Genomic DNA, 132,207 nt, shown 5'->3' on the forward strand with positions numbered 1-132,207 from the left:
TACCGCATCCAACACCGCCATCTGCTGGTGAGCGGGAAACATGACGCCTCGGGGCCAAATGGGAAGAGCACGTTCAGGATATTGGATTAGAGAAATATCAAACTACTTTAAATTCCATCACAGCTGTCAAAACCAAACTGGGGATGTAAAGAATTTTTCAGCTCATTGTATTCTATTTACATTGCGCACACACAATAAATGCTTGCTAGAGCACTGAAGTGCATTTTTATTTTCAAACATAATGCATGTCATATGATGAAGGAAATCATTTCGCGATCGTGTTAATCATAGGACACCCTGCAGGCCCCCCTTCATGTGAGCCTACCGTGGTGTCCTATGTACATTCAAGTCTGATGAGTTAGTAGTCACTATAGACGGGATGTGGTGGCCCACACCTGCAATCCCAGCACGTTGGGAGGCTGAGACAGGTGGATTCCTAGAGGCCAGGAGTTCGAGACCAGTCTGGCCAACATGGCGAAACCCGGTCTTTACTAAAAGTACAAAATTAGCTGGGTATGGTGGGGCATGCCTGTAATCCCAGCTACTTGGGAAGCAGAGGCAGGAGAATCGCTTGAACCCGGGAGATGGAGGTTGCAGTGAGCTGTGATTGCACCACTGCACTCCAGCCTGGGCGACAGAGTGAAACGGTCTCAAAAAAAAAAAAAAAAAAAAAGTCAACATAACGTCTGAGCCTAGTGGATTCCACCGACCAACAGGAGCTTTGAGCCTTTTGGAAAACCTCAAATTATATTTTTATACGTATTAGCATAGTGAAAACTGCAGTCTTTCCTCACATTTTCAAATGTTTTGGAAGCATCTGCTCTACACATTTCTGTTTAGACTTTCCAATGTAAGTTCATCTATGACATTATGACTTCATCGGTTTAAAACCCTATTTTGCGAACAGCCTTGCTTTTGTGAGGTGGATGGGGGGGTTCCTATGGCTTCATACTGCGCGCTCTGTGAGGGTGGAGGCATGGCACTGAGCCGAGCCAACACACACTCGTGTGATTTGAAACTTTGCTTCATTGCATAGCAAACTTTCCGTGTCAAGCTGCAGGGTTACTGCAGGGCTTTAGAGCCATGTTTGAAACCTGTCCACAGATCTCAAAGCAGACTGGCAGAAGGAAAGCCGTTTATCAGACAGGCCAGAGGCATCCCACAGCGGAGTCACTCTGTAGCCAGTTTAGGAATGTCACTTTCCAAGTGACTAGTCAGTGGGCTGGGGGGCTCGTCAGGGACTGTAACTTGCACGGGCACTCCTACCACACACTCCCGTCCCTCCGTAAGTATCTGCTTTGCCTGAGGCAAACACGCTGCTATTTTTTTGTTTGTTTGTTTTAGAGTCTCGCTCTGTTGCCAGGCTAGAATGCAGTGGTACAATCTCAGCTCACTGCAACCTCCGCCTCCCGGGTTCAAGTGATTCTCCTGCCTCAGCCTCCTGAATAGCTGGAACTACAGGCATGTGCTACCACGCCTGGCTAATTTTTGTATTTTTAGTGGAGACGGGGTTTTGCCATGTTGGCCAGGCTGGCCTCAAACTCCTGACCTCAAGTGATCCACCCGGCTTGGCCTCCCAAAGTGTTGGGATTACAGACGTGAGCCACCATGGCTGGCCCAAGCTGCTATTTTAATTAAACTTTTTTGCACATAAAATGGAAAAAAAAAGTCACTCTGTAACTCGGGTGATCTAGACCAGGGGTTTGCAAACTTTTTGAGAAGAACCACATAGTAAATATTTTAGGTTCTGTGGGCCTATCAGTGTTTGTCAAATAGTCTTGTTTTTATGTGGTTTTGTTTTTACAACCCTTTAAAAAACATCAAAGCCATTCTGACACGAGGGCTGCATGCAGCCGGGCAGCTTCTGCCGGAGGCTGTGGCTTCCTGGCTCCTTCCCTAGAGCTGTCCCTCACTTCGCCTGCATGCCCAGAAACACATTTTCTTATGTTTCCAAAATAAACATGTCCTGTGAGTGAGGTAGATTGCCATCGATGTGGGCCATTGTGAGTGTCTGATTAGGGTCTCATGAAAGTCTTAAACTTTCGCCCAACTTTCTTCTGAACTTTCCATGAATTTTGTGAATGTACCTTTATGTAGAGTTGGGATCATCAGTGGCCAACAGCCCTCTTCAGCATTTGCTGTTCTCGTATTTCACAGGGATGCATCACGTGCTCTATAGCATTATTATGATTTATCTCTGGCAGATAAACATTTGGGACCAAGAAGCAAAACTTCTAGCAATGGCCTATGGGGTAGACTAAAAGCCACCAAAAGCCCTCTGCATGCGTCCAGCCACAGTGCAGCCTTCTTAGGGGCCGTAGTCACAGCTGGGCATGGTGGAGACACAGGGGACGGAGCAGGCGGCACTGAAGACTCTTCCCTAAGTTGGAACACACAGGACTTGAGTACGTGCTCAACACTCGGTGTTGTACATTCTGGAAACACGACCTCACGCAGCAATCGACCTCCCACCACGTCTGCTGACAGCACTGTGCTGGAGTAGACTGTCGGGGGTCAAAAGAAACACAGGGCTTACTCCCTGCTCCGGGGGCTGGGGGTCAGAAACACAGATGTGGGTGCAAGAGCACTCACCTGTAATAGTTAAATAGCAATTTAAGGCTGTAGGTCACAAGACTCAAACAAGCTTTGCTGTGAGTGTTACACGAGTCAGCGCGGCTGTGGTAGCGAAGCACCCAGACCGGGCGGCTTCAACAGCAGGCATTTATCGCTCACAGTTCTGGAGGCTGCAAGTCCCAGATCCAGATTCTGGCTGACTCGGTGCCTGAGGAGGGCTCTCTTCCCAGCTTGCAGACGGCCACCTTCTGTTGTGTCCTCTCCCTCCTGCAAGGACACCATCCTACCACACAAGGGCTCTATCCTCAGGGCCTCCTTTAGCCTAAATTACCCCTTTGTAGGGCCCATCTCCTGACACAGCCACACTGGAGTTAGGGCTTCACCATGACCTGGGGGCGGGGGTAGAATTCACTTCCCAGCAGACATTCCTGCAAGAAGGTGGCAAGGGGCTCACACTTCTGAGGCTGAGATCCTTTGCTGGGACTCCAGGCTTGCTCATATACCACACATGACCCTGAAAATCTACTTATTTATTTATGAGATATGGTCTCACTCTGTTGCCCAGGCTAGAATGCAGTGGGGCGATCTTGGCTCACCGCAGCCTTGACTTCCTCCTGGGTTCAAGTGATTCTCCCACCTCAGCCTCCCAGGTAGCTGGGACCACAGGTGTGCACCACCACCCCTGGCTAATTTTTGTATTTTTTGTACAGACAGCGTCTCAGCATGTTGCCCAGGCTAGTCTCGAACCCCTGAGCTCAAGCGATTGGCCCGCCTCAGTCTCCCAAAGTGCTGGAAGTACAGGTGTGAACCACCGTGCCCAGCCTCTCAAAGCCTCCATCGCTTCATGTGTAAAATCACAATAATAATAGAATCTCCATTACAGAGTCATGGAAACGAAAATAAAATAACACAGGCACTAGGGTTAGAAATGCCTGTCAATTAGCAAGGGACCAATACCTGTGGATCATAGTTCAAAAGGGCCTAAGTGGTATTCAAATTCCCAGTAGCTGTTGTTAAAAAACACACATCTATATAGTGAATGTCAAAAATAAACCTTATATAGTTCAGAAATGTTTAAGAAAGAAAAAAACTGAATTTGAGAAATTAATAAGGAAAACAGAAAAGGAGTCTGAGAAGGTGCTACTATCTCCTCACCCTGTTTTCAAATGTTGGCTGGAATAGTTTTATAAGGAGATCCACTCCTCACCTACACTTGGTTACCGAGTGGTACCATTTACATTCAGGAGGCTGGAAAAAAGAACTTGATTTTTCCTTTTTGTTTACCCAGTTTTTAGTATAAGAAGTTGGTTTCCCATCCCTCTCAGAAGGTAACCCATTCAATGAACTCGTGCTTTTATCCACATCTGATTGATTCCTCGCAATTCTTATCCACATCTGGTTGATTCTTTGCAATTTTATCCACATCTGGTTGATTCCTTGCAATTGTATCCTTTATTAGAATTGAATTTGTCCCGTTTTCAATTCCACCTGTAGAGTTAGTTTATTTCTCATTCTCTCCATATGGGACTGTTTATGGAATGTAACCTCAATGTTTCTGTTGCTCATTTGTATAAAAGTGCTTGTAAGATTAAGAATTTAACTTTCCTGAACCTCTAGGAGGAGGGTGGGGACATGACGCTCTTATAATTTCACCGACTGTTCTCTACTCTTGTTTTTGGTCCATGTTTTAAAAGATGATGTCTCACTCGCTGAGGTTTCCTGGCCTGCTCCCTTCCCCCATGTGGATCTGGTCACTGTCGATTTCCTGGCTCTGCTAATCCTGTCTTGCTCAGGCTTAATCCCACTCCCAGGAGTTGAACTTTGGCTTACGGTTCTGCCTTAGAAAGGACCCCCCCAGGTTCAGTTCCCGGGCTGAGCCACTGGCTGGGCACAGGGAGACTTGCGGCATTTGAAATGAGGCTCCTCAGAATCAACATGCGCTGTGACTGTAAAATACACACCACGTTCATAGGTTTAGTGTGACGAAAGTAAGATTTTATTAGTAATTTTATGTGTGATGTAGTTGAAATGGTAATCTTTTGGATATATTGGGTCAAACAAAATAAATCATTAAAATTAAGTTGTAGGAATAAATTTTCCTATTCGATAAGGTAGCTTTTCCAGGTTATATTTACATTGACCTCTGCAGGCATCTGGTGTGGTGGGGAAGCATCAGCCTGGGACTCCCATAAGCGGCTCAGGGTTTGGGGTTCTCCTGGTGATGCTGGGGGCTGCATGGAGATTTGAGCTTTGCACCCAGCTGCATCCTCGCCCTCAGGGAACGCCTCTTTGGGGTCCCTGGGGAGCTCACTGACTGGATTCCTCCCCTTCTTTCAGCCAGGTTTCATTTCTGACTCCCAAGTCAGGCTGTCACTTGAAAATATTTTTTGCGACTCACAGAGACTGTCAAGAAGAAGATTGTTGTCATATTCATTTTGTGGGATTTTATTATTTCCTTCTTTTTCAAGCTGATAGTCTTCAGTTCTTGTGTGTGTATGTGTGTGGTGTATTTGTGTGTGTTGTGTATTCATGTATGTGTGCATGCATGTTTCTGTTGTTTATTCATGTGTGCTTGCATGCATGTTTGTGTGTGTTGTATATTCATGTGTGCATGCATGCATGTTTGTGTGTGTGTTGTGTATTTGTCTGTGCACGCATGCAAGTTTGTGTGTATAGTGTATTTGTGTGTCCATGCATGCATGTGTATGCATGTTGTGTATTTGTGAGTGCATGCATTCAAGTTTGTGTGTTGTGTATTTGTGTGTGCATGCATGCATGTTCATGTGGCATATTCATGTGTACATGCATGCATGTTTGTGTGTGCTGTGTATTTGTGCATGCATGCGTGTGTGTTGTGTATTCGTGTGTGTGCATGCATGTTTGTGTGTTTTGTGTTTGTGTGTGCATGCATGGATATTTGTGTGCTGTGTATTCATGTATGCATGCATGCATGTTTGTGTGTGTTGTGTATTCACGTGTGCGTGCATGCATGTTTGTGTGTTGTGTATTCGTGTGTGCATGCTGCATGTTTGTGTGTGTTGTGTATTCACGTGTGCGTGCATGCATGTGTGTGTGTGTTGTGTATTCGTGTGTGTGTGCATGCATGTTTGTGTGAATGTCAGGATTCTCCAGAAAAACAGGACCAACAGGATGTAAAACACAAAACCCAACATAAAAGGAGATTTATCTTAAGGAATAGCTCATGTAATTATGGAGGTGCTGGGTGGGCTGGAGACCCAGGGAAGAGTTGCCATTGAGTCTTCAAGCCGGCCCCTGGCAGAATCCTGGGAGATCAGGCTTTTTGTCTGAAGGCCTTCAGCTGAGTGTGTGAGGCCATCCACACTGTGGAGGGCAATTTGCTTGACCCAAAGCCCATGGATGAAAATGCTAATCACACCTAAAAATGCCTTCATGACAATGTCAAGAATAATGATAATCAAAGATTTCGGTACAGTGGCCTAGCCAAGCTGACACATAAAAATTAACCATCACGATGTGCAGATATCTATAATATATTCTGTGGAGGTAGATAGTCTGTAGATAGATATCTCTGTCTTTATCTGTGTCTTTTAATATTTTTATTGAGATAAAATATATTTACATAATTTATCATCTTTACCATTTTAAGTGTACAGTTCAGTGGTAATAAATACATTTATAGTGCTCTCTGTTTTCATCCACCCCTTTTCAGGTTTTCAAAGCTTATTTTCATCGTAAGCATTGCTGTAAATAACTAGCTTGCCATTACCTATACATATGTTGTTGGTTGGATACCATTACTATGACTAGCTACAGCCAAATTAGGATTAATATAACTTTTTGTTCAACATTGCAAAAGGTTATTGGTATAATGTTATTTACATTTTAAATGTTCTTCTCTCTTCTGTAAAATGCCTCTGAATTTCTTCTTAAAGGAACAGCCATCGCTGGGTTTTTCCCATAGAAGGATGAAGACCGCTCTGACGGTGTGGCGCTCCCTCTAGTGGCTGAGAGTCGCTAACTCACCGGCGAGGCTTCCCAAGGCCGGAGGGCGGCTTCTCAAAAGTTTGTTCCAGAGATGCCTCGTCACCCCTAACACCCTAGTATACAATCCAGGAGGCGAAAACTATTTTGATCATACGGATGAGACCGTGGCTGTATTAAGAATGTGTGTGTAATCCACAGCGGTATAACGAAATTTGGAATATCTGCGTGACTCCAAACTACTATTTTCCAAATGACCGATGCATGATGTTACAAAATCACAAATGGTAAAAGATCCCTTCAAAGTGCAAGAGGGATGAAGATATTTTAATGTAACAGTGTGCAAAGTTCACTAGTGCAATCTCAGATTCCAGATTGCGACGAATCTTTAAGAAATTAGATTTTTAGTGTAGTGAAAAAGGCTATTCACAATTATCTAGAAAGACTACTAAAATTATTCTCTCTTCTTCAACTACACAGCTGCTTGACACAGGTTTTCTTCATGTATTTCGATCCAAAATGGAATCACAGCAGATTAAATGCAAAAGTACCTATCCAGCCATCTTATCTGAAGCCAGACATTAAAGAGATTTGCAAAAAATATAAAAGACTTTCACTCTGCTTATTTTTTCTTTAAAAAAGTTTCTTAAAAAAGTTATTTGTGTTAACCTATAATGGAATCATTATTATTATTTCAAAATGAATTAATAACTAAATATTATAAAACATAAAATCTCTAATGTGGTCAATATAAGTAGATATAACCTACCTAAATACAAGTTTTTTAAAAAAAATCAATAATTTTTAAGGGTGCATAGGGATCCTGAGACCAAAAGTTTGAGCTTTAATCTAAAGAGATAGTATTTGATCATAAGCGAATGATAATAATGTGTAACAGTGAATTTAAAAAACAGGATGATTTGAGTCATATGATTATACATGCTTATATATTGTTGATTTTCAAGAAATTAACATCGTTTCATTTGTACATCCAAAAAGGTAATAGTTGATGCTTACCTCTACTTTTTACAGTATTAACACAGATTTCATTCCTGACTTCACCCCCATCGCTTAACTCAGTTTTTTATTTTCTTGGAAACATCCACATATAGAAATATTGAATGGGCACGCCTGTAATCCCAGCAATTTGAGAGGCTGAGGCAGGCAGATCACTTGAGGTCAGGAGTTCCAGACCAGCCTGGCCAACATAGCGAAACCCCCTCTGTACTAAAAATAGGAAAATTGGCCGGGCACTATAATCCCAGCATTTTGGGAGGCCGAGGTGGGTGGATCACGAGGTCAGGAGTTCGAGACCAGCCTGACCAACATGGTGAAACCCCATCTCTACTAAAAATACAAAGATTAGCCGAGCGTGGTGGCATGCACCTATAATCCCAGCTACTCAGGAGGCTGAGGCAGGAGAATCGCTTGAACCCAGGAGGTGGAGGTTGCAGTGAGTCGAGATTGCACCACTGCACTCCAGCCTAGGTGACAGAGCAAGACTCTGTTTAAAAAAAAAAAAAAAAATTAACTGGGCGTGGTGGTGCATGACTATTATCCCAGCTACTTGGGAGGCTGAGGCTGAGGCTGAAGAATTACTTGAACATAGGAGGCAGAGGGTGCAGTGAGCCGAGATTCCACCATTGCATTCCAGCCTGGGTGACATGAGCGAGACCCTGTCTCAAATATATATATATATATATATATATATATATATATATATATATATATATATATATATGTATATACACACACACACACACACACACACACACACACAGATACATATTTATTGAGTGTGTATTATCTGTCAGTTCCCAGGAACAGTTTTTAACAATAAAAAAAGAATGAGACAGTTTCTGCCTCTCCAGGTGTAGAAATCAACTCTCATTTATTTATGCTTTTGAAAATGATTTGCTCAAGTTTCTGAAATCATTTCTTAATTTAACTCAAGAAGTTCATCTTTTAATTTATGAAGAACTGAGTACTCTGAGGCCATAAGCACAAGCCTGTGCATTTTATATATAATTGAGCAAAATTAAAATTTTATGTAACAAACTTCTCTATTAATTTAGGATGGTTTAACCTTTGATGTATTATCCGTGCATTTTTTCTCAGGGTCCTTTGCCAGTGGCGAAGTCTCTGATATGAAATGTTTAAAGGAAAGTGGCAATGAGAAGCCCACGGTTAGTGAGGCGATTCTGTGAAAACACTGCGTGCCTACAGAAGAAAATAATCAAGTACAGCGCTCTTGGGGAAAACAGGCAAAACCTGAATCTTTACTCAGCTGTTAATCAATCTAGAAGGAAACATGATGGTCTTTTGGGGAAAAAAATGTTATCAGAGGGAGCAACTGCCTTTCAATGTTTCATTTTGTATGGAATATCTCCTAAATGCACATAGTTCTGCAAAATGTACAATATCAACGACTTCCGCACCTGGGCATTAGTTGCGTTGATGCTGCTGATTGTATTAATAATTCGGGTGGCTGTAGGTGCATGCCTGTTGTCCTGCAGTGTTTATTAATCATTTCATTCTCACGTGGTCCCAGCTTGGGTGACAAGTTGTATGGTTCCTAATTGTAGCAGGATCGTGGGATTTGGGGAAGAGCCAGATCTCAGGGACGCCTTTGTCTAGCTCCTCCATTTTCACCCCCTTTCATTTATTTAGTGCCTCGTGCGATGTCACAGAGCTAGTGAGTGCGGCTGGCGAGGACGCATGCTTGGCCGTGGCAACCGCGTGGCACCAACCAGCGCCGAAGGGGCTGGGGGCTGAGTGCAGACCCCGAAGAAGGACTGGCTCCTCGGTGCTGATGGCTGTCCTTCTAAACCAGGGGGGAGTCCAAAAGCTTCAGTGCAGGAGGAAGGCAGTGAGTGTTAGCCCTGACCTGCGCTGAGCCCTGAGAAGAAAGCTTCCTTCGCCCGCGTCCTCCCGCTGGCTGAGTCAGCCAGGACCCTGCTGTGCGAGGTCCATATGGGGCAGGTGCAGCTGCCAACACGGCCAAACTGAAGGTTCGCTCGCACCAGGACCAGTCGTGGGTGAACTCTTTGCACGCTCTTGACGTCAGGTAGCACAGAATCTGGCCTCCTGGGGAAACTGGGGAAACTGGGAAACTGGGGAAACTGGTGGTGTTTGCAGCCTTGCCCTATCTGAGCTCCCAGCTATGGGCAGATACTGTCTCTTTCCAGTCCCAGGATCCTCCTATTCCAGTCCATGTTTACCCAGGAACGAGGCCTCCAGGACACAACGGTGAAGAGAAATAGTAATGACGGGACAGTGGATTCTTGTGACCATTTCTGACTTCTATGTGTTTAAAACGCTTTTGACCTGAGAAACTGGTTTTTGATGTGTCCCCACCAGCCTCACACTGAGCCTGACTGGCAGTGCAGAAGTTGGGAGTATCAGCTACCTGAGGAGGGGTCTGGCTCGGTCACATGCAGAACTGGACTCTGGCCCTACCTGGGCCTCCACCTGGGCCTCCATCTGGGCTCTGGCCCCACCTGGGCCTGCACCTGGGTTTCTGCATCCCCTTCCTCTCCTGGAGGCAACATCACAAAGCCTAGACATCAAGATATTTGAATTTTAGTCCAAACCCTTTAAACGCTCTGCAACGTGACCCCTGCTTTTTGTTTTTGGTTTTTAAACCTGTCTGGGCCTGATTTCCACATTTGCAGGGTGAAGTGAGCGGTTGGGGGTGATGATTTCCTCTGCTCTGCCCAGGTCTGGGATGTCTCTGGGGCTGGCATCCACCTCATCTTGGTCTCTGCCCTCCCAGCTCGCTCTGGAGCCCTGGAGCACGCGATTCACCTCCTGCTCCTCACAAGACTGGGTGGCCCCTGACAGTGAATGGCTCTTACGCCTGACATCTATGTTTGTTTTATTACAAGCGCTCTTCTTCTGAACACACGGCTTGATTGCATTGTTTGAGATTGCTAAGCCTTCAAGCACTTTCAGAACGGAATCCTCCCTGGGGACAGCTCGGTGCCCTCTGGGTCCCGTTTCCTGGATCCTGTTCTGAGCCGGGCAGCTGGTAGCCCTGTTCGTGTGCGTTAAGGCTCGGTTCCCCAGCACAATCATTCAGGATTGAAACGATAGCATAATGGAACTTAGAGAGGATCATCTAATCCCACGCTCACCTTACAGATGAGGAAGCCAGGGGTCGCGGGTAGGTGAAGAGATTTTCCATGGGGCACGAAACTTCAACAACAGATTAGCAAACAGAAAACTAGGCCCAGCGCCAGTGCCCTTGACAACGGGCTCAGGGCAATTTGGCGAGACGGAGCTGGCCCAGCCTTGGTGTGATTACAGAATGCCATTTGGAGATAAACTCCCCAATAGCTGGAGGCCACATGCCACCGCCTCTGAAGATAGAAACCCATCCACAGTCGCTACAGGACGAAAGCCATGCCTTCCCACTGAAAGAAAATGTATTTATTGAGCTTCTACCACGTGCATGGCACTGTTTCAGTCAGAGGGGAGGTGCAAATCTAGACCAGTCGTCATCGAGGCACAAACTTTTGGTCACCTGGGCCGGGTACTTCAGGAGAAAGGCCTCCTGTCTTACAGTGCTAACTCAGCAGACCGGCAGTTTTCACAGCTTTAGAACACAGCCAGGAGGATTGCATTAAGAATGACATTATAACCCTGAATTTTATCAAGATTTAGGAAATTGTGGTTACCTAGACACATGATAAATGACCGAAGTCTCGTACTTTCCTCTCCTTGTGTGCATTAGGTCTTTGTGGACTCAGTGGGAACTGAGAACAATTCCATCCGTACGACGTCCAGATGAACCTTGCTGGTCGGAGAGGAAACTTCTGACCACCCCGAGCTGAGCTTTGTGTTCCTCAGGCCCCGGTGTGTAGTCATGGCACGTCCTATGCCCCCGTGGATGGATACCAGGGGTGTCATGCAAGCAGGTGCTCGTATGTTATCTGCCAGGCACGTAGCCATGGCCTGCTGCCAGGTCTCCTAGGATATGTTTTGATTAACAAAATATGGAAAACTTTGCGCCGTATTATAGAGATGCTGAGTAATGCCCAACCTCCAAGCAATCTAATTGCCTTACTGTTTGGGAAGAATATCGGTTTTATCACCACTAAATGTCTTGTTGCGATTACAGGAGGCAAGTTAGCTAGTTTATTTGGTTGGTTTGTTTAGTAAGCAAGTATTTTTAGTGTATTTTGTGTGCTGGGCTTTGAGTGAAGTCCTGGGACCTCCCTGGTCAGAGGAACCCCCAGTGCTCATGGTCCAGTGGGTGACACAGGCTGGCCAGACATCCCTGCCGTGAACCACACTGCAGACATAAAGGAGGGCTTTGCAGGAAAGAAACCCAGCTCTTAGTGAATCTGCCACAGGGGAGCCTTACCTTGACTGGGGTCAGAAAAGGCATCAGAAATATCGGGGCTTCTGCTGAAGTTTGTACAGGGAGCAGGACCGTGGAATCCGAAGGATGGGAAAGAGCCTGTGCATGGCTGGGGGCTGGTGGAGCAAGGAGCTTAGCTCCACTGACATGCAGAGCGTCGTGAAGACTGGAGTGGGGGCCAGGCCACACAGGGCTTCACATGGTACGTCTGTTGCTTGTTAAAACACGAGTGGCTTTCAGGGGTGTTTGGGTGATGTGCTCTGATCTGCACTCTGAGACATTCTTTTGGGCCTTAGCCTGGGGGATAAGCATGGGTGTGGGGAGCACAGGACCTCAGCCTTAGCCTAAGGATGAGTGTGGTATGGGGGTGCAGGGCCTCAGCCTTATCCTGGGGGATAAGTGGGAGTGGGGGGACTGCAGGCTGTCACAGGACCTGAACGAGACACTGTCAAGTGTGGACGAGTTGGGTGGCAGTGGAGGCTGAGCAAGGTGCATAGTTGTGAGGGGTATTTAGGAGGGAAAATTTTAAAGCTGTGTGGGCCTCAGGGAGGTATCAAAGGTTTCTGGCATGAGCTATTCATGGGTATAAAATACTGGACAAAGAGATCAGGTGGGCTCCTGAGTTTAGTCTTTGACCTGTTGAGTTTAAGTTTCCATTTTATCATTCAAAAGGAGTTGTGAAGGACAGCTCAACGTGAGTGCAGCCTCCCTCTGGAAGCCATCAGGGAGGTGAGAGTAATTAAAGCCATTCCTACACAGCATGTGTTTGGGTCGCCTAGGAAGGAGCAGGGGATTAGACAGGAAGAGTGATTTGAGAAGTGCGTGGGAACAACTTCCATACTTCATGGTGGGCTGAAGGAGACAGAGCCAGCCGAGGGTGGAAGAAGAAAACAGGCAGAGGAAGAAAACAGGAGGAGTGTGGCACGGCGGAGGCTGAGGGAACCGTGCTTCAGGAAGGGGTGCGGGTCAAGTGGACCAACTAGCGGGGAGAGGTCAGGTAACCTGAGAGCTGATAATGTCCTGTGGATTTGGTGACACAGAGGTCACTGGTGGCTTAGAGCTATTTTGGTTAGTGATGTGATATGAGTGGAAGGGAGGTTGGAATAGGGTTAGTGGAAAGTGAAGAAATGGAAAAAATGTGACTATACACAACTCTTTCAAGAACACTGTCTGTGAAAGAGAGAGCAGCAGCTGGAGGAGGAAGTGGGTCTGAGAAAGGATTTTTATTGTTTGTTGTTTTTAAGTTTAGAAGAGACCTGAAAAATGTTCCAATAATGATGGGAAAGGACCCAGTTGAGCAACAGAGCTGCAGTCGTGGGGGACATAGGTGTTAGGGACTGACCGTATCCCCATCCTAAGCACCATGAAGGAGAGGGATCCACAGCTCAGGGATGTCGGCCTCAGGGAGAGAAGGTAGTTGGGGTAATGGGAAGTTGATGGAGCTCGTATGTTTGGCTTTAGTTGACTTTGTGGATTAGGAGAGGAAGTTATTTGCATAAAGTAACAGTGAGTGATTTTTGATTGAAACCTAGACATTTTGGGTATTATGTTAAGAGACTCTGGGTCTTATATATATTATATTTTAATGGGCACCATACTGGCATAGGAAAGAGGTGCTGTCTTATTACTGCAGAAGCATGATCAGGTGGGCTAGAAGTCCAGATTCCCTGATCAGAGGTGTGTGTGTGGCAGGGACACCTTCTTTCTGCTTCTAAGTGTCCACTGATACCACCCGGGCTGCGTTGCTTTCGTTTTTGAAAGAACCTTTTTTTTTTTCTTTGCTGGGTATAGGATTCTAGGTTGACGGTCTTTTCTTTGAGCGCTTAAAAATACTGTGTCACTGTCTTCCTGTTTGCATCATTTCTGATGAGAAGTCTGATGTCATTCTTATCTTTGCTTCTCTATACATACACTCTGTTTCTTTTTCTTGCCCTGTCTTAAGGTTTCCTTTAATCGCTGGCTTTAAGCAATTTGATTATGATGTGACTTGGTGTAGTTTTGTTTATGTTTCTTGAGCTTGATGTTTGTTGAGCCTCTTGTGCCTGCACAGTCATAGTTTTCAGAAAATTTAGAAAAAATGTGGACATTATTTTTTCAACTATTTTCTTTTGTCTGACTTCTTTCTTTGGGGACACTACATGTATATTTGTCTGCTTCATGTTTTCCTCAATGCTCTTCATTCATTCGGTGTTTTTTTTTCTCTTACTATTTTATTTTTTATTTATTTTCATTAGTTGATAAAATAAAATATTAAGAGAAAAAACACTGAATGAATAAAAAATAAAAACATTTTTATTTTCTATTTTTAAGTTCAAGGGTTATCTTGGATATCTTCAGTCTTTTCTTCTGCAATAACATGCTATCGATCCCACCAGTGCATTAAAAAATTCTCAGGCATTATATTTCTCATCTCAAAAAGTTTGATTTGGATCTTTTTAATATCTTCTGTGTCTTTATTTAGTATGTTCAATCTATTCTATGTCTTTTTGAGGGCATGGGACATAGTTATAACTGTTTTAATGTCTTTGTTTACCAAATTTATGGGCATGTTACTATTAATTTTCTCATTATATGTTGCATTTTTCTGGTATGTTTAATTGAATGTCAGATATTGTGAAGTTTAACTTCTTGGTTGCTGGATATTTTTGTATTCCAGAAATATTTTTGAGCTTTACTCTGTAATACAGTGAAGGGTTTTTTTTTTTTTCCAACAGTTTGATTATTTCAAAGCTTGCTTTTAAATGTTTTAGTTGACATGAGATCAGCCTTGAACACAGGGCTGGTTTTGATCCACTACTGAGTCCATGCCCTTTTGAGTATTTTTCAGATATTCCATGAATTTTGAGGTTTTCCTTTCCAGACACTGTGTGCGCTGGGATTATTCCACGCGAGGGAATGTGATCCACAGCATGGGGGTCATATTGGCCTTAGGGAGAAAGGAGAGACAGGAAGTTTTATGAAAACTGTCAAGTTCTTAACTTCATTCGTTGTATTTTTTTTCAGTTCTAGAATTTCTATTTGTGTTTTAATGTTTTCAGAAACACATTCTAGGAGAACATCTGGATGACTTTCTGTATGGCAATGACTTTTTAGATATAACACGAAAGGCACAATTGATGAAATAAGTAATTGATAAGCCAGACATCAATAAAATTAAATATATCTGCTCTACAAAAGACAAGATCAGGAGAATGGGAAGGCAAGCCACAGACTGGAAGAAAATACTTGCAAATATACATCTAATAAAGTACGGCTGCCCGCAGAACTCTTAAATCTCAACAATGAGAAAAGAAACAACCCAATGAAAAAAATGGGCAAAAGGCCTGGACAGACAACTCACCAAAGAATACACACCATTGGCAAATGGAGAGTCTCCCTCGTTTAACATGGCCCCACCTTTCTTGGGGGTCCTAAACCCCAACTCAAGAGCACCAGAAACCCACCAGCAGCTCTTCTTTGCTTTCTCACTACTTTTTGCCTTCTGCTCATGGAGTGCTTTGAGGTGAAACCTGGTGCTGAGATGTGGGCTCTGATCTTTGAGCCTCCCCTCTCTTCAGGATCTTGGCCTTTCAAATCCTGGATGCACTGTCAGGCCCAGACTCCAATTCTTATCTCTCCAGCTTCACAGTATTGCAGGAAGCTCTGCTGTTTCCCCCTGCTTCTCAACAGCGGCACTCTTTCCTCTTCCTTACCTTCAACCCAGCCACAAATCGGCAAGAGCCCAGAGATAGAAAGTGATGTGCAGAGAGAGTGCCCACTTCAGGAAGCACAATTCTCACTAGGACTGGGCCTCGAACCACTGGCTGCTCTCACAGCTCTCTTGTGTATCATCTGTCTGTCTGTGTATCCTGTCTATCTATCTATCACCTATTGATCTATTTCCATCACTGATCTATGTCTATCTTTCATCTCTATCATCACTCTATCACTTTATCATATATTATCTATTTACCTATCATCTATCTTTCTATCACTCTATCATCTATCTATTATCTATCATGTAACTCATATACCATCAATCTCTTTATCAATCAATCTATCTAACCTATCATCATCATCATCTGTCTGTCTATTCATCTGCCCATCAGCTTATATGTCCATTCACCTATCTGTTTTTCTCTCTTTCTTTCATTACTCTTTTGCCATCTCTCACACTCTGTATTTTATCTGGATTGTTACTTGTTCTGGGTAAGAATGTTGTCCTACTAGAAGCAACTTTATCACACATAAAAGTGAAAGTCTACTTCAGACATCTCATGTCTTATATATTACCCACTACATAGAGTTATAGTATTAAGACTTGCTGGTACTCTGAGACATAGTAAATGCTTGATAAATATTAATTTAAATGTATTTAAAAGTATATATATTTTAAAGTGTCTATATCTATATCTATCTATATCAATATCTATCTATCTTTCTATCTATCTATCTATCTATCTACCATATATATTTTTGAGCTGAGGTAAAGAATTACTAAATATAGCCTAGCTTTGTCAATTCTGTATATTTCTGTTTAGTTCTGAGCCACTATTAACTATTATACTTAACAATAGTAAGTTCTTCATGTCTCTTGAATCCATTCATTGGGCAGTTAGTTCAGAACTCCTTTATTAAGCACAGAGAATGTGCTAAGTTTGGAGAGAAGAAGCCCACACTTTGGTGGCTGCTGTGGCAAGAGTGTCTGGGGAAGAGTAAGATGGTGTAGTTGGGGAAATCTTTACTCAGAAATTGATGTGTAGTTATAATAATATTGGCCTCAAAAGAGATAGCAGGTAAACTTACTAAGGACTATAAAATAAAGTCAAAATTTTGCAGAAAAGAAAAAAAAAGCAAAGGAAACCTAAGCATTTATTTTCCTACTTTCCTGGAAAATGATTCAGAAATGCTGGAAACATTGGGAATTTGTGCGATTCATGTCGCTAAAGGGTTCCTCATTACTGAGCTGCTGCTTTCTGTGGACACGTGTTTAACTGACTTAATGAAATGTTAGAAGGAAGGCGCTTCCTCTGAATGTCAGCGACCTATTTCATCAATTAGTGGATTAAGCATGGCCTCAAAGAGACATCTATTGAACTTCTTGGAAATTAAGAAGGTGACAATTGTATTTCTCTAAACAAGGTTACTCTCACAATCAACATTTTCAGAAGGTTCACATTTAAACATTACAGTTAATTCATCTAAGTGGATGTGATTTTCTTGAGGTTTAAATTCTAAATACAGAACTGCACAACCATAAATAGGAACAAAGACATTCTAAAGGCAGAAAAAAGGAACAAGGTTGGGTATGGTGGCTCACGCTTGTAATCCCAGCACTTTGGGAGACCGAGATGGGTGGGTCACTTGAGGACAGGAGTTCGAGACCAGCCTGTTCACCAATATGGTGAAACCTTGTCTCTACTAAAAATACCAAAAATATATATATATATATATATATATATATATATATATATATATATATATATATATATCCGGGCCTGGTGGCACACACTTGTAATACCAGCTACTTGGGAGGCTGAGGTGGGAGGCTCACTTGAACCCAAGAGTCGGAGGTTACCACTGCACTCCAGCCTGGGCGACAGAGCCAGACGCCATCTCAATCAATCAGTCATCAGTCAATAAAAATAAAGAAAAAAACTCTTTTCTTTAAAGTGGGGCTGTTTTCTGAGATTCAGGTTTTCAGGATTTGGGAATGAGAGGCAGTGCTGATGGGGGCTGATGCCCTCAAGGGAGTTTTCTGCCTCCAGATTTTCCAGTCTCCCTTCTGCGGCCTGTGCACACGTGCTCTGTGGGGACCAGACGCCTTTGTTGTTGGCCTCATCACCCCCTGGTTTGGGAGAGCACGGAGGGTGACCCCCTGCCCCTCCCTGTGCTGTGGCTGCAACTGCGAAGCCTCTTTCTGGTGAGCTGTCATCCTTTGAATCATAAAACTGAATATTTGGCCTGTTGGATGGATAATTTCTAAAATACATGGGATGGATAATTTCTAAAATACATGGATAATTTCTAAAATAATTTCTAAAAAACAGAAAATTTGTTTTCTGAGACGGAATGCATGGAAGTGAACAAAATATCTTAAGAATAATTTTATTTCTTTCAAATATCCAAACTGATTTTCCTGAATCGAATGTCAGTTTTGGCTCTGTGCAATATAACAGGGGTCCTGAACCCCAGCCTCGGGGTCCGTGGCCGGTGAGGAGCTGGGCCGCATGGCGCGGTGAATGGCGGCCACTGAGTATTCTCGCCGGAGCTCCAGCTCCTCTCAGAGCCGCGGCCTTAGATTCTCACAGGAATACAAACCCTACTGTGACCTGCACACGCGAGGGATCTAGGCTGGACGCTCCTTATGAGAATCTTATGCCTGATGATCCGAGGTGGAGCAGTTTCATCCCAAAACTATCCCCCTCTCCACCGTTCTTGGAAAAATTGTCTTCCACGAAACCGGTCCTTGTTGCCAAAACAGTTGGGGATTGTTGCTGTATAGAACATAACTTCACCCATGAATGGTCTGGCCTGGGGTTCCACAGGATTGAAGGCACGTGGTTTTAGAATGTCACTCTTTGCATTTCGATCTTCTTTTCTATGTTGTGGGAAATCCTCAGTGAGGCCAACTGTTTTCCATTCACAGGCTGCCAATTTGAGCTGTGGAAATGAGATTGCTGGACTCTTCCTTTGTCTTAGTCAGGATTCTCTTGATGGCCGATGATAGAAAGTCAGCCCAAGGAACTCCGGCAAGAAGGAGCCTGTCTGCCCCAGAGCTGGTGTGTCTGGTGGAGAATGCGGGGCCCATGCCTGGTCCCACCGCCTCCCTCCGTCTTTTGTCCCTTCTTGGCTCCAGGCTTCCTGCAGGTGCACCTCACCCAGGGAGTTTTGGAAGCTACATCCCGGGTGGGCAGGGGCAGGCATGGCTCAGGGAGATGGGGGTCTACGAGGAGGGTGGGGAGGGGTCTCCTGTCCCCAGCAGAAGGCGAAGCTCTGTCCCCATCAGGAGCCTATCTGTGTCCCGGGTCACACTCTGCTCTCTGGGTGGTGTGGCTGAAAGATCCAGGCTTTCTTAGACGCAGCACTGGATTTCTATATCACAGAAGGAGGGCACAGCCACCGTGAAATGTCAGAAAAGGAGGAGGAGTGTGCTGGCCCTTCCTTCTCTCAGGAGAGGCCCCTCCCCGGGATGAGATTGTCCCCTCCTGAGATGCTAGGACTGGGACCCAGGCGACTGAGATGCCAGGACTGGGACTCAGAGGACTGAGATGCCACCTGAGGGGACGAGGCACCATCACTGCCCCTCCAGTGTCGGCCACACTCAGAGGCAGGGGGGCAGAAGGGCTGAAGGGAAGTCCCCCAGGTCCCTGAGAAATGGATTCGCTAGAGAAGGAGATGCTGATAAACCGGAAGTAAACATTGCTTGCTCTGGTCTTGCTGTTTGCAACCCCCCCAAAATATGTGGGTTAAAACCCTAACCCCCAAAACGATGGTGTGAGGAGGTGGGGCCTTAGGGAAGTGACAAGGTCATGGAGGTGGAACCTCCCGAGTGGGATCAGTATCCTCATACAGAGGCCCCAAGAGCGGCCTGGCCCCTTGACTTGGTGAGGACTCAGGGACCGCGCCGTCCCAGAACCAGAAGGCTCTCCCCAGGCAGTGTCTGCTGGTACCTGGATCTTGGACTTCCAGTCCCCAGAACTGTGGGAAAGAAGCTCCTGTGTTTTATAAGCTACACGGTCTATGGTGTTTTGCTAAAGCAGCCTGAATAGACTAAGAAATCACTCAACAAACACTAATTAAATTAAATGCTAGGCCATCAGAATACGAAGGGGAAGAAGACAGAAACACTCGCCTCCTGATCCAGCATCCAGAACGCTCTGGGGCCCAGCAAGAGGCTGTGCTCGCGTCTTTCTCGTATCTGATCTTCGCCTCCATCCACCTGCTCGCTGGTCCTTGGCTGTGCCTCTGATACCCCAGTGTGAGAACGTGGAGTTTCTTAAGGCAATTCTCTTATCATATTTTCTCTACTTGTCACAACAAACTTACAGGAAAGTTGTTATTCCATGCGTTTTAGAGCTGGGGAGCATAGCCCCCGTGGGCTGAGCAGCTGGCCGAAGTCCTCAGCCCCTGTGGTGAGGTGCAGCTGGAGTGTGATTCTCCGGGTCCTCAGATGGGGGCATCCCCTTGAGGCCCCGCCTCTTGGCCAGGCTGCAGCCCAGGACCGTGCCAGGTGTGTGTTATCTATATTTGGACACACGCTGTGCGAAACGACGGGCACCCTGCAATTATCCGTGTGGTGTAGACGCAGTGTACGTCTGTGGTAATGGCTATAAATAAGCCCCGACTTGCCGACTAGGCACCGCTCCTCTTTTGGGTAGGCAGTTCTTGCTAAAATAGCCCTAAGATACAATCGAGTGAAGACCTGAGTCGTTCTTGAAATAAAAAAAAAAAAACGAACAAACACACGAACATGCACACACACGCTCACAAACCCAGGGGCTTGTGCACCTCCCTCCCTCCACAGCCGACCTCAACTCGGGTGTCCAGGCCTGCGAATGGCACAAATGCTCACTGAAATCCATGTCATTATTAAAGACTCATTCAGGAGTTGCAATTTGTGAGCCAGGGAACCTGTAGCTCGAAAGGATTGAAGATATGTCTGAGAATTCACACGTAAGGATTAGAACTCATGGAGGAGAGTTGCGGGGAGGGAGCGTGGGAAGTCAGTGCCCTGCCCTCTCTTTCTGGGTCGGGGGCTGAAGTGTCACACCCGGTTTCCTGGGAAAAGTGCAGTTTGGGACTCAGAAAGGACACGTTCCAGTTTTGAATCGTGATTTCCCCCGCCCTCAGTTTGAACAAGAAGCTTTTCCTCCTGAGGTCAGGCTGGTGATTTACGATGTGGGTATTGATGTGGGGAGAGGCAGGCCCAGGCGTCTATATATAGTAGCTCCTCAGACCTTAAACGGGAGGGAGGCACAGGCGCTTGCTTTGCAGGAGTCAGCTCTGCCTTCCTCGGCTGGAGTGTGGGTGGCTTGGTGAGCCGGTGGTCAGGAATTCTCTCTCCTCCTTGCAATTTTCCTTTCTGTCTGGGTAAGTGTCTTTCTCTTCTTGCCTTTTCTAATTTGTGGCTTTAAGGGGAGGACCGGTAACTTCTGCACTCACATTTTCTAAGTACCTCTACTTCAGGGTCAAGAAGAGAGAGCCAGTGCACCCCGTCGCAGGCACCCTTTACTGTGGAAAACAGAGCAATTAGTTCTGGGATCTGTATTTCTTTGACGAGGTTTTATGCTCAACTAACATTTTATTTCCCACAGCCGTGGTCTTTGCTAAGTGCCGTTTAGCACCCTGCGGCGTGTGCTTTGGGTTTTAGCCCTGGTCTCATCGTGGCCCCAGGGGGCCCCCCAGTCAGTGGACTGATGTCTGCAAGTTTCATGAGATTCTCAGAAACGAAAGCCTCCCCCGAGGAGAGGGCTGACTTATAAAGGTGTGAAATAATAAAACTGGATATTTTCTTAAGGGAAAAAAGAGTCGAGGGTCATTCAGCTTAGACCTAGCCTATATTATCCACGGTATGGGAAAGAGAACAATCCTTGTCAGGACTTGCAAGTTTTTGCCCAAAAATGACAGCGTTCTTACGGCTGTTTTCTTCTTTGTGCTGTTGGGTGTGTTGTGACCCTTCAGACTTCTTCAGCTCCACTCCGCTGATAGAGGCTGTGCCTTCTCAGGGCGTGCTCTTGAAATGCAACCTGCTGGAGAAAGACAGTGGGGCTGGGTGGTTGCACGTGGAAGGCACCGGAGGCAAACGGAAGGAAGGGGTTTGCCATCACTGGGAACACCTGGCCTTTTCTAATTCTCCATTTCACATTCCTTTCTTACTAAGTAGAAGTAAAACAGGACTCAAAGAAAGCGTGGAACAAAGATAATTTAAGGCGTTATTTAATAAACCAAGTCCCAAGCTAAAACTTGTCTTGGGAGCCAAGGGCTTAGCCACTTGTGGCACAGGCCAACGCTGCGTGTCTGGGAGTCCCTTTCCCCTCTAGAAAGCTTTAATTTGGTGTATTTATTGACTTTGACATTTTTAACTGTACAAACAATTTCCTTCATTAAGTGGAAGTCAATGTTTTGTACTTCAAACATTTTTGCAAATTAAAACCCATCCTGGTGACATGAGGAATGGGCTCCACACGTTGTTTGCAGGAAGGAATTAGGATGGGGATATCAGACACGTGGTCCCCTGCACTGGAGGAGAGGCTCGCGTTTCATCCTGGTGTCATGATTCCTAAACGTGTCAGGAGCATTCCGGGAGTGGCCGGGGAGCTGGGCTGTGGTGGAAAGTGGGCTGGACGCTGTCAGGAGAGTCAGCTGGCGCCTGGGTTCGGCCGTGGCCCTACCGGTGACCCGGGCAAGTCATATTTCCCTGGGGACGGTCTGTGCTAACAGTACAGCGTGGCGCCAGGATTATCTACACACAGGCTGTCCAAGCTGGGGGACTGTTAGCTGCCACCTCACTCAGCCCCCTGTTTTACAGCAGAGCAGGTGGAGGCCCCTGAGCTGAAGGTCAGCAGGTCCCCACTGGAGTCTCAGCCTCCCAATGCGCCTGAGCCCCAGGGACTCACATCAAAAACTACCCTGCGAGGAAAAGCTGCTTTCTTTCTCTCTCTCTTTCTTTTTTCTTTTTTTTTTTTTTGGTTGGTGTGTGTAGGGGGTATTTAACACATGTCTGAGATAGTTCCTTAAAAAGGAAAACAGCTTTCTATGTAGACAGTAGAGGGACATTGGGGAGCTGATCGGCCCAGGTCCTGTCATTTTCTTTATAGTGTCATAAATAGTACAGGTTGATCATTCCAAATCTGAAGATCAGAAATCCAGAATGCTCTAAATTCTGAAACTTTGTGAGCGCTGGTATGACTCTCAAAGGAAATGCTTACATGAGCATCTCAAGTATCCAATTTCTGGATTTGAGTTGCTCAACCAGTAAGTATAAATGCAAGTATTCCACAGTCTGAAAAACAAATCGGGAATTGGAAACTCTTCTGGTCCAAGCATTTTGGATAAGGGATGCTCCACCTGTAGGGTGCATTTGGCAAGTCCTCTCCAGGGTTCCCTCCACTCAGAAGGGCCCTGTGCTGCCAGGGCTGCAGGCACCCAGCACGTGCTGAGTCAGTGGGGATTTGCTTGCAAAGACGTCATCACACCCGGCCAGGAGGTGGTGGCCCAGGCTGGGTGAGGGACACTGGGGAAGTTCTAACATAGGAAGTCCCCCAAGGAGTGAAGAGATTGCGGAGGGGACACACATTCAGGGTGGGTGAGGCTGGACGTGCAGTCCTGCTGGTTTTCTGGGTTGGGCATGTGATTGATAAAAGTGGAGTTGAGGGCACATTGGCACTGGGAGTCAAATGCGCAGAAGACTTGAGCTTGCTACTCTCCCGAGCCAGGAGCTCTAAGGTGTTTTCATTGTTGAAATCCAAGGGTTCTGATTTAGGCTTGGCTGGCACGTTGCAAGTGACCCCATACTTGTGGAATCAACTGAGGCTGATGGATTCTGCAAAGCCTCTGACACCTCCTGATTTTGGTGGTCCTGAGCATGAAGTGAGCAGGGAATACATGTGGGGATAAACGTGGCAAAGTGCCCTGTTACCCCCATCCAAAGACTTCCCGGGGAGACTTCCACAGTAAGGTACCATTGGAGTGAGGATTGCAGGAAGTGTGCACACGTGATCCCAGCTCTGCCTTGCTAAGCACTACAAAGTGTAGCCCCTCACACATGAAGTGTTTGAAGACTTCCAGGCCCACAGGACCGGATGTCACGTCAGTGATACATAGGTTGCATTGGACAGGACGTTACAGACTGGTTGAAGGATAGCTAGTCTGTGAGCTCTCAAGACCTGAGCCGTTTCACATTCTTCCAGGTCTTAGGTCTAAGGAGGAGGATTTCCATCCAGGGCGATTCTCCTCTTATTTCAATGTAGCTCATTCTCTCCTTTGACCTAATAGGTCACATTTTGACTCTTCCCTTTACCAAGAAATACAAACACATCTGAGGTTTAACTCAACATAAGTGTAAGTAGATACTGTGATGACACATGAGCCCCTGCTGCAATAGCAGGTACTGGGGATTGCTCATGCGTCTGCTGGAGTGGAATTGCCTGGTATTCGTCAGGCTGATCCCAGAAGAACCTTGGATAGGAAACCGGATGGAAGCTGAAACGTCTTCCCCAACCTTGGTCCAACTTCATTTCAGTGAGCTCTTCCCAGCACCCTGCTGGTGAACTCCAGAGAGAGTAAATGGGTTTCTGAGCAGGAAGCGTTTCTTGAAGATCCACCTTGATTAACTCATTGGAAAATCCCAGTGAGCTGCATCTGGGGAGATTTCAAATAGTGAAGCAATACATAGATTTTCTCAGATACCTTTTCCTGTCTGCAGAATTCTTGAACCATGATAACAGCAGCAGCATAACAGAGACAGCAACCGATTTCGGTACCAGGGCCAGGGCCAGGCATGATGCAGATTCAATATGGAACGCCAGAGCTAGAGGAGCTAGAAGCTACCCCAGGCCTCATCAGAATGCTGGAGTCAGAATTCGATCCCAGGTCTACCAGACATCAAAACCTGGGCGCTTGACCTCTGCACTATGATACTGCCTTCAATATCAGGGCGGGTGGAGGAGATATGCTTTTATTTATTTATTTATTTATTTTATTTTTTATTTTTATTTTATTTTTTTTTTTGAGATGGAGTCTCGCTCTGTCACCCAGGCTGGAATGCAGTGGCGCGATCTCGGCTCACTGCAAGCTCCGCCTCCCAGGTTCACGCCATTCTCCTGCCTCAGCCTCCCGAGTAGCTGGGACTACAGGGGACCCCCACCATTCTGGCTAATTTTTTGTATTTTTTTTAGTAGAGACGGGGTTTCACCATCTTAGCCAGGGTAGTCTCAATCTCCTGACCTCGTGATCCACCCGCCTTGGCCTCCCAAAGTGCTGGGTTTACAGGTGTGAGCTACTGCGCCCGGCTGCTTTTATTGTGTTCTATGAGGTGCAACGTTCCGTTATATCCCTGGAGTAGAATGCATGCTGGTGCACTCTAAAACACGGCTGGGCCCTCCCAGGGTGGGGTGGTTGGTCGACTAGTTGGGTTTTAAGAGGCAATATTGAGAGAGTTAGTGTGGCAGTGTGAAAGGCCCAGAATAAGGATGGCCTTGGGGCAGGGGTAGCCTCTTCTACATGCTTTTGGGGAAGAATTTCTCCTTTCTGGCCCTCGTGTCCTGTTTTCTTCCCTGTAGAATAGGAGTTTGGGTAATCGCTAGTGATCTTTCCAAGTTCTACAATACTGTGATTCTCGGAGATTACAGAGTTCAAAGGAAACAGCTCATAAGGAGCAATTTATGTACTGTGGTAGGTTTTCTAGCACGTACCCTGGAGATCTGAACTATGACAAATTCATCTCCGAGCAGCCCTTGGCATTTTCCACCCAAGTCTCATACCCATGGCCCGGGATGTGGGTGGCACCCCTGGGGCTGTGCCATGGGGCCTGGCCTAGGAGTTCTGTCTTTAAATAAGGACAGATCCTCGTCATTTAAACAGAAAAGTAAAAAATGGAGCTCAGGTTGTGAGTCCTTTTGCACCTTGTTTGGGAAATTAATGACTGCAGAGATTTAGGAATACGGTCCCTACGTAACTTTGCCGTGATGATCAAGTCACTCAGCACGTTGGCATTTTACGTGTTTTGGGTGAACATGTACAGCAGATTGCCATGTCTAATACCTGTAATGCTGCAAGTTCCCAGAGAAAAAGATGGAACTCGCTCATCTCCTGTTTGGGGAGAATTTCATCCACACTCTCGAATTTCCCCACATCCCTGAGGCTTTCATGCCAGGCTCTGTCCTCACTTTTCCTGCTCACCTCCTGCTACGCCTGTCTACCGTAACCAGTGAGACTTCAGACGGCAGATTCCAGGGGGCATCTCCAGCCAGTCCCTTTTTCCACATCCCCCTTTGCATGGTGGAGAGACTGCCCGTTCCCCAGGCAGACACCCGCCACCTCCGCTTGTGGCTGCGTCTTTCCAGAGTGATTTCTGGTCACACCCACCCCTGCAAGTCTCCCATGATCCTGGATTCTCCTGCCCGACCTTTGCTTATGGGCTGCCCTCCTTTCCCACCTCCGCCTGGCAGTCCCACCTGTCCACCGAGCCTCCTCTCAAATGTCACCTGCCTCGTGGGCCACTCGGCCGTCCTGGCCTCCTGCCATTCCCAGGACACCTTCTACCTGCCCCGGGCTCTTGGCTCTTATCGTATGTTCTCTTGTATTCTAAGTGTTTGTTTACTTCTCTAATCTGCTTTAATTATTTTTGTACTTCCCACTTATATTGCTTTGAACTTTGCCCTGAACACACCAGGGGTTCTAGGAATACTTGTTGAGTTCACAATGAAATGAAACAGCAGCCCAATCTTCCAACTGTTGTGGAAGAAAACAAAAAATAAAGTTGGGTCCCTGGGAAGTTAATAGGCTTCCTGACTGCTGGTCTAAGGTGATTTCTGGCCATGTAATCTTTCATTTTTTCCCTTCCCAAGGGGGTTTTATTAACTGGAGTTCATTTTCCCCTTTGGAATGATGCAGAAATGGCAGAGGCCTCATGATGCTTGCGAGGGAGCTCAGTGTTGTGTGTGACTCTCTTTGTAGGAGCACGCCAAGATGTCCCTTGTGACTGTCCCCTTCTACCAGAAGAGACATAGGCACTTCGACCAGTCCTACCGTAATATTCAAACACGGTACCTGCTGGACGAATATGCGTCAAAAAAGTAAGCTGACATTCGCTGATGAGACGCGCAGAGCTTTGATTATGGGGGTCTGACATTTAAAGGCTTTTCCAGTTCCGTCAGCCCTGGAGAGGCACTGGTTTGCAGGGAGTCAGAGAGCAGAGATGGCAGCCTCTCCCGTGCCCAGGTCCTGCCACGGAGCAGCACTCTGTGGAGCTGGCGTAGTGTTCTGGCAGGTCCTGCTGGCCGAGTTCAGCTCCTGATCGAGGTGGGGAGGCAGGAAGTCCTTTGTATGAGCTCGTTGATTTTACTGCTCATCACATGCCTTCCAGAACTAGGATCTAAAAAGCCACCCAAAATAAAAAGCAATGAGATTGAAACTGGTGGGAAAGGCTGTCGGTAGGAGAGAAGTTAATGGGTGGCAGAGTAAAGACAGAATGGGAGGCAATATTAGTGATTTGGCTACATCGATCATGGATGTGCCGAGATCAAGAATCCCTGCCTCTGGGGCTGGTGTGCACCTGCATCTTCCGGAAGCTTCTCGGGGATGGCCTCATACAGGATGGCAGCTCACGCCCCCATGGACACTGTTTGTGTAGCAGCAAATCTGCAATCTTAATGGGCTGATTGGAAGGCTGTGGTGAAGGGAGGGAGGGACCGCGGGCAGGCGTTCTGCAGCCCAGGTGCCTGCCTCATGTCACCCACACCCTATGTTTAGAAACGCTTAGGGTACTTTTATTTAGTTGCCATCCCTTGTGCCAAACAAAGCCAAACATTTGCAGCCCCTCCCAGCAGCCTTGGGGTGTCTCAAATCCCTCAAGATATATATAATCCTGGCGTGGAGCCAGAAAGACTGTGGCCGGCACTGGCTGGCTCTGAAGGGAGGTGGCACCAGCCACAGTGAGCTCAGGGAGAAAGCACCCCAGGGCGGGCATGTGCGGGGTATGGGTGTGGGCACACAGGGACACAGGCTTGGGTTTGCCTGTGTGCAAGTGTGTGTACACTTGTGTAGGTTTGTTTATGTGTGCACGCGCTGTGTGTATGCATGTGCATGTGCTTGTGGGAAGGCGTGTCCTTGCATTTATGCATTTATTTGCATACACATGTGTACGCATGTATTGTATGTGCATATGCATGCATGTGTGTGCATGTGTGCATATATGTGTGTAGGTGCATGCCTCTCATATGCCTGTGCATGTGTGTGTTTGTGTGTGCTCTGCATATACCAGTGGTTTGGGGTGTGTAGAGAGAAAGTGATGTGTGTCAGGATAAATTTCCATACTGTGCCTGAGCATGCATCTCCTAATCGTGTCCATGTTCCTGAAGGCGAGCTTCCACCCAGGCATCTTCCCAGAAGTCCTTGAGTCAGCGGTCGTCTTCACAGAGAGCCTCCAGCCAGACGTCCCTGGGAGGAACCATCTGCAGGGTCTGTGCGAAGCGAGTGAGCACGCAGGAAGATGAGGAGCAGGAGAACAGAAGCAGGTGAGCACATGGCTTCCCTGACTCCACTTGTGCCCTGCGTGGGGTCACAGTGGAGGGACAGTGGGGTGAGGAGGGAAGAGCGACCTTAGCTGAGAGGGAAGATCAAGGAACACAGGCCATGCCTGGGGTGAGAGGGAGAATGCTGCTGTTTCCCAATCACCTGCTTCTCTTTACCATCATTATCTCAATTAATCTGAACAAGAAAACTACTGGGCACCAGCTTCCCACCATTTTGCAGAAGAGAGCGTTGCTGTTCAGAGCGCTCACGCCACTGCCCAGGATTCCATGTCTCACGCATGTCCCAGCTGGGCTTAGAGCTCCAGGGTCCGTGGCTTCCAAGCCAAGCTCAGTCCCTTTCCAGACAGAGCAGGATAAGCACACATGAAAACATCAAGACCTAGCAGTGTGAGAGTAATTCTGAATTTCCACTTGCAACCTCTGTAGCTATGCAGGAACAGCCGTGGAGGGGTGCACATTCAAGCAAGGTCATCTTCCTAAGCGGGAGCCAGGGTTTTAAACAGTTGTCGTGTGGAAACTAAAGAGTTGGGAAGGGATTCTATAAATTGTCATGCTTTACATTTCAACAGAGGCAGCTCGTGGGGTGAAATGTCATGGGAATGGGATGGATTAATAAAAATGCCAGTCTTAAAATTATTTCCAGATGACGGAGAAACAGGTGGTGATATGGCTTTGATCTTTTAAGGACAAAGTGAACAGTTAAACGTTCGCGGGTGCCTTGTTTTATACCTGCTGTATTTTTTCCCTCATCTCCCCCTGCTACTTCTGGGAATTTTCTCTATATCTTCAAAGCATTTAAAACCTGAAGGAAAAATAAGATTTGAGTAAACATCTTTCATTTTGAAAGTTTCAGAAAGATGAAGTCATCTGTTGAATATAAACAATGTATAGCCAAGAAGGTTAACGAAGGTTAACATTTATTTTTAAAAAATTGAATTTTTTTAAATGTCATAGGATAATTTTGCCATGTAAATGAATTCTAGTGTAAAGTGAAGATTTCTTTTGTGAAAGAATCTCTTTGAAATGTAGATGTTAACACAATCCAGATTTTTATGTATTGGATTAAAGGGTTCTTCTACCTATATTTAGGTTTTGGGGGCTACAATAGAATACTTGAGCTTATCATTTTATTTTTATCATTTAAACATTGATGTGAACTTGAACATATTGCATAAACTTCCTATCGCTCAATTTCCCTGCTGGTAAAATGGTAACAGTGAGTGGCTTACTGTGATTCATATGGTTTTGGCAGCAATGACTTTCAAGACAGCCTTGGCTGCTGGAAATTGTCCTAAAACACATTGGTCTATGCTCTTGCAATACCAAATCTGACTCAAAGAAGGGATTTGAGTGACTGGTGAAGGGGTTATGTTCTCACGGCACCTCTGATCCTCACGTTAAATGCCAGTCTGTCTTAGACGTAGTAGAGACGGGGGACGAAGGCTAGGCACTTTCTCAGCTTTGTGTGGAGCCCACGGCTCATGCTCTCCATGAGATTTTCTTCAGCAGCCCCCGAGTGTTGTATTCTCCTAACCCATGTGCATGTCTTCCATGGGGAAGATCGTTTTGAAATCAGTTCTTTCCTCCTTTAAAGGTAAACATAAGTCGTGGGGATCTCAGTGAGTTGGGCAAGTTCTAATTGAGATTTATTGTGAAGCCTGCTCTATCACCGTCATGCAGAAGGGCCCAGGAGGGATGAGTGAGCCCCGTGCTGAGTGATGTGAGCAGCTCCATGGATTCCAGCCCTTATTAGAATTCACCACTCTCACGGGCTGCAAGCATCATCACAAGCATGTATTTATCCCTGACCTCCCAACGTGGATATTAGTTTAGCGTGCTGGACAAGTTGGTCCTTTGCAAAAGATGAAATTGTGGGCTCACTGATGTGAGTTACTGCTGATGTCCCTGTGTCAAATAAATACTGAAGAGACATTGGCGCTCTGAAGGCACTCAACACGTCCTTCTGGAAGATACGACCCCGATGCTCTGAAGGCACTCAACACATCCTTCTGGAAGATATGGCCCATTGGAAATGTCCCTCTGACATCTTCCTTCAGTCCCAGTGAAAAATGGGCCTCCCTGAATCTTGCAAGCCACCTGTCCCGGGGCTTGTCATTTACAATCAGTGCATGACAAATGACGTTACTGTGCACACGTGGGCTGAAGTGACGGTCAACTGATCATCAGCCGGCAGAAATATTTCCTCAATGTCCTGACTTGGGGTTGGCTGTGGGAGGAATTCCAGACCAATTAGTTATTCTGAATCATGGAGGGTTAGAGGATAGTGGTGCTATTGACCTAAGAATAAGCTGAGGCTCTTGTTACTCAAACATAAAGAGCCCATAGAAAAGTAAACGGTGTCAAGAGAGGACATCTGAACCTTTAAACTCATCACAGTGCTGCGTGGCGCAGACCAAGCTTTGTCTTCTCGATCCCTGCAATTTGGTGGGATTCACTCCCCTGTAAGAAGGCTTGTTCCCTGCAGGACATCTGACGCCATCGTTCATTTCTTGAACACATATTCCTAGAACTCCTCCTGGCACCTGGCACCTGGATACTGGGGAACCAAGTACCTGGATACTGGGGAACCAAGTACCTGGATAATGGGGGAACGAAGTACCTGGATACTGGGGGAACCAAGTACCTGGATACTGGGGGGACGAAGTACCTGGATACTGGGGAACCAAGTACCTGGATACTGGGGAACCAAGTACCTGGATACTGGGGGAACGAAGTACCTGGATACTGGGGGAACGAAGTACCTGGATACTGGGGTAACCAAGTACCTGGATACTGGGGTAACCAAGTACCTGGATACTGGGGGAACCAAGTACCTGGATACTGGGGCAATGAAGAGGGCATTTTCCCGCTTTGTTGGGATTCAGAGTTACAGGACAGGGCTGGTGTCATTCAACATGCACATGCATGTGCTTATAGAGGTGGCACGTGCTCTGCAGGAGGAGGATGAGGACGTATGAAAGAGACCCACAGGGCTGTGATTTGAGGGTGGCCCTAGGGGAGAGGCTCTGAGGGAGAGACCCCTGTGCTGAAAGCAGGAGGAGCAGAAGCCAGCCCATTAGAGGTTGGGAGGAATCTACCCCAGGCAAGAGGGCATGCAGAATGGCTGAGGCCCAAACAGACTGTTCCCTAAACATTGTAGGGAAAGGCTGTGTGTGTGGTCGGAGCGGGGACAGGGAGGTGCGAGGTGAGGTCCCCGATTCCTAAGGAGATAAATCCACATTCCTTTCATGGTTAGATTTTAGGGTTCCTCCCACCTCATTTCTGTACGAAGAGGCTGCAGACTTCTGCAATTCTGATTGCGAACTTCCCAAATGCCTAACACCAGGCCTTAGTCTTAATCGCTGCTGGGGAAGCGCTGGTCCATCGGAGCCGTGTGGGGTTGTGGAAGCACCTCGGACAGAGGCCCTGCACCCTGGGTCTCGGACAGGCCTTACCGCCAACCTGCAGCGGGTCTCAGTTCTCCCCAGGTCTCTGGACAGCCGTGATGCTACGGTCCCCTCCAGCTCCGATACCGGGACTTTCTGTGCGATGTGGCCCTGGCCAAGAAGCCTCTTGGTGGCTCGTGCACAGTGCCACAGGCGGCGCTCCGGCTCGGCCACCTTTCCCTCCACCGCCTCCTTCCCAGGCCGTCTGTGCAGCTTCCTGTCCCTGCCACTCGGGAACGAACCTCCCCCAGCCTAACTTAGACTACTGAGTATTTATGAGACATCTTCTATGTGCTGAAGCTGGGGAATACAGAGGTGAGAAGTAGCCAATCCTTTCTCCTGGGAAGGATAAAATGTATGCAAATTACGATCATAAAGGCCCTAAGAGAAATAACAGGAGGTCTGGCGTTCAAGACACAGGGGAGAGGATTAGGGATGGCTCCGTGGGAGACATGGCATCTGAGATGGGTGTTGGAGGAAGGATGGAGTTTTGATTGAAAGGGATGGCAGTGAGATGTTTCTCACGAGTGGGACAGAATCCCAAGAGGGGAGCAGAACAGCGAGCGTCCTAATTTCAGTGGGACCTTGGGAACGCGATGGTGAGGGAGGTTGATGAGGCTGAAAGAGCTCCTGCAGGGTTTCCAGAGCATCTCAGAGCATGGAGGCAGGCCAGGCCTGGCCGTGTTGGGGTGCGATTTGTGGGGTTCACAAAATGGCATGTGAGCCGCGACGATGTGAACATTTCTGAGTCCCTAAGGACTGAAGATGCTGAATCCTTTAATCCTTTATTTATTATTATTATTTTTAGTATTCAGACATTCCTATCTGTATATTTTTAAACTCAAAATACTTTAATTCAGTTTTAAAATCACTCAGAAACTGCATCCTTCTCAGGAAAATAAATGGCTTTTATTTGCTGCCCTGCAGAGGAAAACTCACACATGGGGAGCTCACCATTTTCCTACATTTTCAAATCATGGAACTGACTTCAATAGCACCGTTAGCCCAGTAGCACCTAACAGTTTTGAGTCTCAGACCTGGGAAAGCATCAAGCCGTTTATCGGATAAATCCACAGAAGTTCCCTGATTTCCCGAGTTGCCCTGTCTTTACTGAGCACCTGCTGCATGTGAGTTTCTGTGCACACGAAGATGAGTAACAATGTCTCTGTTTTTAAGAGCCTCAGATTAAGTTCCCGACTCTCTGAGTGGGTGCCTGTTGTCTTTTGCTGCTCACGGTAATTCTCCAAAGCATCTCTTAGGGCCTCCAAGCGGTTTGCAGTTGTGCACTGTCAGTGGTGAAAGAAAGTTGGGGCAGGCACTTCCTGTATTTTTTTATTAATAAATCACATACATGTTCTTCTTTACAACTTCATCATGCATGGCATTCACACACCAAAATATACTCTTGAAGATAGATTCAAATGAGCAGAAGTAGCATTTCTCCTGTTCTCTTCTTGAACGCACTTAAGGAAACCCTAGGGAGAGAATGGGCATGCCCTTTCCGGCCTTCGGGGGCCACGTGGTTTTCTTCGTGACTCCTGCAACTGAGGCTGCTTCTCGGCTCCTGCAGGTACCAGTCCCTGGTGGCCGCCTATGGTGAGGCCAAGCGACAGCGCTTCCTCAGCGAGCTGGCCCACTTGGAGGAGGATGTCCACCTGGCACGCTCCCAGGCCCGCGACAAGCTGGACAAATACGCCATTCAGCAGATGGTAGGAGGGTCTCAGGGTGGCTGGGTGTCTGGGAAGCGTGGACTAGATCTTAGCTTGTCTGCATGGTGCTTGAGGGGCCGAGGGTGGAGCTTGGCTCGCTGCCTGGGAACCTGACCATCCTTGCTTCTCGGGGCAGATGGAGGACAAGCTGGCCTGGGAGAGACACACATTTGAAGAGCGGATAAGCAGGGCTCCTGAGATCCTGGTGCGGCTGCGATCCCACACCGTCTGGGAGAGGATGTCTGTGAAACTCTGCTTCACCGTGCAAGGATTTCCCACGCCCGTGGTGCAGTGGTGAGGGGCTCTGTTCCCAGGGGGTGAAGAAGTCCATTCTGCGTTTTCTTTCAGAAAGACCCCAGTTAAGGAGACAAACGCCATTGAACCTGTGCTGGAGGCCACTTACCTTGAAACTCTAAGCAGAAATATGTTTATAGAAGCTCTGAACGTTCACTTTAACTCATATGCAAACATTTTTATTTTCATGACATTGAGTCAACAAATTTTTCAGAGGGTTTTTTTTTTTTTTTTTTTTTTTTTTTTTTTTTTTTTTGAGATGGAGTCTCGCTCTGTTGCCCAGGCTGGAGTGTGATGGTGTGATCTCAGCTCAGTGCAATCTCCACTTCCCTGGTTTAAGTGATTCTCCTGCCTCAGCCTCCTGAGTAGCTGGGACCACAGGTGTACGCCACCACGCCTGGCTAATTTTTGTATTTTTAGTAGAGATGGGGTTTCACCATGTTGGCCAGGCTGATCTCAAACTCCTGACCTGAAGTGATCCACCTGCCTCGGCCTCCCAAAGTCCTGGGGTGACAGGCATGAGCCACACGCCTGACCAGAGTGTATTGTTTAAAAGTCACTACCCTGAAATGATCATGGCTGTTGTCCTGTTTGCAAGAGCACGTGCATGATTGCTGACTGTACACAAAACTGGAAAGTCTGCTTTTCAATATGGAAAACTCATAAGTGGAAAGCATAAACTCTAAAGTTTTGGGACTGCAGATCTGCAGTTAATGAAGCTGTGGTAATTGAAGAATTACATCTTTAAGCCCTCAAGACCCTTTTTGTATCAACATATATTGCTAAAGTTATACGTATATATCTATGTGCATTTATATGTGGGGTTGGGACTCTGAGCCACAGACCAGGCATATCGTGGCTGATGGCTGGATCCTGAGGTTCTTTGGAAGACAGGCTTGGGAGGCTGAGGCTCGCCTGCTCTTGATGCGGAGGTGCTGGGGTGGATGTGGTCCTGCCTCCTGGATGGAGCCATGAAGCCAGCTTCCTTTCACCAGGGTCAGTGCGTTAGGTCCCGCAGAACTCCCTGAGACACTAGCTACACTGCAGCTTAAGTAGGCGGGTCCGGGATCCAGCACCCAGTGTTTCTTATGGAATGACAAGTCCTGAATTCCTAACAAAGGTCAGGCAGGTGTTTGATCTGCCGAATGGGGAATCCCCTGAGAGTCTGAACGAGGAAAGCGCTGCTCTCGCCTTAGAAAGCAAAACCAGTGCGAACTCTGGGCCTCACCGTCAGGGCTCTGTCCTCCTCCCGCCTGAGGCTCTAAGGGAAACCTGCAGAAATGGGCAGCAGGCGCGGGGGAGCTGGGGCAGAATTGCACACACACAAAATACAACTCTGCCTTTAAACTAAAAACATGCCTCCCTCATTTAGGTACAAAGATGGCAGTCTGATTTGCCAGGCGGCTGAACCGGGAAAGTACAGGATTGAGAGCAACTATGGCGTACACACACTGGAGATCAACAGGTATGGCTGTGGTGGGGGCTCTGGACGCTGGCGTCCAGTAATCAGCATTGCAGACCCCAAAGAAGAAGTCAGATGGGTAACTGGAGGCCAAATCACACCTGTCTGTTTGCACCCCGGGTGACTTTAAATAGCATTTATGAGTTAATGGTACTGGTGTTGGAAGCTTCCCTTTGTTTTTCTTTAGTGTCTGGCCAGAGGAATGCAAACTCTGGGAATAAAGACAGTAGATAGTTCAGGGAAAGGTAATGGCATCTGGGTGGAAAGGCTGCCATGCAGTGCAAGAAGCTTTCATTGACACCTCCTGCCAGGTTCGAGAAACACACCCTAAGTTCAGACTCTTCAAAGAATGATAACCTTTATTTTCTTTTATAACAAATCAAAAAAGTATATGAAATGTAGACAAATAAAAGAAAAACAATCATCTATACATCCAGCACCCAGGGTCAGTATGTTGCTGTATAGCTGGCATTTCTTTTTTCCTCACGCGACACACACACTTTTTTTTTTTTTTTTTGAGGCAGAGTTTCGCTCTTGTTGCCCAGGCTGGAGTGCAATGGCATGGTCTCGGCTCACCACAACCTCCACTTCCCAGGATCAAGCGATTCTCCTGCCTCAGCCTCCCCAGTAGTGGGGATTACAGACATGGGCCATCACGCCCAGCTAATTTTGTATTTTTAGTAGAGACGGGGTTTCACCATGTTGGTCAGGCTGGTCTCGAACTCCCGACCTCATGTGATCCACCTGCCTCGGTCTCCCAAAGTGCTGGGATTATAGGCATGAGCCACTGCCCCCGGCCCACACATTTCATTTTTTAAATAAAAGTGAGACACTGCTGTTCTTTTTCTGTTTCTGTGCATACACGGTTTTTACTTTTCACAAAAGACCCTGACATTACACAAGTCAGCTTTTTTCAGCAGTAGTATCTTGTGGCACCTTCCTATGGCTCTCATGTTAATTTTTCCAGTGAACCTGACTGCCTGTTTTTGAACTTAAGGAGCACACGCTTGTCCAGGAGCCAGAAGGCCACATTTACCATGTGACTTTGAATAAGCCATTAACGCCTCCTGAAAACAATTATCAAGAGACAGATAGTAACAATTTTATCTTCTCTATAGGACTAAAAGAGTTACTGTGAGACTCCAATAAGAAGATGCATGTTGTGTTTATATATGTTTATATATATAACGGGAGGTGTGGGGTGTGTGTGCTTGTGTGTGTAGTCAGTTATATCAAATCCCTTCTAGGAAAACATGAGGGATGTTTGTATAAATAAGGTAAAAAATAAGTGAGACATTGGAACATACGATTTTATTGATTTTATTCTGACTAAACTGTAAAGCAGTGAGTGCATCATTGTTAGGCCTCTGTTCTTCAGAGGAAAAGGTGCCTGCTAATTCCCAGAGGGAGCTCAGAGGAGCTCAGGAGGGTGAACACAAATGTTGATTGATCATCCTGCCTCCCCTCCCCAGAAGCCTGCTTGGAAGGAAAGTCTTGCTCTGTTCGTTTGTTTGTTTTTTTAAAGCTTTTATACATTGGATCCTGTTAAAAAGTTATCCTGACACTCGTTAAGGACATTAAGGAAGACTTCCTTCAAGGACCACAGGGAGGGATTCTTGCTCTGGGGGAGAGAAACCGGGCTCAGCTCTGAGTACAGCAGGAAAGTGGGAGTGAGACCAAGGAGTAGGGTAGGGCGGATGGGAAATTACTAGGGGGAGATGGGGGTGAGGGGGTTCCGGCCGAGCCTCCCCAGCAGGGTTCTGGCTGAAGGCAGGCTGGGGCCATCAGACATCCCTGGGGATGGAGGGCTGAGGAGCCCATCTGCTATCGAGGGAGGGGCTTGAGTTGGGCTGAGCTGGTGGGATTCTTACTGTTGAGGGCCCACCAAGCCTGGGGCCTGGTTGGGAAGAGGGTTGAAAGGAGCTGTCTCCGGTTTAGTGAGGGAGGGGGTCTCTGTCCCCATCCAGCCTGGTGTTTAGTGAGGGAGGGCGTCTCTGTCCCCGTCCAGCCCAGTGTTTAGTGAGGGAGGGTGTCTCTGTCCCTGTCCAGCCCAGTGTTTAGTGAGGGAGGGCGTCTTTGTCCCCTCCAGCCTGGTGGTTAGTAAGGGACTAGTCTTTGTCCCCGTCCAGCCTGGCAGAAAGTTGGGCTCTGCCTGGCTTCTCTCCCTCTGTCTGGCTCCTGCCCTGTGCCCTCCCCCAGCATCCTTACCAACTCTTCCTCTTCCTGCCTTCCCTTCCTCCTGTTCCCGACTCTACCTGGGGCGGTGGCTTCAGCCAGCTCTTCCTGATGCTCATCCTGGTGGCCTGAGCATGGCTTCTGCCCGGTGGTGCCCCTCCCCGAGTCAGGGGGTCCACCAGCTCCTCTGTGTGTGGGACTCCCTCCTGCTTCCTCCTCCCAGGAGCCTGCATGGGGCCTGGGGCCTTTGTCCTGCTGGAATGGTCCACCCTCTGCAGATTCACTAGAGTTGGGTGTTGAAAGGCAATAATTGAGATTGAAATTTGCAGGGCATCCTACCTCATTTCTCCAGATAAATCCGGGTTTCTCTAGGAAAGCTCTCCTTCTGGCGGGCTCCTTGGCCCTGCTCACAGAGAGCTTGCTGTGTGCCTGGTGCTATCCTGGATGTTCGAGAGGCTTCAGGGGCCAAGACAAGGATGCCGCCTTCCAGGTCCCACTCTCTGGCATCAGGAGGCAATTGATGAGTGAAGGACACAGCCAGCCACAGCAGCTGTGGGTGAGGGGAGGGGGCTGTGGCCCGTTGTGGTGTGAAATAGATGCCAGGTGGACCTTCATGGAGATATCACATGAGCAAGGCTTGAAGGCCAGTAGAGGACCCAGAGCTGTGGAGTGGGTGGGCCCCCTGGCACAAAGGCTCTGAGAGGTGCATTGGGGGTCCTGGGCTGGGGGGTTGGCAGGGGACAAGCTGTCACAGGCATAGCCAGTGGCCCTGCAGATCACGGGGACCCCGTGGGCCATTGTAAGGACATTGGCTTTGCTGGAGGGAGGCGGGGAGACCCCAGAGGGCTGAGGGGAGAAGGAAGGATGTAACATTGACCTCTAGAGGATCACTCTGACTGCAGACAGGCTGCAGGGCCTGGCAGGCCTGGTGGGAGCCCTTGCTAGAATCCGGGAAGGAACACAGGCCTGGGAGCGGGAGGGAGCAGGGGAGTGGGAAGAAGTGGGTGCTCTGGGCAGCTTTTGAGGGTAGAGCCAGCAGGATTTGCTGCTGGGCTCGACTGGGCATTAGTGAAAGAGAGGGGTCCAAGTATTCTCAGAGCTGTGGCCATCACAGCGGGGTAGGCCTGGGTTGGGCAGTGGAGTTAGGCACAGGCTGCAAAGGATGCCTCTCCTGGGGCCCTCTCCAAGTTTTTCAGAGAGAAACTTTCTCTCCTTGGATTTCCGAAAGTTGTGGGAGTTTTAATAGACCGTAGGCCGTCATGTCTAGAAAGAGACCACCTGCCTTCATTTTGGACAGCTCATGGGTATGTGGGGCTGTCTGCTTTCTACCCTGTGTGTGCTGTGAATGTTTAGGGGTAAGTAGGTTGGTCTGAGTTCCAGATCAGCTTGTTCCCAAGCTGTGTTCTGATAATTGTTTTAAAAAGAAAAGAATGATATACCTTTCTCAAGAATGAAAAACGTTGCGTTGACATCGGTGTTGGCAACATTTAAACTTTACATTGGGCACCACATGGGCTTCGAACGGAATGGACTAATTTGTGAGATAAAGTCGTTGAATCCGCCCCGGAATACCACAAGTCAATGATCCCCTAATATAGGTCTCCTCTGATGGACTTGGATTTTGCTTGCATATGCAAATATTTGGGAAACTTGGGAAAAGGAAACTTCCAAGACCACCTTTTGTCTCAGTATTCTTGTTGGTCCTAGGAAGCTCCAAACAGATGAAATGTTAATATTCTTCGGGAAAAGAGCAATGAGATAAACCCACAAATTACAGCTTGTCTCAGCTGTTCATACCAAACTGCTGAGCCGCCGGTCATCCGATCTGTGGCCATTTTCAGTGGCAGAATGTGTTGGCACCCACCTCTTGATTGGCTCAGGAATGAGCTTTTCCTTCTGTGACATGAGTGACATTTATTCCTATGAATATTCCTTGGCCACGGTAGCTGGATTCTTAAAGTGCTGAAAAAGAAGCTCCCCCTTGGTACTATTTTATTTTAAATTTGTAATTGACACTGTTTTATATGCTCATAAGATTTTCCCATGGGACTCATGATGTGAGCCCTCATTCTTCAAAGAATATGATGTTCTCATATTTTTATGAAAGTATTTATAATAGAACAATCTATCTGGTTTTCTATCAGTAACGTGCTCACTCCCCATTCATTCTTTGCTGAGTGATTTTAGGGTGAAACGTTTTTTGTACTTTATTTTTAGAGCTTGATGTTTAAATTTTGATTTAATTAAATTATAAATCCAGCGTCATCACCACTTATAATTTGAGGACATGAGGCCCCAGCTGCCCATGAGAATTGATATGGCACTTAACCTTATGGCTGCCCATCTTTAAGACAGGACAGAACCAGCTTCTCCCAGGGGGTTGTTTTAGGGGCCTTCAAACAGATACTCTGGGATGCCAAAGGGCGCCATGGACGTTTGTATAAATTGAGACCAGAGAAGACTCTCTCCATCTATTCTGGGAACCTGTCAGAACAGGAAATAAAACCCTTGCCTCTCCCTCACTTGCTTGCAAGTTCTCACAGCATGAAGCAAAGGCTGGAATTAGACTGGGGGTGAGCTGAGTGCCTGTGTGGGGCCTCGGGAAGGGGAGGAAGACGGGGGTCCTTTGGAAACTGCCCATGGGCCAAAGCTGTGATTTGCCTCCAAATCCCAAGTGGACACAGGCTAAGCTGAGGAAGTCTCCGCGAGAGTGGCCGCCCTTCCTCCTGCATCTGCTCCGTCGTCTGCCCAGGCCCCCTGCTTCCCGGCCTCGGGGCAGGCAGGGGGCAAACCCTGGGAGGCAGGGCAAGGGTGCCCTTACCTCCCTCCCAGGGCAGGTCTTTGCGTTTGTTTATAACCTACACAGGGACCTGTGTTCCAACACACTTCATACAGTATGAAACAAGGTCGAAAGAGAAAAGGTGAGACAGCGGGAACCATAAACAGAAGGCCTAACTTACCCGTGCCCACCGTGGGGGTGACCGCGAGCTCCTTAGCGGGGCGCCTCCTGCATGGAGTGGGGCCACCGCCGTCGTCAGTGGGTCGGGATCTTTGCTCCGGTGACGGGTTTCTTTACAGAAGGAAGGAGAGCGCTCTCTTCGGAGAGCCCACGTGTTTTGCAGTCGCTGCGGGAGGCCAAGCGGATGGAGGGCTTCTTCCCCCAGTGGCTCCTGCCTCTGAGCACCAAGTGCTAATTGGTGACTTGATGAGCTAATCAGTGCTAATGCGCGAGGTTGCACTCCCCTGGGATCTTAATGCCTGAAGTCAATTGAAAAACAAGCTCCTTGCCCTTTGGGAGAGGCTGCTGGCTGGCGAGGGGGGCCGTGGCCTGGGGAACACATCTCCCTCCTCCTTCTCCTCCATCCCCCTCCTCCTTCTCCTCTCCTGGCACCAGTGATCTTATTTCCTACATTCTTAGACAAGGTTTATCCCCTTCCTGTACCCCTCCCAGCTATCCCCTGCCCAGGAGCTGTGAAACAGCAATTCATTGCAGTTCTCAAAAGACTTAGAAATTGTGTTGCTTTATAGGACTGTAAGGGCAAGGAGGGATTTCCGTAGAGGAGAGGCCAGAAGGAATCATCTTTGAACTTTTGGTTCAGGAATTCAGCTATTATTTCTTAGTTACTAATATATAAGATTAACATTATATGATAAAACCACAAAATGTTTTCAAGTACATTGTTTTATTTAATCATCAAAGTCACCCTAGTCAAGTGTGGGTGCTCAATACATGTATTCTAGAAGTCTAAAATACCCACAATGTGTTTATTATATAGTCAGTAGATAAGAATGATCGGGCTGGTCTCATGAAGGCACCAGTTTGGAAGGAGAATTTGAGGCTGGCAGCTGCAGGTGTGTAAAAGCCTTGGCAGGCCAGGCACGGTGGCTCATGCCTGTAATCCCAGCATGTTGGGAGGCCGAGGCAGGTGAATCACGAGGTCAGGAGTTTGAGACCAGCCTGAGCAACATGGTGAAACCCTGTCTCTACTAAAAATACAAAAAATTAGCTGGGTGTGGTGGTGCGCACCTGTAATCCCAGCTACTCAGGAGGCTGAGGCAGGAGAATTGCTTGAACCTGGGAAGCGGAGGTTTCAGTGAGCCAAGATCACGCCACTGCACTTCAGCCCGGGTGACAGTGTGAGACTCCATCTCAACAAAAAAGAGCCTCGGCAACTATTTTTGCCCTGGATTTTCTTCTTATTTCTTCTTATTGCCCAGTGTTTCTTCTTATTCTCTATTCTTCTCATTGCCCAATATTGAAAAAAATCCTGAATCCAAGACAAGTAGTTTCAAATGAAAACATTTTTACCTTGACATCTCAGAATATTATCCAATTACATAGAGGTAGTAGGAGAAGCTCTGCCTGAGGCCCCGGTACCCATGAGTTAAGTGGCTGCGTAAGGTTCATGTTGGGCTTCGTGCCTGACAGGTGTGTGATGAGCTGAGTCTACACTGACACCACAGTTTAAAAACGGCTAAAACACACGGAGGAAGAAATGTGCAGCACACGGGGGAGATTCCAGTTGAGAGCCGTGGGGCGCAGTGTGAACGCTGTTGATGTTACTTAACAGGCAGCAGCAGGGTTTTCAAGGGGTTGGCTGGAGCCCTGTCCATGTAGCCCACACTCCCGCTCCTCGAGTACAAGGGTGGGTCAAGGCGTTCACCCTTCCTCACTGAGGAACTGGTCATGACGGTGACCTGCTGGGCTTGGGGACAGCCCGTGCCCTGGTCCAGCCGGGTCACATCCCGTGAGTCCTGCCCTGGTCCAGCAGGGTCACGTGCAGCGGTTCCTGCACGGGAACTGCCCGTGCACCTGCTCTGTGCTTCTCTGGTTTATGGCTCCCTCCTTGAGAATCTGAGTCCACCTGGCTTGTGCGTTCACAGGACAGGCTCCAGGTCAGCAGATTCCGATCAAGCAGATTTTACAGACCGCCTTGCTCACTTCCATATACTCTGGCATTCGAATCCTTCCAGCGGTGCCTGTGGGAGGCTGTCGCCCTTGTTTCTCTCATCTGCTGTGTTATTGCTAGTGGGGGTGGGATCGTTGTAGAGGAAGGGTTAGGATGAATCCCAAAAGAAGAATATATTTGGGTTTGGAGAATGCATTTTTGAAAACATAATGGTTTTATTATTTAGAAGAAGTAACATGAGCACAAAGTAAACAAACAAACAAAATGCAGCAATGCCCACGGGTCCTGCAGAGAAGCACCTCCTCCTTCCACCGCGGACCCCAGTCCCAGGCATGTTCTGAGAGGCAGCAGCACAATGCGCTCCCTGTGGGGATGCGTATGTGAGTATTATGTGTGAATTATATGGGTAGATCAGCACAGGTTGTTAATGCTTAGCATTGGAGAAAGCCTCTACTTATGGGGTTTTTATGTGTTTTACACACACTGTTGCTTTGCACCTGGGGACATGGCTGTGCCTGTGGTGATCTGGAAATAGGACAGCAGCGTAGCTTCTAATGAGTTCAGGCTAGAATTGTAGCTTTGCTGATGGCTTTGTAGTTCGGCTTGTATTCCTCCACGGTGAACTAGAAGATAATGTTCTTGGTTTGAAAATCTACCCAGACTGGGCTCTGGTGTGTGATCTGTCCCTTGAGCAACGGCAGTTAGGGAGGTCAGATGGTTTTATCTGACATATTGAAACTGGATTTGAACTTCAGCAGGAGGGGAAAGAATTCTCAGTAGATAGCACAGTTCTCGGACACGTTCTTTCCCTTTTGTTGGAGAAACGGAAATTTTTGATCTAAGAAAATATTTTCAGCACGTATAGTGGAACAGAGAAGAAAATAAAATTACTAATGACTTCGCAGGAATGGATTTTGTCTCTGGAGGCACTGGCTTCTTAATGCATTTGAAAAGTGAGACTTGAGTAACTCTTGCTTTTCTCAAAAGTGGGGACTTTTTGTGTTGTTTCTTTTCCCACGTTAAGATTCTGCTCAGGTGTCCATGGCTTGGAAAGGAGCTACCAGAAAGAATGCAATTTTGGAGTCACGTGGACCTTGTTTACCTAGCTTCTTACCTTACTGTGTTGATTGCTCACCATCCTAGTGGGATAGTGATGTCTGTTTTCCAGGCTACTTGAGGATGAACGTGGAAATGCTGATGTGAAGTGACTTGAGGAGGGCTTGGTGTTGAGTAAAAGCTCAGCTGATCTTAGCGCCTCTTCCTTACCCCCTCTTGTCTCCATTTCCTGGGGAAGCTGGTGGGAAGACAGTTCACAGCCAAGAAGAGAAGTTTTAGCTTTAGTACCATGGATATGGGGAAGCAGAAGACCCACCCCCACAGGTACTTGGGTTTTGTGAGCCTGGCTATTCCTAAGTCATGTTTTTTTTTGTTTTGTTTTGTTTTCCCAGGGATAAACACACATCAGTGTCTCAGGTGGAGTCCAACTCAGACATTTCAATACACCCTTGAGTGGGTGATTCATGTCTTGGGATCATATTACTTTGGGATTCTGGATGTAGCCTCTTATTAGCATGGGAATCCTACTGGGGAGCTGGGTAGGGTTGTAGAATCTGCTTTTGGAACAGGGAGTTTGTCACTTAGAAGTTAATCGGTCTCTGCACCTTGGAACCCTCTGTGTACGCCAGGTACAAGCTGTGTTGAGGGCTTCGATGGGTTTTCGGTGGTTTCATCCCAGGATTCTCATCCCAGGGGCATTAAAGGATGGAGAGCATCGTGGGCGCAGCTCTTCAATGCTCGTGTGCGCCAGGCAGAGAGCATACCGGGGGGCGGCAGCTCTTCAATGCCTGTGCACACCAGGCCGAGAGCATCCTGGGGACAGCTCTTCAATGCCTGTGTGCACCAGGTGGAGAGCATCCCGGGGGCAGCTCTTCAATGCCTGTGTGCACCAGGCAGAGAGCATCCTGGGCACAGCTCTTCAATGCCTGTGTGTACCAGGCGGAGAGCATCCCGGGGGCAGCTCTTCAATGCCCGTGTGCACCAGGCGGAGAGCATCCTGGGGACAGCTCTTCAATGCCTGTGTGCACCAGGTGGAGAGCATCCTGGGGACAGCTCTTCAATGCCCGTGTGCACCAGGCGGAGAGCATCCCGTGGGCAGCTCTTCAATGCCCGTGTGCACCAGGCAGAGAGCATCCTGGGTACAGCTCTTCAATGCCTGTGTGCACCAGGCGGAGAGCATCCCGGGGGACAGCTCTTCAATGCCCATGTGCACTAGGCAGAGAGCATCCTGGGCGCAGCTCTTCAATGCACGTGTGCACCAGGATCACCTGGAGAGTGGAGCAAAGCTCAAGCTCCCGGACCACCTTAGAACTCGCATGGGATGGACTGCCCCATGGGAACGACTCCCTGTATGGGAACGGCTCCTGCATGGAATGGACCCCCCCGCCATGGTTCAGGGCCTCCCTGAAGCAGCACTCTGCCTTCTCCTCTGGCAGCATCCTGGCTCCTACACGGAGCAGGTCCACGGCTCTCCCAGGCAGGCTCTGTATCATCCCATCACGACTGGTTCTGCTGGAGCTTGAGGTCACGGGAGGCTGTCCATTGACAAGATGAAACCGCGCATTCCATAGAGGTAGAAAAAATAGGACCAGAATGGAATAGAGACTTCTCCTTGAGAATGAACAAAGGATTTTCAGGAGTGCCAGTACCTTTTTATTCTTAAGGCCGAAACTGCACCATCTTCTGGGATCAGGCCTTCATCTGTGTCTATAATTAATACCGAGTGCTGCCTCACCTTTCCAAGGACAGAGCTGGCATTGTTCTTGCACAAATCACTCATGAACAAATAAACCACGCCATGTGATTTGCTTTCGAGGAATGCTTTTGTGCAATTCGGGTCACTGACTTTTACACAACAGTCCCGCAGACTTTCTCTTGTTTTTTTCTCTCCAAGGGCAGACTTTGACGACACTGCGACATACTCAGCAGTGGCCACCAATGCCCACGGACAAGTGTCCACCAACGCGGCGGTGGTGGTGAGAAGTGAGTGCCGGGTGGGCTTTCACGGGGCACCTCCCGCCTCCTTTTCTCTTTTCTGCTGCACTCACTTTGCTGTCTTGCAGGGTTCCGGGGAGACGAGGAACCATTCCGTTCGGTGGGACTCCCGATTGGATGTAAGTGGGTTTTTGTTTCTTTTCTGTGTGGTGAAATGTTTAGTGACATAGCAGACAATTTGAAAACATGGTTTCCTAAGGGCCAAATCTTTTTTTTTTTTTGAGACGGAGTCTCACTCTGTCACCCAGGCTGGAGTGCAGTGGTGCCATCTCGGCTCACCATAAGCTCCGCCTCCCGGGTTCACACCTAAGGGTCAAATCTTTTTTACAAAAATCATTTCAGAGAGCTCCTCCAAGTTTCTCCTGGCCAGTGTTAGCATGCTGACAATTTGTTCCCATGTAATTCTATGGCTAGGTGGTATTTTTAGACTGGTGAAAACATCACTTGGAGAGACTTTACGTTTTTGAACTGGAAAAAAAGAGACACATCCAAATTCTTGACCTGAATGCATCATGTTGCTGTTTCGTGTTTAAGGAGATGTTTTTTTTTTCTCCAAAAGTCTCTTGGTCCTTGTAACAAATGACTTCAGGTCAAAACAAGGGCAGTGCAGCAGGCTTTGGTCCAGAGACCCGCCCCAGGCCTAGGACCTGCCCTGGCCCTGTAATGAGGCGAAGCCCTCTCTGGCCCTGAGCTGGCTTCACCCTAGCAGTCCCATGGTGCTGGGTGACCCATGCTGGGTGAGGTGAGGCGGTCCCCATGAGGGCATCTGGAGGACGGGGACATGATGGATGCCCTTTCGAGGCAGCTTGTTTATGGCTTGGGAGTGAGTTTTAGAATTGGCCTGAACTTCCCAGGAAGGAACCGTACATTCCGATGGAAGCACTGATTTTACTGTAATGCGAGGCTTAGTTGCTCTGGGCCACGTGCTGGGAGTGGAGAGTTGACCGAAGCAACGATGGAGGGTGGAGCCTCCTGGCAGCTGCTGGCCGCTGTGGGCGTGGCCTCTGCTCGCGATTTCTGTGTGACTTTTTTTGCTGGGCTACATCCAACACTCGGTGAGCCCCCAAGACCACCAAAGGGCAGGCAGGGATCAGTCCAAAGTGAGCCTGGGGAGCCCGGGAGATCTGGGTGTCTGTGTGTAGCTCTGGCCCTCAGGACAGCACAGAGTCTGTGTGGAGAGTTGCCCCAGGCACTGATGAGCTGGGCAGGTCCTGGCAGTCACCTGGTCCCATCCCGGGGTTTCTCCTATCTATTAACATTTTATCTTCCTCATTAAGAACTGTGGCGCAGTTACAGCATAGATCACCATGGAAGAATGCTCATGTGTTCACCACCCGTGTTTGACAGAGGGAAATATCTTGCTATTTTTGCTTCAGTTGTTTTTCGTCGAAGTCAAATTTATATAACACGACATTAACCATTGTACATAACACAATGTTAACCATTGTACAGCGTACAGCTCAGGGTAGCTTCAATTATTTTCCAAGAACTGAAACAATGACAGAGATGATGGAAGCAGCCAGTGCTGCTCCTGCCCGTCTCCCACACCGTCCTGGCATTGGCAGTGGCTTTTTAAATTTTTTATTTTTATTTATTTATTTATTTTTGAGACAGGGTCTCACTCGGTCGCCCAGGCTGGAGTGCAGTGGTGCGATCTTGGCTCACTGCAGCCTTGATCTCCCTGGCTCAAGGAATCCTTTTGCTTCAACCTCCCAAATAGCTGGGACTACAGGCGTGTGTCACCAAACCCGGCTCGTTTTTTCTTTATTTTTTTATTTTTATTTTTTTTTGCATTTTGTAGAGATGCGGTTTCACCATGTTGCCCAGGTTGTTCTCGAACTCCTGGGCTCAAGTGATTCTCCCACCTTGGCCTCCCAAAGTGCTGGGATTACAGGCATGAGCCACTGTACCCGGCCTGCAGCTGTTGTTTAAACTTCCCTACATGCATGTGTCTGTAAACCATACAGTTTTTTTTTGGTTTTAAAAATTCAGTATAGATTTTTTTCCTGACATGTATGTACTTCTCCCCCTACCACACATATTTTTGAAATTTAACCAGGCTGACGCTTCTGGATCTAGTTACTTCATTTGGGTGAACTCTAAACTCTACGGATGCAAATACCACCGTTTGTTTTGAGGAGGAGGCAGCCGTGGCTTCCAAGTCCATGTGACTTGCCAGAAGCCACAGTCTGGGGCTGAGGTTGGACTTAAACCTTTGGTCTTCACACACGATCAGGTTCTCAGCCCTGCCTCTGACGACACCGCAAAGTCGACTTTGTGACATTTAATTCTTCCGCAGTGGCTTGTCTCCGCTCCGGCTGCTGGAACAACACGCCATGGCCGGGGCAGTTTACGAACAGCAAACACTTATCCTCTCTGTTCTGGAGGCAGAAGCCTGACACTCAGCAGGCATGGCTTCTGGTGAGGAGCCTCCTCCCGGGTTGCTGACGGCACCTGCTCACGGTGTCCTCACGTGGAAGGAAGGAAGGTCTGGCCTCTTCCTCCTCTTCCAAGGGCGCTCATTCTCCCCTGGGGTCCCACTCTCACGATCTCATCCCACCCTCATCACCTCCCAAAGGCCCCACCTCCTTACACCGTCCCATTGAGGGTCAGGGATTCAACACTGGAATTCTGGGGGGACACAGACATTCCGTGTGGAGCACGGACCTGGCTACGGGTGTTCCATGCTGTGGGGCGGTGACAAAGACGTGCTTTTGCGGTGACGGTCTGAGTGTGTCTGCTGTCAAAGATGCTCTCTGCCCTAATGGCGTGAACCCGGGAGGCGAAGCCTGCAGTGAGCCGAGGTCGCACCACTGCACTCCAACCTGGACAACAGAGCGAGACTCCGTCCCCCCGCCCCCCGCCCCCAAAAAAGAAAGATGCTCTCTGCCCTTCGGCCATGAAAGCCTCCATCGTTTCATGCTCTCTGCCCTTCGGCCCTGAAAGCCTCCATCGTTTCTGTGCAGTGCCCCTGTCATCGATGATTCCGTACACGCACTTCGACGTCCAGTTTTTGGAGAAGTTTGGGGTCACCTTCAGGAGGGAAGGCGAGACGGTCACTCTCAAGTGCACCATGCTGGTGACGCCGGACCTGAAGCGGGTGCAGCCGCGCGCCGAGTGGTACCGCGATGGTGAGTAGGACACGGCCCAGACCCGGGCACACACCAGGAGGCTTTTGGACGGAAATGTCCTTTAAATGTGGGTGTCAATGTGGCTTTTGTCTCTACCACTGGGTCAGCTCCAGACAGCGAAACAAACTGAGGGACTGTAGAGGACTTGGTGGCCCACCGTTCGCCTTGAACTTCATCCAGGAGAATCCTGGAGAGGGAGACCCCGAACCTAGAGCAGCCACTTAGAGACTGAGCGCTCGTACAGTGACAGAAAGAATGATCTCGTGCCATTTAGATTCAGTTTAATGCACATTACTGCATGGAAGGGGCTGGTTAGCAGCTTGTGTACTATTTCTAGACAGAAATGCTACCTTAGTCGTATTGAGATTCTTTTCTTCCTTCCATCCAGTCATTTTGTTTTTAGAGTTTGATGATATGGAGGGTCTATGCTGGGTTCTTTGGAGATGTGACAGTAGCCCCTTCAGCTGCACACCCCTGTAATCCCCCACGGGCGGGGGGAAGCCGGTTGGGGCAGTGGCCGTCCAGCAGAGAAGCAGCGGGCCCCCAGGTGAACCCAGTTTACCTGAGGACAAAGCTGGCGGCCGCTCGCAGCACGTCCCACTTTGACCCACTCAAGTGGCAGCCTGTGTTCTGGGCTGTGGGTGCTCAGTTCACGCGTGTGCTTCCACGAAGTGCAGCTGTTGGGATTTTACCAGGCTGAGGCTCTGCCTTCCGTGGTGTCCAGCTCGACTGTCCTGTCCCGCTCTGAGACGACGCTGGTGTCCCCGAGGCTTTCTTTGCCTGCTGGGGTGATTTTGGATGCAAACCTTCCGTGTTAACGCTCTTTCAGACGTGCTGTTGAAAGAGTCCAAGTGGACGAAGATGTTCTTTGGAGAAGGCCAGGCCTCCCTGTCCTTCAGCCACCTGCACAAGGACGACGAGGGCCTGTACACCCTGCGCATCGTGTCTCGGGGCGGCGTCAGCGACCACAGCGCCTTCCTGTTTGTCAGAGGTGCGGGCAGCAGGGTTCTCAGGGTGCAGACCTTGTGTGTGCCCGGGGAGGGGAGGCAGCCCTGGGAGGAGGGAGGCGCTGGGAAAAGGAGTCCAGAGGGTGTGAGACCACTTTGCTCCTTGGAGACCCCATGCGGCCCCGATTTTCCCTCAGTGCATGGGCACGCCAGGTGCTTCCTGCCGATGAGCAGACGGAAGAATCGGGACACAATCCGGAATAGACCAGAATCATCATTTTTTTGTCTCTTGAATCGTTCATATAGTCATTAGCATTTGAAAAACGATTCCCAAGAGTGAGTGCCCCAGATTTACTCATTCTCAGGGAACGTAGCCCGAGGATGAAGAGGGGCACAGTGTTGGAGTCCCAGGGAAGAGCTTCCTTACTCTCCTGCCAGCGACTCATTCCCTCTGGACTTTGGCTTAAGAGAGGCAGATGTGATGATGATGACAGCCAGTGCTGTGACCTCCACCACCCACTTCAGTGAAACTCGTGCTTAAGACACTTGTGGCCATGACAGCTGTCATCACCAGACGCTTTATGTCAGGCAGTGTGCTGGGGTCCTACACGGATTTCGTCTTCACAGCAGACTCACTAGGGAAGCTTCACTCATTCCATTTATGAAAAGAAAGACAATATTTGTGATATACAGATATATATATTTATAAAATGCCTATTGTATACAGCCTATAGGTGTGCATGTATGTGCCTATACTTACATAAACATCCATGTATATATAAGCTGGAATTCTTACAGTGATAGCAAAAGGAAATACTGTTCTCAGTTTTCCAGATGAATCCATGGAGGCTCAGAGGCAGGAGAAATGTCTCTAGGGTAGAGAAGCTCAGATTTAAATTTTGCTGGAGCCTGGAACCTGAGTTCCTGTTATAACTTTGTAGTGTTTTTGGCATCATGTGACTGAGCAGAAGGGGCCCACCTACTCCCACTCCTCCTTTTTTTTTAGTTTTGTTTTTGAGATGGATTAACACTCTGTCGCCCAGGCTGGAGTGCAGTGGCGCGACCTCGGCTCACTGCAACCTCCGCCTCCTGGGTTCAAGCGATTCTCCTGCCTCAGCCTCCCCGGTAGCTGGGACTACAGGCATGTACCACCACGCCCGGCTAATTTTTATATTTTTAGTAGAGATGGGATTTCACCATGTTGGCCAGGCTGGTCTCGAACTCTTGATCATAAGTGATTGGCCCCCCAACTCGGCCTCCCAAGTGTTGGGATTACAGGTGTGAGCCACCGCGCCCGGCCCCACCTACGCTTTTATCAGTGTCTGTTTCACTCCCCTCCTGCTTCTGCCCTGGGCTGCACCTCAGCAGCCTCTGGGTTTAGGGGCAGCCTCCTTGCTGAGGCACAGCTGACCTACAAAGAAGGCGTCAGAGCGCTCCTGCGCCATGTAGCTGCTGCTGCTCTCCGGGTCCCCGGGCTCCCGGCTCCATCCCGATCAGCCGGGCATCCTTACCTGCTGCCCAAGTTCTCACCTTCCCACCTGCCTCCAGCTCCAGTGGGGTGCAGGACGCATCCATACATCTTCATGATTACTTTTTCCATTGCATCCATTAGATCAGAGCTTAAAGGAAGGACTGTATCATTAAAGAATATTTCATCTGAAAAGAAAGAGAAGAAATGTCAACCAAACGTATCTCACCCTCCTCACTTCCCACACGATAGCCTGAGCTTGCGAGTCTGTGAGGTTAGACACTCCCGCCAAGTTTCACTGCTGTTGTTAGGCGGGCGTTAAATGTCCCTTCCGTCTTCTGCATGTGCCTGCTGGTATGATGCTCCGCCCCATAAAAAGGCAATAAATGCAACACGGCTCAAATCGCCTTGCTCACTCAGCACCAGCAACAGGAGGAAAATAAGGCAAAGGTGGGGAGTTTAACCATTTTCATCGCTTTCTGAGGCTTTTGAATGTGAGAGGAAACCATTTGGCTCAATGTCAGGAAATCCTCAGCTTTTAATACCCTGAAGATATGTGAGCAGGAAACTGGATAGTGCTCACCCTGCTAAGCATGCGTCACAGGGCAGCCAGGGCTGCTGAATAAATACATAGTTTAGATAAGAAGGTTCACATTCAGTGTATTAACTTTCTATGTTGCTCTGTTGGTTTTCATGCAGCTGTAATTAAACCTAATTGCATTAGGGTCATCAATAGACTGAGAAACGAATGATGCAATATTGTCCCAAATATTTGCTCAAAGTTGGCGAAAAGAGTAAATCGCCCAATTTCCTAAGGATTTTGAAATAGAAGAGTATCTCAGGTGATATTTCTCAGGTGTTAGAAATGCCAGATTATTGTCACTGTTTCATCCGCACATTTTTGCCAACGTGCCGTTATGCACCATAGCAGGACCAAGAGAAGATGACCTGTAATTCAGGATCTAATGACGAAAAATTGTAGACTCAGTGTTTTATCAAGGATTCTATGTTTTGAAGCTTTTTAATTCATACATAATTTTATATTTCTTGTCACCAACCCGCCAGAGTAAGAAATATTCTAGTACTTTGAACATGAGAATTAAACAGTGGTCAAATCAAGGGGATAGAATTGGAGCTTGGAGGAGCTGTAAACAGGCTTTGCAGTGACCCCAGCCTTTAAATGACAGGCGTGTGCCTTTTCTCTCCCTGCCCCAAGATGCTGACCCGCTGGTCACAGGGGCCCCCGGTGCACCCATGGACTTGCAGTGCCACGACGCCAACCGGGACTACGTCATCGTGACCTGGAAGCCGCCCAACACCACCACTGAGAGCCCCGTCATGGGCTATTTTGTGGACCGGTGAGCGTCTTGCATTCTCCCGGGGATGGGAACGTTCCGCATGGAATCTTACCATGGACAATATATTGAGAAATTTTTCTCAATGCAGGTTGACGTTCCCATTTTTTGATTGGCTCTAGGTACATGGCTAATTGGTTGTATAAGTTCCTATTTAGGTAATTGGTAAATACGGCCAAGTAGGCTGAGCCCAGCATAACCACACTGGGTTTCTTTTTGTTGAAAGTGGAGGCTCGTTTGCCTGTTGCACACCCAGTAACCAATCCCACCAACGTCTTCAGGCTCACTCTGAGCCCCGCGCTGTGGTTCTGCTGAGGTCCGGGCTGTGCCCCGTACCGGACAGGGCCCTGGCTTTAGCAGAATTAAAGCTTGGAACTGTCCTTCCCTCCTGAGAGACAAAGTGCTGCGAAGAATGCCAGCTCATTTCTAACAAAGTTCTTTCCTTTTCTCTACTGAGGAATAAGGTGTTCTTCTTGTTTCCAAGTGAAAAATCTTGAGCTTCGAAATACTGGAGTTTGTGTTTGAGTTGATAACTTACATTTAGGTCATCGTTGGAGCCAGTGGAGTTTGAATTCTTTGACTTCCCGTACTGGGGACAGCGCTTGGAGCCTGGGAAGTGTACTGCACAGAGCCAGTGGGTTTACTGGATATGTAATTTATGCCCTAAATACAAATTCCAGTTCTTGGAGTAAATTATAGTTGAAGAAAATGAATTTAGAAATTAGACAGAGAGTAAAAGAGGATGGTTCTGGCTGGGCACGGTGGCTCACGCCTGTAATCCCAGCACTTTGGGAGGCCAACGCGGGCGGATTACAAGTTCAGGAGATCAAGAGCATGCTGGCCAGCATGGTGAAACCCTGTCTCTACTAAAAATACAAAAATTAGCTGGGTGTGCTGGCATGTGCTTATAATCCCAGCTTCTTGGGAGGCTGAGGCAGGAGCATCTCTTGAACCAGGGAGGCGGTGGTTGCAGTGAGCCAAGATTGCGCCACTGGACTCCAGCCTGGCAACACAGTGAGACTCCACCATCAAAAAAAACAAAACAAAACAAAAAACAAAAAAACAAAACAAAAAAACCACAAAGGATGGTTCCTGGTAGAAATGCAAAATTTTATATGTATATTAAACAGAAAAATAAGGTGATTATCTTAGGAAAAAATGAGGGAATTGGCTTTTGTTTGTTTGTTTGTTTATGCTGATTAAATTCTCTTTTCTCTTCCAACAAAACTACTTGTTTGGCTGAGACCTGTGCCATCAAACTAATATTTTGATATGCTAGAGACAGTTCTGCAGGGAGTGCTGTTCCGGGCTTACCTTGAATTAAGCAACTACAGCAAGAAAAACAAACCCTCAAAACGATCTTCTTTTCTCCTGGGACAGCTGATAAGTTTTCCCGCCATGTTGACAAAAACCATTTCCTGCACTGTCTCAGCTAACAATCCACGCTCCTCCCCTCATTACAAAAAGCGCAAACATGAAATTCAAAGCAACGGAACACTTTGGGAATGAGGGTGCATTTGGAAGTGGGGGGTGCAGCTCCTCCTCTGCCCTTCCTTTGGGCTTACGACTTGCCAGCTGTTGCCTGAAGTTGCAGGTTTTCCCATCAGACTTTTGGTTTTGACCTGTTGTTCTCTTCGGCTAAAACAGCCCATGACATGTGGATCAGACAGCTTTCATTAAAAGTGCTGGATACTTAGGAGGAGAGCTGGTTCTTTCCCAGATGAAGGCACCACTCTGGGGTTGAAGTGCTCCCTCCCAACACTGATTTTCTGAACTAGCTCTTTTCTCCTGGGAATTTCATGTGAAGGTTTTTTTCTTACATTTTTCAACCTGTGAAAAACAGAGGTTAATCTTTCCTATATTTCCAGGTTTCTGGTCAGGAATTAATATTTTCAAAAGACTTCTAAATTCCACATGAGAGGCATTCTAGAAAGAAATGTCCTAACATTATTCTAGGAGACTGTAAGCCAGCTTTCCCAGGGACCTGGGCCCTTGGTCTCACAGAGTGGGACGGGAGCTGGAGGCAGAGGGGGCTGAGCCTGTTTCCCCAGCCTGGGCCTCAGACGGGCCAAGCCGCAGCTTAGGGGTGCCGTGACTATGTCACGTAAGTCGGAACAAGAACTGTTCAGGATGCGTCTAAAATAATTTTTTGAGGAGATTTTTGCCTAAATGTGTTTGATGACAGAAATTGATCTTCAGCTATAAATTATTAAGATTCATGGGCATATATTACATATATAATAGATATTACATATAATATATATATTGCATTTTCTAAATAGCTCTGTCTTCTAATGTTTATCTATACAAGTCAATATCTTAGCAGCAAAGATTTTACTGGCGTGAGATATTGTCCTGTTATAATCAGTGTGTGCATATATGCATATACCTATGTATATTTAGTAGGTTGCCACATTTGCTATTCTCTGTTGTTTTTCTTTTTTTAACTTGAAGATGTGAAGTAGGAACGAATAATTGGGTGCAGTGCAATGATGCACCGGTGAAAATCTGCAAATACCCGGTCACAGGGCTTTTTGAAGGAAGGTCTTACATATTCCGAGTGAGGGCAGTGAACAGTGCGGGCATCAGCCGACCCTCCAGGGTCTCTGATGCGGTGGCTGCACTTGACCCCTTGGACCTCAGAAGGTTACAAGGTAAGCTGCTCACGCCTAAGTATCCACTGTGCCCAGGAAGCTTTGGCTGTTTTGTGTGTGATTTGTTGTCTCTTTCCCTCCCAACTCGATGTGAGCCCTGAGAATGCCCTGTGTGCAGAGCATAGCACAGGCTGTTACAACGTTCTCTGACATCTCCACCAACATCACTACAGGAATGAAAACGGGCTGACGTACACTCTAAAATGAATGTGCCTCTCCTCCAGAAAGCTCTTTGCTGGCATCCAGTTAAATTGGCTCAGAATTAGACCTTTTTTTTATTCCATTGGTGATATAATTTCAACACATAATGACACTTAGAAGGCCATCCTATTCTGAGTTTTAATTTTGCATGACACAGATTCCTTAATGGGACTGGGCCCTTCGTTATGGTTGTAAGCGAGCCACTATATTTTCCTTACGCACATGGTCCTTTGCATCCACCACCAAGAGCTGAGAAGTGCTAACTGTTACCAGGACACTTCCAGAATCAGCTCTGATGCCCCCAGAGGACTCACAGGTTGTAGTCCTAATGCAGAGGAGATGCAGAGCTGGCACAGAATGAGGGAAAACGGGCTTTTGGGGAAAACTTCGCATGTCAAATCGAGTGTCAACCTTTCTCTCCGCAGCCGTTCATTTGGAGGGAGAGAAGGAGATTGCCATTTATCAGGATGACCTTGAAGGTAAGTAGCACCTCATCACCCCAGCTGCTCAGCCCCTGGGGATTTGGAGTTGTAATTAGAGATGGGAGAGATGGACAGAGAACGCCCCCTACTGGGCACGGCCTCTGCATGGAAAAATGAAAACCGCAGGTCAGGCCTGCAAGCCCAGTGTCCATAGAAGTTAAAAAAAAGAAAAAATCAAGCAAGACAGAGTGAGAGGGTGGGAGAAAGGGTGAAGGATTGGTGACTCTTAGACTCACCTTTCATTTGGGGTTTACAAAGGCGTTCTTTCAGGGACTTGTAGAGAAGAAACCAAACTAAAGCTCAGACTTGGTTCCTGGGTGATGTAAGATCCTTTCTCACAGATTGCATTGTGAAATCGATTTCATTTTACATTTTCTAAGCAAAAATTTTATTCCTGACATTTTAACTGAAATGGATTGAGTCTTTCCTGCCAAATGATGTTCTTGGTCCTTATGTATATTTGATTTTGTGGATATTTCTTCTTCCTGATTTTCCTTTTAGAGACCTTTAGAAAGAATGACGTGTTAAGGAGAATCCAACATTATTAACTAGAAATCAAAAGGTTTTAACTGGACTTAGAGTTCATAGAGTGCCATGGGTGAAAACATAAAAAGAAAGATTTCAAATCAGTGTGGAGCCACTGGCTAGAGAGAGGTGATTTTGAGCTGCTCGCTAAAATCACAGCCGTGTTCTCTCTCCTAGAGCTGCAGACTCAAAAGCGTTTTCTGGATTGGTTTTCTACATCTGAAGCAGATGGATCCCCAACTAGTATCCACACATTGCATGTTCTGCCACATGAAGATTTTTCTCTAGGATCTCAAAACAAATGTATGTCCCTATGTTTCCCATGAGGGACATAAACTCCCAAAAGAAGACCGTTGAGAGTTCTGGTCAAGCCAAGGGAACCTTTAAGCCTTAGTCAAATCCTCTGGCTGCAGAAGGACCTAGAACTCAGGAAGGACACTCAATACATAAGGAATGAAAGTGAGGGATTTGAGGAGGACAACTTCTTGCAGTCTCCTGGGCATCTGGCTTTTTGAGTCAGCCTGGTATTCTGTCTCATGCATGATAAACCCTCCCCATTTTTCGGATGATTAAAACATGGATATTTGAATGACTGAAAAATGGCTCCAAATACTGTTAGAAAAGAAGGCCTGCTTGAGGCCGACGAGCCCGTGTAGAATGAGGTTGGTTCTGGCCTCCGGGAGGAACAGGCAGCCCAGCCCGTGTAGAATGAGGTTTGGTTCTGATCTGCGGGAGGAACAGGCAGCCCAGCCCGTGCAGAATGAGGTTGGTTCTGGCCTGCGGGAGGAACAGGCAGCCCAGCCCTTGCAGAATGAGGTTTGGTTCTGGCCTGCGGGAGGAACAGGCAGCCCAGCCCTTGCAGAATGTGGTTTGGTTCTGGCCTGCGGGAGGAACAGGCAGCCCAGCCCGTGCAGAATGAGGTTTGGTTCTGATCTGCGGGAGGAACAGGCAGCCCAGCCCGTGTAGAATGAGGTTGGTTCTGGCCTGCGGGAGGAACAGGCAGCCCAGCCCGTGTAGAATGAGGTTTGGTTCTGGCCTGCGGGAGGAACAGGCAGCCCAGCCCGTGTAGAATGAGGTGGGTTCTGGCCTGCGGGAGGAACAGGCAGCCCAGCCCGTGTAGAATGAGGTTTGGTTCTGGCCTGCGGGAGGAACAGGCAGCCCAGCCCGTGCAGAATGAGGTTTGATTCTGGCCTGCGGGAGGAACAGGCAGCCCAGCCCATGTAGAATGAGGTTTGGTTCTGGCCTGCGGGAGGAACAGGCAGCCCAGCCCGTGCAGAATGAGGTTTGGTTCTGCCACGTGGGAAGAACAGGCAGTCCCCCTTCTCACTCCTCACGAGCAGACAGATCAGGGAGGAGGTGGGCAGCCCGGATCACGCTGAGTGGATGTGTAGGAATCCAGCCTGGCAAAAATGACCCACGGTGAGAAGGTGTAACTTGCTTTATAAATGTCACTTATCTGTGATGAAATTTGCCTTCTGTAAAGGCCATTGAGAAGAGCACTGGGGAAGGGAAATCATGTAATGGAATGAACCTTCCCCAGGGCAGAAGCCCTGCCTTTTTGGAGAGAGTCTATCTTTCTAGTGAGACATGATTGTGGTGGGGTACACGAAGCCCGCTGTTCATGAGGTGTCAAATGAAGAAAGAGCGCGTGTCCTGAGGCTTGGTTTGCCAGTTGATAAAGTGGAAGTTTGGCATCCAGACACTGTAGCTCTCATTTCCCGTTGGAGTAAAGACACAGATGCTCTTTTCCATGGTCTCGTGTTTTCCTTGCTTTCAGCAAGGCAGGTTTCTGGCTGACTGGGCCTGTGTCCTCCTCCGTGGGAGGCGGTTGTGAATGTGGCAGGATTTATTCATCCTCAGGGGACTTTTCCAAGTCTGTGTTTATGCGGTGGGTTATGGGAGGCTGAGGGTGAGACTTAGATGGAAAATTGCTTGACGAGACGTGGACACTGCCTGAGGCTCAGCCTCCCCGGCTTCAGTTCTCTGACGTGACGCTTTGTGTGCATTGAACAGGCAATTTCCATGGTCAGAAACAAACTGGGTATGAAATTGAAATTCTGCTGTGTTGATATGGGGTTTTGGAAAGTTTATCTGTTCACCTCAGCCATTTTAAACAAGGAATATGTCCTCTAACTTAAAAAAATCTTTAGCCAAAGAAAGAGATCTATAATGTTTCGAAGCGAACCATTTCGGGATTCAAGAATTTGCTATTAGGAAGTTCCCTTTTCTACCTGTGTCTTTTTTCTTCAGCTGATTTTTTTTTCTTTTACCATTGCTTTAGCTAGAAAATACTTGGTAAATGCCCCTTGTTTTAATGAAACAGAAACTCATTACTGTTGCTGGCTAAAAATGGCTCCTCTGCTATTTTTGACTTTTTGCCGAGTTTTTCTCACCATTTTAATCTTGGGCAATGTCTTCCTTCACACATTTGAATGGCTATCCATGCGCTTGCCTTACCATCAACCCAACTTGCCCAGTATTTGTTGAATTGCTCCGTTGAAAAATGGACACTGTATTTTTGGAAAGGCCAGAATAGACCCTCACAGAATATAATAAGAGCGTTTTTACTCTACTGTTCTACTGTGTTATTCTCTCCTAATTATGTATGCAAGCATTGGCTGTGCTTTCCTGGGCCGGGGCATTTGCAGCCCACATGCTCAGTCATTTGCTCTGTGCTCTGCAGGACCCTTCAATTCTGTCAAACCTAAAATAAACTCGGTGTTTCATTTACTTAGAGAAAAATCTCCTGGGGAGGTTGTAGTTTCCTTAGGTGGATGAGGGAACAAAATACAGAAGTTGGAACCAGAAGACCTAAGCCTCGACCCCAGTTCAGCCACCCAGTAGCTGTGCGATCTTAGGAAAGTGATATGTTTTTATGAGATCAATTTCTGGATTTTTAAGTGGAGGAAACCAATAGTATCTTCCTCCACACATGAACAGAACCCAAAATAAGATATTGAATGTGAAAGCATTTTAAAACAATCATATATATTATATATTAATAATGCATATAACATATAATAATACAAAAAGCATGTGTGTTTATATATCTCTCACTGGTTCATTTAGTATTGACTTGGCCCAATACTCAATTGGGTGAGGGCAGCATCAGTGCCCTGGGGGTAGAACCGTTGGCCAGTGTCTAGCCTTTGCTTAGCAGTGTCTCATGTGTGTTTAGCAGTGTCTCACGTGTGCTTAGCGGTATCTTATGTGTGCTTAGTGGCATCTAGCATGTGCTTAGCGGCATCTCACATGTGCCTAGTGGCATCTCACGTGTGCTTAGCAGTATCTCATGTGTGCTTAGCGGCATCTCGCATGTGCTTAGCACCATCTCGCATATGTCTAATGGCATCTCATGTGTGACTAGCAGCATCTCACGTGTGCTTAGCGGCATCTTGCGTGTGCTTAGCGGTGTCTCTCGTGTGCTCAGCAGTATCTTACATGTGCCTAGTGGTGTCTCATGTGTGCTTAACGTTCATTTGTTTTCCCTCGGCTCCCCTCTCAGGGCAGGGTCATCACTCATGCCCACCCCTGTGCTTCCCTCTCCCTGGCTCGAGGGACCCTTTTGAACCCTTTTCTCCTCTCTCCATGGTTGGAGAATCTGCAAATCCGCAAGGCTTGTGTGATCACATTGCCCAGGCTGATGAAGATGTGAAGAATAAGTCAGATGTCTTGCCCCAGCCGGGGATCCCCTGCTGACAAAGCTGTGTTCTTCCTTCTCACCTTGTCATCAAAGGAACTGTCTCTCACTCCACTTTCTCGGGGCCTTTTGCTACATGCAGGGGCAAAGGCAGCAAGACAGTTCCGAAAGTGTGAACGAGATGCTGCTGTCAGCGGCTCACACCTGCTTGCTGCTTCTGTTCATTGCCTTGTTCCTTCTGTCCCCTTGGTTTGCTTCCCTCATCAGCACCTCTGAAATAAACCAGGATTCAGTTTTGGAATTTCGGCAAGTGTTACAGAAAGATGAGTTTTCTGCATCTTCTCTCTGGAATGCTTTTTTCTGTGGGTATCTAGGTGTGGACACGGTGCACGGGTGGAGAGCAGGCCTGTGGGGTGTCCCCCGCCCCAGTTACCCTCTGCATTTTCCGGAGACACACTGACTCCTTGTGTGAAATTCAGCACCTTACCAGAATGAGCCCAGCTCAGCCTGCGTTGCCTCTGACCTGTAATGCGCTGTGCAACAGGGCTCAGGAAACGAAACCCAGTCTTGCTTTGTACTATTTCCATGTTCAGTTCCTGGCCTGCTACAGAGTCCTGAGGGAGCAACTGGGTTTTGAGAATGGCTCAGAGATGTCCCGGGGAGGTTTCAGACCGTTTTAATCATGTGCTAATCTAATTGAAGGTTCATAATATTTTTTATCACAATTTCAAGAACTGTGGGTCTGGAAAAACCTCCACCTCCACTCCTTATGAAAATCTCCTATAAATTCAAACAGAAATCCCCACACCTCATAGTATATTTAAAAAAGATGTATGTCAGAAGAGAGGCATATGGAGCATCTCTGACTGCAAATATTCTAGCATAAGTTATTTGCAAAAGGCTTATCAACATCACTCCAGAATTCAAACATGCAGACATAGAATACAGTGCCTGTGAATATGGTACTGAGCTTTTGAGGGAGGAGCAGGCAAGGTGTTTTAGAAGTAGATGTGTCATTTAAGTGCTCTGAGGGCACACGGTATAAAGAAAGAACCCAGAGGGGATCCTTAGAGGTGGGGCCGCCTCCATCCGCGGTGCTTCTGTATTTCAGAAGACAGACTGTGAATATGTTCTCTGCACAGATTCCCAACACAGTCAGAGCCCCATTTCGGGTGCAATGCCTGGTTTCTTCTGGTAAATCCTTCCCCCTCTTCCAACAGAATCTCTGGAAGACTTTCGGGTGAGATTCCTTTCCTATGAACAGGCTTATATCTGTATTGGAAGCAAAACTAACTGGCTGATCTTTATTGGTGCCTTATCCTCTGGTTCCAAGGAAGCATCTTTGGGGTTTGTTTGACTTCCCCAAATAGAAACAAAACAAGTTCAACACCCACGTGGCAGAGTCCTCCAGTGCCCCGAGGTGGGCTGCAGCGAGGCTGATGGGGGTCCTTCAGCACTCACCGAATTTATTATTCCTCCAGGTGACGCCCAGGTTCCAGGGCCTCCCACCGGTGTGCACGCTTCCGAGATCAGCAGAAACTATGTCGTCCTCAGCTGGGAGCCACCCACTCCCCGTGGCAAGGACCCGCTCATGTACTTCATTGAGAAGGTAAACTCCGGGCCCGTGTCCTGGAAAAGTAGATCTCTGCATGGCCCCCCACTGTCATGATCTCTGCGTGGCCCACCGCTGTCGTGATCTCCGCGTGGCCCCTCACTGTTGTGATCTCCGCGTGGCCCCCCACTGTTGTGATCTCTGCGTGGCCCCACTGTCATGATCTCTGCGTGGCCCCACTGTTGTGATCTCTGCGTGGCCCCACTGTCGTGATCTCTGCGTGGCCCCCCACAGTCGTGATCTCTTTGTGGCCCCCCACTGTCGTGATCTCTGCGTGGCCCCACTGTCGTGATCTCTGCGTGGCCCCCCACTGTCGTGATCTCTTTGTGGCCCCCCACTGTTGTGATCTCTGCGTGGCCCCCCACAGTCGTGATCTCTTTGTGGCCCCCTACTGTCGTGATCTCTGCGTGGCCCCCCACAGTCGTGATCTCTGCGTGGCCCCACTGTCGTGATCTCTTTGTGGCCCCCCACTGTTGTGATCTCTGCGTGGCCCCCCACAGTCGTGATCTCTTTGTGGCCCCCCACTGTCGTGATCTCTGCGTGGCCCCACTGTCGTGATCTCTTTGTGGCCCCCCACTGTTGTGATCTCTGCGTGGCCCCCCACAGTCGTGATCTCTTTGTGGCCCCCCACTGTCGTGATCTCTGCGTGGCCCCCCACAGTCGTGATCTCTTTGTGGCCCCCTACTGTCGTGATCTCTGCGTGGCCCCCCACTGTTGTGATCTCTTTGTGGCCCCCCACTGTCGTGATCTCTGCGTGGCCCCCCACTGTTGTGATCTCTGCGTGGCCCCACTGTCATGATCTCTGCGTGGCCCCACTGTCATGATCTCTTTGTGGCCCCCCACTGTTGTGATCTTTGCGTGGCCCCACTGTCATGATCTCTGGCACCCCACTGTCGTGATCTCCGCGTGGCCCCCCACAGTCGTGATCTCTGCGTGGCCCCCCACTGTTGTGATCTCTGCGTGGCCTCCCACTGTTGTGATCTCTGCGTGGCCTCCCACTGTTGTGATCTCTGCGTGGCCTCCCACTGTTGTGATCTCTGCGTGGCCCCCTACTGTCGTGATCTCCACGTGGCCACACACTGTCATGATCTCTGTGTGGCCCCCCACTGTCGTGATCTCTGCGTGGCCCCACACTGTCGTGTTTGCTGTGTTTTAAAGATGACCTACTAGTTCATCAGTGGGTCCAGACCCTGCACCGTTGCTGGGGAAAATGAGGTTAGGGCTGTGGTCACACGGCAGCAGGGGCGGAAATTGGCACCAGGGGGCTGGGTTGCGTCCTAGCTGGGCGTTGCCCCTCGGTGTGAGCAGGGAGTCGCTTCCCTCTCTGGGCGCCCGCGTTCTTCACTGCCGTGTGGAGGACTGAGCTTGAGGGTTCTAGCGTCTCCTTCCTGCTGCAACATTCCAGGCGCCTACATGCTGGGGATTCCAGATTCCTCGATGGCCATGCTTGTGCACAAGCCGTATGGCCACTGGGTGGCAATCGTGTAGAGGAAATGCACACAAGACGCAGAAGGGTTAGACTCGCCAGATATCCAATAGAAAGCTTTTTTTTTTTCCTGAATGCATACAAAGAAATACAAAAGACGTTGTATATTGCAGTTCTGCCATCACGTATATGTATGTAACCTACAGAATTTCACAAATGATAATCTCACCCAGCACACATTCTCTTTTTACCCTGTCCGGTGACATTAAAGGCACAGGTTGTGACCCACTAATCTGACTTGGTGACGACCCCCTGTTGGGTTGTAGGCCATAGTTGGATAAGACTCCAATGTCCTACAAAGGCTGTAACTAGGGTTTTGCGATACAAAATTTATATGTAATATGTAATACAATATGTAGTATGCAAGTAACAGAGAATATAACATATAGAAGCTTATGCCACCTAATACAATAATCGCATCTAGCACCACTCAATGCAGCATGGCGGAAACAGGAATGGAAACGAACCATATTTCAGACTCCAGCATGGAGGAGGACCCTCTGGCCTTCTCTGGTTATTTGCAATGTATGCTATCTGGGGGGTAGAAACTAGAAATATTTCAGGGTAAAGCATTACATCATTAATTCTGGGTGACAAAATATAGTTATTTGTGTTACGAAAATACAAGTGGTCAGTCCCTCTGTGGGGTCTCCTAGGGTGGAAGGTATTTTCTCAGGCCCCTCATTCCCCTCATCTTCCACCAATACCAGAAACACCAAGTTTGCAAACACTTTTTTGTTTTTATTTTTGAGACCAGGTCTCATTTTGTCACTCAGGCTAGAGTGCAGTGGCACAGTCATGGCTCACTGCAGTCTCCACCTCCTGGGCTCCAGCAGTCCTTCTGCCCCAGGCCCCTAACACCCAGAGTAGCTGGGACCACAGGTGTGTGCCACCACGCCCAGCTGATTTTTAAATTTTTTTTATAGAGACGAGGTCTCGCCATGTTGCCCAGGCTGGTCTCAAATTCCTGGCACAAGCAATCTTCCTGCCTCAGCCTCCCAAAGTGCTGGGATTACAGACACTTTAGTGTGTTTACAGGCCAGGCAAGCCACAACACCTGTCCTGCAAACACATTTTTAGAGAGAGGACTCCACCGTGGAGCCAGTGTGTGGGCAGAACTACCTGCTGTCAGTATTGATGACATGGCAGGCACACTTTTTTTTTTGTAATTTTTATTATTTTATTTTTCCATTAGTTATTGGGTACAGGGGGTATTTGGTTACATGAGTAAGCTCTTCAGCGGTGATTTGAGAGATTTTGGTGCATCCATCACCCAAGCAGTATACGCTGCACCATATTTGTTGTCTTTTATCCCTCGCCTCCCTCCCACTCTTTCCCCCAAGTCCCCAGAGTCTATTGTGTCATTCTTATGCCTTTGCAGCAAACACACATTTTTAAGAAAATATAATTTCAACTTTTATTTTAGCTTCAGGGGGTACCTGTGCAAGTTCTGACAGGGGTATGTTGTGTGATACTGATTTCGAGGTGCAGTTGATCTCGTCACCCAGGTAGTGAGCACAGCACCCCATAGGTGGTTTTTCAGCCCTTGCTCTGTCTGGTAGGCCTCAGTGTCTATCGTTGCCATCTTCGTGTGCGTGTGTACCCAGTGTTTAGCTCCCACTTATAAGTGAGAACATGCAGTATTTGGTTTTCTGTTCCTGTGTCAATTCACTTAGGATAACAGCCTCCAGCTGCACCCATGTGGCTGCACAGGACATGATTTCTTTCCTCTTTATGGCTGTGTAGTATTCCATGGTGTGGGGGCACCACATTTTCTCTCTGCGGTCCACCATTGCAGGGTTGAGTCCATGTCTTTACTTTTGAGAACAGTGCTGTGATGGTAATACAAGTGCATGCATCTTCTGGTAGAATGGTTTATTTTCCTTTGGGCATATACCCAGTAATGGGATTGCTGGATGGAATGGTAGTTCTGCTTTAAGTTCTTTGAGAAGTCTCTAAACTGCTTTCCACAGTGACTGAGCTAATGACATTCCCCCAGCAGTGGATAAGCCTTCCCTTTGTGGACCCATATTCTGATGTAGGAGAGGAAGCTCTCCTATAGACACCTGGACTGCGCTCGCTTGGGGTCGCAAGGGCCTGAGGCCCATGACGCCCTGGGGGCTCCCACCACAAACGCCCGGGGCAGATACAAAATAGCGGCTTTTCACTTTCACCAAAATGAGAGAAAACTCCTTCAAATATGAGTCTGATTTCTAGAAGTCTGGGTTGCTATCTGAATTTTCAGCAGGCTTACCAGGGTCAGTGTATATCCAACTTTTACTACCACAAAACTACTTTCGAAAAAGGCGTTTTATCTCTATGTGAAAAAATAAGATAAAACATGTAATCAAGGTTTTTAAAGTAATTACAAAAGATAAAAATTAAACAAGCAGTATATAAAATTTGGGAAAGACAGAGAAGTTACATGGAATGCAATTAAAATGAGCAATAATTCCACCATATAAAATAGCCACATTAACGTGTGGTACATATATTTATAGTCTTTTTCTCCATAGATTTTAATGCTCTTGTTGTATCATACAATTTGCATTCTGTATTAGATTTCACAAAATAACATAATTCCTCTTATTAGACTAAAGATCTTTATACAATAATTTAAATGGCCATGAGGTTTTTAATCTATGAACATATCATCATGTGTCTGACCGTATTGACAGCCATTTAGATTGCTGTCATTTAATCACTACTGCAAGTAGCTGCAATATGGTAATAACTTTAAATTGAAATGCGAACCACTGAGTTATGACAGAATTTTATGAATATACTTCTAAATTATCTTTCATTATTTGCAGGTTAGTTCTATTTTGCTAAAACTACTACCTATGTATTGATTCCCTTATGTTTTCTATGGTTTAATTATTTACTTTAATGGAAAAAAATTTATTAGTAAACATGATCAACTTTGGGTATTTGTGACTTCCTTCTCCAAATTGGCATCATGTTTCATAAAACTCAAAAAAGATGCATGACCATCCTTTGTGTGCGAGACGCAGCGGGCGCGCCTGGTGGTCCTGGGATAGCGAGAACAGAGCATTTCTTCCTCCTCCACACGCCTCTGGGGACCTCGCGGTTTTCACTGCCAGTCTCGTTTCTGTTTCTCTTTGTAGTCCGTGGTGGGGAGCGGCAGCTGGCAGAGAGTCAACGCCCAGACGGCTGTGAGATCCCCGAGATATGCCGTGTTTGACCTCATGGAAGGGAAGTCTTATGTGTTCCGAGTGCTGTCAGCAAACCGGCATGGCCTGAGCGAACCTTCGGAGATAACGTCCCCCATTCAGGCCCAGGATGTGACCGGTGAGCTGTCACACTGGGTGGCCCCAAGTCAGGATGGACTAAGAGTGGGGTGACACCAAATAGCCTTAAATTGTGTGAATAAAGACATTAATGTTATAAACGAGTTGAAGTTCAAGTGGACTTAAAACTTCACTTTACGAGAGATTAAGAGCTCTCTGCCATGTTTTGTTTGGTTCTTGACATTTCTCCAAAGCTCCATCTTCTTTTCATGAAACCAGTAAGTGAGTTGAAAAATATGTTTAGGAAACGGTCACTTTTATTGTTTTATTTAAACTTTTAAAAAAACTTTTATTTTAGGTTCAGGGGTCCATGTGTAGGCTTCTTACATAGGTAAACTTGTGTCATGGGGGTTTGTTGTAAAGATTATTTCGTCACCCAGGTACCAAGCCTAGTAGCCATTAGTGACTTTGCCTGCTCCTCTCCCTCCTCCCACCCTAGACCCTCTGATAGTCCCCCGTGTGTATTTCCATCTATGTGTCCATGTGTTCTCATCATTTAGCTCCCACTTATGAGTGAGAACATTTGGTATTTGGTTTTCTGTTCCTGCATTAGTTTGCTAAGGATAATGGCCTCCAGCTTCACTCATATTCCTGCAAAGGACGTGGTCTTGTTCTTTTTTATGGCTGCATAGTATTCCATGGTATATATGTACTGCATTTTCTCTATCCAATGTCATTGACAGGCATTTGGGTTGATTCCATGTCTTGGCTATTGTGTGAATAGTGCTGCAATGAACATTCGCATCCATATGTCTTTATGGTAGAATGATTTATATTCCTCTGGGTATATATGCAGTACTGGGATTGCTAGGTTGAATGATAGTTCTTTTTTTTTTTTTTTTTTTTGGCTCTTTGAGGAATCATGACACTACTTTCCACAATAGTTGAACTAATTTACATTCCCACCAACAGTGTTTAAGTGTTCCCTTTTCTCTGCAATGGTCACTTTTAAAGTAATTCAAATTTTAAGTGCACTAGACTTTTTTGTTGTTGTCTTTTTTTAATTAATGCTTTTTTAAAAAAATTTTTGTTTTGTAGAGATAGAGTTTCACCATATTGCCCAGGCCAGTCTCGAACTCCTGAACTCAAGGGATCCTCCCACCTTGGCCTCTCAAAATGTTGGGATTCCAGGTGTGAGCCAGGGTGCCCAGCCAGGCACTAGAGTTTCTTGCCCATCTGGCTTGAAGGTCCCTCTTGGAAGGTTTCAAATACAAATTACAGAAATTTTGAATTGCAATCCCTGGAGTCATAACTCCTTCGTGGATGGCAGTTAACTAGCATGTAAGCGGAGGCACCCTGGAAATCCCCAGAAGCCTTCACGGGAGGCACATTGGTGTCAGGAACGCGGTTCTGAGTGCCTGGGTGCCCTCCACCCTCTCTCTGTCGTGTTTCCTGAGAAAGCCAGATACGGAAATGAACAAGGTCACGAGGCCGGCTGCCTCCAGGGCATCCTCAAGTTTCTATCTGGCTCTGGTTTTAACTGAAGCTCTTAGAACTCATACCCAGAACCACAGGCTTGACAAGACCAGCTGTCTTTGAGCAAGGCCCTGCCTTCTTGTGCTTTATGACACATATGAAAAATGACAGTGTCCATCACTGAGACACACTGTGGGGTGTGTGGCCCAGGTGGCCGGCACGGAGGACACAGGTGGCCCCAAGGCCTTACCTGACCTCAGTCCGCAGTCCACTAGTGGGGCCTGGCACCACATGACAGGATCTGATGGTTAGGTCATGATCGAATTTTGAGTGCCCCTCGGAGATTTCAACAGATCTGATAAAATTGAGTCTTACTTTCTTAAAATTGGTTAATTTCCAGTCCAAAAAATAGTTGTTACCCGGGTAGCCTCATCCCTGCTGCCAACAGAGAGTCTTTTAAACAGCTCTGATGGGAGACAGGAGGATTCAGGATGGATGTCATCCTGTGTCTCTAGGAGTTGTGTGGAGCTTGGGAAGAGATCAGAGAGACCAGCACCTCCCAATGGCCCTCGGGTGGTCGGCCCGGGGCTCCTCTCCTACTCCTGGACCCCTTGTCTGAATTTCTTCCAAAGCCCCCAGTCTGGCTGTCCAGTTCCCTGTGAAAAGGGCCGGAAGATCTCTGCTGTAGCTTCCAAAGCTCTGATGCCATTTCACCACTCCTTTTGTCTCCTACGAAAAGTTGTCCCTTCTGCTCCGGGTCGGGTTCTTGCTTCCCGAAACACCAAGACGTCGGTGGTGGTGCAGTGGGACCGACCTAAGCATGAGGAGGACCTGCTGGGCTACTACGTGGACTGCTGTGTGGCCGGAACCAACCTCTGGGAGCCCTGCAACCACAAGCCCATCGGATACAACAGGTGCGGCCTCCCTCCCCAGCCCTGGAGTCAGCCTTGCAGGAGTAGCAAGACCGTTGAGGTCCCTGTGGCCCTGGCACAGGGAGTACCATGGCCGCAAGGCTTCTGCGTAAATGAGTCTGTCTTAGCCACACACAAGGGCTGTATAATTTTAAAGTTTGACCACTTGGATGAGCTAGTTACTGCACTTGCTCATGTCGACCGAAACGATTTATTTATGGATGAAAGGAGAGTTCCAGAACCTGTTTTTTTTTCCCCTGACATAATTAGCACTTAGGCCTTTTCTTTGAATAGCAGAGTTAAAAATAGTGACTACGATGTGAAAGTCGTTTTATTTTTTTCGTATTGATTTTTTTGAACTTGAAAGTTGCTTTGTTCATGTGCCTGGTAGTTCTATTCCCCAGCACCTGATGGAGACCCCACCGGGCGCCGACTCTTCGCTTGTGGTGGGGGCAGCCTCGGGGGATGCTGGTTGCTTTGCAGGGGAAAGCCAGTGACCCTGCCTTTGGAGAGACTTGCTCCTGCTGCCTGCTGAGTGTGCAGGGATGTCTGAGGTTATTAGGCTTCTCTGCGATACGCGTCTTAGGAAAATGTCAGCAGCTGTCAGAACCACCCTTGTGGATAGATGATCAATTATGGCTCAGCCATTTCTCCTTTTAAAATCTGAAAAAAATACACTGTAAAAAGTGGTGGCTAACAAGAAGAGATGTCATTGAAAAGAATAACAATTAGATGTTCTTCACAGCCCACAGCAAATGCAGAAAGATCGATCAGAATAAGAAACTTAAAACATGATTCCAGTACAGGGAAATGGTTAGTGAATATTTATTGACTATATATGATAAATAATAATTGCTTACACGGACTGAATATCTATCATACACAAAGCATCTGTGCTAAGTTGTCCACCTAGAGTTTTCCATGTAGTGCCTGCAATAGTGCTGTGGGGTGGGAATTATCATCCCCATCTTACAAATAGAAAAACAAAGTCTTACAGGGGTTAAGGAGGTTGATTAAGACCATAAAATCTGTGAGGTTTCAAAGCCCCAGTATTCGAGCCTAGTCCATCTGACTTCCAAGTCTTGGCCTGTAACCACTGCAGTGTAATTACTGCTAATTAAGTTTTACATACACGGGTTCTTTTAGATAAGAAATGGCATACTGTTGGATAATAGACCTCTGATCCAGAGGAGGCCCAGAAAGTACAAAAGCAAAGGTGAACTCACAGAACAAGTGGCTTTGGCACCACGTGTAGTCAGCTCCTGCTATAATTAGGTGCTGTGACCTTACTGTCGGACTCTACATGTTGAGCTAATTAACTAGAATTGAAAATGAAGGATGTATGTTATCCATAAAAATTTTTTATGGCGCGTTCAGGGTGATTTTTGCTTCTGCTGCAGGAGAGAAAAAGTGGAGCCTGGCAGTTCTGACCCTGATCCCTGTGTTTCTCAGGTTCGTGGTGCACGGCTTAACCACGGGAGAGCAGTACATCTTCCGAGTCAAGGCGGTCAATGCTGTGGGGATGAGTGAAAATTCCCAGGAATCAGACGTCATAAAAGTGCAGGCCGCACTCAGTAAGTCACTCACAGGCTGTTGTGTGCCGATTGCTCCCATACACTGTCATTTCTGCATGAATAAACATTTGTGATGCCATTTGGAATGTCATTGAAGGGGAAAAGGGGACTAAATTCCTGAACAGAGAACTTGAGTTTCTTTGAAGCCTCTCGGTTGGCTGCTTGTCTTGGAAATGACAGTGTGAGAGGGAGAAATGATAATACACTAATAAAACGCAAATTAAAAATAGAAAACATTGTTGTTGCCAAATACCTGTACTCATGTTAAAATATATGCTGTAGGCTGGCGCAATGGCTCATGCCTGTAATCGCAGCACTTTTGGAGGCCAAGGTGGCTGGATCATGAGGTCAAGAGATTGAGACCATCCTGGCCAACAAGGTGAAACCCCGTCTCTACTGAAAATACAAAAATCAGCCTGGCATGGTGGCGGGCGCCTGTAGTCCCAGCTACTCGATAGGCTGAGGCAGGAGAGTCACCTAATCTGGGAGGCGGAGTTTGCAGTGAGCCAAGATCGTGCCACTGTACTCCAGCCTGGGGGGACAGAGCAAGACTCCGTCTCAAAAATATATATATGCTGTAGGGGATACATTTCTCTTTTCAAAATATGTGCTAAAATACAGCAACATCCATGACCTTTTTAGCTGTTCTCAGTTCTAGGAACTTTAGTCACTTCAGAGAATGTCATATTTATGTAACTTTGAGACTTTGTTGGTAAATAGTGGTGTTTAACAGTTTTTATTATTTTGATCAAACGAGACAATTGGGATCCTAAATCTCAGGGACCGTCCCTAGAACAGTTGCTGTATCAAGCTGTGCTGCAGCCTCGTGGCTTTCTGTTTTCTCATGAAATGCACCTCAGGAAGTCAGTGCGCATACTCAGAAACATTTTGAAACACAAATGCCACATGGGACACCCTTGGATTCACAGGGTTATCTTCCCACTTCAGAGGGAACTATGTGGCTCGTTGATGATTTTTCATCTTTGACTAAATTTGCAACATTTTCAGAAATTAAAATTTATCTTCTAATGATATTGCTGTTGGATTTCCAAGGAATGTCAAATCTGATAACATCTAGCTAGGTACAATAGCGCTGACTCTTTTGTTTTAAGATTAATCTCCTCTCAATTTTTTCCAGGAGGGACTTTCAAACATTCCCATTTTCTTTTTAATGTCATTCCTACTAAAGGAAAACCACTTTCTTTTTTTTTTTTTTTCGACGTAGAGTCTCGCTCTGTTGCTCAGGCTGGGGTGCAGTCGTGTGATCACAGCTCCCTGCAGCCTTGAGCTTTTGGGCTCAAGTGATCCTCATGCCTCAGCCTCCTGATTAGCTAGGACCACAGGCACCACCACCACGCCCAGCTAATTTTTTGATTTTTTTGTAGAGATGGGGTTTTACTATGTTGCCCAGGCTGATCTCAAACTCAGGAGCTTAAGCAATCCTCCTGCCTCGGTCTCCCAAAGTGCTGGGACTACAGGCATGAGCCACCGCACCTGGCCTGTTTTTATTCTATGATAAGAATCACTTAATTCCAGTCACCTGTGTCTCAGGTAACAGAGGATGGCCACATTGAGGTGACTCAGAGCTGGGGCAAGCAGACTCAGGCCCATCCGTTCTCGACCTGTTAGGAGAAGGCGGTCCGTTTCAAATGCCCTGCTCAAACAGGGAAACACGGATTCACACTCATTTGAAGGAACCTGAAGTTCCTCTAACTGTGCAGGAAATTAAAACAAACTGGAATCGTATCTGTCATCTCTGGCCACAGATGCAGAATAGTTATTCCTTATGGTTGTAAAAGTGAAAGCTCCTTCGCCAAGCTTCTTTCAAGGGGCCGAGAAGACAGAACATCTTCTGCTGTGTCAAATGTTCATACCAGATTTAAACCGTTCATCCTATGGAAGCCTTAGTAGATACACTTAGAAATAGCAATACATATATATGAGATAAATTTTTATTTATTTTTGTACTCATCCCCTTTAAAAAGGTGTAAAGACCAAGGTGGTTAAGTGTGGGTTGAGAGGGATCAGAGGGCACAGTGTTCAGGCCCGTCTCCACGTTGCTTCCTCCTCCCTCTGCCACACTGGAGCTGGCTGCCCCGGGGACAAAGCCCCCAGCTGAGGCCCTCGGTAACTCCCTGGTTGTGCTTCCTTGCAGCCGTCCCGTCCCATCCTTATGGGATTACGCTCCTCAACTGTGACGGCCACTCCATGACCCTCGGCTGGAAGGTCCCGAAATTCAGTGGTGGCTCGCCCATCCTGGGCTACTACCTGGACAAGCGTGAAGTTCACCATAAAAACTGGCACGAGGTCAATTCCTCACCCAGCAAACCGACAATCCTAACGGTCAGTTGGTTTTTATTCCTTCGTCTATTTTTGCCTGGGTGGTTCTTTACATTTTTGGCAATGTTTCTGCGTTTGATGACATTAGATAGTTTGATACAGACACAAAAATGGATTAAAAAATAGCATCATGAGATCATGAAGTTTTGGAGCTAAAAAGATCCTAGGAATCATATTCTTTTTCTTTCTGAGAAGCAGTGAAGAAGGGAGCTCAGTGATGGAGTGGGCCTGACAGTGAGTCCATGACCTCTGGTGTGACCAGCATCTGGTCCCAGTACCTGTGGTAATGTCCCTTGTTCTAGGCTCTGAGGCCTTGAGGGCAGGGACGGAGTCTCACATGTGTGCCTGAGGGGAGGGTCACGCTGAATGTCTGTTTAGGAAGAGAGTAATGTTGGCTCTCTGCTTGTCACCCACCATTTCCCTGAGACATTCTTGTATTTCAGGCCTCCCAGAGAGTCCCTTGCCTCAGTGCCCCTGGTGCTCAGGTGCAGAGTGTGGCAAGGACATCGACTTGGAGCTCAGAGATCTGGGGTCAGATCCAGACACCCCCTTGGCAGCCATTGCTCTGTTTCCCTGTCCGGCCCTTGACCCCTCATCTGAGCATAGATGAATGACCCTCATCTCACACTACAGCTCCCGTCCGGACTGTGGGGAGCCACAGACCTCAGGGGAGTCACTTACACTCCAACAGGAGGGCTTTCTTTTTTGGAGAGTGTAAGGCCTTAGAAGATCTAATCTTTGTCTACTAGAAAATTCTGCCTTATAAATCTATCTCTTTATAATATATGTTAATATTTTATACACATATGATGATATATAGGCAACTTTCTAGTTTGCTGTGACATTATTGATATTTTGCCCACGTTCAACCTCTGTTCTGATCCCTTACAATGTCTAAATGTTCTCAACTTAAAAATTATTTTATTTTTAATTGACAAATAATAATTGTACGTATGGGGTACAATGTGATATTTTAATATATGTTTGCATTATGGAATGATTAAATCAAGCCAATTAACATCTCCATTGCCTCCCAGTACTTACAATTTTTTGCAGTGAGAACATTTAAAATCTATTTATTTATATATTTATTTAGTTTTCGAGACAGAGTCTCACTCTGTGACCCAGGCTGGAGTGCAGTGGCACGATCTCGGCTCACTGCAAGCTCCGCCTCCTGGGTTCAAGCAATTCTCCTGCCTTAGCCTCCTGAGTAGCTGGGATTACAGGCGCCCACCACCACGCCCGGCTAATTTTTGTATTATTTCAGTAGAGACAGGGTTTCACCATGTTGCCCAGGTTGGTCTGGAACTCCTGACCTCAGGTGATCTGCCCGCCTCAGCCTCCCAAAGTGCGGGGATTACAGGCGTGAGTCACTGTGCCCAGCCTAAAATCTATTTAAAAAATGTTTTTCAAATATGTCTACAACACATTATTATGGGCTAAATCATCACCACGCTGTGCAGGAAGCACGAGAACTCGCCCCTCCTGTTGCTGCTGGAACTTTGTCCCTCTGTCCAGCGCCTCCCCGACCCGGCACCCGCCCCTCAGCTCCCTGTCTTTGTGAGTGCTACTGTTTCAGATTCCACATCTGAGCGAGATCACACAGTGTCTGTCCTTTTGTCCCTGGGTCATCTCACTCAGCACAACAGTTCTTTACTCGGTCCGAGATTCCTGAGAAAAGTACCTGCTTACTTTCTGAGTGCTTCACAGCTAGTCCAGTGAGGAGGATAAACTGAAGCCGTTTATCCTCAGATATCTTACTTCGGAAGCTATTTTTTGAGACAGTGTTTACCCAGATAGCGTTTTTGTGCCACAAGCCCGGGGGAGTCGAGGCTCGTAGTGTTGGTCAAAGGCCTCCCTGGTGCTTTGTCCCCCAGCCAGGCAGCGTCCCTGAGGGCCCGGTGGGTGGCCCCAGACTGCAGCACCCCAGGGACATGGGCAGCCCGGGGGCTCTTGTCATGCAGAGTCCAAGTATGGGGGACGTGGTGGGCTCCGTCTCCAGGGTGACCCCCCTTGGGTGCAGGGCAGGGCCCGCTCAGGGGACAGTGCGTGGCCTGAGTGCCTGTTTCCTCGAAGCCTCCGCCCTTGAGTTGGCCCTGGGCAACCGTCGCCTCTCTGGGCCTCAGTTTCCTTACCTGCCGCTGGGGTATCACCTGTCCCCTACCCCCGCAGGAGTGGGATTGAGTGAAGGACTCAATCACTTTGGGAAATCACTTTGGGGATTGAGTGAAGGACACGTAAGGTTTCATGCGGCTGCAGCTCGTCGGCCACATCGAGGTCCTTCCTGAAATATTTGGTCCAATTTCCCGACAAGGTTCCTTCCTCTCATATTTTATTTCACAAGCCAGTTATAACAACTCCTCCCCCTCAGTGGGCTGTAAGGCATCCTTTATCTCATGTATTAATTTAAACAAAATCTGAATAGGTGGACGGCTTGACGGAAGGCTCACTCTACGAGTTCAAAATCGCCGCCGTCAACCTGGCCGGCATCGGGGAGCCCTCAGATCCCAGTGAGCACTTCAAGTGTGAGGCCTGGACCATGCCGGAGCCCGGTGAGTCGCTGCCCCCAGGACACCCGCGTTCCAGCGCACAGGCTGGCTGGGAAGGGGCCTCTGTGGCTGCGACTCTGGACTCGCCAGCCTTCACAGCGTGTCTGTTCCTCCGACACCCGCAGCCGCAGAGCCACCGTGCGCCAGGCGCCGTGCAGGGCTGTGAATCAGGCAGACCCAGCATCTAGTTTGGGCTGTGCGTGGTCCAGAGGCCAGTGATGAGGGCAGAGTAGGAGGCCCTGAGGGTGAGGTGGGAGGGAGCACAGGAGGACCCAGACTGTGGGGAGAGGGACAGCTTCCCATGCATCCCCTGACCTATGACACGGATTTGGCCCAGGTCACCTACCCCAAAGGAGCAGGCAGAGAGGGTCACAGGTGGAGGAGAAGGTGCGAGCCCCGGCCCCAGCTGGGAGGCGCGACAGGGTTCTCATTCGTGGGTTAGCTCCTGCAGTCCTCTCAGGCCATCTGGGGATCTCGGGGGAGGCACGACAGGGTTCTCATTCGTGGGTGAGCTCCTGCTGTCCTCTCAGGCCATCTGGGGATCTCGGGGCTTCTGCTTCTAAAAGGCATCATTGTTGCAGACCTGCATTTATTTAGCTCGCACTCTACTGGTTTTTTGTTTTGAGATGAGGTCTCTCTATGTTGCCCAGGCTGGTCTTGAACTCCTGGGCTCAAGCCATCTTCCTGCCTCAGCCTTATGAGTAGCTGGGGCCACAGGTTCATGTCACCATGCCCTGCTAACATTTTCTCTCTGTTTTCAAAAGTTCTCAAGTACCAGACCTTGATTTCTTTGTCTCTAACCTATCAGGAATTAAGTGCAATGGATAATATGCTCATACTTTGAGAAAGTAAATCCTGAAAGTTGAAGCTGAAAAAGTTCAAAGTTCAGAGTGTTTTCCAATGTTATGGCCAGAGTATACTGCCTTTTTCCTTTTAGTCAGCGTCTTTTGAGTTAGCAAATCAGCTGCTAAGAAGCCAGATGAATAAGCCAATTAGAAAATTCCTTCCTTCCTTCTTTCCTTCCTTCCTTCCTTTCTTTCCTTCCTTCCTTCTTTCCTTCCTTCCTTCTTTCCTTCCTTCCTTCCTTCTTTCCTTCCTTTCTTCTTTCCTTCCTTCCTTCCTTCCTTCTTTCTTTCCTTCCTTCCTTCTTTCCTTCCTTCCTTCCTTCCTTCCTTCCTTCCTTCCTTCCTTCCTTCCTTCCTTCCTTCCCTCCCTGCCTCCCGCCTTCTTTCCTGCCTTCCTACCTTTCTTCTTTTAATGAAATTAAATTTTGGACCTTAGAAAACCAACAGAAGAAAAAAGTCATTCTAGTTTCCCGAGCCTCTTTTGAGGGTTGATAGGAGATGGCCTCTCAAGGCTCAAGGCCACAGTGAGACTAGCTGAAGATGGGGCGGGGCTGCCTCTCTGTTTCCCTGCACCGCTTGGTGCTTGCCTGGACCTGGGCCTCCGCACCACATGCCCTCAGAGTTGCCGCGGGTGTTCGTAGAGGACAGGGCTGCAGTGATGTGCTTCCGGCCAGGTAGGCAGGCTCCCTGAGTGACTGTGACTGCCAGGTGTCCAGCCCCGTGGAGGGTAACTTGAGAACCTGTCCTTTCCCGCACACCGTTCCTCTCTGTGATCGCATCTGCTGGTCCCGAGAATGCAGTGTGGACTTCTGAATGATTCTACGTAGATCCACGTAGGCTGGGCCCTCCTCCCTGACCCCCAACGTCATGCTGAGCACCCTCCTTACCCTGCTCTGCAAGAGAGGCTGATAAACATCAGATGGGGAACAGATACGGATGGTCCTGGTGGGGGGCTTCCCAGAGGAGCAGTGGGTCCCCGGGGCTGGGTTGGGCGGTGGGTGTGCTGGACTGGCTATGCGCGCAGAAACAAGGTGGCATCTGACTTCACAGGTCCTGCCTACGACTTGACGTTCTGTGAGGTCAGGGACACGTCCTTGGTCATGCTGTGGAAGGCCCCTGTGTACTCCGGCAGCAGCCCTGTTTCTGGATATTTCGTGGACTTCAGGGAGGAGGATGCTGGAGAGTGGATCACTGTCAATCAGACGACAACAGCCAGCCGTTATTTAAAGGTAAGTCTTGGCCGGCTGTGGTGGCTCATGCCTGTAATCCCAGCACTTTGGGAGGTAAAGGCGGGCCAATCACTTGAGGTCAGGAGTTCGAAACCAGCCTGGCCAACATGGAGAAGCCCCGTCTCTACTAAAAATACAAAAAAATTAGCCGGGCATGGCACCGTGGCAGGCACCTGTAATCCCAGCTACTCGGGAAGCTGAGTCAGGAGAATCGCTTGAACCCGGGAGGCGGAGGTTGCGGTGAGCTGAGACTGAGTCACCGCACTCCAGCCTGGTTGACAGAGCGAGACTCTGTCTCAAAAACAAAACACACACACAAAAATAAAACAAACTAACCACAAAAAATAAAGGTAAGTCTTTCGTCTTGGCGTTTCCCTCTGTGTGAAAGTGCTGTTGATCTCTGCGCAAGCCAGCACCGAGCCCCGAGGTGAACCTGTTCAGATGACCGGGGCGTGGCTGCTGAGGATGCAGCCGCCATGCGCGTTGTGGGGCCCAGCAGATGACAGAACAGTGCCTTGAGGACGCAGAGCCCTCCTTCCATTCACACCAACATGCTGTTTGCTCCTGGGGAACTGCGCAGACACGCCTGTTTTCTTCCACATTGCAGTCTAATAGCTGTTAATTGTCTGTTCATGGGCTATGTCTGTGTGCTTTCCAAAGGGATGGTGCCTATTGTATTATGTCCTTCCACTTCACGCCGGGCATTTAATTTACTTAATTCATGTGATCGCTAAAGTCCATTTGATAAGCACCACACACAGATATACACACAGTTTTCATACATGGAGCAAAACTATCATGTGTGACTTCCTCCAGCCTCTCTTTCTCCAAATGTTTCTGTTTTTAGCACTTGCGGTTCCTCAGTGACTGGGTCAGGTGTAAGGACTGAGCCCCAGGAGGCCTACATGCTCCAGCTGAGTTGCCAACTGCCTTAACCCAGAGGTTTTCTTCTCTGGGTGCTGGGCCCTGTGGTGGGGTGGGCCTGCTTCCTTCCCTAAAGCACAGCCACGTCTGGGTCCGGCACCTGAGCACAGGCTGAGAGGGCCTTCCACGGGTGACACCTTCCGGAAACCCTTTGATGACAGGAAACAGCCAGTGTCTTTAGAATGAATGAGTCAGCTTCTAAGAATCAGCTACATAAATCAACTAGAAGCTTAGTAAATATATATAGATGTTTATCCAAGCAGGTTTTAATAAGAATAACCCATGTATGTACAAGTAGAGATGGATTTAATTCTGATGCCCCAATGATGACTTTACACAGTTAAATATCACACTTAAAATAGTATTTGGTTCCACAGAATTATGTTAAATATAAACACCAGATTATAAACTAGTCAGTATGATTTTACTTCTGCTTTAAAATATGCAGAGATAAAAAAATGAAAGAGGTTCCATCAGATTGGGAGCGAATGCGTTTATTCCTCCAAAGTCACATTCTGCACCACTGTGAATCTCCTCTTCCCTCCTTTTCTAACTCATTAAGTATCATTTTCCTAACTGGAAAAATAAGCTATTTTTGAAAAGGCCCTATTCACAATAAAATGTGAAAAACTCCACAGTCATCTTTATTTTACCTCCACACATCTGGTGTTTCCTCTGTTGTTTCAAGGTCTCTGACCTGCAGCAAGGTAAGACCTATGTCTTCAGGGTCCGGGCAGTCAATGCAAATGGCGTGGGGAAGCCCTCAGACACGTCGGAGCCTGTGCTGGTAGAGGCGAGACCAGGTAAGGCTTACAACAAAAACTACAAAACAGCAATGATTTGTGGGGAGAGTGTGCATGTATTATGGATGTATGGATGAGGGTGTGTGGATAAATGAGTGGGAGAGTGAACACGTGTTATGTGTGTATGTGTGGATGGGTCTGTAGATAAATGAATGGGAGAGTGTGCATGTGTTACGTGTACATGTATGTATGGGTATGTGGATAAATGTATGGGAGAGTGTGCATGGATTATGTGTTTATGCATGGGTGTCTGAATAAATGAGTGGGAGAGTGTGCATGTATTATGTGTGGATGTGTGGATGGGTGTATGGATAAATGCATGTATTATGTGTTCATGTATGGGTGGGTGGGTGTGTGTGTAAATGAATGGGAGATTGCGCATGTATTGTGTGTATGGATGGACGGGTGTGTGGATAAATGAGTGGGAGAGTGTGCATGTTTTATGTGTATATGTGTATATGGATAAATGAGTGAGAGAGTGTGCATGTATTATGTGTATATGTGTATGTATGTATGGGTAAATGGATAAATGAGTGGGAGAGTGTACATATATTATGTGCATATGTGTATGTATGGATGGGTGTATGGATAAATGAGTGGGAGAGCGTGCATGTGTTATGTGTTTATGTGTATGTATGTATAGGTATATGGATAAATGAGTGGGAGAGTGTGCATGTGTTATGTGTATATGTGTATGTATGGATGGGTATATGAATAAATGAGTGGGAGAGTGTGCATGTATTCTGTGTATATGTGTATGTATGGATGGGTGTATGGATAAATGAGTGGGAGAGTGTGCATGTATTATGTGTATATGTGTATATATGTAGAGGTGTATGGATAAATGAGTGGGAGAGCGTGCATGTATTATGTGTATATGTGTATGTATGTAGAGGTATATGGATAAATGAGTGGGAGAGTGTGCATGTATTAGTGTATATGTGTATGTATGGATGGGTGTATGGATAAATGAGTGGGAGAGCATGCATGTGTTATGTGTTTATGTGTATGTATGTATAGGTATATGGATAAATGAGTGGGAGAGTGTGCATATATTATGTGTATATGTGTATGTATGTACAGGTATATGGATAAATGAGTGGGAGATAGTGCATGTGTTATGTGTGCATGTATGGATGGGTGTACGGATAAATGAACGGATGTCTTGCCGTTATTTTAAAAAGATTTGGATGGCAAATGAAGTATGCAATTAAATCTCTGCCTGTGCACTAATGGCCCTGGATGAGAAGGAGAGCACTTTGGGTCATCTTCATGCTTGGCAGGGGTTGTTCTTCGAATCGTCAAGCCACGTGCAGGAAGGAGGGCATTTTTTAAATATTACTGCTGGATTTTTATCAGAAAATTTTAAAAAGCTGTTGGTAATTTTCTTGATTTCAACGAATAAAAGTTCCCTGGAGTCAACCTAAAAAGGGCAAATACTTCTGAAGGCAGGACACACACTCATAGGATACACAGTCTATTTTGTGTTGCTGTAACAGAACACCGAGGCTGGGTAATTGTTTTTAAAAGTTTATTGGGGCGTGGGTGTGGTGGCTCACGCCTGTAATCCCAGCAATTTGGGAAGCCGAGGCGGGCGGATCACGAGGTCAGGAGATCGAGACCATCCTGGCTAACACAGTGAAACCCCGTCTCTACTAAAAAATACAAAAAGAATTAGCTGGGCATGGTGTTGGGCGCCTGTAGTCCCAGCTACTCAGGAGGCGGAGGCAGGAGAATGGGGTGAACCTGGGAGGCGGAGGTTGCAGTGAGCCGAGATCGCGCCACTGCACTCTAGCCTGGGCAACGGAGCAAGACTCCATTTAAAAAAAAAAAAAGAAAAAAAAAGTTTATTTGGCTCATGATTCTGGAGGCGGGAAGTCTAAGAAGCACAGTGCCGGGATCTGCTGTGGTGGCTCCGGCAGCTCTGGTGGCTCCGGTGAGGGCCTCCCGCTGCCCCACAACATGGTAGAGAACTGGGTGTGTGCGGAAACGGACCCAGCATGGGAGGCAGCCTTGCTTTATAACATTTACTCTCACTGGAACTACTCCATTCCAGTTTAACCAACCAGCAGCCGTGGTTATTAGCAAGAATCTACCCAGTCTTTCCAGAAAGACACGAGTCTATCTTAACGACCTAATCACCTCTTTTAAAAAGAATTTTTATTATTCTGTTTTTTATAGAGACAGGATCTCACTATGTTGCCCAGGCTGGTCTTGAACTCCTGAGCTCAAGCGATCCTCTGGCCTCGGCCTCCCAAAGTGCTGGGATTACAGGCATGAGTGCTGCCCCCAGTCATTAATCACTTCTTAAAGGCTCCACCTCCCAACACCGTTGCACTGGCTTTTACATTTCAATGTGAGTTTTGAGGGGATCATCCACATCCAAACCACAGCCCCAGAGTGTGACCTGAGTGTCAGGAAGCAGTGCAGCCTCAGACTGTAAAGATCCTGATGGCTGTCTGTGGTGGCCTCTTCATCTCACCCTGCCACCTGGCTTTCCTTGCATCTGTGTCTTCTTCATAACCCGAGAGCACTGACACTTCATGGCCTCAGTTCCACTCACCAGCAGAGGCTGAGATGTGTCTCGTCCAATTCCTAATTCCTACGACATAGATTCTGCCTTGCACACGGCCAGATGTTCACCTGGGTCAAAAAGTAGCAAATAAACCACAAACAACCCCTACTCCCAAACAAGACAAGGCAAGGCCCCATGGAGAAGGCAGAGCTGTGTGAAGGGGGAGCTTCATGGTGGGCACATGGCTGCTGGGCTTCCCCTGAGGGTCAGAGAAGGAGATTCCAGAGAGAACAGGATCTTCAGGGCCTGGAGAGGCAGCCCTAAGAGGTTTTCTGCAGTTGTATGAGATGCAGGGAAGGACGTGTGCAGAAATATGGTAAATTAAAAAAAATTAGCAACAACAAAACAACCAAGCCCCTCCAGGTCCTCCCTAAAGTGTTTTCTCTCTCACGATTCTCTCATCAGTCCTGGGTCATTAAATGCAACTGATGATTTGGTGTAAGATGAGGTCTCTGCATTGGGTACCCCCTCGGCATTAGTCCGTTCTCACGCTGGTATGAAGAAATATCTGAGACTGGGTGACTTATAAAGAAAAGAGGTTTAATTGACTGACAGTCCTTCGTGGCTGGGGAGGCCTCAGGAAACTTACAGTCATGGCAGAGGGCACTTCTTCACAGGGCGGCAGGACAGAGTGAGTGCCAGCAGGGGGAATGCCAGGTGCTTCTAAAACCATCAGATCTCATAAGACTCAGTCACTATCATGAGGACAGCATGGGGGAAACCACCCCCGTGATCCAATCACCTCACTCCCTCTACACTTGGGGATTACAATTTGAGATGAGATTTGGGTGTGGACGCGGAGCCAAACCATATCACCCTCTCCCAAAAGAGAGTTGAAAGAACACCGTGTCCCTAAGCCGCTCACTTCATACTCTTCTTATGCAGGCACCAAGGAAATCAGTGCTGGTGTCGATGAACAAGGCAACATCTATCTGGGCTTCGACTGCCAGGAAATGACAGACGCGTCTCAGTTCACCTGGTGTAAATCCTACGAGGAGATTTCAGATGATGAGAGGTTTAAAATTGAAACCGTGGGGGATCAGTAAGTGAGGCCTGGAAGTTGGATACTGGAAACTTTTAGAAGTTCCTGCAAACAGAAATGATCGACATTCACCTACTCTTCTTCCTTTTTAGCTCCAAGCTGTACTTAAAGAATCCGGATAAGGAGGATTTAGGGACTTACTCCGTGTCTGTAAGTGATACAGACGGAGTGTCCTCCAGTTTTGTTCTGGACCCAGAAGGTAATATTTATATGGCAGAACCTTGCCTGTTTTGGTTTTATCACACTTTCAAAGATTGACACCAACATAGAAAAGACTTACTTGCTTAGAAAAAAGACGTATGTTTGCAGGAGGCTGGCGGTGGGGGCTATGTATATAAGCCAAAACTTGCTTTAGAAATTAAACAAACTCTAAAGTTTATACTGTTTCCACCAAGTAGTCTCTGGTCCTGATATATTGCTTGTATAGCCTTCAATTTGTACTTTTAAAGTTGAGTCTTAGCCACATTTTAATAGTTTGGTATGCAGAGGGTAACATATTAACTAAGAAATCCATGAAATTAATGAGAGACCTACGGGTGGAAGAGTCTTCCCTTCCTTCCAACACTGAGAAATCAGATGATCAAAGAAAAATTTTTTTATGCATGTAAAATAATTTTAACTGACGAAGTGAAAATCTGCTGCTGTGTTACCCATGGAAGACGGCAGAGAGAAGTGAGAAAAGTCTGTTTAGTGATCAAGGGGAAAAACAATAGTTTTCTTAGATAGGTTCACAGGTCTGAGTTCACCAGGCACACAGTCTCATGCAGGCAGGGCTGATTTTTTTAAACTGCCTAGCATCACGTGTATTTGTGTGGCCCGTCATCTACCCCACCCACAGGACAGCGTCAGCCTTAGACATTTTTAAACGAAGGGGCAGTGGTGCAGCGTGAACTCGTAGGGCTGGATGGTATCCTCAGATTTCTGGGTTTCTTTGGGTGTCTAAGGCATTTGAATTTCCAAAAGTTTTCTATTAAAGTGCTCTCCAGGGATGGCATAAATGATCTCCAGGGGAGTCCTAAGGTTTACAAGCAGATCCTTTAGTTATCAATCACTGTCCTGGTTGATATCATGCAGAGGCTGTGATCTGAGAACATCCGACCCAGGATCGGTGCTGTGGGCTGGGCAGGAGGATGGGCAGGTATCCACGGAGGGGGAAGCCAGAATCACACTCTCGGCTTCTCGAGTGTGCAGGTTTGGCTCAATGTTGGTGAAATTCAGGAAAACTCATGCACATTTAACAAGACACAGGCAGACAAATGAGGAGGCCGCACTGTCTCGCCTTTCTGGGGTCCTCAGTTCACCACTCACAGGCAGGGTGGGGAAGGACCCAAAATCCATTTGCATGCTTTTAAAGCAGCCTCTGTTGGCCCTGCCTCCAGGGTCTTGACACAGTTTTGTACCTTCACGACATCCTGAAGGACTTCTGAAAAGCTGTGCATTCCTCTGCACCATTTCAAAGTTTCCATCTTAATTTTAACTTTTTTAAATACTTGCAAAAGAAAAAATTCCACCTTCTCTTATATTGTGTATAGACTTCAAATATATTTGAGGTAAAACTTTGCAGTTGAAGATTTAGTTCATTCCATGTATGGAAATTCCTACCAGAAGGTTGAACTGGGAAAGCCAGTCCTCCCTGTGAAACCAGTTGCCAATATGAATTTACTTTTGGGCAGAAAAATCTAACTTCATTTTTCCATTTTGAATAGACATGTTCTTGAAGGCCTTGGAGATCACCATCTTCTTTCTGATTCTAATTTTAAGAAGGAAGGAGAGAAAATGAAGTGGCTTAGAGCCCAGATTTTCTTACCTTGCTCTTGAGACTTTCTCAGGAATGCAAAATGCAGTGTATTTTGTTTATTTATTTATTTTTTTTGTTATTTTCTTCTTTCCTTTTTTTTTTTTAAATTCATGGTAATACACTATAGTGATGAAATGAGCGGTGTGTATATCTTTCTTTAATGAGATTGAAGAAGGACATCTTGAGAGGGGAAGGAAAGTCACAGGCCAGAAGCACGTTCTCAGCCAGTGCAATCAATTTTAGGAAAGAGCTCACATTAAGTGCAAGGATCTGGAAAAGACTCCCTTTAACCTTTCGTCTTCCAAGTCTTCCTATATTCCAGGGATATACCTACCCCTGCCCCCAATTCCTTTGTCCCCATGACTGTGCCCTGCCTTGTCCTCAGCTGCCCCTGTACTAGGTGGGTTCTTTAAATGGTGAAGGTTAAAGCTATCCTCTATGTCCCTCAGACTTGTAGTTTAAATTCCTTTCGTGTCCTCCAATTAAATCCTGGGGGTTTCCAATCTTGCTCGTGTGTCGCCTTGCTGTTGTCTACAAACTTCTCTAGGTGCAGGTCCAGATGAATTGAAATACTTTTTCTTCGTTTTAGAGCTCGAGCGTTTGATGGCATTGAGCAATGAAATAAAGAACCCCAGTAAGTAAGCCTCCAGCCCTTCCCCTCTGCTTGCAGCTGCTGGCTGGAGGGCCGTGTTCATTAATGCATGAGCTCTTGGAAGAACAGCTTTGGGGAAAGGATGGCCTGATTTCCTGATCCCAGCTTACAGGATTGAAACCTATTGATTTAAAACAAATATTAGCTTATATTATAGCTTGTTGAAACTTGCATTGCGTACACAGTGATTAGAATTTTGGGTTTAGTATAGCTGTTGCTAATCCGAGTGAGATCCAAGATTTCATTTCCTATCAAGTGAAATCTTCTGTTATTGAATTGCATTAAATATAGAAAGAATCCAGGCATCTTTACTTATCGAACACATTTGCAAAGCTAACTGAGAACTCATGTGGCATGAGGCTTTAGAGGCAACAACAGGCCAGCTCAAGTTTTATTTTATATTTTTAGCTTCCATAATCTAATACTCCAGGGTTTCACATTCTCAAAAATCTAATAACTAGGATTGATATTTCCCTACAATTTGCAGGTATTCTTCCTCACAAGGATTCATGCATTATTGACTTGCGATTTCTTTTCTTCCTGTAGCAATTCCTCTGAAATCGGAATTAGCTTATGAGATTTTTGATAAGGGGCGGGTTCGCTTCTGGCTCCAGGCTGAGCACTTATCACCAGATGCCAGCTACCGATTTATTATTAACGACAGAGAAGTCTCTGACAGCGAGGTGAGTTCCTGTGTGAGTGATCTCTGGCTTTGCAGGGAGTCCACTTTTGTTGTGGTAGGTCAGTTACTGAATATCAACATTCTCTGTCTGTTTCCATCCTTTTCTGAGCCTTAAAGATTGGGGCATGGAAGGTTGACAAGATGAATGGAGATGGTTGATTCTTACAATGTTCAAAGGTTTGGTCTGGGTTACAGGAGACATCAGGAGTCTTTAAAATCTGAGCCTGTTGGAATTAAAAATGACTTTGAGCTTGTTTTTTGTGAAAAGGTTTAGGTCAGGTGGGGGAAAATATCCTTGATGAATCAGTTCACTTATTCTTGATAATGGTTTTGAAGGTATCTATTTTTTGCTGTATTGTGAGAGAGGCCTCCCTGCATTCTCCCCCCACTGACAGCTTCCCATGGAAGGCATCCGTGGGGAATAAGTTTCTGTGGCTTCTCTGCCTGTTTGGGCAGCAATCTTGGTGTGGCAGACTGATGTGACAGTGTGGCTGTCAAGAGTGATGTTCTGGCCAGGCATGGCGGCTCTCACCTGTAATCTCCTCACTTTGGGAGGCCGAGATGGGGGCATTGCTTGATCCCAGGAGTTCAAGACCAGCCTGGGCAACATAAGGAGATCCCATCTCTACAAAAACTTAAGAAATTAGTTGGGCATGGTGATGCTCACCTGTAGTTCCAGCTACTTAGGAGGCTGATGTGGGAGGATCACTGGAGCCTGAGAGGTCCGAGCTGCAGTGAGTTATGATTGAACTACTGCACTCTAGCCTGGGAGACAGCAAGGCTCTGTCTCAAAACAACAACAACAAAAAAGGCACATGCTCTGTCACGGTCCAGACACCGCCTCGGTTCTGCTTTCGATTGTATAAAATGAACCTTAACAATTATGTCAGGTACTCCTTATTTGTCTGGAGAATATTTGAGAAGCCAATGGTTGTGTTTCAATAAATTTCCTCTTTTCTAATTATAGCGTGCCTGGGACCCGGTTAAAGGACAGCCCTATTTCATGGGGACTTTATTGTTCAGTGGTGGCTTGGGGCTCTCTCAGAGCCCCCATCTTTACTGCTTCTGCCTTTTTCCCTTAATGCCCAGTGTAGAGTGTGGTTGGCAACCTTAGCTGTGTACTAAGTCCTCAGTGTTGATTGGTTTGTTCATTACACAAGTTTTAGGGGAACTGTGGGATGCAGGAGCCTCTCATGCTCCCGGGCAGCCCCCCTACCATATTTCTAAGCTGGACCCCTCATTGCAGTCCAGCCTTTGTGTCTGATGGGCATTTAGCAGGACTCAGTTAGATGAATGTTGATCAGACAGAAGTCTTGCAGGTAAGGATCATAGAATTTTCTTCTCCAGTCAGTCTTTCCCATGAGAATCATGACACACTTTAAGACTCACTCCTACGTGGGAGAGTCGGCTAGAAAGTAGAAAACATCTAGCTTCTTTTGGGCTGCAAAAAAGCCAGTGGTATAACTATTGCCTATGGGAGACTTACTGTCTGATCCAGGTAATTGGAGAAATCTTCTTTGAGCAGAGACCATGCTATGAAATGAAAGGGAATTTAGGGGAATGGCACTTTATTTGCGGGATATCTTTTGATGAGCACTTCCTGCCTGCTGTATAGAGCTTGCTTTCAGGATGGGTGCCCTGGCTTCATGGCTAATCTTTTGGAATATGGTTGTACTATTTCACTTCTTTAATTAGCAATGCACAGGTGACTTTTACATTTGAAGATTGATGCTATTTTGTGGAAGACATATAAAAGTCTGTATTTATGGCACTCATAAAATCATTCAACTTCATCTTGCTGCATAATGGCATTAGCAAGAAGCCTAATTATTTTGTAAAACCTGCCCAGACATTGCAGCACAGCAGCTAAGAAAATGGAAAAAGCTGCTATATTGCTGAGAATCTACTCAGTGAGAATCATACCTTTTTCTTACTCAGAGCCAGTTAAAGTAAGTTCCTATCATTCATTCTCTACTCATAGATGTTTGAGGTGAGGATAATGTCATACAAATAAGGACAGTGCATTTATCTGATCAACCTGAAGTTTACTCTTGATATTCGGAAGTAAACACTCCACACTGTAAAGAAATCCAAGGTCCACGGGACGGTGTATCCACTGGAATCTCAGGTCCCTCTCCTGCTCATGGTACCTCCAAGAGCGACGTCAGTCTCCAGGGACGGGGACAAAGTTGTTGTGCTTCCTGCAGTTGAGCCATTTCTTAAAATAATCTCCCTCCCTCAAAAACAGTCTGAGGTCATGCCTTCTCATTCATTTCTGTCACTTTCTATCATTGTAGATGTACCAATTTCCTGTGCCAGTTTTCTGTTTAGAAAAAGTCTCAGTGATCTTACACAAGTATACGCTGTGTGATCTACATCTCTGATATAATATTGTAATTTCTAATTGCGAAGGTGATTTTTGTGTTTATGGGAAATCAAAACCTGGGGTAGGAGTGGAGCAGACTTTATTCACACGTAAACCCTGAATGTCAGATTCGATGAAACAAAAATTGCAGCATCCCCGGGAGCTGTTGGGAGCTTGGGCGGTCCTCTTCCTTTCCCAGTGGACGGCAGCACCTACCCTGTACATCACCTGTTGAATATCCACTTGGCCAATACACCAGCAGGGACAGAACAGTCAGATGTGAAGTTGCCCTTACAGAGACTGTCACGGAGTCAAAGAAATACACCTTCAATTAGAGGAGGACAGAGAAGAAAGATAGAACCCAGGTTATATTAAAACAGTACAGTAAACACTCTCAGAATTCAGAGAAGGCAGAGAGTTGAAGAGGCTGAAGTAGTCAGGAAGGATTTCAAGGGTAGAGGGTTATTGAAATGGGTGTTAAGGAGGTAGAAATCATGGGTCGGGGGGTGGGGGTCAGGGATGGGAGGGAGAGAATGAGACATTCCAAGCCGCTCTAGTGCACAGAGAGTGGGGAATGATCAGGGAATAGCGACACAGGGAAGTGGAGGGGTGGGCTCAACGGAGGGGGCTGTTTGCCTGAGTGATCTTAGGAAATAGTGTTGGGGAATAGGAGTGGGGTCAGAAGATACAGACTTTGAATGTCAGGCAGAAGAACTTAGAAACAATGCTGAAGAAAATGAACACAGAGAGAGAAACTGAACCAAGTGGCCAGTTTGCTAATATTCGTCTTCTAAAGCCTCTCCGGTGGCACTGGCATTTGCAATATCAAAACAGAAATGTAAACTCAGAGAGAAAGAAGAACATGTGAAAACAAATGCACGTGATTTATCAGAAGAAGGTTGCTGATTTTCTGGCTAAACTTACATTGTCACCTGCAGATAGAAATTCTCTGCAGTATTGCTGCTAAGGCAAGGGCTGTGAGAGGAGTGTGGTTCCAAGGGCTGACGGAGTCTTCTCCCGCTACGCCTGCCTCATTTGCCGAGCACCACAGGTTATTAGTTTTTTGTTTTGCTCATGTGGCCCCAAGAGCCTCCTTGGGTCCTGGGTAAGATCATTATTCAGGCTGGAAAGCCTTTGCCCCAATTCCAGCTGAGATCGATCCGACAGGTAGATGCAGATCTGCAGAAAATATTGACAGCAGCTGAGACTACCGTATTGGTAACGCTGGGCACGAGGAAGCCGAGGCCGGGCATCCACACTCCCGTGATTCTACGGTGGCATGGCTGGGGCGAGTCCCGCGCTGGACATTGGATTCCCTCGACGCCATCGTGCCTTGCATTACTGCTGCATTTAGGATGAGTCACACACTGGGATGTGGTCCTTCTACCGTCAAGACCCTGCTCAATGTCAGACACTGTATCATCCAGGTGGAGTACAACACAATCCACTAGCAGCCATAACACCTTTCAGTATCTGTTAGCACATCCCAAAGGCTGAGTGAGCAGAGGTGTGGGGAAGGTGAGCTGGGAGCAGGTGAAGGCCTTGGGAGGTCTCTACCCCAGATGCTGCCTGGGGTGGGGCTTCTGTGCCCAGGGTGTGGCTGCACCAAGGCAGGGAGGTCAAAGAGGGTGGTGCAGGGGGTTAGCTGTTGAAGGAAGAGAGGTGACAGTTGCAGCCAGGGATGGAGGAAGGACCGACTGGGACAGGTTCATAGTTTCAGCCGATGACTGATCTGGAGGGGAAGGTCTCAGTTGATCAAGAAGGCTTCTCAGGTCTGCACTGGGAAGGAAGTTCCGGTCCTGACCATGTCCGCGGGCTCTCACCTAGAAGCATAATTATCTTCCAAAATTGCTCAGTGTCACTTAGTAGTGTCAGAGACCACAGCCACCTCAATGCCACAGATGGCAGGGTGAGCTAAGCCCCCTCCAGCTGACTTTCTCATCAGAACCTTGTTGGACATGTGTTTGGTATTTCTCACTGCCAGGCATGATGCTGGGCACAGCGTGAGGCTGCAGGGATGAGTAAGGCCATGCCTGCTCTCAGGGGCTCATTGTCTGGCGAGACAGACAGACGGCAGGTGGATAGGTAGGGTGGGGAGGGTGCTCCCAAGGGCAGGGTGCTATTGGGGGAAGGGAGGCAGAGCTGTGGAAACCCCATAAAACACCAAGCCTCACCCGGGGGCATCAGGGAAGTCTCCCTTGGAGCCAGTCACAAGGGCTGCATTCGGGTGAGGTGGCCACGACAAGGATGGGCAGAAGCTGCACTGTTGCAGAGAGGCCTGCAAGCTCAGAACTTTGGGGCATGGCCCTCAGGGAACTCCAAGGCATGAAATGTATCCCTGCATTCATCACCAAAGCAGCAGAGAGGCAGGTAGTCCAGGCTTCTGTGGACTGTTCCTGTGATACAGTGTAACCTAGAAATCATGAAGTGATGCAAAGTAGTGTTCTCAGACCAACCAACAGCCTTCCAGTCTTTCTCCTATCTTAGCAACAAGACAGCTGCACTGCAGGCAGGGAGGGGGAACTGTGTGGGCAAATGTTTGTGGTTTGGTTGTATGCATTATATATGACAAAATTTCTTCTTTCCCCCTTTTTTTGAGACAGAGTCTCACTCTGTTGCCCAGGCTGGAGTGCAGTGACTGTGATCTCGGTTCACTGCATCCTCTGCCTCCTGAGTTCAAGCTCATGCCTCAGCCTTCTGAGTAGCTGGGATTACAGGCGTGCGCCACCACACCTGGCTAATTCTTGTATTTTTAGTAGAGTTGGAGTTTCACCATGTTGGCCAAGCTGGTCTCGAACTCCCCACCTCAGGTGATCTGCCCACCTTGGCCTCCCAAAGTGCTGGGATTACAGGTGTGAGCCACTGCACCCAGCCTAACAAAATTTCTTTTTTCTTTTTATTTTTTTGAGACAGGGTCTTTCTCTGTTGCCCAAGCGATCCTCCTGCCTCAGCCTTCCCTGTAGCTGGGACCACAGGGATGTGACAAATTTATATACTGCTACACAGGAAAACTCGTTTTCAGAATTACAAGGAAGAGATGGTCTAATATATTAAGAACATATATTGGCAAAGACCAATACCATATGAAATTGGTTTGAAACAGTTCTAAAAATTACACAGGCTGATTGATGTTTTGAAAGGTTTCATTAGAATTAGAGTTATTTAAGTGAAAAAGTGAAATTTAAGTATTAATATTAATTTATAACTTTAATAATTATCAAGAAGCACAAAAAGGTAAAAATATCAAGCCCCCAAATAAGGCAACCAGCAAAAAAAAAACAAAAAACAAACAAACAAAACATAAAAAAGAGAAATAAGCATTAATAAAGATGGGGAAAATGGTTTTAGTGAAGTTAAAAAGTTAATAAGTAAACATCACAAAATCAGAGGGAAACAAAAGATCAAATTTGCTCAATTCATCTGTGTGTTAGAGAAACACTTGTTCTTTGACTTGTAGGATTACCTAAATAGAACACATTCATATGTATCTGTGCATGTACTGTAGAATAAAATGAAACATTTAAAAAATAAAAGCGATCAAAAAAGTCAACACCTGTTGGAGGTCCATTTATCCTTTCCTCACCTGAAACCCCTGCACCCTGATGGACCACAGCAGGCTGGGGCTTGTGGGTGCTGTGTCCCGGGAGCTGAAGATGACAGTGGCTGTGGAGATTGCCTGTTGTTGCTATCCATGTGGGATTTTTGTCATCAGCTGGTGATCGTTATCATTCATATCAATTGCGTATCATTTTATTTTCTCCTGTGAATTTTATCTGCTTCACGTTAGTAACTCATTCTTGGGTAGGTGTGGAGTCTCTGCCTAGAAGGTCCCTGGTTTGGACTCTCAGATCTCCTCACACAGCCAGGCTTTGTCACTGAGTGACAGCTCATACCCACTGTTTGATCCTTGTTCACCCAGAGGTTTCCTTGATAAAATTTCATTTTGGTTTCTTCCTATCATAATCCCTTGAGATCTCATGGCTGATGCAATTGTTAAATGTTGCAAGGGAAAACTAGGAGAGATTTCCTTGTATAATTCTCCATTTCCCTTGTTTTGCTTGCAGATACACAGAATTAAATGTGACAAAGCTACTGGCATTATTGAGATGGTGATGGATCGATTTAGTATTGAAAATGAGGGGACCTACACTGTGCAGATTCATGATGGGAAAGCCAAAAGTCAGTCTTCTCTAGTTCTTATTGGAGATGGTATGCTATATCGAATATTTCCACGTCCATACAAGATAATTCAAATGAAATTCTTTTGACTGGAGAGAAGCAAACATGTTTCATATATATTTTTTTAAATATTGAATTTAGCATTCAAGACTGTGCTGGAAGAGGCTGAGTTTCAAAGGAAAGAATTTCTCAGGAAACAAGGTGAGTTTCCTCACTCTGACCGGCTCCCCTGCCCCTAGCATAAAGCAAAGATGATTGGAGTATTTGTCAGAAGCAGATCTTGCATGATCCCAAGCAACCCTAAAGGCTGTTTTAAATGATTAAGAGGTTAGGCTTACCAACTGCATAGGAAAGGAACCTGCTTTATAGCAGGGGAGTGAAGAGGAAAGCGTGCCTCTAGCTTTAATGTCCAGACGGAGTCCAGCAATTTTAATGAAAAGAATAAAGAATGGGGGTAGAGGAGGTGGTGGCTTCATTTGGCTTTGAAATGTAGAGAAGGCAGTAGAGGCTATTCCTATCACCAGGAAATTGCTCATTCTACTTAAGATTGTGGGAGCTGTTAAACTTTCTAACTACAAACAATATGTTTTAAATAGATTGCTTTTACAAATACATGTTAACTAGATACAAAGGAAAATGGATACACTTTAGATTCTCAAACATACCCCAAGGGTTTATTCAAAGAATTTTTTTTCTTTTTTGAGATGGAGTCTTGCTCTGTTGCCCAGGCTGGAGTGCGGTGATGCCATCTTGGCTCACTGCAAGCTCCGCCTCCCGGGTTCACGCCGTTCTCCTGCCTCAGCCTCCCGAATAGCTGGGACTACAGGCGCCCGCCACTATGCCCGGTTAATTTTTTCTGTATTTTTAGTAGAGACGGACGGGGTTTCACCGTGTTAACCAGGATGGTCTCGATCTCCTGACCTCGTGATCCGCCCGCCTTGGCCTCCCAAAGTGCTGGGATTACAGGGGTGATCCACTGCGCCCAGCCTCAAAAAACATTTTTATATATGGGATTTCTGAACTTCTTGAGAAAAATTAGAATGTGAATTATGAAACATAAAATCAAAACATTCATTTTTATTATTTTTCATTGTTTTTATTTCTAATAGTCACAAATATTTTACTTACTTCTACATTATGAACATTTTTGGGCCAACTTTGTAGGATGTATTTATGTATATGAAAGAAGTGAACACATACTTTCCAAATCTGCTTTGTATTTTTGCATTGAATGGCAAAAGGGTATTAGTGTATGACTTATTCCTACATGTATTTTAAATAAAAATGATTAACATTTTTTAAAAACATATATAAACCTGTCTTTGATTTTGAATGCTATCTAAAGAAAATGTGTTTTACAAAATTGCTAGGTCAAACTGTTGTTTCTTTATCTCATATCTATTCTCTTATTTAAAGGTATTATTTACCATGTTGTCGAATGTTCAGTTAGACATATACTTTGGGAAACAAAATATAATTATTTCAATAGCCTCCTTTCTGAAGAGCAATAGATATGAGATGTCAGTAAGAAGGAGCCATCAGACGTACGCTCCTACCAGGAAGCACAGATTCCAGTGGAGAATCAGTGTTAACACGTGTCGACATCCCAGGCCTGAAAACTATCTCAGTTTCATCCTCCACAGCTATTGTGTTCTGCCAAAAATGCATTACATAAATATATATAATACATTCTTATGTATTATATATACACACCATGCATATATGTGTGGGTATATATATATAATAGCTATATATTTATTTGTTTACTTTTTCCTTTTTTATATGTTTTCTTCCCTTTTTTCCTCCCTAGGCCCTCATTTTGCTGAGTACTTGCACTGGGATGTCACGGAAGAATGTGAAGTTCGACTTGTTTGCAAGGTGAGAAACCCGGTTCTAACAGGAAAACAATAAATCTCATTCTGGTTCCTATCAGAGAGGCCTTTCAGGGAGTAGCTGTGGCCAGATCTGTGATGCTGGTGAGGAAACGTGTGGTGCCTGTGTAGCTGCGGATGGGCGGAGTGGCTTTTGGGTCCTGTGGACTTTTTAATACTTGGACTTCAGTGCTTATCTTTTCTTCTTCACGAAAAGATTACAGTGTAGTGGGATGCAATGGAAGGTTGGATTATAAAAATTTTACTTAAACGATTATTAAGTGAGTTTATGAGAAAGTGTGCCCTGGTGAAATACACCTAGAAGTGCTGCTCATACGAGTTCATCAGGAAAGGAAAGGCATGCTTTGGAGACAAGATACTTCTTTCAGTTTCGTTTAACAATGTAGTAATGAAATATGTTTTATTACTAAATATAAAAATCTGTTTTTTAAGCAGCAAATCTTCAATTTAATAACTGCCTACTATTTGACTGTCTCAGGATGAGGGGATGGGGGAAAAAGATCAATAATGCATTGTTTTTACTCCCAAACTAGTTTCTTATTGTCTACTGGATAAGAGAGAAAAGTAAACAGACAGTTTCAATAAAGAGATGATTCGTGAGCTGCGTGTGCCAAGGGGACTAAGAATTATGCAGGCCAGTGAGTGGGAAAAGATGGTTCTAGGAAGATCCAGCAGCAGGGAGGGACAGAGAAGCTGAACTGTGCACTTAAAAATAAAAACAATAAAAAACCCAAGGCTGGTGGGCAAGTGGGGCATTCCCCTGCAGGACCCAGAGGCTGGCCATGGACTGAGAGGGTACAGAGCACCTGAGGGCTGTTAGTGCAGTGACACGGGCTGCTGGTTGACAAGGAAGGCTGGAGGTGGCAGGGCTGGAGGACGACGCTTCAGTAGGCTGCTGAGAGATGGTAACTCCAGCAGGGCAGTTTCATATCCACCGAGAGAAGGAGATTTAGGATACACATCCAGCAGTTAAAACCAGCAGGGGCTGGCAAGTAGCTGGGTGTGGGTGAGAGGGAAGTGTACTGGAGGACCGAGTGGGTGTGATATTTCTTGAGATCAGCACTGTACGGGGAGGGCCAAGTTTTAGGGTTTTGAGAATACATTCAATTTCACAAAGATTTAGTTATATCCGTGGAATGGTCAGTAAGGCATAACCGGCTCACGACAGGACATGTGAACCTGGCAGCAATGGGAAAGTCATCTGGAGCATGTGGATTCATGAGATATCGTGTGTGGATTCATGAGGTATTGGGAATGCTTGGCTGTGGACATGACGCAAGTGGGTCAAGCTGCCAAAGGACAGCCTTTAGAGACAGGAACATCACAAACAATTGGGGCATTCTGGAAAATTCAGATTGTCAGAGGAGAAGAGGAGACCAGCTCCAGGATTATTAAGCAGAAACCCTCAGAGAGTTCAGAGGGAAAGCAAGTGACTTGGTGGCCTCTGGCAGGGAGGGACTTTGGAGTGAAGCGCTGCGTGGCCGGGTGAGGAGGGGCGGCTGGAGGCAGCGCTGCATGGCCGGCTGAGCAGGGACAGCTGGAGGCAGCACGGGCTGGGTGCTGGGCTTTCCAACCCCACTCCCTGGCAAGGCAGGGTCTCTACGTGGTGGGCTGAGGAGATGGGACACAAGGGGGGATACGAGCAGGAGCCCGCTGCCCTCTGAGGTGCTCAGCTGGCAGTGAGGGAGAGCGAGGGGAGTCAGGGTGGCTTTGTCTTTCCTTCTGGATGGAGACGCTCAATCCTATTTATAGGCAGAGGGGTCAGTGGAAGAGGACTCACAGGTGAAGGAAGGGGAGCACATGGGGACACAGGAGGGGCAGTGCTGGCCTGGAGGGAGATGAGACCAGGTCAGCACAGCCATGCAAGGGGCTGCTTGGCCCCCAGGGCAGCTCCCTGTGAAGGACAATGAGGGGGCGGGGGGGATGCCAAAAACCAGGGCAGAGCAAGCGGCAGATCCATCAGTGCAGCCCGTTGGTTTCACACTCTTTCCAGTGAAGGGTTGGAGGGTGTTGAAGATGAGGAAGGTAGCCCACAGTGGGGGGAGTGGCAGGAGTGGGCTGTGATTGCCACTGAAGGAGGCAAGACAGCAGCTCCTTATTAAGAATGGAAATCATTGTTGAGTGCATCAACGTGGAGATAGCTCGTAGTGGCCCACATAGGGGTGCTGGGATTGATTTTTCCAGATGTGGCCAGTGACCTAGTGTGAGTCAGGGGACAGACTCATGATTGGGGTCTTGCTGGATGGAAGTTGCAAGAAGGGAAGATGGAATAGGAACTTTGGGTCTTGTTTAACTGTCGTTAGTTGGTCAACCAGCTGTCTAAGTTGAGCAGGAAAGTGAGGCCAGGCGGGATAAATGGAGAGGAGGCAGGGCTAAGCCTTGGTGATCTCCACTTGGCCACCTCAGCGGGGACACTGGGGTGTGAGCTTGTTGATGAGCCTAAGTGTCAGGTGGGGACCTGCCGTGAAGAGCAAGTGCGTGCCTGTGGAGCAGAGGTCTGCAGTGCACTCGGGAGTGGACCCGGGCAAGGGGATTTGCAGGAGGATGGGGCATGGGGGTTTGGAACTAGGTGGCTGTTGAACACACCCTAGATAGGTGCAGGTTACTCCTAGAAATTTGTGTGATGAAAGGAACCGTCTTACTATTCTGACCATCCTCAGTATTGGTAATTAATTTGCAATTTGATTTCCTGTATATATATATATATATTATATTATATATAAATATATAATATATATATTTTAATTGCCAATCTAATTGCTTACTGTCTCTTAAATCAATACTGTTTTCCCTTCCTCTCTTCTTGAAAGAAATTTATATAGATATATAATTGATAATACATTATATATATATTAGTGATAACTAGAGCTAAGGCTTTGATTTGATAGGTTCGATAACATGCTCAAGGTTGTGGTAAATTTATTATAGAAAAATACTTAGATTTATTTTTGGTAGTGAATTTCTTGCACTAGTGTGTTTAAAAGGAAGATTCAGAAATGAAAACATTTATAAAAGAAGAGAAGGTTACTTGCAAGGAAGCTGCAAGGGAAGTGGTCTTTAGAAGTCTTGCTCAACAAATGAAAAGCATAATGGACATTTAAAGGGAAGAATCCTGCCAGGTGACTGATGATAGCCTGTGTATGTAGTCCATTCATGCTGCAAAAACAACTTTCTCAAATTATTTACCCTGCACAGAAAGGTATGTTTCTTCCAAATTTTAGACATCAGCACTGCAAAAATCAGTTCCTTAGGGAGTCAGCAACTCAAAGCCCAGAGCAAGTCAGTGTGACTTGGTTATGGTGCTGGTTTATTCTTTTTGTTGTTGTTGGTATTGTTGTTCTGACCGTGCCATACAAGGTGTGTGTGCACTCCCAAGGCCAGTGGCGAGACCCCCGAGTTCTGCTTTCCATGGGCTCTGATATCATCTTAGTGGGATAGAACCGTCTATAAATATTTAAAATTATTTTAGGTTCCCTGACTAAAGTGATTCATAAATCTTTAAACACAGATATTGGGAAAACTAATATTACTTGAGGTTTGAGGGTTTTTTGTGCAATTTAATACATTTGATTTACATACTTGTGTCCCTGTCAAGCCTGTGATTCGGTGCACCATTTTGTCTACAGGGTTTTTCATTTAATAATGTGGTGCAGATGGTTATTTTAAAAATTATTAACGTGAAAAAATAGATGGAGAAAAACTTATGCAAGGATGCAGTCACATTGTAACTTCAGAGAAAACCATTTTTAAAAGTTTCAGACACAGAGAAACCACAATCATAAACATAAGAAAATCTGTTAAACATTCCTTACACAGCAGAAGTGGAGAATTAGCGCTGACTCTTAGGAAGTGTGAGTCAGGCATGGGCCATACGTAGCCTAAGAGGTGATGTAATCATCTTTCCTAGACATTCATGTGCAGTTTAGGTGCCCATATTTTAAAGAGTTTATGGTAGAGAGAATTTGAGGGAGTGCAGAGAAGAAACAAATGAGTTATTTTGGGGAATTAGAACCGTCTCCCCCAATTATAGGACAAATACATTAATTACAGATATTTATTTCAGAAAACAGTAATTGAAGGTCATTGGAAAGGCATTTATTGGAAAGGACCAGCAATGTAAAATTTTTTTGAAGAAGAGATGAAGAGAAAACAGTATTGACTTAAGAGACAGTAAGCAATTAGATTGGCATTGAAAACAGACACCAAAGAAAATTTTGAAATGTTAAAGTAAAGGGAATCGTCTGCTAGAGTCGTGGAGCCTCAGCCGCAGTCCATTCTAAGATTTGTTATAAAGGAGTGGTTCTGATTTAGAAGGAAGACACTACTTTGCAGCTCAGTGGGATACCTTCCATCTATGTATTCCACAAACATTGATGGGACAACTTCTGTGTGCCAGGCAGGCAGCCATGCACTTGGGGACAAGTGTTAGTGAAACAGACGAAACCCCTGCTTCACAGAGATTCAGTCCCAGTGCTGTCGAGAACGATGCCATTTCCCATAGCGGATGTGGAAATTCTAAGCTGTGTTGCACTGTTACTCTAGCAGAGCTGATGACACTGTTGAATCATTTTCATTCTTTTGTCATCAACATCACTCTTCTTGAATTCACATGGGATGTGAACATCGAATTGTGAGACTTGTATAATCTCATGGGATTCAAACATTCTGCCATGCTGAATCAGAATTCTTCCTCGTCCCTCAGACCAATGCCGGAGCATGTGAATTGGAATGCTCATTTATCTTCGGAGTTCCGCAAAGCTTAGTTTCTAGCCAGCGATTGAATTGTGAGGAATTTCAGTATAGGGAAGGTCCTCACCTCTAGTGAGCATTTTTGTGTTAAGATTTCATTTTCTTTGTGTCCCTGTACCTGAAATGGGATGCTGTTAAAAGAGCAGCTGCCAACCAGCTTTACAGACCCCTCAGAATATTCTCTATTATTCAGAAATCCCCATATATATTGCTTAAGACTTGTCTTTGTTAATGACATTTCATATAGACCAAAAGATCTTTATGCCTAGTCTAATTTCATGGACTAGAATGACGAGAATCATTTGTCCTTCTGTGAGCAACTGTGAGGACTTAATTTTCTTAGAAGCTGGAATTTAGAAATGTGTTTGACGTTATTGGGAGCGACAGCTTTTCCATAAGCCTTCGTCTGAGACTGTCTATAGTAAAAACTAAGGTTTTTTGAGGGGGGGGCTCTGTGATTTAAGATTCTAATAGACTTTCTTTTTCTCATGAGTCAGAATGATTTACACACTAAACTTAAGCTTTCTACCTCACAGGTTGCAAACACCAAGAAAGAAACCGTTTTCAAATGGCTCAAGGATGATGTTCTGTATGAAACGGAGACACTGCCTAACCTGGAGAGGGGAATCTGTGAGCTCCTCATCCCAAAGGTATCAGGCATTGAGTAACACAAGAAAGCAAAACAAAAACGGCACTTTCAAATAACTCGTAAATTCTACAATCCTCTAATTTGCATCCTGAATTTCGGTGGTTTGCAAAGAAAATGTATTAGAGTTTATTACGTTTTCTAAGATTGCAGTATTGACTTTACATAAATATGGAATGTGTTTTCTTTGTAGTTGTCAAAGAAGGACCACGGTGAATACAAGGCAACCTTGAAAGATGACAGAGGCCAAGATGTGTCCATCCTTGAAATAGCTGGCAAAGGTAAAAGAAAACCTCCTTTGTTCTGTGAACAAGAAATTCCTTTCACCAACAGGATGGGATGTATTCTGAAGGCAGGTCTATGTCTAGCCTCAGCTATAGCACACATTGTGTCTTTAGCAGTAACACTGTAGAAAAAAACTATTTGTTCTTTGGTTGCTTTCAGAGTTTTTTCAGTGTTTTAGAATAATGTATGATATTACTCTGGGTTTATATGAAACGTCATTTCGGTCCATCATCAGAAGCCAAGCAACGCATTACTAATGCAGTTAAAATGATGGAAACACTGAGGCAGTGATTCAGTTGAATGTAGAGTTGGATTTATGTTGAGTAAAACGTTCTTGATCCTTTTTTAAAAGTGAATAGGTTAGAAGGATTTATCGCACACATAAGTCTTTTATGGATAAATATTGCCATTTTAATGATTCATTTTTCAACTGAACATCACAATTTCCTGCATCGATTTAATTAAACATTGAAAATGCTGCTTTCGGTTAAAGTTACATGTCGTAATGGTGCGTATCCCTTCTCATTTTCAGTGTATGATGATATGATTTTGGCAATGAGTAGAGTCTGTGGTAAGTAAATGCCTTTTAATTTTCAAGTCATTTGGGGTGCTGAAATCACTATTTCCTGACACGGGAAGTCACTGCTGCAAAAGAGGGCACCATGGAGCTGTGGTGCGTGTTCTGTGGGAGGCCCTGGATGGAAGGGCAGGGTGGTGATCTGCTGCCGATGAAGCTTTTTAAAGGACTTCCCTCAGTTTTGTCTGGAGTTTGAGTTTTACTTTAAGAAACTCAGGTTGGGCGTCCTGATTAGCCACTTCTTCCATCCTGTCTTAGGTTAATTGGCATGACTGCTTTGTATATAATTGCTATGAGCAGCTTTTTACATATGTTGAATAGCCGTAATGAATTTTTAAACCTCTCACTTTGCGTCGTACACATTAAACCATATGTTATCTTTACAAATAAATGCCCAGAGGTGGGATTGCTGGATCACATGTCAGTTCAGCTTGTTTTTGGAGGAAACTCCACACTCTTTTCTATAGTGGCTATATTAATTTACATGCCACCAATCATGCACAAGTGTTCCTTTCTCTGCTTGCCAGTGTTTTATCTTTTGTCTTTTTGATAATAGCCATTCTAACAGGTGTGAGATGATATCTCACTGCAGTTTTAATTTGCATTTCCCTGATGATTAGAGATGTTCAGTATTTTTCAAGTATCTGTTGGCCATTTTTCTGTCTTCTTTTGAGAAATATCTGTTCAGATCCTTTGCCCATTTTTAATGGGTTATTTGTTTTTTTCCTGTGGAGTTCAGTTCCTTATGGATTTTGAATATTAGTCCCTTAGCCAATGCATAGCTTGAATATAGTTTCTCCCAATCCATGGGTTCTTTCTTCCTTTTGTCAATTGTTTTCTTTACTGTGCAGAAGCTTTTTAGTTTTGTGCAGTACCATTTATTTACTTTTGCTTTTGTTGCCTGTATTTTTGATGTCCTATCCAAGCGATCACTGCCCAGATCCATGCTGCAAAGCATCTCCCCCACGAGCTTCCTTCCAGCGGCTTCGCAGTTTCAGGTCTTATGTTTAAGTCTTTTATCCAATTTGAGTTGATTTTTCCATGTGGCATAAGTTAAAGCGCCAATTTCACTCTTCTGCATGTGGATATTCAGTGTTTCCAGCACCACTGATTAAAGAGACTGTCTTTCCCTATTGTGTCTTCTTGGCATCTTTGTTGAAAATCAATTGACCATCAATATTTAGTTTCATTTCTGGGCTCTTTATCCTGTTCCATTGGCCGATCTGTCTGTTCTAATGTCAGTGCCATGCTGTTTTGGTTTCTGTAACTATATATTTTGAAATCAGGAGTGCGATGCCTCCAGCTTTGTTCTTTTTCCTAAGGATTGTTTAGGCTATTAGAGGCTTTCCTAGTTGCATACGACTTTTAGGATTATTTTTCCTTTTTTTTTTTTTTTTTTTTTTGAGACGGAGTCTTTCCCTGTTGCCAGGCTGTAGTGCAGTGGGTGAATCTCGGCTCACTGCAACCTCCATCTCCTGGGTTCAAGCGATTTTCCTACCTCAGTCTCCAGAGTAGCTGGGACTACAGGCACGCATCACCACACCCAGCTAATTTTTTTGCATTTTTAGTAGAGATGGGGTTTCACCATGCTGGCCAGGATGGTCTCCATTTCCTGACATTGTGATCCGCCCGCCCGCCCACCGAGGCCTCCCTAAGTGCTGGGATTACATGCTTGAGCCACTGTGCCTGGACAAGGATTATTTTTCTATTTCTGTGAAAAACAACATCGAAATTTTGATAAGAATTGCATTCAATCTTTAGATTGCTTTGGGTAGTAAAAATGTGGCTTTACTCTTATACTCATGAAATTATTTTGTGTTAAAATATCTCATAATGTGTCCAAGGGCCACTCATGGATAATAGAACTGACCAGAAGGTCTTGAAGAGTGAGTGTTTATAAGGAAAATGCAAAAAGCAGAGTCCTCACTGTGTGCTTGTCACCTCGAAGCAGAGATGCAGCGGCTGAGGGGACATGCACATTATGTTGGGAGTTGGATAGGGACAGAGGGGACAGGCCCAGAACTTCCCATATCAATAGGGAGCCTTTATTCTCATGGGAAACTGGACGCCATGGGCTGGAGTCTCTCCCTGACATATCAGAATGGAAGAAGTGGAAGGCATGTTGTCAACACACTCACACCCACACACTCACATCCCCACACTCACACAGCAGTCACACACACACGATTTCCCACTCAGACATACACACACACTGACACACACCAGTGTACCCACACCCTACACACTCACACACTCATACATGCACACACTTACATGTGAACTCACACACTGACACACACACTCATACACACACTTACTCATATGGGCACACACTTGTGTAGACTCACACACTGATGCATACAGACTCATACACAGGAGCCCTGGGAGGCTGGGGGAGCATTGGGGGAGGCTGATACAGGCTGGGGAAGCACCGGGAGAGGCTGATGGAGGCTGGGGGAGCACTGAGGGAGGCTGATGGAGGCTGGGTGAGCACTGGGGGAGGCTGATAGAGGCTGGAGGACCACTGGGGGAGGATGGGGGAGTACTAGGAGAGGCTGATGGAGGCTGGGGGAGCACTGGGGGAGGCTGATAAAGTCTGGGGGAGCACTGGGAGAGGTTGATAGAGGCTGGAGGAGCACTGGGGGATGCTGAGGGAGCATTGAGAGAGGCTGATGGAGGCTGGGGGAGCACTGGGGGAGGCAGATAGAGGCTGGAGGAGCACTGGGGGAGGATGGGGAAGCACTGAGAGAGGCTGACGGAGGCTGGGGGAGCACTGGGAGAGGCTGATAGAGGCTGGGGGAGCTGCTTCTGGTCTGTGTGCTTTGCTCTCAGGCTGCTCCGACCCTCCCGTGTTCTGCCTGGTTAGGGTGGTGTTGGTCTCATGAGTCAGTGTCAGGGAATTTGAGCAGAGGGAAGGGGGGTCGGGTGGGGGAATATGGCTCTGCAGTGTGTTGACTTCACCCAGTTCCCAAGCTCTTTTTCAAGTTGTGATTCCTTGAAGGGTGAACTCCTGTCTCCGAGTAGAGGAAACAGAGTCCCACCTGACTGGGGAGGGGAGATGGTGGTCAGGGATCTCTGCCTTACAGATTTTCAATAACCCTCCTGTCTGCAGCCGGCCCAGATGCAGGGACCCTCCAAGTCCTGAGCTCACTCGGTTCCCTGCGCACTTTTTGGCTTTCTTAGCCCCGCACAGTTCCCTAGACCTCATGCCCCTCCCTCCACCTCCAGAAGCTCTGGGGATGGGCTCAAATTCTGTCATTTCCTCCCCTGTTGTCCCTCAGGTTCCTGGGTGGTTTCCTCCTTTGCAGTGGACTAGCGGGGTTTAGGGAGGTGTGGAAGTCCAGGCAGGCAGTACCTCGGCGTGACGCGGTGACGCAGCCGCAGGCAGGCAGTACCTCGGCGTGACGCGGTGACGCAGCCGCAGGCAGGCAGTACCTCGGCGTGACGCGGTGACGCAGCCGCAGGCAGGCAGTACCTCGGCGTGACGCGGTGACGCAGCCGCAGGCAGGCAGTACCTCGGCGTGACGCGGTGGCGCAGCCGCAGGCAGGCAGTACCTCGGCGTGACGCCATGACGCAGCCGGAGAGAGCTTCACGCACACCATCTCTTCGTTCTTCCTCAACTCTGTCACGGAGGGGGCCTTTGTTTATTTATTTTTGGTTGGTGCTCTTTCTTTCCTCATGTGTATTTAAGGATAAAAGGAAAACAAAGAGCTTCACCATCATAACAGTTTCTATTTTGGTTTCTATTTCTTTACATAGTCGGAGTCACAAATACCGTTCATGTTGTTTTTTTCCCCCACATATTTTATAATTTTCTTTGTTTTATATAGATGTTATATTAACATTCACTTTAAAAAATAATTACTTATTATTTCATGGAACCACATATCATGGTTTAAGCTCTTTTCTATAGAGAAATTAATGAGTTTCCATTATTTTAAATAATTGTACAATGCACACCTTTGGGCAAGCAAAGGCTCTTTCAGGATTTAGGAATATGTTCTTTGAACTCCTAGAAGCACAATAACTATGTAAAAACTAAAAGTAATTTTAAGATTCATAATATAAATTTCAAGTTGCTTCCCAAAATGAAAAATTACTATTTAAAATGCCTCTTTGTTACACTATCCTCCACAACAGTTGGTGATCATCTTATTTTCCATTATCTGTGCTAATTATGTAAATCTAGTTTTCTAGGTAACTGTATGTGAATGTAAATTTCCAAGGCTGAATATCTGATAACAATCTCTACTTCCAGTTCAGAGCTTCTGCCTTCATCAGTGCTACTTCCTTATCTTCTCCTTTCTGACCTCTGACCCATAGATCATCTACCTCAAGCGAATTAGTCTTCATTTTTATTCCAAGTACACTGTGTGTGTTCTCGTTTATTGCATTTTCTTATTGCCCCTGGGGTTTCTTCTGCTTTCCTTCCTCTGACCCAAGTTTCATTTGTCTTGAAGAACCAGCCGAGGTGCTCCCATCTGCTTGACTCCCACCTGAAAGAGTCCTGCTAAATCTTAACGTCCCTTTTGCAGATTTTCTACGATAGTTCAGCTTGGGGTTAACTCACGTAGCATTTGCCATGCACTGTTGTTATTTTGCCTCCTTTTCTTAAGCAAAGCTGCTGAGGGGCAGATGTTGAATCTTTTTAGACAGTTCTATATCTTTTACAGTATTCTGCAAAGAGCTTTTCAGATAATTCTAGCATGGTAAGAGCTTGTTTAATGAATGGAGACAGCATGGGAATAAAGTATAAGAATTTGTGGCTGGCCGACTTTATGAGAGACACAAGTGAGAACAGGATTGCAGGTGGGGACAGGAGGGCTTGCCGCCGCGATGCTTTCTGTGATCACACAGCAGGCACTCCTTTTCCTAGATCTGAGGATGTTTTATTTTCTGCAGGGAAATCTGCTTCGCCACTGAAGGTACTCTGCACCCCAGAAGGAATACGACTTCAGTGTTTCATGAAGTATTTTACAGACGAAATGAAAGTGAACTGGTGTCACAAGTAAGTATGACAGCAGCCGATGGAGGCCATGCCATAGATGGGGCTGTCCAGGGCGCACAGCTGGGACCAGGCGCTCCCTGGGGAACATCAAGGCACTGCCATTTCCCCTCAAAATTTTATAATTTTGAGCAATGATGACAACCTTTAGCTCAGGGAAGGGGGCCCTCACGGCAGTGGGGAGGACGTGGAAGAAGGAGGCAGAGGAGAAATGCCTGATAGTGTTACAGACAAATTTCTCTAGTGTCTCAGTCACCAAAGGTGGCTTTACTGGTAACACAGATTTTCTCTGGAAGCGAACAGAGAGCTGAAGCAGAACTAATAAATAATTTGTAGAAACCAGACTCCAAATTTCCAGTCAGTTGGTTTCCCGCTAGACTTGATTAAAAGTACCAAAACAAGCCCAATCATTAAAATTAAAAACAGAAGAAAACAAGACCAAGCCTGAAGACACAGCAAGGTTTTCTGTATTTCATGCTTCTCTGGGTCGGTACGGATCACTGAGAAAACTACCAGAGACTTCTCATGCAACCCATAGCACTGGGCAGGTCCCTGCTGCCCTGCCTCTGGGTTCTGGCTACTTCCCAGGCAAAGCACAAGCCGACATCTGAAACAACCAGGCAAACTGCTGGCTGAATCGAGGAGTCCCCAAAACAGGACTCGCATCAGGGTCACCAACCCCTATAGATATCACCGCAGATAAAAGTGGACTTCAGGTGGGTGGGAAGGACAGACAGAGCAGGGACGGTGGCTTTTTAACGATCTCTTCGCTATCCAAAGGATGACGTGTTCAGGCCAATTATTTGATGGTGTCAAGGCACCCAGATGTTAACGCCCGTCAGTACACTGTACCCAGGGCGCCCACACCCCGCCTTTAGTTAACGCCCCTCAGTACGCTATACCCAGGGCGTCCCCACCGCGCCTTTAGTGAACACCCCTCACTACGCTCTACCCAGGGCGCCCACACCCCGCCTTTAGTTAACGCCCGTCAGTACCGTATACCCAGGGCGCCCACACCCCGCCTTTAGTTAACGCCCGTCAGTACCCTATACCCAGGGCGCCCACACCCCGCCTTTAGTTAACGCCCCTCACTACGCTATACCCAGGGCGCCCACACCCCGCCTTTAGTTAACGCCCCTCACTACGCTATACCCAGGGTGCCCACACCCCGCCTTTAGTTAACGCCCATCAGTACGCTATACCCAGGGCGCCCACACCCTGCCTTTAGATATCATAGTTACCTAATGAATATTTCCAAAGGAAAATCAATGGTTATGACTATTTCACTTTTAATATCACTGGTTTGCTTAGGTGACTGTAAGTAAATTGAAGAGTTGAAAGCATGTATGTTCTTAGCTTTTTTCCTATTTCAATTTTGACATAGTGTGCTTTTTTCTTATAATGGAGTCAGTACATCTGTGCTTGGAATCTCTCACGTCTTTAATTTTACTAGCCTGGTTTATTCAAACTCAAATGGAGTCACTGTAGATCCCATGTTAAGGGATTTGTTAGGAAAGTGTATTGAAGGCAGGGTCTTTTTTTAAAGGACTGTGATAACAGGAGCTTACAGGACTAGAACTCTGGTGAGTTTTGTGATATAATTGTTTATCGGGATTTATTTTGTGGGACAATGAGTAAATCTATGTTTCTAGCTGAATCAAACCTTCCCCTGGAAAAGGAGAATTAATCATCAGCATCTTTGAGCTTCCTTCTTATTTACAGCATATTGTCTTGCTGTAAGTTGTACACACTTGCAATGTGTGTCCTGCCATCCGTCATAAACACGTTCATCTTCTGGGAAAGGCCACCCCCCTCTTCAGCCTTGTGTGGTTTGTAGTACAGGCCATGCGCTGTGCTGGGTCTGGGGGGTACAGAGATTAAACACACACCCACACACAGGATTAAACACACGCCCTGTGGATGTGTGTGACCACACAGGAAGTGTGTGTAGATGTAGGTCATGTTAGTGTTAGCAAGCAGGTACTTTGTGTTACACGTTCAACACATGTTATTTTTATCTAATCCTCACAAATACCCTGTGAGTTAGGTATTTATACCCACATTTTATAGATGTGGAAACTGGGGTTCAGGGAGAGAAACATGTCATTTTGTCAGTCACGCCCCTACTAAGTGAAAGAGCAGGGATTTGAACGCTGGCTGGTCTGGTTCTCATCAGTGCTCTCCCGAGAAGCTCCAAGCCCAGTGAAGAGGGTGGGTCCTAGATAGGCAGGCAGATCGGGGCACAGCTCATGCATCTGACTCATCAGTGACCATGGATCAGAAGAAAGCATCCCTAGATACAAAAAGAGAAGGAGGTGTTATTGTAAATCCCACAGACTTGTAAAAGTAACATTATTTCTATGTTTTATCTTCCCCAAACAAATTCATTATACAACAAAACAGGCATTTCTTTCTTTTTTTTTTTTTTTTTTGAGACAGAATCTCACTCTGTCACCCAGGCTGGAGTGCAGTGGTGCGATCTCGGCTCACTGCAAGCTCAGCCTCCCAGGTTCACGCCATTCTCCTGCCTCAGCCTCCCAAGTAGCTGGGACTACAGGCGCCCACCACCACGCCTGGCTAATTTTTTGTATTTTTAGTAGAGATGGGGTTTCACCGTGTTAGCCAGGATGGCCTCAATCTCCTGACCTCGTGATCCACCCACCTGGGCCTCCCAAAATGCTGGGATTACAGGCGTGAGCTACCGCAGCCGGCCAATAGGCATTTCTTTAACACCTTTATAACTAAACTATAAGACCTTAACTTCTTACTATTTGACTATTAAACAACATGAAACTATATTAGGTAGTCATCATGTATGATTGTAATTCACTTCTTGATGACTAAATGCGTTCTTATTAGATAGCAACTGGAAAAAAAGAATAATAAGAAAATTAGTTGGAAAATTTGTTGCAATATACTTTAGCCATTTGAGGCTAAATAATCCACTTCACAAAACCTATGAAGCCAGGGAGTGGAGCTGCCAAAGACTGGTGCTGTGGGTCCTGGAATATTTTGTGTTAATGGGTGACATGGAATCAATAGAGTGCTATGAGAATTTTGTGAAATGCGGACGTAAGCAAAGACAATTGTTCTTTAGTTAAAAATGCTGAGTAATACATCAGAGGCTATAGAACATGTCACTTTAAGGGAATGTTAGAAACTTATTCAGCGTGAGTTAGAAGCAGGCAAAGAGGAATTCAGTAAAAATGTTCTTAAGAGAAAAGATTTTGTTCTCTTACTGAAAGGTGAGATTAATATATCATCTAGACATGGCTAGATCTCAAAGTCTGAACATATTGACCACTGAAGTCTTGGAAGTATCTCAGAAACTAAAGAAATTGCAGTCTCTCTTTCTCTCTCTCTCTCTCTTTTTTTGAGACAGAGTCTTGCTCTGTCACCCGGGCTGGAGAGCAGTGGTGCCATTCTAGCTCACTGTAGCCCTGATCTCCTGGGATCAAGGAATCCTCTTGCCTTGGCCACCTCACATGCCTCACAGTGTCTTTATGGCATACAAAGAAGTGCATGCTTCAAACTCCAAATGTGTATTTTAATTCATTTCAGGAGATTTCACACGCAGAGTCTGACTTTGTAAATGCTCTCCTAAAATCTCAGCTAACTCTTGAACTAACTGGGAGGAGAGGTGGCTGCCTGACACCCCAGACACCTTCCCCGGCACATCTTCGTCCTTATGTCCACAGGGTGGGAGGGGCAGTGGCTGGCCATGTCTACAGTGGGAAGGGCTGGGGCGGTGACGGGACGTTCCCTTTGTCCTGGTCGTGGCTTTAGCCGATGTGTGTTGTGCCTTGCGGTCCTGGCCTGTGACAGCTGCAGGGGTGGGAGCTCCAGGTATGTGCAGTCCCCTCTCAGAAAGCACAGGGTGTTTCCAGTTCTCTGCATGTGTTCTGATGTTCACTATTTAGACAGCAGTAGCAAAAGGCTGCTGGGTATGTTAAGGTCCCCTCAGGCTGTCCCATCTTGTGGGGCTCTTCCCAAAGGAGGTCTGCATTCCTCAACACTGTCCTCTCCAGCCTAGAAGCAAATATTTCCTAGCTTTTGGGAATTTCTCCCTTTTATCTACATTTCCCTTCAAAAGGGGAGCAAGATCTAGGTGGAGTTGACTTGAATTTTGGACCACACTGAGAAGAGCTCAGACACCACAGCGCTATTGAAACCTTCAGTGGACTTGACGGAACCACTGCCTCGGAGGCGCCGGCTCTGTTCTTGTGCTTCCATCTACCTGCCTCCGACAGAGTCGGAGTGTTGCTCTGTCACCCAGGCTGGAGTGCAGTGGCATGATCTTTGCTCACTGCAACCTCTGCCTCCTGGGTTCAAGTGATTCTCCCACCTCAGCCTCCAGAGTAGCTGGGTTTACAGGCATGCGCCACCATGCCTGGCTAATTTTTGTATATTTAGTAGAGATGGGGTTTCACCATGTTGGCCAGGCCGGTCTCGAACTCCTGACCTCAGGTGATCCACCTGCCTCGGCCTCCCAAAGTGCTGGGATTACAGGTGTGAGCCACAGTGTCTGGTCTGTCAGTCATTGATCTCAGACTTAGTTTTTAGATTTTTACACTTGTGTTACTTCCAGCCATTTATTTTATTGTATATAATATTCAGTTACAAATTTATAATATTTCTAAATCGTTCACTGTGAAATAATTTTAGACTCATAGAAAAGTTGAGAAGAAAGTAAGGAGTTCCCTTACATCCTCCACCCTCTTCCCCTGAGGTTAACGTCTTCTGTAGCCACCTCCACCCTCTTCCCCTGAGGTTAACGCCTTGTGTAGCCACCTCCACCGTCTTCCCCTGAGGTTAGTGTATTGTGTACCCACCTTATAACCATCAAAACCAGGCGCTGAATGATGATGTAATACTATTAACTCTGCTACAGACCAATTCAGATTGCACCTTTTTTTCCAGGAACGCCCTTTTGCATGTTCCTGTGTTGAATCTCAGGTCCCATGTTGTGATTAGGTGTCCTGGCTCCTGGTTTCCCCCCTGTCTAGGACAGTTCTTCAGGCTCTCCTCGTCTCTCTCGGCCTGGGTGCCTTGAAGCCTTCTGTCAGTCACTCGGAAGCACGCCCCTCTGTCTGGGTTTATCTGGTGTTTCCCATGATTGGGTTGGTGACTCCGTTTTAGCTGGAATACAACAAAAGCCATGCTGATACCTGATCACTGGGTTAAGGCAATGTCTGCCCCGTCTCTTCCTGGGAACGTTATTATTTTTCTCTTGGTAATTAGTAAATACTTCAGGACTTGGCAAGTCTCTTGTCCCTCCGCAGACCTGTGTGCTGGGATTTGAGGTTCAGCAGTGAATCTGGCCTTCAGCACTGATTTCTGAGGGGCTGAAGTTCCCTTTTCCTTTTACATTTGTTCTGCTGGGAGGCGCTGGCCTCTCCTCTGTGCATCTCCTCATTCAGCTGCTTGGCTGTATCCGTTTGGACTCAGGGATGCTGACTTTGTTCTGTGAGCTGTTACTTTGCTCAAATTGTTCCAGCTCTGGCCCTTGGGAGCTCCTTCCGGTTGTCGCCTGCTTTTTCCAGTGTGTGTGCCTGCATCTTCTTAGGAGCAATGCCTTATTTTCTGGGCCCGTAAAACATTCCCAACTCATCTCATATCTTCTGCCCCATTGCTACAATCCCAGAAGTCCTGGCTCCTGGACAAAGGTTGGCATCAGAGACTATCGATGTCTCAGGGAGCCGCGGGTCTTACATGCTCTGGAGACAGGACTGGGTGATGTGTGAGTGCACACGGAGGCACACACTCGCTCATCCGTGTCCACTTCTGCATCTCACCGTCTGTGTACTAGAATCTGATTGGATCCCAGCCCAACTCCACAGCCTTCATTCAAGCCTTGTTCCTTTCCTGAGCTGTAAAGCCTGGCTCTCACCTACTGTTGTTGTTGTTTTTTGTTTTGTTTTGTTTTCAGTCCTAGTATTTACATCAAGCAGTTTCAGAATTAGTAACTCATATCTCTGTGAGAAACAAATGTGCATACTAGAGTTCAGTGTTTCCTACAATTAATTCCTTTCATCTTTAGCCATACAGTATCAAATCAAAATATTGCTTTCCAAAGTTACTTTATGTCTTTACGTTCTGGGTGGTAAGCAATTCATTTGCAACATAGTTATGTTCATTTGTTACTGTTCGTATTTTGTTTTGGGTTCCCCTTGCTTTCAGGTTGGTGTTCCTCATTTGTTTTGGGAAATGTGAAAGGCAGTGTGGTTGTAAGAGTCTGAGCTACAGAACTGGAGCCCAGACCTTCTCTCCTCCTCCCTGCTCACCTGCCCCCGCCCCTTACCTGTCTCCTTCCTACCTACCCCGTCACAGTTGACCATCCTGCTGGTTGCTTTAGCACGAAGGAGCAGAAACGTGTGCTTTCTTCTATCCTCCACTGTCTTATATTAATGTGAACCATTTTAACTTTAGTTTGGAATGAAGGAATTTGGTCATGTTTTGTAATCAAGTAATACGAAGAAGAGGTTTTGTCATATTTGGCCCATTTATGTCTCTAAACAACAATAATAATAATTTTAATATCCCTATATGTCCAAGTCATTGTCTAGGTAAGGCAACAGTTATAATTAATTCAGCGACTAGATAGTCAAAGAAATTAACAGCTATTTTTGAGCACTAGGACGTGTTTGGCCCTCTTATAAGTTGCTCATTCAGGGGAAGCCAAATGAGTGGGCGTGGGGTCTAGGGTGAGACCCTGAAGCTGGGAGTGGGAAGCTGGAAACCAGCATTTGCCCTCAAGGTGAGCAGCCAGGGTTGCAGACGCAGGGACAGCGGGAGCCTCTGCTGGAAGCTCTGCTAATGGCTGTCCATGTTCTGTGAGTGGCTTTGTCTGAGTCGTATCGAGGGAACAGAATTAGAACCCAGTCCAAGAGAAGTGTGTGTGATGCAAGAGAACCTGGGGTCAGAACGCCAACATGGGCAGCTCGAGGCTGGGATTGGGGTTGAAGGTGGCTGCTGATCCCCGGCTCATGGCTACCTTTGTGCAGCTGCAGCCCAGGGAAGGGTAGCGTCCCAGCTGCAGGCTGTGGGGTCCTGGCTCAGGGCATCTTGCATGCATGCATGTGTTTACCCTGATCCCAGGGTGGCAGCGGAGGCCGCAGCTGTGACGGAGGTGGGGCCAGAAGCATGTGGGGTGCCAGAAGTGCACCAAGTGGGCCAGTGTGTGATTTGGTGTCCAGTGGACACCATTCCTTCATTACAGTGGTTTTTACCCTTCGTCACTGGCTGAGATTTGGGTTCAAGTGTTCTTCCCCCAGATTGTGTGGCTGTTGTAAAGAATCTCTCGCTGAAGTAGAGGGTCACTTTTTAAAAGTGAAACTTGAATGATAAGTCACTCCAAAGGCCTAGGGCCGTCAGCATGAGGCCAGTGAAGCAATTGTGTGCAGTGGGGCCCTTATCTCCACTGCTGCCCAGCCGGTGTGTCCAATTACACCAAAGTCAGGAGGCCGGTGGGACACATTTACAGCTATTTTATGAATGATCGCGTGAAGGTGTACCTTTTTCCCTTGTCACCTATATCAAAATAAAATTATGTTTCTTTTTCTGTAAGCAAGTTGCTAATTGTGTGAGTAGAATGGATCACCACTGGAATGGAACGTAGTCCAGCAGAACATAAACGCCGCAAAGGCTAAAACGCTGCCACTTCATGAAGCATTTGCAGCGCAACTTTCGTGGCCCAGTGAATTTCACCTGTTGGACAAAGCTGTGGCTGATACGGTGGAAACTCCACTAGCTTTTCTTCATGGCTCTAAGTCTAAACAGTGAGATTTTGGGGCTGTTTGCAATTTTACCCCACGGAAGAATTTCTAGTCTCTCTCTCTTTCTCACACACACACATATACACACACAGAGCAGAGGTTTGAACATCTTCGTCTATACATCTAGGATGCAATAGTTTTGGCACATAATTTAGCTCTTTGAAGAAGACACATTTGAGTTAATGGTGATCAAGAAAACATTGTCTTCTCCCTAACACCCACGTGATGTGTGGGAGGATGAGCTCACACAGGGTGATGAGCTCACACAGGGTGGCAGCGATTGTTGCGTCCTCTTGGTGAGACTGACCAGCGACAGCACGAACAGAGCATTTCGTGCAGGATGCAAGACACCAGGCATGACAAAAATCGTCCCCTTCTTCGCAAGCGGGGAGCTCATCACAAATCCCCAAGCAGTATCCAGGCTTTGCAGGGCAGGGAAGCAGGGTGGGGCCAGGCAGGACTGAGGGCCTTACTGATGTGTGGAGGTTCAGGCTGGAATCCTGTCCCACGGGTCTGTGTGTGTGCAGGAAGCACACATAGCCAAGTTGGCTGTGCCTGGTTGTGTGTGTGTGTGTGTGCATTTGTTTGAACTTTGACCCTCATCAGTTCCAACAAGAGAGGGTGACAAGATGACTAAGGCCTATCAGTGTTGGCAAAACAAGTTTTTCTGACTCTCAACAGAAGAGTTCCACATGCTTGTGGAACCCTGTTTCCTTGGATGGGGTACATTTAGTCAATAAACGATTACAGTGGGCCCAGTTCCCCACTGATCTGCAATTTCTGATTTGCTGATTGGTCTGTAAAGTGTCCAGTTGTAAGTGCATCCAGGGGGATAAAGAAGTCTTTCTTAATCAAGCTGTGATGTCCCTACAGTGTGTCAGTGTCTCTTTGCCTTCAGGTCTCTGCACAGACGGGCTTCTTGCTGCTCCTCACACGCCACGGTTTGGGATTGAGTGGCTAATCCACTGCCTGGTATATGTTCTGTGCAAGGTTTTTCTTTTCTGCAGAGCTGAGAATCACCATGTAAAGTCTAATTTTCCTTTTATACACAGGGATGAGTAGGTCTGAGTGCTGCAATGGCCCATCAATCCCTTTAGTAATAGCGACCTGCTGTGAGCTCACAGGACGGCTGGTGTGGCCACTGATGCTCACCTGCCCTCAGACACACCACGGATGGAGACTCTGGCAAGTCCGTGTTGCCTTTAATGTAAGCGCCAGCCTGCAGCTTGCAAACATGGCACTCTCGGCCCGGCCGGCTCTGGCTGCTGAGTGCTGGGGCCTGGGGTCATGGCCTCATCGCTTCTGCTTCCCTCTCCTGCTCCCCAGGCAGCCCATGCTGACTGTGGACTGAGAGCAGCTGGGCGGAGCCTGGGGCTCTGCTGCGGGGTCAGCCTTCGTGAGGCTCCCAGGTCAGCAACGTATAGAATTCCAGATGCGGGACTGAGAGATTCCTGAAGGATTGCCTGGTCCGATTCTCCCGCCTCTTTCCGGGGAGGGGCAGATTATGGGAAAAGGGAGCTAATTAACATATTGTGAAGGGCTAAAGGGGTCACTTTTACATTATGTGCATTCTAACACAGTTTTTAAAAGTTTAGATAGAACCAAAGTGCTCACACTGCCCTGCCTTCTAAGGCGGCACGAACTCGCTCCCACATCGGCAACAGGTGAGGCCAACCTGATTATTGTAGACAAATGTGTGTCAGTTATGTTCCAAAGTCGCTTCAGTAGATGTTGAGCATGTCTTCTTGGATTCTAAAACAACCGCACATGGGCAGTGTTAGATCCTCCCTTCTCTGTCCGGGATCCCAGAGGCTAAGTCTCAGGGTGAAGCCAATCCCACAAAACCATCCCTGGGAACAGCCATTTCGGCCTCTCTGGCTTAGTGTGCGCCAGGATCCCACTGTGCCTTCACAGAACTCCCACTTTCTATCCGGACAGACTCAGTTCCGACACACACTGCCAGCACCACCACCAGAGACCCGACACACACTGCCAGCACCACCACCAGAGACCCGACACACACTGCCAGCACCACCACCAGAGACCCGACACACACTGCCAGCACCACCACCAGAGACCCGACACACACTGCCAGCACCACCACCAGAGACCGGGACGCAGAGCCAAGCATTTATTTTTACATATATACTTTTTGAGACAGTGTCTCGCTCTGTTGGCCAGGCCGGAGTGCGGTGGTGTGATCACAGCTCACTGCAGCCTTGACCTCCTCGGGCTCAGGCAGTCCTCCTGCTTCAGCCTCCTGAGTAGCTGAGACTACAGGTGCTTGCCACCACACCCGGCTAATTTTTTTATTTTTGTTGAGACAGGGTCTTGCTTTGTTTTCCAGGCTGGTCTCCAACTCCTGGGCTCATGTGTTCCTCTTGCCTTCGCTTCCCAAAGTGCTGGGGTTACAGGTGTGAGCCACCACACCCGGCCTGAGCTGTGCATTTATTATGGGCTTAACATATATTTGTTGAAGGAAAGAATAACAGAGAAAAAGGCTATGATGGTGAGGAGGGCTGGAGAATTCCCTTTCCCGATGGAACATAGGCATTCTTGGTTGCCGGCAAGGGTAAGGAAAGATGCCACAAGCACCACAGCTGGCTCTCTGTGCAACTGACCCAGCCTGCTTCCCCAAGCTGCGGCTGTTCTGGAGCTGGTGCCCGAGAGAAACAGGTCCACATTCCAGCTCTTGGGTGGCCCTGGAGTCCGTCCTGTTTTCATGCACCTGTGACTATGACTTCCACAGATCTCTCAGGCTCCCTCTAAACTGAAGTAATGTTAGGAAATAACTTATACACTTTTGTCTGCAGTAAACAGTTTGGCCTTATATGTTGCAGATGTGGAACCTTAGAAGGCGGGAATGTATGAGCACCTTGTTTTTATCTAAACTTTAAAATATTGTAGCATAATACACATAATGTAAAAGTGAGCATTTTAACCACCTTTAAGGGTACTGTTCAGTGGTGTTAAGTACATTCACATCATCGTGCAGGCACCACCACCACCCAGGACCTTTTCATCCTCCCACCCGAAACTCTGTTCCCATTAAACCCTCAGTCCCCATTCCCCTCCCCCAGCCCCTGGTACCCACAGTTCTACTTCCTGTCTCTGTGAATCTGACTACCCTAAGCCCTTCATAGGAGTACATATTTGTCTCTTTGTGACAGGCTTATTTTACTCAGCAAAATGTCCTCAGGGTTCATGCACATTGCAGGAGGTGTTGGGATTTCCCTCATGTATTTATGGACCACATTCTACTGATCCATTCATCACCAATGGACGCTTGGGCTGCCTCCCCACCGGGGCGGTCGTGAACGATACTACGAAGGATGTAGGTGTGACAATATCTCTCCAAGACCCCGTGTCCAATTCTTCGGATCTACACAAGTAATTGCTGGATCATGTAGTAGTTCTAGCTTTAATTTTTTGAGGAACTACCATACTATATAGAGTAATGTTAAGTCCATTATGTCGTGACAAGTATATATTACATAATAATATACCTTTAAAAATTAAGTATCATTTAATTTTAGAAAGTTTTCAGATCTGAGTTACTGATGTGGTCAATACATTCGTAACAGCCAGAATAATCTATTGTGACATTGGCATCAGCAGCTTAGAGAAGGCTGTCACAGCAACGGGACATTGCCCTGTAGACATTGTGCGTGTGACATGGAGACCCTAACTCAGATACGTTCCTGTTGCTCTTTTCAAGAGATGCTAAGATCTCATCCAGTGAGCATATGAGAATCGGGGGGAGTGAAGAGATGGCTTGGCTGCAGATATGTGAGCCGACTGAGAAGGATAAAGGAAAATACACTTTTGAGATTTTCGATGGCAAAGACAACCATCAACGCTCCCTTGACCTGTCCGGACAAGGTAAGAGAATTCTTCTTTAGCATTTAATAATTTCCTATTTAGAAATCCATTTAGATGCTGAAGGGAGGGAATACAATATGAATACAAGAGACAATATGAATTTACAATTTTCATTTAGAGAAAATGAAAAAATAAATTTATTCTTTTTTTATATATCAGTTTTCATGAACCAGATTCACTGGTATAATATTTGAGTGAATAAATAAAATCTGAACACTGAAATGGTTAGTAACGTATGAACTATTTCCTCACAGCTTTTGATGAAGCATTTGCAGAATTCCAGCAATTCAAGTAAGATTTGTGTATTTAGTTACTATGATATCCTGTGGGCAGTTGAGTCCCAGTCGTTTTGGCTGCATGTGGGAATCTGTATGGAAGCCTGGGTGACCTAAAGAAAGAGCCATTCCTGGGACAGAAGTGGGAATTTAAGCAATGCAGTATATGGAGGGGTGGGCATTCTCCTAAACCAGAAATGCATTTATAAACGGACTGTCCAGAGTCATCGGAACCCCGGATGAATTTCGGAAATCATTATTGTGAGAGTTGAAGAAAGAGAAAAGAAACACGCAAAGCAGATTAACAGTCAAAGACAGGTTTATTTTGGAGAATAAACCTGAGTGGGGCTTTTGGCCGATTTCGGTCAGGAGCGCTTTCTTTTACAGACTAAGGGTATTTAAGGGTTCTGGCTCAGGCTAGGAAGGTTTCTGTGTGGAGGAGAGTTTTATTGTGAGGTTGGAATACCTCTGGTTGGAGGGGAGCTTATCTCAGGGTTGGAATGTTTTTGATTGGAGGGCAGGTTATGCCAGGGTTGGTATGTTTCTGGTCGGAGGTGTCATTTGTGGTTTATGGCCATGCTGACATTAGCCCTTAAGCTGATGTTTTTGGGCTGGACTTAGGCGGTTTCTAATCAAGGAAGACTTAAAATGGCGATGCTAGTCCAAGATGGCGGTGCTGCTGCTCTGCCAGTCATCATCAGGGCAGCACATCACACACAGCAACTTTTTAAGGACAATTCGGGGTTTTCAAATGCACCATCGAGTCTTCGCACATCCGAAGCTGACCGCAGTCCTTGGCCCATGCTAGCTTATTTAATGAACATTTGTTGACTGGGTGCAGGGATGAGCAAGATAGATCAGAAACTGACAAATTCCGAAAATATCTCAAGTCTCCAGTGCAATCTAGTGAATTTGTGAAAAAAAAAAAAATCTCTTCAACCTGTGAGCTGGAATGCTAAACTTTTCTGTGGGTTTTAGCATCTGGATAATAGGGCATTTTCCACCTCAAAATGGGCAGTGGGAACCATCAGGAAAAATCAGTGATATCCATCCTGGGGTCCTGTGACCCGAACATGTTCTTCTAAGAGAATGCAAACGTATCTCCTTCTTCTTTTGCTTCATCGCTAGTGAGCCTCTCAGCTGTGCATTTTGTTGGAAGCATTTTCTCATACTCTCTTTTCATTCTCTCCTTTCTGTCCCCTTTAACTTTTAGAGCTGCTGCTTTTGCAGAGAAGAGTAAGTACCTGTTGGATTGTAACCAGGATGGTGAATTATTTGGGGTGGGGCAAAAGTGTCCATATTTTGGAGGACCAACTTTGTGTATTAAATAATAACCAGCAATCCCCCACCCTGATGTAACAACGCCACCAACACCACACCCTGTCCTGGAGCCCCATGTCCTGCACCACTGATCCTTGCACTGCTTTCGGCCTTAGCCCCGTCACCCCTTGGACACCCTCCCTCCCTCCTCCCTTGCAGAACCTGCAGCCCAGACACCCAGGGCCACTTCACTTTCTTTCCCTCCCTTCCTCCCTCCCCTCCCCTTCCCTCCCTCCCTCCCTCCCTCCCTTCCTCCCTTCCTCCCCTCCCTCCCTTTATTCTTTTTTTTTTTTTGACAGAGTCTTGCTCTGTCACCCAGGCTGGAGTGCAATGGCATGATCTCGGCCCATTGCAACCTCTGCCTCCTGGGTTCAAGCGATTCTCCTGCCTCAACTTCCCGAGTAGCTGGGATTACAGGCACCCGCCATCATGCCCGGCTAATTTTTGTATTTTTAGTAGAGACAGGGTTTCATCATGTTGGCCAGGCTGGTCTCTAACTCCTGACCTCAGATGATCTGCCCGCCTTGGCCTCCCAAAGTGTTGGGATTACAGGCGTGAGCCACTGCGCCTGGCCAGGACCCCGTCACTTTCTGCCCAACTCAGGGACACACGCGGCTCTCCAGGCCTTCCGTCCTCGGTGAATTCTTCACCCTTCAAGCCCAGTTCCCATCTCACATTTCCTCTGGAGTGTTTCTCCCCCAACCCCTTCACAGAGTCTGTTATCTCCTCATCTACCTTCCCTTGGCTTTGGTTTATCCCTCAACTGTAAACATATAAACCTTTTTCTTTGATGCTCGCTCTCTCCTGAGCATAAACTCCTCACCACATTCACCTTGGTACCCACTGCTGCTTACATGGCTCCTGCTCCGTGGGAACGTCCCGCAGATGTTTTCCTAACCAAGGTGCTTTCCCGTTGCAGATCGTGGCAGGTTGATCGGCGGCTTGCCTGACGTGGTGACCATCATGGAAGGGAAGGTGAGGATTCTAAACTCGGCCGGGGTGGGGGTGTCAGCACGGTGCGATGGACGCAACCCCTTCTCTTGGGGCGGAGCAGAGGGAACCCAGTGAGGGGCTTCTGTGTCCTCACTCAGCCTGCAGGGAACCCAGAGTCCCCCCCACTTTTCTGCCCCTCCTAGACGGCTTGGAATAGCCCCTGTATTCTCAAAGGAAGGAATCACATAACATTCCGAATCCACAAACCTGTGTTCAGAGGAACACGTTGTGCCACTCAGGCACCTCAAGGCAAGTGCTGTGGCTTTGGGTGTTTCTATGCCCCTGTGGCCATTCACCCAGAGGAGCAACTGCAGGATGAGGCAGCCACACTCGCCCTGACCTACCTGCGTGTGTGAAGGTGCAAGCCCCCTGCTTCCAGTGTGAAACAGCACAGCTTTTACAACACGAAGGAAAAAAAAATCTCTGCTCCTATTCTCAAGGTCATTGTGGAACACATCGTGGAAGCCACTTATTGGAGTTTAATTTGTTGCCTGTCGGGAGAATTATTGATATCTAATTGATAGCTGTCTGGTTGCTTCAGTGGGTCTAACTCAATGTCACAGGGACAGAGATACTTGAGAAAATTTTATTAGCCCAAAAGACAAAAATTTATAGACGTCTTCTTTAGTAGCTAATGGAAGCCTAGAGAGCTCTTGAGATCTCATCTTAAGGATGTAATTGAGAAATTAGCAATCGTTTTACTTTATCCTAGGCTGAAAGCATGTTTTAACTAAGCTTCAAGAATGCATTTTTTTGCCTCCAATTTACCAGTTATAAAACGATATATTCAATGGGTTTGCCAGAGGAACTGGTAAGAGGGATCCATAACTCTAAATAGAAAGGAAATTTGGGAGCAGACTGGATATATCTACTATAAAACATAGAGCTTAATTAAATTACTTTCAAATTCTTTAATTGACTTAGGCTATGGATAAAAGCTAAGAATAAATAGGACACATGCTCACTGATTTTTTTACGAGCTCGCCTGTGAAGTGGTGAACCTGTTCCCTGCTGTCCTCTGCCTGCTCTGTCCAGAGCGGCGCTCATGTACATAAAGGCTTGTTTCTAAACAAACGATTGAAGGACCAATAAATGTAACTGAGTGTGACCTGGAGCCCACCGTCCGAGGGGGTGACATGACTTTCCTTTTTCTAACTCTTCCTTCTCCACCAACCTCTTCCGTCCAAAGACCTTGAATCTGACCTGCACGGTGTTTGGAAACCCTGACCCCGAAGTGATTTGGTTCAAGAACGACCAGGACATCCAGCTCAGCGAGCACTTCTCGGTGAAGGTGGAGCAGGCCAAGTACGTCAGCATGACCATCAAAGGCGTGACCTCCGAGGACTCGGGCAAGTACAGCATCAACATCAAGAATAAGTATGGCGGGGAGAAGATCGACGTGACAGTGAGCGTGTACAAACACGGGGAGAAGATCCCGGACATGGCCCCGCCCCAGCAAGCCAAGCCCAAGCTCATCCCCGCGTCTGCCTCAGCGGCAGGCCAGTGAAGGCGTTTTCCTAGCCTGGAGATGGGAAAATATGCTTGGCAGAGACAGGAATGCTGTGTGCTTGTTCCAAATGAGCAGCTGGCATCCGAGTGGTGTCCTGTGTGGGCTGATAGTTGATCACACATTGTGCTTTTGATTTTTGCATTTGGTGATGAATATTTTATACCCGTCTAAGGGAGAAAGCTAATGTTTTCCACAAGACTGAACAACGTGTATTTACACGAGGGTAGACGGCAGATGCCTGACAGAGAGTGGGTTGGCAGACAACACACTAGAATTTTCACGGGTGTGGGCACATGGGTGTGGCACCTGGACGTGTGCAGCATGTGGCGGTCTGTGTGAAGCCACCGTGCTTCTCTTTGGGGGGCCGCGAGATCTAGCATCTCTGAAATCCTGGCTGTCGAGGCTTTGAAGCATGTGTTACCTGGTTAAGCTTGTTTTCTCTTGCTTTAGGCAAATAAAAGTTTAAAAATCACCTTGTTGTGGTTTTCCTGTACCAAATCACACCTACCTGCCCCTGCTCACCCCCTGGCTTGTTTAATTATGGGTTATCATGCACTTTCACGGCTGGTGGGGTGCAGATAGTGCACTCACCCTCCAGAGAGCAGGGCATGGTGAATCACACCCCCAAAGCCCCTCCGACCCACGGGGCTGGGCTGCTGGCCCCCAGCGGCACCCAAGACGGCACCAGTCCTAAGAAGTGTGCGTTTTGTGCAAGGCTTAGAAAGGCCACCTAGTGATTATACCACGGATCTAAAAGTCTCTGTAGAGGAAAATGAAATGCAAAGATGGCTCTGTTCTTTTTTAGTGTGCTAATGAATTAGGAAGGGATTTCAAAAGAAAGAAGGCACTCATTCAGAATGATCACTGCAGTAGCCATGGAGGAAAAATAAAAACTTGGCTGCCTACACAAGGCCTCTTGGTGAAGTTAAAAAACGTGTTTAGGAGGAACATACCCTCTCTTTGAACTTTTTCCTCCTTTGTTTGGAAAGAGGCTGAAATTCTTCTGGCATAAAAATCCCATTTCAATATTTTAGTTTTATTGTTGCTTTATAACAGAAAAAGCTTTGATAATTAAGAATGTTTTACCTTTCTGTGTCATTAAGGGCAATCCAAATTTTACGAGAATTTGTTATATTTTTCTAAGGTAATAATACAAATCCTGAGAATTAAATATGTCCCCAGTAACATAAAGCTGGCTGAGCTGGTTTCCATGGCAGTAAAGTGAGTATCAGCAAGAATTTTATTTTTGTTATTTCTCCCTTTTCTGTCGTGCAGATGAACTTGAGCGGAGTTTGTTCTTATTGCGTGGTGGCAGCCGCGTTTTCCAAAGCGTGCTTGGCAAGGGTAGGCGCAGACAGTCTCAGTTTGACCTTGATTTAGTTAAACAGATTTTGTTTATTTTCCAGTTTAAACAGTCATTTTTGTTTAGCAATCGTGGTTCATGGGAAATAATTCAAATGGTTGTGAATTTCTTGAAGCCATATATACTATTTTTAATAGACCTCCTTTTTGAGCAGTTTTAGGTTCACAGCAAAGTTAAAAGGAAGGTAGAGATCTCCACTCCAACCCCTACCCCCACCACAGCTTCCCCCGCTACCAACACCTCCCACCAGAGGGATGTGCTTGTTACAACCGCTGCACCCACACTGACACGTCACCATCCTCGCAGGCTGGAGTTTACCCTGGGCTCGCTTCTGGCGCTTGTTACAACTGCTGCACCCACACTGAAGCGTCAGCATTGCCGGGGGCTGGAGTTTACCCTGGGCACACTCCTGGTGCTGTTGGCTCTGTGGGTTTGGTCGGGTGATCAGGACTCAGGTCCACCATTGTAGCATCATGCACAGTCTTTTCTCTGCCCTAAAAATCTTCCCTTCAACCACTGAGCATTTTACTGCCTCCATAGTTTTGAGTTATAATATTTTTTAAAAGACTTTTTTTTTAAAAGAATGAAATAGTCTTAGACATGCAGTAAAGTGTCTTTACAACGGCGCAGAGAGCCCAGTGGACTCCACAGTCTTCCTGTTGTTCACGTCTCGCGTTGCTGTGGGGCGAGACGATGGCCTCACCTCCGGGTGGCCTTCAGACCTCGCTGGGTTCCCCCAGTGCCCTCTCTCTGTCCCAGGACCCATCGAGGACACCAGATGAATTTGCTGTTCACGTCTCCCAGCCCCTCCGTCCTGCGATGGTTTCTGTCTGTCCTTGCCTTTCATGACCTTAGTGGCTTTGAGGAGTTTTGCTGGTTATCTTGTAGGATGTTCCCCAATCCAGGTCCCCAGTCCAGGGAAGACGATCTTCGTGTGATGAGACTGGGGATGTGTGCTTTTGGGAAGAGGAGTCATGTGGGGTGCCCGACATCCGCTAACCTTCATCACTTGCTCAGGTGATGTCTGCCTGCTGTCTCCCATGAAATGCCTGCTTTTTCCTCTTCTCCTTCTATTCCTTGGGAGCCTGTCTCAGCCCAGACCACCCTCAAAGAAGCAAGAGCATGGAATCACGTTCACCTCTTGGAGCAGGAGCATCTACCTCTGTTATTTGCAATTCTTCTGGAAGAAAGATTGTCTCCTCTCCCTATTTATTTATTTATCCCATCATTTACTGACATCTGTATGGACTCTTGTGCTGTATTTCAGCTCTGGGATGTGACCCATGTTTCGCCATGCATTTTCTTTCTTTTCTTTCTTTTTTTTTTTTTTTTGAGACACAGTCTCCCTTTGTTGCTCAGGCTGGAGTGCAGTGGCACGATCTCGGCTCACTGCAACCTCTGCTTCCCAGGTTCAAGCAGTTCTTCTGCCTCAGGCTCCTGAGTACCTGGGATTACAGGCACCTGCCACCATGCCCAGCTAATTTTTGTATATTTAGTAGAGATGGGGTTTCACCATGTTGGCCAGGCTGTTCTTGAACTCCTGACCTCAGGTGATCCACCTGCCTTGGCCTCCCAAAGTGCTGGGATTACAGGCGTGAGCCACCGCGCCCAGCCTACTTTCTTGCTCAGGTTTTTCCAGTGTTGGCCACAGGGAGCCCTTTCTGCCGGCCTCCGGGGTCTGTTCACAGCTGCCTCTTTGGGCACAGCCTGGTTTTCTGGCACTGCAGGACACCCAGGCTCATCTGTGCGTTCCCTGCTCCAGTCCTAGACCCATTTCTCCAAGGACCCCTGGTTCCTTTTACTGGAGGGTGGGATTAGAAGCCAAGATCTGGGTGCCGCTGTGTTTATGCAAATGAATATCTCAAGATATGTGATGCCAGTCGGATCACCCCTACTCCCTCAGGGCAGAATGCGGAGAACTGAGCACCTGGAAAGACATCGAGGTCGCCCACTGCCTGTGCCTGGAAGTCCTGGGCTTGCCCCTCTTGGAGGAAGTCAGGGTTCCGCCCTTTCGTCGCTTTTTAAGAATCCGTGCATGTGGCAGTGGAGGCAGCGAATGCTCAGCACGGAGAGGGCCGTGGTTGGAGCTCTTCGCCTGAGTCGTTTCATTTGACAGCTGTGAGGATGACACAAAACAAGGAACGGGAAGACACCAGGAGGGTACAGAGTCATTTGCCGAGGTATTGATTCTGTGAAAAAATTAAATTTTCCTAGAGCCATTTGGAAATGCATTTCATACGTTGTCGGCATCCCACTTCTCTGTCCCTTAGTGCTTTGGTTTTTTCCCAAGAACAAGGAGCAGAGTGTTCCCTTGTGTTTCCACAGCACAGCTCTTAAAGTCAAGGGACCCGACCGTCACACAGCAGCGTGATCTGCAGTCCATATGCTAACCTTGCCAGTCATCCCGATAATGTCCCTGGAGGCGTTCCCCAGCTGGAGTCCAGGATGCGGTTTGGGCTCACGTGTTGGGTTTAGTTGCCACAGCTTTACTTCTCTGGAAGACCCTTCTTGGTCATTAGTGACGCGGGTAATTTTGGAGAGCCCAGGCCAGCTGTTCCACAGAGCAGTTCTCCTTCCGGGACCTGCCCAGGGGTCTCCTGACTCCATCGGGGCTGCACGTCCTGGGTGTGTGATGGCATGTGTATTCTGAGAGCTCAGTTACAGAAAGAATGAGTTTGACATTCACAGGATTATGAAATACGGGGCTTCGGGGTGGAAGTGAGGCTTTTTAAATAAATCAAATAGCTGCTAAAAATGACTATCAGTTCAACAGCTTCTGTGGCCACCTCTTGAGAATCGTTAGATAAAAATTGCTGGTGCCCAGCTGAAGAAGTTATCTTCCTGGGAGATGCTGAGCCCAAGAGAGTAAAGGTTGTGTCTGTGGGAGTGTAAATGGTGGAAATTTGACTCAGCATGAAAAAAAACAATAGTTCCTCAAACTAACAATGTTAGGAGTCATTGGCTTCCAAAATGGAGTCAAGGGCTAACAAGAGTGAGACAAACATTTTTTGCAGACTAACTCATTCCTGCTTATTACCTGGAGAATGTGCTAGTGTGTTCAGCTCATATGAGACATAGAAGGATTTTGCATTTTACAAAAGTAAGTAAAACTGCCCATAGACTAATTTTTATGCTTGATTTTAGCCAAAGGGAGAGAAGTGATCATATCCCATTTTTAAGAAATAATTTTGAAGCCAATTAATTTCTTTCAACTCTACCTTCTCAGGCCAGAATGAAATTGTGTAAGGTTAGAAAATGAGCCCAAGACCCCGTACTGGGAACCACGTTATTTTTCAAGCCTCGGAAGGACATGTTGGAGGAAGTGCTGCTTCGTGCAGAGATAGAGAGACCCAGGAACAGAGGCACCATTTATTTTGTAGGATTAAGTAGACCTCACTTTATGTTAAATGGATATGGAACAGTGAGATGTACTGCAGATAAACGAAGAGGCATTTATACCATTTATTAAAAAATTGGCTACTTTCTAAAGGATTCACACAAAGTTTCTTTACTGTACAAACATTAAGCCAAGACCTATTCCTTATACTGTATCACAGCTGCACTTTCATTTTTGGAAAAGGAGGATCATTCTGTGTGTGTTTCACTGGCTGAGAGTGAAAATATGCACCATGGACAGGTCATGTATGGACCACACCAGCCTCACTCCATGGGTGACAAATATGTGGCTGATGGCAGAGCGTGCATTTTTTTTTTCTTTTTTCTTTCTTTCTTTTTTTTTTTTTTTTTTTGGTGAGATGGTGTCTTACTCAGTTGCCCAGGCTGGAGTGCAATGGCATGATTGATCTCGGCTCACTGCAACCTGCACCTCCTGGGTTCAAGCCATTTTCCTGCCTCAGCCTCCCAGGTAGCTGGGACTGTATGTGCCCGCCACCACGCCTGGCTGATTTTCATGTTTTTAGTAGAGATGGGGTTTTGCCGTGCTGGCCAGGCTGGTCTCGAACTCCTGACCTCAAATGATCTGCTCGCCTCGGCCTCCCAAAGTGCTAGGATTACACAGGTGAGCCACCGCACCTGGCCAAGCGCGCGCTGTTTTTTTCCCACAAAACCTGTAACCCAGGAGTACAGTGGGAGTCATCACGGGAACTTTCAGGACTTAGAAGATTAGAAACCATAAGCAGATTTAGAAATTAAATTTCATAAAAGCACACTTACAGTAATGATGACATTCAACATTCAACAAAGGAATATAACTGTTTTTTTTCTTTTTTTAAGACAAGTTCTTACTCTGTCAGCCAGGCTGGAGTGCAGTGGTATAATCTCAGCTCACTGCAGCCTCTGTCCCCCGAGTTCAAGCGATTCTCCTGCCTCAGCCTCCCAAGTATCTGGGACTATAGGCATCCACCACCAGGCCTGGCTAATTTTTGTATTTTTAGTAGAGACAGCGTTTCACCATGCTGGCCAGGCTGGTCTTGAACTCCTGACCTCAAGTGATCCACCTGTCTCAGCCTCCCAGTTTTAGGCCATTCTTTACCAATCCTCTTTGTGCGTGTGTGTCTACATGATTTTTTTTAAATATTTTATGTTTAATTGACAATAACTGCAGTATATATTTGTAGGGTGAACTGTGAAGTTTTGCCATATGTTTACAATGTGGAATAACTAAATCAGGCTAATTCACACATCCATCACCTCACATACTAACCATTTTTTTTGTGGTGAAAACACTGAAATTCTGCTCTTTCAGCAATTTTGAAATACACAATGCATTATTATCTATTATACTGACCACTGTGTGAGATCAGTCTCTAAGCTTAGCCTTCCTATCCCACTGAAACTTGGTACCCTGTGGCCGTCATCTCTCATTTCTCCATCTGGTCCTTGCCCCAGCCTCTGGTAACCACCATTTAACCACCATTCTACCCTCTACTTGTATGAGTCTGACGTTTTTTAGATTCCACATATGAATGAGAAGATGTGGTATTTGTCTTTCTCAGCCTGACTTATTTCACTTAGCAGAATGTCTTCCATGCTTATCCATGATGCCGCAAAGGACAGGAGTTCCTTCTTTTTTAAGGCTCACTTTGGTATTCCATTTCTACATTTCCATTATCTTTTCATCCCTTGATAGACACTGAGGTTGATTTTCTATCTTGGGTACCGTGAACAGCGCTCCATGAACACGGGGTGCAGGTTCTCTTCCACTCACTCATTTTATTTCCTTTGGGTACATAGCCAGAGGTGGGATTGCTGGGTCGTATGGTAATCCTATCTGTAGTGTTTTGAGGAATTTCCACACTGCTCCTCAGGATGGCTGTATTAATTTACATCCCCGCTAACAGAGCACAAGGGGTTCCTCTTCTGCACACCCTCATCAACATGCGGCGTCTCTTTTCGACAACAGCATCTGAACAGTTGTGTATAAGTGACAGCGCATTATAGTTTTAATTTGCATTTCCCTGATGATTATTTATATTGAGCATTTTTTTTCAGATTGGCCATTCTGATATCTTCTTTTGAGATATGTCTCTTCAGAGCCTTTGCCCCAGTTTTTAATTGAGTTCTTTCTTTTATTGTTATTGAGGTGTTTGAGTTCCTTATGTATTTTTGGATAATATTTTCTTTTCCTTTTTTTTTTTTTTTTTTTTTTGAGATAGAGTCTCACTCTGTCACCCAGGCTGGAGTGCAGTGGCACTATCTTGTCTCACTGCAACCTCCACCTCCCAGGTTCAAGTGATTCTTCTGTCTCAGCCTCACGAGTAGCTGGGACTACAGGCACCTGCCACCACGCTTGGCTAAATTTTGTTTTTTTAGTAGAGACGGGGTTTCACCATATTGGCCAGGCTGGTCTTTAACACCTGATCTCAGGTGATCCATCCACCTCAGCGTCTTTGTTCTGTTGTTTCCTTTGCTGTGCAGAAGCTTTTCCGTTTGTTGCAATCTCATTTGTTTGTGTTTGCTTTTGTTGCCTGTGCTTTTGGGGTCATATCCAAAAACATCTTTGCCTGGACCAGTGTCATGGAGCTTTTCCCTGTTTTCTTTTAGAGCTTCACAGTTTCAGGTCTTACGTTGAAGTCTTTAATCTATTTTGAGTTGATTTTTGCCTATGGTGTCTGATAACGGCCAATTTCACCCTCTGCCTGTGGAGATCTAGTTTCCCCAACACCGTTGATTGAGGACACTGTCCTTTCTCCATTGTGTGTTCTCAGCAATTTTGTCAAAAACCGTCAACCATATGTGTGCGGGTGTGTTTCTGGGCTCCGTCTCCTGTTTCACTGTTTATCGTTTCTCTTCATGGAAGTTTTTATGTGGAGTGCGGGTCTCTCCTCCTGTCCCACTTATATGTGGTCTTATAGATGTTGAGGGATATATCCGCTCTGTCTTTAGGCCTCCTCTGCACATTCACTTTTTAAAATGAGGCTGTTGGAAAGTTGGGCTTGTTCCTCATTGCTTTCAAAATTGTTTTGTCCCTCTAGGAGTAGAAAGTTGACTTTTGCACACATTGCTGGCAATAATTAACACAACTGGTCAAAGTATGTATCTCCATCACACATGTCTAGATAAAACTATAGATGACATTTGTGATTCCCATATAAAGTAAATCACCAACACCCAGGTTTACCTTTGTCTATCGGGCACACGCGCACCACAGCACACAGGAGGTGACTCAGTGTGGAGCCCTTGGCTGGCAGTCTGCGATCTGTCGAGTCAAGTCCAGCCGATTTCCCTGGTGCTGAGATGCCCCTGCTGGCCGCTCCAGCTTTCAAGCACAGTGTGGCCTGGGGCAGGTGGGCTGGATGTTGGCCAGTCACACGGGCCTCTGAGCTTTCTTCTGAGACTCTCGGGCTGAAAGCATGGGCCACCTGGGGTGGGTTTTTTTTTTGGTTGTTGTTGTTTTGTTTTTTGTTTTTTCTTTTTTTGACAGAGTCTCACTCTGTTGCCTAGGCTGGAGTGCATGATCTCGGCTCACTGCAACCTCTGCCTCCTGGGTTCAAGCGATTCTTCTGCCTCAGCTTCCCAAGTAGCTGGGATTACAGGGCCCGCCCCCTCCCCCCCACATCTGGCTAGTTTTTTGTATTTTTAGTAGAGACGGGGTTTCACCATGTTGGCCAGGCTGGTCTTGAACTCCTGACCTCAGGTGATCCACCTGCCTACAGCTCCCAAAGTGCTGGGATTATAGGCGTGAGGGTGTTTTTTAAAACACACTTGCTTCCCTTAGATCACCTTTGATGCCTACCTTGTTAGAAAAGGAACTCTGTTTAAAAGCCTTCCCGAGGCTGGTTCGCAGTGGCTTGGAGTTTTGAGCTCAACTGAGGGTGGCGGTTTATGGGAGAGCTCTCAGTGGCTTCTCTGTGTCTTCAAAGGATTCGGCCAGATCCTTTCCTGTGGACGCTGCCTCTCACCCGGTTTTTGTCTGCCCCACTTGGGAGTCATGCTATAAGGCAGTCGTGCCCTGAAATGCTCTCATTCTCAGCCTTTAAAACATTCTTATGACTAAATTCAGTGAACCTGGAGAAAAGTCCTCCAACCTGCTTCACTCTGCTCCAGGCCCTGTGAAGCCTCTAGATGTCACTGGGAGAACAGACATGGAGCGCCTCCCCTGCCGCCAAGCCAGATCCATCTTTTTGATGCAAACACATCACTTAGTGACTGGAAGATTATTAAAGGCATTATACTTACCCCAGTGACAAGGACAGGTCCAGCAAATTACAGTTTCCAGGAAATAGCAGGTCATTTTGAAGGCAATGATATAGCTTCTTAATCTGCACATGATACACATTAGGAGGGATAAAACGTATCTTTTGAGATATTACAAGGCTCTTATTACATCAGTGAAGTCATAAAAATGTGTGATCTATCTATACATTAAGTTTGGGTATGAATTTTAAATATTCCATGTTTCAAAGAGGCATGTCAAAGGGAGCGGGCTCACTCATTTTTCAAAGCAGTAAATTACAGCATTGAAATATTTCACATGAAGCATGTGATACTGCAAAGCTATCACAGGGTGAGGCAGGGCCTGAGAAAGGAGTTTCTGGGTCTTCAGGGAGCTGTGTTCACCCTGGTGTCCTGATCTGCCCTTGAGCTTTTTCTCCATGGTGGTTCAGCCTCGCAATTTTCATAAAGACTTCCTCATGTTTGGGAAAAAGCAGTGGTTGGGAGCCATTAGAAACTTCTCTTATGCTTTGTTTTGTAGAGGCTAAACATGGTCAACACTTGTGATTTTTATTTTTTTAATTGCCTTTTTGAGCTGCAGTTAAACAATGAATGGAAGGAAAGATTGCATATAATAGTCCCATTTTTCACTGGCTTAAAAATAGATGAATATCTTATTTAGACATCATTTTACCTGTAGGATGATGACCATATTTTTTAAAGGGGGGCATATTTAAAAGGTATATTGAAGGGGAATAATAAAAGGGAATATTAAAAAGGTACATTAAAATGAAAATTAAAATAAAAGATCCCAAACTGATTGAACTTTATGACACCAAAAGAAACACCCAGCCCCTCACTGCCTCTGCACTGCTTTAATTCTTTGCTTCCACTCTGGTTCATCATTCACATTCCTTCATATCTGCTTTTATGTTACTAAGATGTGAGTCTGCTTCTCAGTAACACAAACATAATTTCTTTTAATATATTGCTGTCAAAAAGCAATGAACCCGGAGTGTACCAGGAAGAACACAGAATCCAGCTTTGGTCCTGGCTCTGTTGGAGGCTTGGCTCTGCACCTGATAGGGTTCAGCTTTGTGTCCCCACCCAAATCTCATCTTGAACTGTCATCCCCAGAATCCCCACAGTCCCCACATGTCAAGACAGGGACCAGGTGGAGGTGATTGAATCATGGGGTTGGTTTCCCCCATGCTGTTCTCCTGATAGTGAGTTCTCATGAGATCTGATGATTTTACAAGGGGCTCTTCCCCCTTCACTCAGCACTTCTTCCTGCTGCCTGGTGAAGAAGGCACCTTGCTTCCCCTTTCCCTTCCGCCATGATTGTAAGTGTCCTGAGGCTTCCCCAACCATGATGAACTGTGAGGCAATTAAACCTTTTTCCTTTATAAATTACCCAGTCTCAGGCAGTCCTCATAGCAGTATGAAAACAGACAAATACCACACCCTTGGACAAACTGCTTTTCTTTTTCTGTGCCTCAGTTTTCTTCTCTGTAAAAGTTGGGTCAGCAGTTCTCAAATCGAGCTGCATTCATGTGCCCAAGGGGACTCTGCTTTCCCCCGCTGTAGCCCCCAACCCCCGATCACAGCTCTTGGTCACACTCCCCACTCACAGCCCCCGGTCACACCCCTCGGTCACACTCCCCAGTCACAGCCCCCGGTCACACCCCTTGGTCACAGGCTCGGGTTTCGTCTTGTATGTTGCTCTTTCCCACAAGAGTCCTGTCCCAAAGGTTCTCGGGTTTTTGTTTTTCAGGTAGAATCATGTAGTTCAAAGGTTTTCTAAGCTACTTCTCAGATCTAAAATTTTAAGAAATTATAATTTGTCTTTCTCATTTTGATGACTAGCTAATTCAAAATCTCTGCTCCTAACCTTTAGATGTGCTGAGGGCTGAACGCAGCGGTGCCTGTCAGGTGGGTGTCTGGGAATAAACACAGCCCATGCCCTTGGCCTTCTGCACTGACCACTCATGGCTCCTTGCCCAAATCAGTTTGCAGAACTCTCAAGTCCATTAGAGATCTTCTCTTGGTTCAGTGGTAACAGAGGCTGCACCATCAGTTCAGAGACACGGCTGTAACAGCAGCCCTCACCATTTGTCTGTTTCCTCTTCATTCCCACATCCTAGTCAAACCATTAACAACGTTTAAAGAAACAGGTCACCATACTAATGAGGATGGCTGGTCTCAGAGTCTCCACTCAGTGAGAAACTAAGAAGCAGGTGGTATTTGAGCAGGTAAATCCTGATATTGCAGGACTCACCTGCAGCCGGCAGAAATCAGGCCCAGACAGGAGGGAGCAGCGCCCAGGACCCAGCCCAGGTGAGCTCGCTAATGAGGCAGAGAGTGCCTCCTAGCCAGGTGCTGAGGAAGTGCCAGACTGGATGTCAGGACAGTGGGGACAGCAACAGGGTGTAGACCTAGG

The 132,207-nt window shown here is 46.7% G+C and overlaps 1 protein-coding gene and 1 non-coding gene across 2 annotated transcripts, besides 10 other annotated features; both read left to right on the forward strand.

Moving 5' to 3' along the window:
• Positions 6,386-6,590: a silencer, noted in NCBI's record as "fragment chr8:1978746-1978950 (GRCh37/hg19 assembly coordinates)". NCBI's record gives its function as "represses an EF-1alpha promoter that drives an FKBP-Casp9 reporter gene in an ReSE screen in K562 erythroleukemia cells {active_cell/tissue: K562}" and the evidence as "EXISTENCE:reporter gene assay evidence [ECO:0000049][PMID:32094911]".
• Positions 8,391-14,075: an enhancer, noted in NCBI's record as "VISTA enhancer hs2514". NCBI's record gives its function as "enhancer in: midbrain (mesencephalon)[4/4]" and the evidence as "EXISTENCE:transgenic organism evidence [ECO:0001131][PMID:17130149]".
• MYOM2 (myomesin 2) lies at positions 20,852-121,262 on the forward strand. Its single transcript, NM_003970.4, has 37 exons — positions 20,852-20,974; positions 26,561-26,679; positions 27,964-28,119; positions 33,154-33,292; positions 33,429-33,586; positions 34,959-35,051; positions 45,084-45,172; positions 45,253-45,303; positions 48,151-48,315; positions 49,145-49,306; positions 51,947-52,088; positions 54,540-54,739; positions 55,366-55,419; positions 61,069-61,196; positions 65,814-65,997; positions 68,152-68,326; positions 69,776-69,897; positions 72,053-72,240; positions 74,663-74,789; positions 76,682-76,860; positions 78,473-78,587; positions 82,048-82,204; positions 82,297-82,403; positions 84,592-84,636; positions 85,201-85,337; positions 91,766-91,910; positions 92,022-92,081; positions 93,691-93,758; positions 99,058-99,171; positions 99,361-99,448; positions 99,985-100,023; positions 104,933-105,038; positions 116,529-116,692; positions 116,947-116,983; positions 118,181-118,203; positions 119,207-119,262; positions 120,470-121,262. Exons 2-37 carry the CDS (start codon positions 26,573-26,575, stop codon positions 120,785-120,787), a joined length of 4,398 nt encoding a protein of 1,465 aa, NP_003961.3. The 5' UTR covers positions 20,852-20,974; positions 26,561-26,572; the 3' UTR covers positions 120,788-121,262.
• Positions 33,299-33,799: an enhancer, noted in NCBI's record as "H3K4me1 hESC enhancer chr8:2005611-2006111 (GRCh37/hg19 assembly coordinates)". NCBI's record gives its function as "activates a minimal SCP1, AML or CMV promoter by ChIP-STARR-seq in naive H9 embryonic stem cells {active_cell/tissue: H9 hESC(naive)}" and the evidence as "EXISTENCE:reporter gene assay evidence [ECO:0000049][PMID:30033119]".
• Positions 36,632-37,554: an enhancer, noted in NCBI's record as "H3K4me1 hESC enhancer chr8:2008946-2009868 (GRCh37/hg19 assembly coordinates)". NCBI's record gives its function as "activates a minimal SCP1, AML or CMV promoter by ChIP-STARR-seq in primed H9 embryonic stem cells {active_cell/tissue: H9 hESC(primed)}" and the evidence as "EXISTENCE:reporter gene assay evidence [ECO:0000049][PMID:30033119]".
• Positions 37,555-38,475: an enhancer, noted in NCBI's record as "H3K4me1 hESC enhancer chr8:2009869-2010789 (GRCh37/hg19 assembly coordinates)". NCBI's record gives its function as "activates a minimal SCP1, AML or CMV promoter by ChIP-STARR-seq in primed H9 embryonic stem cells {active_cell/tissue: H9 hESC(primed)}" and the evidence as "EXISTENCE:reporter gene assay evidence [ECO:0000049][PMID:30033119]".
• Positions 40,173-40,720: an enhancer, noted in NCBI's record as "NANOG-H3K4me1 hESC enhancer chr8:2012487-2013034 (GRCh37/hg19 assembly coordinates)". NCBI's record gives its function as "activates a minimal SCP1, AML or CMV promoter by ChIP-STARR-seq in naive H9 embryonic stem cells {active_cell/tissue: H9 hESC(naive)}" and the evidence as "EXISTENCE:reporter gene assay evidence [ECO:0000049][PMID:30033119]".
• On the forward strand, positions 52,395-52,446 carry MIR7160 (microRNA 7160). The gene has a single exon (NR_106983.1). It is a non-coding gene; the product is annotated as a microRNA 7160 (primary transcript).
• Positions 77,335-78,533: an enhancer, noted in NCBI's record as "CDK7 strongly-dependent group 2 enhancer chr8:2049318-2050517 (GRCh37/hg19 assembly coordinates)". NCBI's record gives its function as "activates an origin of replication core promoter dependent on BRD2, BRD4, P300/CBP, MED14 and CDK7 cofactors, with strong dependence on CDK7, by STARR-seq in HCT116 cells {active_cell/tissue: HCT116}" and the evidence as "EXISTENCE:reporter gene assay evidence [ECO:0000049][PMID:35650434]".
• Positions 81,399-82,597: an enhancer, noted in NCBI's record as "BRD4-independent group 4 enhancer chr8:2053383-2054582 (GRCh37/hg19 assembly coordinates)". NCBI's record gives its function as "activates an origin of replication core promoter dependent on BRD2, P300/CBP, MED14 and CDK7 cofactors, and independent of BRD4, by STARR-seq in HCT116 cells {active_cell/tissue: HCT116}" and the evidence as "EXISTENCE:reporter gene assay evidence [ECO:0000049][PMID:35650434]".
• Positions 112,108-112,615: an enhancer, noted in NCBI's record as "H3K4me1 hESC enhancer chr8:2084289-2084796 (GRCh37/hg19 assembly coordinates)". NCBI's record gives its function as "activates a minimal SCP1, AML or CMV promoter by ChIP-STARR-seq in primed H9 embryonic stem cells {active_cell/tissue: H9 hESC(primed)}" and the evidence as "EXISTENCE:reporter gene assay evidence [ECO:0000049][PMID:30033119]".
• Positions 113,603-114,103: an enhancer, noted in NCBI's record as "H3K4me1 hESC enhancer chr8:2085784-2086284 (GRCh37/hg19 assembly coordinates)". NCBI's record gives its function as "activates a minimal SCP1, AML or CMV promoter by ChIP-STARR-seq in primed H9 embryonic stem cells {active_cell/tissue: H9 hESC(primed)}" and the evidence as "EXISTENCE:reporter gene assay evidence [ECO:0000049][PMID:30033119]".
• Positions 121,263-132,207: the final 10,945 nt, after the last annotated feature.

Source organism: Homo sapiens, chromosome 8 (genome assembly GCF_000001405.40).
Source record: "Homo sapiens chromosome 8, GRCh38.p14 Primary Assembly".
Taxonomy (NCBI): domain Eukaryota; kingdom Metazoa; phylum Chordata; class Mammalia; order Primates; family Hominidae; genus Homo; species Homo sapiens.

Coding starts and splice junctions, on each gene's coding strand:
- MYOM2 (NM_003970.4), top strand. CDS start 26,573: ATGTCCCTTGTGACTGTCCCCTTCTACCAGAAGAGACATAGGCACTTC. Junction 45,173..45,252: donor CGCGGCGGTGGTGGTGAGAA/GTGAGTGCCGGG, acceptor GCTGTCTTGCAG/GGTTCCGGGGAGACGAGGAA. Junction 100,024..104,932: donor GGCAATGAGTAGAGTCTGTG/GTAAGTAAATGC, acceptor TATTTTCTGCAG/GGAAATCTGCTTCGCCACTG.